We start from the raw sequence: 144,179 nt of genomic DNA, 5'->3' as shown, positions 1-144,179 counted from the left end.
TGAGATCCTTGAGAGGATTGGCGAGGTTGCTTGTCGTTTAGCCTTACCGCCGCAGTTGTCCGGAGTGCATGACGTGTTTCATGTGAGTATGCTTTGGAAGTACGAGCCGGATCCATCGCATGTATTAGATTGGACCGACTTAGAGGTAGATGAGGATGCCTCGTATGAGGAGAGACCAGTTCGGGTCTTGGATAGACGGGATCAAGTCCTGCGTGGCAAGACTATCCCTTTAGTGAAGGTTTTGTGGAAACATCACGGAGTGGAGGAGGCCACTTGGGAACGTGAGTTGGAGGTCCGCGAGAAATATCCGGACATGTTTATTGATGTGTAATCTTGTATTTAGACTTTGTAATATTGATGGACTTAAGAGCTTTATATATGTCTTAAGTTGTAAAACATTGGTAGTGTTTTGGTTTAATGGAAGTATGTTGTAGAACTTACCTTGATATGGGAAGTTGATTATGATATTGCATATGTTGGCCATATTGTAGAACTGGAGTTGTATCATGTACATTGATTATGATATGAACTGTGAACCATGCATGTTGGGAATGGTTGAAAATGGACAAAAAAAATTTGCATGTTGATAATGCACTTGTGTTATGTGTTGTGAAATGCCTCTTGAAAAGAGAAAGAATTGACCGGTAATGGGTCGGGTTGTTTAATATTATGTTATAATATTGTTGAGAATGGAGAAAATCTGTTTTTGAAAACATGTGTTTAATTTCGGGGACGAAATTCTTTAAGGGGGGGAGGTTATAGCGATCCCGGGTTTACCCTTATTGTACAGAGATCCAGACATGTGAACGTGGATGATAGTAGTTGATTATTACCTGGTGTACATCCTTTCTTACTTTGTATTTGAGTTATAGGATGTGTTGGGCAGGTTTGTTACAGGTTGGTTGAGTTTAGAAACCAAAACTAGTTGCCCAGATTTTGACCTGTCCGCTCGAGCGGGGGTTTTGGCGCTCGAGCGGTAGTTTCACCCATCCAGTATTTCCTGTGCAGTGTTCGACGCTCGAGCGTGGGATTGGCCGCTCGAGCGGGGTTGTGTGAGTGTCGCTCGAGCGGGGAGTTGGACGCTCGAGCGGGAGACCTGTCTGCAAAAGTGCTGGGAGTGTGCATCCGGAGCTCGAGCGAGGGATTGGCCGCTCGAGCGGGAGTCTGTGAGTGCCACTCGAGCGGGGAGTTTGACGCTCGAGCGGGGCGACTTTTATATAAATCTGAGATCCGACTTTTGGATCACTTTTTCAAGATCTTTTCTCTCTCTTACTTTTCCAAAAAGTCATTTTCAGAGCTTCTCACTCTAAAACCGGCCGTTCTCTCTTAGATTTGATCTAGTAGGAGTTGTTTGCTCACTTTTGGTCTTTACGAAAGTTGTGTTGATCGTCGAGGGCTACATTTTAATCTGAAAATTTCAGAATTTGAAGCATTTTGGTTTTGGTCTTCATCTCCATTGGAGCTCAAACTTTGAGGTAGGGATATCCTACTCCTCTCTATGAGTTTTGTCTTTAAATTTTAGTGTTTTGAGATGTTGGGGTTGGTTTGGTAATTTCATGAAGGTTTGGGGCCTTTGTGTAAATTACAAAAGTTGGGGTTTTAGCTACATAAAGCCTAGATGCATGTTTGGCATGGAAAAAGTGAAATAAATGTTACGACATTAATGAAAGTGGAACCTAAGGGTTGAAATGTAAATTATGGAAAATGCCCTAATTGCATTGACTGATTAATTTGAATAATTAATTGTTGGAAATGAGGAATTGAATTGAGAATGTGGAAATTGGAAAGGGAAGGGGTTAAAGGGTGTAGTTGGATTATTTATCACTCACCTAGTTGAAATGTTGATTTAATATCCATTTGCGCATTTATTTTTTGTTTAGAAATAACTGCTTTGGGCTATCGGTGGAGGATAGTCGTGATTGTTGTAGACAATGCATGATGATTAGGCAAACTAAAACTAATCGATTGAATGTGTCATAGAGTATGACGGTGGATTGAATACATTAATTTTATGTATTGATTGATTGTGTATAGAACCTTTGTGTTTATATGCATTGTGTATAGAGGAGGAGATGGGGGATGTACTCCGCGGTTTAAGGGAAGATGGGGAATGTACCTCTAAACCGGATAGTGTTGGGAGGAGATGGGGGATGAACTCCGTAGATACAGCTCATATGCTTGTCTAGAGAAGTGAAGATACAGCTCATAGGCTTATCTTTGAGAAGTGTAGATACAGCTCATATGCTTGTCTAGTGAAGTGTGGATATAGCTTATATGCTTATCTGTTGATGCGTGATATGTTTATCTATTGATATGTTGATATAGCTAATATGCTTATCTACTAAATAAAGGTGGAGAATGAAAAGTAACATAGACTTGTATGTTATGAAACTGTGGTGAGATATATGTGGATGTATCGGTATTAGCCATCTATCAATTGCTAATCTTTTAGTCATTGTTCATAGTTGGTTTAGTATATCTCTGCTGGGCTGTGGCTCACCCGATATGGAAACATCATTTTCAGGTACAGGCAGCATGCCACCTCCAAGGACATAGCTTGGGAGGCTAGAGGCGGACACACTTTTGTTGTCTTATTCCTTTTTGATGTATTACATGTAAATTCAGGCCAAGGGGCTTAATATGTAATTGAGTTAGTACTCTCTTTTGTAACCAAGTGTTAACTTGGAAAGCTGTAAGCCCGTAGGGCATTTGCTTTTGTTGTTAACATGTAATACTTTTGTAATGAAGTACTCTGATGATTGGAAGAATGTGAATCTTTTGTATATAAATGTATGTTTTTACTGACGGGTTTAATGTTATTATTCTGAGGGCGTTACATTTAATTTTCAGCAACTTCCGTTTTTATTTTTATTTGACATCCAGTTTTATTCGAGTTATTTTTCTATTCAACTTCTTTTTTTACTTAATTTCCAAATAGATCGTTAACGTATAGTGATTTCTTGAATGAACTTCCATTTTTAATTTTCTGCAACTTCCATTTTTATTTTTATTTAACTTCCTTTTTCATTCTAGTTTCTTTTCTACTCAACTTTCTTTTTTATTTAATTTTCAAATAGATCGTTAAGGTATAGTGGTTTATGGATTGAACTTCCATTTTTAATTTTATGCAACTTTAATTTTTATTTTTATTCAACTTTCATTTTTATTCAATTTACTTTTCTATTAAACTTCCTTTTTTATTTAATTTCCAAATAGATCGTTAAGATATAGTGGTTTCTGGAATGAACTTCCAATTTTAATTTTCTGCAACTTCCATTTTTATTTCTATTCAACTTCTTTTTTTATTCAAGTTTCTTTTCTATTCAACTTCCTTTTTTATTTAATTTCCAAACAGATCGTTAAGGTATAGTGGTTTCTGTATTGAGCTTCCATTTTTAATTTTATGCAACTTTCACTTTTATTTTTATTCAACTTCTATTTTTATTCAATTTTCTTTTCTATTAAACTTCCTTTTTTATTTAATTTCCAAATAGATCGTTAAGGTATAGTGGTTTCTAGAATAAACTTCCATTTTTAATTTTCTGCAACTTCCATTTTTATTTTTATTCCACTTCCATTTTTATTGAAGTTATTTTTCTATTCAACTTCCTTTTTTATTTAATTTCCAAATAGATCGTTAAGGTATAGTGGTTTTCTTGAATGAGCTTCCATTTATAATTTTCTACAACTTCCATTTTTATTTTTATTCAACTTCCATTTTTATTCAAGTTATTTTTCTATTCAACTTCCTTTTTTATTTAATTTCGAAATAGATCGTTAAGCTATAATGGTTTCTTGAATGAACTTCCATTTTTAATTTTATGCAACTTCCATTTTTATTTTTATTTAACTTCCTTTTTCATTCTAGGTTCTTTTCTACTCAAATTCCTTTTTTATTTAATTTCCAAATAGATCGTTAAGGTATAGTGGTTTCTTGAATAAACTTCCATTTTTAATTTTCTGCAAATCCATTTTTATTTTTATTCGACTTCCATTTTTATTCAATTCATTTTTCTATTAAACTTCCTTTTTTATTTAATTTCCAAATAGATCGTTAAGGTATAGTGGTTTGTTGAATGAACTTCCAATTTTAATTTTCTGCAACTTCCACTTTTATTTCTATTCAGCTTCTTTTTTTATTCAAGTTTCTTTTCTATTCAACTTCCTTTTTTATTTAATTTCTAAATAGATCGTTAAGGTATAGGGGTTTCTGGATTGAACTTCCATTTTTAATTTTATGTAACTTTCACTTTTATTTTTTTTCAACTTCCATTTTTATTCGATTTACACTTCTATTAAACTTCCTTTTTTATTTAATTTCCAAATAGATCGTTAAGGTATAGTGGTTTCATTAATGAGCTTCCATTTATAATTTTCTGCAACTACCATTTTTATTTTTATTCAACTTCCTTTTTTATTTAATTTCCAAATAGATCGTTAAGCTATAATGGTTTCTTGAATGACCTTCCATTTTTAATTTTATGCAACTTCCGTTTTAATTTTTATTTAACTTCCTTTTTGTTCTGGTTTCTTTTCTGCTCAACTTCCTTTTTTATTTAATTTCCAAATAGATCGTTAAGGTATAGTGGTTTCTGGATTGAACTTCATTTTTATTTTTATTCAACTTCCATTTTTATTCAATTTACTTTTCTATTAAACTTCCTTTTTTATTTAATTTCCAAATAGGTCGTTAAGGTATACTGGTTTCTAGAATGAACTTCCATTTTTAATTTTCTGCAACTTCCATTTTTTTTTCATTCGACTTCCATTTTTATTCAAGTCAATTTTGTATTCAACTTCCTTTTTTATTTAATTTCCAAATAGATCGTTAAGGTATAGTGGTTTGTTGAATGAACTTCCAATTTTAATTTTCTGCAACTTCCATTTTTATTTCTATTCAACTTCTTTTTGTATTCAAGTTTCTTTTTTATTCAACTTCCTTTTTTATTTAATTTCAAAATAGATCGTTAAGGTATAGTAGTTTCTGGATTGAACTTCCATTTTTAATTTTATGCAACTTTCACTTTTAATTTTTTTCAGCTTCCATTTTTATTCAATTTACTTTTCTATTAAACTTCCTTTTTTATTTAATTTCCAAATAAATCGTTCAGGTATAGTGGTTTTCTTGAATGGGCTTCAATTTATAATTTTCTGCAACTTCCATTTTTATTTTTATTCAACTTCCATTTTTATTCAAGTTATTTTTCTATTCGACTTCTTTTTTTATTTAATTTCCAAATAGATCGTTAAGGTATAGTGGTTTATTGAATGTACTTCCATTTTTAATTTTCTGCAACTTCCATTTTTATTTCTATTCAACTTCTTTTTTTATTCAAGTTTCTTTTCTATTCAACTTCCTTTTTTATTTAATTTCCAGATAGATCGTTAAGGTATAGTGGTTTCTGGATTGAACTTCATTTTTATTTTTATTCAACTTCCATTTTTATTCAATTTACTTTTCTATTAAACTTCCTTTTTTATTTAATGTCCAAATAGATCGTTAAGGTAAAGTTGTTTGTTGAATGAACTTCCATTTTTAATTTTCTGCAACTTCCATTTTTATTTCTATTCAACTTCTTTTTTTATTCAACTATTTTTCTATTCAACTTCCTTTTTTTATTTAATTTCAAAATAGATCGTTAAGGTATAGTGCTTTCTGGATTGAACTTCCATTTTTAATTTTATGCAACTTTCACTTTTAATTTTTTTCAACTTCCATTTTTATTCAATTTACTTTTCTATTAAACTTCTTTTTTTATTTAATTTCCAAATAGATCGTTAAGGTATAGTAGTTTTCTTGAATGAGCTTCCATTTATAATTTTCTGCAACTTCCATTTTTATTTTTATTCAACTTCCATTTTTATTCAAGTTATTTTTCTATTCAACTTCTTTTTTTATTTAATTTCCAAATAGATCGTTAAGGTATAGTGGTTTTTTGAATGAACTTCCATTTTTAATTTTCGGCAACTTCCATTTTTATTTTTATTTAACTTCGTTTTTCATTCTAGTTTCTTTTTTACTCAACTTCCTTTTTTATTTAATTTCCAAATAGATCGTTAAGGTATAGTGGTTTCTGGATTGAACTTTCATTTTTAATTTTATGCAACATTCATTTTTATTTTTATTCAACTTCCATTTTTATTCAGTTTACTATTCTATTAAACTTCCTTTTTTATTTAATTTCCAAATAGATCGATAAGGTATAGTGGTTTCTTGAAAGAACTTCCATTTTTAATTTTCTGCAACTTCCTTCTTTATTTTTATTCGACTTCCATTTTTATTCAAGTCATTTTTCTATTCAACTTTCTTTTTCATTTAATTTCCAAACAGATCGTTAAGGTATAGTGGTTTTTTGAAGGAACTACCATTTTTAATTTTATGCAACTTCCAATTTTATTTTTATTCAGCTTCCATTTTTATTCAAGTCATTTTTCTATTCAACTTCCTTTTTTATTTAATTTTCAAATAGATCGGTAAGGTATAGTGGTTTCTAGAATGAACTTCCATTTTTAATTTTCTGCAACTTCCATTTTTATTCAATTTTCTTTTCTATTAAACTTCCTTTTTTGTTTAATTTCCAAATAGGTCGTTAAGGTATAGTGGTTTCTGGAATGAACTTCCAATTTTAATTTTCTGCAACTTCCATTTTTTTTTTCTATTCAACTTCTTTTTTTATTCAGGTTTCTTTTCTATTCAACTTCTTTTTTTATTTCATTTCCAAACAGATCGTTAAGGTATAATGGTTTCTGGATAGAACTTCCATTTTTAATTTTATGCAACTTTCACTTTTATTTTTATTCAAGTTCCATTTTTATTCAATTTACTTTTCTATAAAACTTCCTTTTTAATTTAATTTCCAAATAGATCGGTAAGTATAGTGGTTTCTCGAATGAACTTCCATTTTTAATTTTCTGCAACATCCATTTTTATTTTTATTCGACTTCCTTTTTTATTCAAGTTATTTTTCTATTCGACTTGCTTTTTTATTTAATTTTAAAATAGATCGTTAAGGTATAGTGGTTTCTTGAATGAACTTCCAATTTTAATTTTCTGCAACTTCCATTTTTATTTCTATTCAAATTCTTTTTTTATTCAAGTTTCTTTTCTATTCAACTTCCTTTTTTATTTAATTTCCAAATAGATTGTTAAGGTATTGTGGTTTCTGGATTGAACTTCCATTTTTAATTTTATGCGGCTTTCACTTTTATTTTTATTCTGCTTCCATTTTTATTCAATTTACTTTTGTATTAAACTTCCTTTTTTATTTAATTTCCAAATAGATCGTTAAGGTATAGTGGTTTTTGGATTGAAGTTACATTTTTAATTTTGTGCAACTTTAATTTTTATTTTTATTCAACTTCCATTTTAATTCAATTTACTTTTCTATTAAAGTTCATTTTTTATTTAATTTCCAAATAGATCGTTACGGTACAGTGGTTTCTTGAATGAACTTCCATTTTTATTTCTGTTCAACTTCTTGTTTTATTCAAGTTTCTTTTCTATTCAACTTCCTTTTCTATTTAATTTCCAAATAGATCGTTAAAGTATAGAGGTTTCTAGAATGAACTTCCATTTTTAATTTTCTGCAACTTCCATTTTTATTTTTATTCCACTTCCATTTTTATTGAAGTTATTTTTCTATTCAACTTCCTTTTTTATTTAATTTCCAAATAGATCGTTAAGGTATAGTGGTTTTCTGGAATGAGCTTCCATTTATAATTTTCTGCAACTTCCATTTTTATTTTTATTCAACTTCCATTTTTATTCAAGTTATTTTTCTATTTAACTTCTTTTTTTATTTAATTTCCAAATAGATCGTTAAGCTATAACGGTTTCTTGAATGAACTTCCATTTTTAATTTTATGCAACTTCCATTTTTATTTTTCTTTAACTTCCTTTTTCATTCTAGTTTCTTTTCTACTCAACTTCCTTTTTTATTTAATTTCCAAATAGATCGTTAAGCTATAGTGGTTTCTGAATTGAACTTCCATTTTTAATTTTATGCAACATTCATTTTTATTTTTATTCAACTTCCATTTTTATTCAATTTACTATTCTATTAAACTTCCTTTTTTATTTAATTTCAAAATAGATCGTTAAGGTATAGTGGTTTCTTGAATAAACTTCCATTTTTAATATTCTGGAACTTCCATTTTTATTTTTATTCGACTTCCATTTTTATTGAAGTCATTTTTCTATTAAACTTCCTTTTTTATTTAATTTCCAAATAGATCGTTAAGGTATAGTGGTTTCTTGAATGAACTTCCAATTTTAATTTTCTGCAACTTCAACTTTTATTTCTATTCAGCTTCTTTTTTTATTCAAGTTTCTTTTCTATTCAACTTCCTTTTTTTTTTTTAATTTCTAAATAGATCGTTAAGGTATATTGGTTTCTGGATTGAACTTCCATTTTTAATTTTATGTAACTTTCACTTTTATTTTTTTTCAACTTCCATTTTTATTCAATTTACATTTCTATTGAACTTCCTTTTTTATTTAATTTCCAAATAGATCGTTAAGGTATAGTGGTTTCTAGAATGAGCTTCCATTTATAATTTTCTGCAGCTAACATTTTTATTTTTATTCAAGTTATTTTTCTATTCAACTACCTTTTTTATTTAATTTCCAAATAAATCGTTCAGGTATAATGGTTTTTGAATGAACTTCCATTTTTAATTTTATGCAACTTCCGTTTTAATTTTCATTTAACTTCCTTTTTTTTCCGGTTTCTTTTCTGCTCAACTTCCTTTTTTATTTAATTTCTAAATAGATCATTAAGGTATAGTGGTTTCTGGATTGAACTTCATTTTTATTTTTGTTCAACTGCCACTTTTATTCAATTTACTTTTCTATTAAACTTCCTTTTTATTTAATTTCCAAATAGGTCGTTAAGGTATAGTGATTTCAAGATTGAACTTCCATTTTTAATTTTCTGACTCTTCCTTTTTTTTTTTTTATTCGACTTCCATTTTTATTCAAGTCAAATTTCTGTTAAACTCCCTTTTTTATTTAATTTCCAAATAGATCGTTAAGGTATAGTCGTTTTTTGAATGAACTTCCTATTTTAATTTTCTGCAACTTCCATTTTTATTTCTATGAAACTTCTTTTTTTATTCAAGTTTCTTTTCTATTCAACTTCCTTTTTTATTTAACTTCCAAATAGATCGTTAAGGTATAGTGGTTTCTGGATTGAACTTCCATTTTTAATTTTATGTAACTTTCACTTTTAATTTTTTTCAACTTCCATTTTTATTCAATTTAAATTTCTATTAAACTTCCTTTTTTATTTAATTTCCAAATAGATCGTTAAGGTATATTGGTTTTCTTGAATGAGCTTCCAGTTATAATTTTCCGCAACTTCCATTTTTATTCAAGTTATTTTTCTATTCAACTTCCTTTTTTATTTAATTTCCAAATAGATCGTTAAGGTATAGCGGTTTCTTCAATGAACTTCCATTTTTAATTTCCTGCAACTTCCATTTTTATTTTTATTTAACTTCGTTTTTCATTCTAGTTTCTTTTCTACTCAACTTCATTTTTTATTTAATTTTCAAATAGATCGTTAAGGTATAGTGGTTTCTTGATTGAACTTCCATTTTTAATTTTATGCAACATTCATTTTTATTTTTATTCAACTTCCATTTTTATTCAATTTACTATTCTATTAAACTTCATTTTTTATTTAATTTCCAAATAGATCGTTAAGGTATAGTGGTTTCTTGAATGAACTTCCATTTTTAATTTTCTGCAACTTCCATTTTTATTTTTATTCGAGTTCCATTTTTATTCAAGTCATTTTTCTATTAAACTTCCTTTTTTATTTAATTTCGAAATAGATCGTTAAGGTATAGTGGTTTCTTGAATGAACTTCCAATTTTAATTTTCTGCAACTTCCACTTTTATTTCTATTCAGCTTCTTTTTTTATTCAAGTTTCTTTTCTATTCAACTTCCTTTTTTTTTTTTAATTTGTAAATAGATCGTTAAGGTATAGTGTTTCTGGATTGAACTTCCATTTTTAATTTTATGCAACTTTCACTTTTATTTTTTTTCAACTTCCATTTTTATTCAATTTACATTTCTATTAAACTTCATTTTTTATTTAATTTCCAAATAGATCGTTAAGGTATAGTGGTTTCTTGAATGAGCTTCCACTTATAATTTTCTGCAACTAACATTTTTATTTTTATTCAACTTCCATTTTTATTCAAGTTATTTTTCTATTCAACTTCCTTTTTTATTTAATTTCCAAATAGATCGTTAAGGTATAATGGTTTCTTGAATGAACTTCCATTTTTAATTTTATGCAACTTCCGTTTTAATTTTTATTTAACTTCCTTTTTTGTTCTGGTTTCTTTTCTGCTCAACTTCCTTTTTTATTTAATTTCTAAATAGATCGTTAAGGTATAGTGGTTTCTGGATTGAACTTCATTTTTATTTTTATTCGACTTCCATTTTTATTCAATTTACTTTTCTATTAAACTTCCTTTTTTATTTAATTTCCAAATAGGTCGTTAAGGTATAGTGGTTTCTAGAATGAACTTCCATTTTTAATTTTCTGACTCTTCCATTTTTTTTTATTCGACTTCCATTTTTATTCAAGTCAAATTTCTATTAAACTACCTTTTCTTAATTAATTTCCAAATAGATCGTTAAGGTATAGTCGTTTTTTGAATGAACTTCCAATTTTAATTTTTTGCAACTTCCATTTTTATTTCTATTCAACTTACTTTTTTATTTAACTTCCAAATAGATCGTTAAGGTATAGTGTTTTCTGGATTGAACTTGCATTTTTAATTTTATGCAACTTTCACTTTTAATTTTTTTCAACTTCTATTTTTATTCAATTTACATTTCTATTAAACTTCCTTTTTTATTTAATTTCCAAATAGATCGTTAAGGTATATTGGTTTTCTTGAATGAGCTTCCATTTATAATTTTCTGCAACTTCCGTTTTTATTCAAGTTATTTTTCTATTCAACTTCCTTTTTTATTTAATTTCCAAATAGATCGTTAAGGTATAGCGGTTTCATCAATGAACTTTCATTTTTAATTTTCTGCAACTTCCATTTTTATTTTTATTTAACATCGTTTTTCATTCTAGTTTCTTTTCTACTCAACTTCCTTTTTTATTTAATTTCCAAATAGATCGTTAAGGTATAGTGGTTTCTTGATTGAACTTCCATTTTTAATTTTATGCAACATTCATTTTTATTTTTATTCAACTTCCATTTTTATTCAATTTACTATTCTATTAAACTTCATTTTTTCTTTAATTTCCAAATAGATCGATAAGGTATACTGGTTTCTTGAATGAACTTCCATTTTTAATTTTCTGCAACTTCCTTTTTTATTTTATTCGACTTCCATTTTTATTCAAGTCATTTTTCTATGAAACTTCCTTTTTTATTTAATTTCCAAATAGATCGTTAAGGTATAGTGGTTTTTTGAATGAGCTTCCATTTATAATTTTCTGCAACTTTCATTTTTATTTTTATTCAACTTCCATTTTTATTCAAGTTATTTTCTATTCAACTTCCTTTTTTATTTAATTTCCAAATAGATCGTTAAGGTATAGTGGTTTCTTGAATGAACTTCCATTTTTAATTTTCTAGAACTTCCATTTTAATTTTTGTTTCACTTTGTAACGCCCTCAAAATAATAACATTAAACCCATCAAATAGGACATTCATTGACATATGAAATAACCACATTCTTCTATTCATCAGAGTTTGATTACAAAAGTATTACATGTTAACAACAAAAGCAAATGCCCTACGGGCTTACAGCTTTCCAAGTTAACACTTGGTTACAACAAAAGAGTACTAACTCATTTACACATTAAGCCCTTGGCTTGGATTTACATGTAATACATCAAAAATACAAAACGACAAGTGTGTCCGCCTCTAGCCTCCCAAGCTATGTCCTTGGAGGTGGCATGCTACCTGTACCTGAAAATGATATTCCCATATAGGGTGAGCCACAGCCCAGTAGAAATACACTAAACCAACCATGAACAATGACTAAAAGATTAGCAATTGATAGATGGCCAACACAAATACATCCACATAAAACCACATTTTATGTCATACGACTTATGAGTCCAAGTTACTTTTCATTTTTCCTTTTTTCAACAGATATGTATATAAACTATATCCCACATTCACAGATAAGCATATAAGCTACATCCATACTTCACAAAGATAAGCATATTAGCCCTATCTTCACTTCTCTAAACAAGCATATGAGCTATATCTACACTTCTCAAAGATAAGCATATGAGCTCTATCTTCACTTCTCTAGACAAGCATATGAGCTGTGTCTACGGAGTTCATCCCCCATCTCCTCCCAAATCTATCCGGTTTAGAGGTACATCCCCCATCTTCCCCTAAACCGCGGAGTACATCCCCCATCTCCTCCTCTACACACAATGCATATAAACACAAGGGTTCTATATACAATCAATCAATACATAAATTTAATGTATTCAATTCAACCGTCATACTCTATGACACATTCAATCGATTAGTTTTAGTTTGCCTAATCATCATGCATTGTCTACAACAATCACGACTATCCTCCACCGATAGCCCAAAGCAGTTATTTCTAAACAGAAAATAAATGCACAAATGGATATAAAATCAACATTTCAATTTGGTGAGCGATAAATAATTCAACTACACCCTTTAACCCCATCCATCCCCAACCTCAACAATTCCATTTCTTTTTCTTCAATTCTCACAATTAATTGTCCCAATTAATCAAACAATGTAATTAGGTCATTTTCCATAATTTACATTACAACCCTTAGGGTCCCATTTTCGTCAAAGATTTAACATTTATTCCATTTCTCTATGCCAAACATGCATCTAGGTTTATTATAAGTAAAACCCCAACTTTTGTAAAATTACACAAAAGCCCCAAATTTTCACAAAATTACCAAACCAACCCCAACATCTCAAAATACTAAAATTTAAAGACAAAGTCCATAGAGAGGAGTAGGATATCCCTACCTCAAATTCGGAGCCCCAAAGGAGAAGATGACAAAACCCAACGTGCTCCAAAACCCGAGATTTTCAGATTAAAACGTAGCCCCCGACGATCAACAACTCTTTTGTAAAGGCCAAAGACAAGGAACTCACCCTAGCTAGATCAAAATCTAGAGAGATGGTAAGATTTTAGAGAGAGAGGCTCTCAAAAAGGTTTTTAGAAAAAGTAGGAGAGAGAAAGAAAAGTAAAAAGTGATTTAAAATCACCCAGCGGATAACTCATATACGTATGACCCGCTCGAGCGGAGAACACGACGCTCGAGCGCCAAGAACAAAACTCTGGACACGCTCGAGCGCCAAGACACAAGAATAAAGCACATCCGCTCGAGCGCGACAACCAGTCCGCTCGAGCGCAGATTTCCACCTCCGAGAACTTACACCCAGAAAGTACTACCCGCTCGAGCGCCAAACGACCCGCTCGAGCGTCACCGCTCGAGCGTAAACAAACCCGCTCGAGCGCAGAAATCACATCTGCAGAAGTTTTGCAGGAACCCGAAATACTGGAGGTGTGCAATACCCGCTCGAGCGCAAGAAGACCCGCTCGAGCGGAACGCCTAAAAATTGAACGACAAGGAATTGAAACCAAGGCCTAACCAACCTGTAACAACCCTGCCCAACACATCCTATAACTCAAATACGAAGTAAAAAGGATGTAAACAAGATACTAATCAACTACCAACATCCACGGACACATGTCCGGATCACTGTACAACAAGGGTAAACCCGGGATCGCTATAACCTCCCCCCCTTAAAGAATTTCGTCCCCGAAATTAAGCACAAGTTTTCAAAAACAAGTTTTCCTCCATTTTAAACAATGTTACACTTTAACATTCAACAATTCGACCCATTACCGGTCAATTCCATCCCTTTAACAAGAGGCATTTCACAATATGTAAACAACATATGTACTTTTAACATGCATCAACACTATGCATTTCCTGTCCAATTCCAACAATATATTCAACATATAAAATGTTACGTTCAACTTCCATATAAGGCAAGTTCCAAAACATACTTCCAATAAACCAAAACATTTTCAATGTTTCACAGCTTAAGACATATATAAAAGCTCTTAAGTTCAACAATAGTTCGAAATCTAATTACAAGATTACATATCAACAAACAAGTCCGGATATTTCTCACGGACTTCCAACTCCCGTTCCCAAGTGGCTTCCTCCACTCCGTGATGTTTCCACAAGACTTTCACCAAAGGAATGGTCTTGCCACGCAGGACCTGATCCCGCCTATCCAAGACCCGAACCGGTCTCTCCTCATACGAGGCATCCTCATCTACCTCTAAATCGGTCCAATCCAACACATGTGATGGATCTGGCTCATACTTCCTAAGCATACTCACATGAAACACATCATGCACCCCGGACAACTGCGGCGGTAAGGCTAAACGATAAGCAACCTCGCCAATCCTCTCAAGGATCTCAAAAGGTCCAATAAACCGAGGGGACAACTTCCCACTCTTCCCAAACCTCATCAAACCTCGCCTAGGTGATATCTTCAAAAAGACATGATCACCTACCTCAAACGCCAAAGCCTCCTCCTACGGTCGGCATAACTCTTTTGGCGACTCTGGGCCATAACAAGCCTCTTACGGATAAGCTCAACCTTCTCTGTCGTCTCTCTAACCAACTCCGGGCCCAACAAAGGTGCATCACCCACCTCGGCCCAACAAACTGGAGACCTACACGGTCGGCCATACAAGGCCTCAAACGGTGCCATACCGATACTAGACTGAAAACTGTTGTTGTAGGCAAACTCCACTAATGGTAAGTGCCTCTCCCACGTCCCACTGAAATCAAGGACACAACCCCGAAGCATATCCTCAAGGATCTGAATAGTACGCTCGGACTGCCCGTCAGTCTGAGGGTGATAAGCCGTACTAAAGGTCAACTTAGTGCCCAAGGCACTCTGCAAACTCTGCCACAACCTAGCAGTAAAACGAGGATCTCTATCTGAGACGATCGTCACTGGGACCCCGTGCAACCTCACTATGTCCTGAACATACAAGTCGGCAAGATGATCTACCGAATCTCTCATGCGCATAGGAACGAAGTGCGCCGACTTAGTCAACCGGTCTACAACCACCCAAATGGCATCACTACCCCGCTGAGTCCTCAGAAGACCTACAACAAAGTCCATAGTGATATGCTCCCACTTCCACTCGGCAATAGGCAAGGGTTGCAACAAACCCGCTGGCCTCTGATGCTCGGCCTTCACTTGCTGGCAAGTAAGGCACTTCGATACGAAAACAGCCACAACTCTCTTCATACCCCGCCACCAAAACTGGCGACCCAAATCCCGATACATCTTAGTACCCCCCGGATGCACCGCAAGGCGCGAATGATGAAACTCTCGGAGTACCTCCTATCGGCAAGACTCCGGCACGAACAAACGGTCACGGTATCTCACACTCTGGTCGGGATACACCGTCAAACCCTTCTCAACCTTCCCACCTGAGATCTTCTCTCGGAGGGATTCTACCTCAAGGTCACCTCTCTGAGCCTCTAACACTCTAGTCACAAGTGTAGGCTGGGCAACAACAGAAAACAAGGCGGCAGCCTCAACAGATTCGCCCAGTAGCAAATCAAACTCGCCAAGTGCACCCAACATCTCCCATTCCCGGATGGCTAGACTAGCTACATCACTAATGGATTTCCTACTAAGGGCATCGACCACAACATTGGCCTTTCCCGGATGATAATGCAACTCAAAATCATAGTCCTCGATGAACTCCATCCACCTCCTCTGCCTCAAATTCAAGTCTCTCTGTGTAAACAGATACTTCAAACTCTTGTGGTCCGAGAACACCTCGAACTTCTCACCATAAAGGTAGTGCCTCCAGATTTTTAAGGCAAAGATCACAGCCGCTAACTCTAGATCGTGAGTAGGGTAATTCTTCTCGTGAATTTTCAACTGACGTGAGCCATAAGCTACCACTTTCCCCTCTTGCATCAGCACACAACCCAAACCCTCTCGTGAGGCATCACAATAAACCGCATAACCCAAGCCTCTCTCCGGAATAATCAAGACCGGAGCGGTGGTCAATCTAACTTTCAGCTCTTGGAACGACTTTTCACAAGTCTCACTCCACACAAACTTGACTCCCTTTCGAGTCAGCCTACTCAACGGCGAAGCTAACTTGGACAAATCTTTCACAAACCGACGGTAATACCCAGCTAATCCCAGAAAACTGCGGATCTCAAACACACTCTTAGGCTGTGCCCAATCTTGCACTGCCTCAACCTTGGATGTATCATCAGACACCCCTTCCCCGGAAACCACATGGCCTAAGAACTTGACCTCCCTTAGCCAGAAGTCACACTTCCCAAACTTGGCATACAGCCTATGGGCTCTAAGCAACTCAAGTACCACTCTCAAGTGTTCCTCGTGCTCCTCCTTAGAAGGCGAATAGATAAGAATGTCGTCCATGAAGACAACCACAAAACGATCCAAGAATTCCCGGAAGATCCGGTTCATCAAGTCCATAAAGACTGCCGGTGCATTGGTAAGCCCAAATGGCATCACCAGAAACTCATAATGGCCATACCGCGTATGGAATGCCGTCTTCGGAATATCCTCTTCCCTGACCCTCAACTGGTGGTAACCCGATCTCAAATTTATCTTAGAGAAACAACGGGAACCCTTCAACTGGTCAAACAGATCATCTATACGGGGCATAGGGTACTTATTCTTAACCGTAGCCCGATTCAACTTCTGGTAGTCTATACACAATCTCAAGGCACCATCTTTCTTCTTAGCAAAGAGGGCCGGTGCTCCCCACGGCGAAACACTAGGGCGAACAAAACCCTTATCTAGCAATTCCTGGAGCTGAACTTTCAACTCAACCAACTCTGCTGGAGCAAAACGGTAAGGTGCCATAGAAATCGGCGCTGTACCGGGCACTAAATCAATGGAGAACTCGATCTCCCGACGAGGTGGCAAACTAACGAGATCCTCGGGAAAGACGTCCGAGTACTCACAAACTACCCTCGGCAACACAACCTGAGTCTCATCACACTCACCACTCTCAAAGCTAGCAAGTAAACCACTAAGCTCTCCCCGCCCTCGCGGATCATACCCCGGTGGCAAGACACTACCAACCCGATCTCCCAAGAAATGGAAACACTCCCCGCTCGGAGTACACACCGTTACCCTCTGACGGTAACAATCTATAACAGCTCGATATGACGATAACCAGTCCATACCCAAAATAACATCAAAACCCTTCATGGGCATGACAACAAACGGAAAAGGAAGCCTACGGTCGGCGACCTCTATATCACAACCCCTACATCCGTGTTTCAAAACCAACTCACCCCCAACAGGCGACACAACACAAATAGGAGATGCTAATAGCGCTAACTCCAATTTCAACACAGATGCAAATGCAGCAAATATAAAAGAATGAGATGCACCCGTGTCTATCAACACACTAGCAACCGAGTTGCAAAACAGAAAAGTACCTCTCACCACTGATGGAGCCGGTACTAAATCCTGCGCGGTAACAGCACACACGCGCCCTGTAGGCCCCTGATCTACCTGCTCACCCCTCGGAGCAAACGTCTGCTGCACAGACTGGGATGACGAAGCTCCCGGATTGGCCCTCGAGGCCTGCACAGACTGAGCTGGCTGAAAACTCTGCGTCTGCCTAGAACCAGACGCTCCCGAAGTGGCACTCAACTGCGGGCAAAACCTCTTCAGGTGCCCGGGCTGACCACACTGATAACAAGACAAGGGCTGCCCCCTGCCCAAACTCTAACTCTGCGGTCTAGCTGAAGAAGAAGCAGCTCTCTGACCCCCACCCTTCTGCGGGCAAACCGAAACTTTGTGACCCAGCTGGCCACACTTGTAACAGGTGAAATCCCCATGACCACCTCTCCCGGAGCCTGCACTCGGCACTGGAAAGGTCGATCTAGCCACACCACCCTGCGACTGCTGAGGGTTAGAACCCCTCTGCCTCCTGCCATCACCCTGGCCATCTTGGCTCCTCTTGGAGCCTCTCTGCCCCTCATCCTCCTCCTGCATCAAGAGCTCCATATGAGCTGCAGCGTCCACTAGGTGTCTATACTCCCTGATGAAAGACCCACCAACTCTCAGCTTGAGGCCCCGCCTCAACTTCTGCTCAAACTCATAGCAACGGCGTTCCTCAGACGCCACCAGTTCAGGTGCAAACCTGGACAGACTGGTAAAAGTAGCCTCAAACTCGGCCACTGACAAGCCCTGCTGATTAAGCCGGCTAAACTGGTCCCTCAGCTTCTCTCTAGCTGCTGCAGACAAAAACCTCTCCTGAAAAGCATTCACAAATGCCTCCCAAGTACCACCAACACAAGCCTTCTCGTACTTCCACCATTGACCCGCATCTCCCTTCAGCTGGAAGGATGCCAAGGTCACCTTCAGTGCTCCGTCCTCGATGCCAAGCATCTCGAACGTCTTACTTATTTGTTCTAGCCACTCATCAGCCTTCAGTGGCTCCTTCGGATCCCCGATAAACTCATCCGGATTTGACCGGAAAAACTCCCTCTTCAAGAAGGAAGGCCCTGCCTCAGTTGCCTGATTCCCTGCTCTGAGAATACCCAAAGCTCCTGCTATCTCTCGTGCCAGGGCACTCATAGCCTACTGACCCGCTGGCTCGGCCACATTGGCCTGACCAACCCCCTCCTGTACTGCCGGAACGTCATCCGGTACAGGTACCTCCTGCCTCGCAGGTCTACCACGCCTAGCACCTCTTCCTCGCCCTGACATCCTAATAAAGGTAGTACAGAACGTCAGCACATTCACAAATGTGCCAAAACTAAACACTCACGTCCTAATGCATGGACAACTGTAATTCACTCCACGTAAGCACATAAACACATAAGCACTTACGAATTTCATTTCCGGATAATGATAGTCCCGAGGCGTTACTAGAGTTCCGGTTAGAAACAGCATTGATCAAGTGCTTTTCCAACAGGACTCCCAGAAACCCAAGGATCCAATCAATATCCTAGAAACTAAATCCCATACCCACATAGTCACATAAACATGTTATCAATTAAACACATAGCATATGACACTACATCTAAGTCTCTATCAAGCGAGACAAACCCATTGTGATACTAATCACTTCCCACGTACCCAAAGTATTCGAACCCGGTACGCTCTGATACCAAGTTGTAACGCCCTCAAAATAATAACATTAAACCCATCAAATAAGACATTCATTGACATATGAAATAACCACATTCTTCTATTCATCAGAGTTTGATTACAAAAGTATTACATGTTAACAACAAAAGCAAATGCCCTACGGGCTTACAGCTTTCCAAGTTAACACTTGGTTACAACAAAAGAGTACTAACTCATTTACACATTAAGCCCTTGGCTTGGATTTACATGTAATACATCAAAAATACAAAACGACAAGTGTGTCCGCCTCTAGCCTCCCAAGCTATGTCTTTGGAGGTGGCATGCTACCTGTACCTGAAAATGATAATCCCATATAGGGTGAGCCACAGCCCAGTAGAAATACACTAAACCAACCATGAACAATGACTAAAAGATTAGCAATTGATAGATGGCCAACACAAATACATCCACATAAAACAACATTTTATGTCATACGACTTATGAGTCCAAGTTACTTTTCATTTTTCCTTTTTTCAACAGATATGTATATAAACTATATCCCACATTCACAGATAAGCATATAAGCTACATCCATACTTCACAAAGATAAGCATATTAGCCCTATCTTCACTTCTCTAGACAAGCATATGAGCTATATCTACACTTCTCAAAGATAAGCATATGAGCTCTATCTTCACTTCTCTAGACAAGCATATGAGCTGTGTCTACGGAGTTCATCCCCCATCTCCTCCCAAATCTATCCGGTTTAGAGGTACATCCCCCATCTTCCCCTAAACCGCGGAGTACATCCCCCATCTCCTCCTCTACACACATTGCATATAAACACAAGGGTTCTATATACAATCAATGAATACATAAATTTAATGTATTCAATTCAACCGTCATACTCTATGACACATTCAATCGATTAGTTTTAGTTTGCCTAATCATCATGCATTGTCTACAACAATCACGACTATCCTCCACCGATAGTCCAAAGCAGTTATTTCTAAACAGAAAATAAATGCACAAATGGATATAAAATCAACATTTCAATTCGGTGAGCGATAAATAATTCAACTACACCCTTTAACCCCATGCATCCCCAACCTCAACAATTCCATTTCTTTTTCTTCAATTCTCACAATTAATTGTCCCAATTAATCAAACAATGCAATTAGGTCATTTTCCATAATTTACATCACAACCCTTAGGGTCCCATTTTCGTCAAAGATTTAACATTTATTCCATTTTTCTATGCCAAACATGCATCTAGGTTTATTATAAGTAAAACCCCAACTTTTGTAAAATTACACAAAAGCCCCAAATTTTCACAAAATTACCAAACCAACCCCAACATCTCAAAATACTAAAATTTAAAGACAAAGTCCATAGAGAGGAGTAGGATATCCCTACCTCAAATTCGGAGCCCCAAAGGAGAAGATGACAAAACCCAACGTGCTCCAAAACCCGAGATTTTCAGATTAAAACGTAGCCCCCGACGATCAACAACTCTTTTGTAAAGGCCAAAGACAAGGAACTCACCCTAGCTAGATCAAAATCTAGAGAGAAGGTAAGATTTTAGAGAGAGGCTCTCAAAAAGGTTTTTAGAAAAAGTAGGAGAGAGAAAGAAAAGTAAAAAGTGATTTAAAATCACCCAGCGGATAACTCATATACGTATGACCCGCTCGAGCAGAGAACACGACGCTCGAGCGCCAAGAACAAAACTCTGGACACGCTCGAGCGCAATAAGGCCCGCTCGAGCGCCAAGACACAATAATTTCAATTTTCTGCAACTTTTATATTTATTTTTATTCAAGCCATTTTTCTATTCAACTTCTTTTTTTATTTAATTTCCAAATAGATCGTTTAGGTATAGTGGTTTCTAGATTGAACTTCCATTTTTAAATTTATGTAACTTTCGTTTTTATTTTTATTCGACTTCCATTTTTATTCAATTTACTTTTCTGTTAAACTTCCTTTTTTATTTAATTTCCAAATTGATCGTTAAGGTATAGTGGTTTCATCAATGAAATTCCATTTTTAATTTTCTGCAACTTCCATTTTTATTTTTATTCGACTTCCATTTTTATTCAACTTATTTTTCTATTCAACTTCCTTTTTTATTTAATTTCCAAATAGATCGTTAAGGTATAGTGGTTTCTTGAATGAATTTCCACTTTTAATTTTCTGCAACTTCCATTTTTATTTTTATTTAACTTCCTTTTTCATTCCAGTTTCTTTTCTACTCAACTTCCTTTTTTATTTAATTTCCAAATAGATCGTTAAGGTATAGTGGTTTCTGGATTGAACTTCCACCTTTAATTTTATGCAACTTTCAATTTTATTTTTATTCAACTTCCGTTTTTATTCAATTTACTTTTCTGTTAAACTTCCTTTTTTATTTAATTTCCAAATAGATCGTTAAGGTATAGTGGTTTCTAGAATGAACTTCCATTTTTAATTTTCTGCAACTTCCATTTTTATTTTTATTTGACTTCCTTTTTTTTCAAGTCATTTTTTATTAACCTTCCTTTTTTATTTAATTTCCAAATAGATCGTTAAGGTATAGTGGTTTCTAGATTGAACTTAGATTTTTAATTTTATGCAACTTTCGTTTTTATTTTTATTTGACTTCCATTTTTATTCAATTTACTTTTCTATTAAACTTCCTTTTTTATTTAATTTCCAAATAGATCGTTAAGGTATAGCGGTTTCTAGATTGAACTTAGATTTTTAATTTTATGCAACTTTCGTTTTTATTTTTATTCGACTTCCATTTTTATTCAATTTACTTTTCTATTAAACTTCCTTTTTTATTTAATTTCCAAATTGATCGTTAAGGTATAGTGGTTTCTTCAATGAACTTCCGTTTCTAATTTTCTGCAACTTCCATTTTTATTTTTATTCGACTTCCATTTTTATTCAAGTTATTTTTCTATTCAACTTCCTTTTTTATTTAATTTCCAAATAGATCGTGCAGGTATAGTGGTTTCTTGAATGAACTTCCATTTTTAATTTTCTGCAACTTCCATTTTTATTTTTTTCGACTTACATTTTTATTCAAGTCATTGTTCTATTCAACTTCCTTTTTTATTTAATTTCCAAATAGATCGTTAAGGTATAGTGGTTTCTTGAATGAACTTCCATTTTTATTTTTATTTAACTTCCTTTTTTTCAGGTTTCTTTGCTACTCAACTTCCTTTTTTATTTAATTCCCAAATAGATCGTTAAGGTGTAGTGGTTTCTGCATTGGACTTTCATTTTTTTTTTATTCAACTTCCATTTTTATTTAATTTACTTTTCTATGAAACTTCCTTTTTTATTTAATTTACAAATAGATCGTTAAGGTATAGTGGTTTCTTGAATGAACTTCCATTTTTAATTTTCTGCAACTTCCATTTTTATTTTTATTCGACTTCCAATTTTATTCAAGTCGTTGTTCCATTCAACGTCCTTTTTTAATTCATTTCCAAATACATCGTTAAGGTATAGTGGTTTCTTGTATGAACTTCCAATTTTAGTTTTCTGCAACTTACATTTTTATTTCTATTCAACTTCTTTTTTTCTTCAAGTTTTTTTTTATTCAACTTCCTTTTTTATTTAATTTCCAAATAGATCGTTAAGGTATAGTGGTTTCTGGCTTGAACTTCCATCTTTAATATTATGGACCTTTCATTTTTATTTTTATTCCACTTCCATTAGTATTCAATTTACTTTTCTATTAAACTTCCTTTTTTATTTAATTTCCAAATAGATCGTTATGGTACAGTGGTTTCTTTAATGAACTTCCATTTTTAATTTATGCAACTTCCATTTTTATTTTTATTCAACTTCCATTTTTATTCAAGTTATTTTTCTATTCAACTTCCTTTTTTATTTAATTTCAAAATAGATCGTTAAGGTATACTGGTTTCTTGAATGAACTTCCATTTTTAATTTTCTGCCACTTCCATTTTTATTTTTATTTAACTTCCTTTTTTATTCAAGTTATTTTTCTATTCAACTTCCTTTTTTATTTAATTTTCAAATAGATTGTTAACGTATAGTGGTTTCTTGAATGAACTTCCATTTTTATTTTTCTGCAACATTTATTTTTATTTTTATTCAACTTCCATTTTTATTCAATTTACTTTTCTATTAAACTTTTTTTTTATTTAATTTCCAAATAGATCGTTAAGGTATAGTGGTTTCTTGAATGAAATTTCATTTGTAATTTTCTGCAACTTCCATTTTTATTTTTATTTAACTTCCTTTTTCATTCAAGTTTCTTTTCTGCTCAACTTCCTTTCTTATTTAATTTCCAAACAGATCGTTAAGGTATAGTGGTTTCTTGAACGAACTTCCATTTTTAATTTTCTGCAACTTCCATTTTTAATTTTCTGCAACTTCCTTTTCCATTCAAGTTTCTTCTCTACTCAACTTCCTTTTTTATTTAATTTCCAAATAGATCGTTAAGGTATAGTGGTTTCTACATTGAACTTCCATTTTTAATTTTAAACAACTTTCATTTTTCTTTTTATTCAACTTCCGTTTTTATTCAATTTACTTGTCTATTAAACTTTTTTTTTAATTTAATTTCCAAATAGATCGTTAAGGTATAGTGGTTTCTTGAATGAACTTCCATTTTTAATCTTCTGCAACTTCCATTTTTATTCAATTTACTTTTCTATTCAACTTCCTTTTTTATTTAATTTCCAATGAGATCGTTAAGGTATAGTAGTTTCTTGAACGAATTTTCATTTTTAATTTTCTGCAACTTCCATTTTTATTCAATTTACTTTTCTATTAAACTTCATTTTTTATTTAATTTCCAAATAGATCGTTAAGGTATAGTGGTTTCTTGAATGAACTTCCATTTTTAATTTTCTGCAACTTTTATTTTAATTTTTATTCAACTTCCATTTTTATTCAATTTACTTTTCTATTCAACTTCCTTTTTTATTTAATTTCCAAATAGATCGTTGAGGTATAGTAGTTTTTGAATGAATTTCCATTTTTAATTTTCTGTAACTTCCAATTTTATTTTTAAGTAACTTCCATTTTTATTCAAGTTGCTTTTCTATTCAACTTCCTTTTTTATTTAATTTCGAAATAGATCGTTAACGTATAGTGGTTTGTTGATTGAACTTCCATTTTTAATTTTATGCAACTTTCGCTTTTATTTTTATTCAACTTCCATTTTTATTCAATTTACTTTTCTATTAAACTTCCTTTTTTATTTAATTTCCCAATAGATCGTTAAGGTATAGTGGTTTCTTGAATGAACTTCCATTTTTAATTTTCTGCAACTTCTATTTTTATTTTTATTCGACTTCCATTTTTATTCAAGTCATTTTTCTATTCAACTTCCTTTTTTATTTAATTTTCAAATAGATCGTTAAGGTATAGTGGTTTCTTGAATGAACTTCCATTTTTATTCAAGTTATTTTTCTATTCAACTTCCTTTTTTATTTAATTTTCAAATAGATCGTTAGGGTATAGTGGTTTCTTGACTGAACTTCCATTTTTAATTTTTTGCAACTTTTATTTTTTTTTTATTCAACTTCCATTTTTATTCAATTTACTTTTCTATTCAACTTCCTTTTTCATTTAATTTCCAAATAGATCGTTAAGGTATAATGGTTTCTTGAATGAACTTCCATTTTTAATTTTCTGTAACTTCCATTTTTATTCAATTTACTTTTCTATTAAACTTCCTTTTTTTTTTAATTTCCAAATAGAACGTTATGGTATGGTGGTTTCTTGAATTAACTTCCATTTTTAATTTTCTGCAACTTCTATTTTTATTTTTATTCGACTTCCATTTTTATTCAAGTCATTTTTCTATCAACTTCCTTTTTTATTTAATTTCAAAATAGGTCGTTAAGGTATAGTGGTTTCTTGAATGAACTTCCATTTTTAATTTTCTGCAACTTCCATTTTTATTTTTATTCGACTTCCATTTTTATTAAAGTTATTTTTCTATTCAACTTCCTTTTTTATTTAATTTTCAAATAGATCGTTAAGGTATAGTGGTTTCTTGAATGAACTTCCATTTTTAATTTTCTGCAACTTTTATTTTTATTTTTATTCAACTTTCATTTTTATTCAATTTATTTTTCTATTCAACTTCTTTTTTTATTTAATTTCCAAATAGATCGTTGAGGTATAGTAGTTTTTGAATGAATTTTCATTTTTAATTTTCTGCAACTTCGCTTTTTATTTTTAAGTAACTTCCATTTTTATTCATGTTACTTTTCTATTCAACTTCCTTTTTTATTTAATTTCCAAATAGATCGTTAACGTATAGTGGTTTCTGGATTGAACTTCCATTTTTAATTTTATGCAACTTTCACTTTTATTTTTATTCAACTTCCATTTTTATTCAATTTACTTTTCTATTAAACTTCCTTTTTTATCTAATTTGCAAATAGATCGTTATGGTATAGTGATTTCTTGAATGAACTTCCATTTTTAATTTTCTGTAACTTCTATTTTTATTTTTATTCGACTTCCATTTTTATTCAAGTCATTTTTCTATTCCACATCCTTTTTTATTTAATTTCCAAATAGATCGTTAAGGTATAGTGGTTTCTTGAATGATTTCCATTTTTAATTTTCTGCAACTTCCATTTTTATTCAAGTCATTTTTCTATTCAACTTCCTTTTTTATTTAATTTCCAAATAGATCGTTAAGGTATAGTGGTTTCTGGATTGAACTTCCATTTTTAATTTTATGCAACTTTCATTTTTATTTTTATTTGACTTCCATTTTTATTCAAGTCATTTTTCTATTCAACTTCCTTTTTTATTTAATTTCCAAATAGATCGTTAAGGTATAGTGGTTTCTTGTATGAACTTCGATTTTTCATTTTCTGTAACTTTTATTTTTATTTTTGTTCAACTTCCATTTTTATTCAAGTTATTTTTCTATTCAATTTCCTTTTTTATTTAATTTTCAAATAGATCGTTAAGTTATAGTGGTTTCTTGAATGAACTTCCATTTTTAATTTTCTTCAACTTTTATTTTTATTTTTATTCAACTTTCATTTTTATTCAATTTACTTTTCTATTCAACTTCCTTTTTTATTTAATTTCCAAATAGATCATTAAGGTATAGTAGTTTCTTGAAAGAATTTCCATTTTTAATTTTCTGCAACTTCCATTTTTATTTTTAAGTAACTTCCATTTTTATTCATGTTACTTTTCTATTCAACTTCCTTTTTTATTTAATTTCCAAATAGATCGTTAACGTATAGTGGCTTCTGGATTGAACTTCCATTTTTAATTTTATGCAACTTTCACTTTTATTTTTATTCAACTTCCATTTTTATTCTATTTACTTTTCTATTAAACTTTCTTTTTATTTAATTTCCAAATAGATCGTTAAGGTATAGTGGTTTCTTGAATGAACTTCCATTTTTAATTTTCTGCAACTTCTATTTTTATTTTTATTCGACTTCCATTTTTATTCAAGTCATTTTTCTATTCAACTTCCTTTTTTATTTAATTTCCAAATAGATCGTTAAGGTATAGTGGTTTCTTGAATGAACTTCCATTTTTAATTTTCTGCAACTTCCATTTTTATTCAAGTCATTTTTCTATTAAACTTCCTTTTTTATTTAATTTCCAAATAGGTCGTTAAGGTATAGTGGTTTCTGGATTGAACTTCCATTTTTAATTTTATGCAACTTTCATTTTTATTTTTATTTGACTTCCATTTTTATTCAAGACATTTTTCTATTCAACTTCCTTTTTTATTTAATTTCCAAATAGATCGTTAAGGTATAGTGGTTTCTTGAATGAACTTCCATTTTTAATTTTCTGCAACTTTTATTTTTATTTTTATTCAACTTTCATTTTTATTCAATTTACTTTTCTATTCAACTTCTTTTTTTATTTAATTTCCAAATAGATCGTTGAGGTATAGTAGTTTCTTGAATGAATTTCCATTTTTAATTTTCTGCAACTTCCCTTTTTATTTTTAAGTAACTTCCATTTTTATTCATGTTACTTTTCTATTCAACTTCCTTTTTTATTTAATTTCCAAATAGATCGTTAACGTATGGTGGTTTCTGGATTGAACTTCCATTTTTAATTTTATGCAACTTTCACTTTTATTTTTATTCAACTTCCATTTTTATTCAATTTACTTTTCTATTAAACTTCCTTTTTTATTTAATTTGCAAATAGATCGTTATGGTATAGTGATTTCTTGAATGAACTTCCATTTTTAATTTTCTGCAACTTCTATTTTTATTTTTATTCGACTTCCATTTTTATTGAAGTCATTTTTCTATTCAACTTCCTTTTTTATTTAATTTCCAAATAGATCGTTAAGGTATAGTGGTTTCTTGAATGATTTCCATTTTTAATTTTCTGCAACTTCCATTTTTATTCAAGTCATTTTTCTATTCAACTTCCTTTTTTATTTAATTTCCAAATAGATCGTTAAGGTATAGTGGTTTCTGGATTAAACTTCCATTTTTAATTTTATGCAACTTTCATTTTTATTTTTATTTGACTTCCATTTTTATTCAAGTCATTTTTCTATTCAACTTCCTTTTTTATTTAATTTCCAAATAGATCGTTAAGGTATAGTGGTTTCTTGAATGAACTTTGATTTTTAATTTTCTGCAACTTTTATTTTTATTTTTATTCAACTTCCGTTTTTATTCAAGTCATTTTTCTATTCATCTTCCCTTTTTATTTAATTTCCAAATAGATCGTTAAGGTATAGTGGTTTCTGGATTGAACTTCCATTTTTAATTTTATGCAACTTTCGTTTTTATTTTTATTCGACTTCTATTTTTATTCAATTTACTTTTCTATTAAACTTCATTTTTTATTTAATTTCCAAATTGATCCACTACAACAAAAACATACTTTAGTGGCACTACACTAGTGGAATATTTTTGTAAAATGCCACAAAAAATGAGATTTGGTGACACGTTTTTGAAAAATGCCGCAAAACGACAAACATAAAAGGCTCTAGTGACATTTCAATGAACAAGTGTCACAACACTACAACAAAAACATATTTTAGTGACACCATACTAGTAGCATGTTCTTAAAAAATGTCACAAAAAGTATATTTGGTGGCATTTTTTAGAAAAATGTCATAGAGCCACAAACATACAAGGCTCTAGTGGCATTTCAATTTAAAAAAGTGTCACTTCACTACAACAAAAATGTCACTACAACAAATTTACACTTTAGTGACACTACACTAGTAGCATGTTTTTAGAAAATGCCACAAAAATAAAAATTGGCATTAAATGTTTTAGACAAATGCCACAGAACCACAAAACATATAAGGCTCTAGTGGCATTTCAATAAAGAAATGTCACATCAATTTTATGACATTTTATAAAATAATGACACAAAAAATTATGTTCGTGACATTTACCAACAGATGCCACTAACCTTTAGTTGCATTGGCATTTTTTAAAAAATGTCAGGACACTAGGTAGGTGCAAATTACTTTTTATGGCACTTAGGTGAAAAGTGTCATAAACAAATATTTTATAGCATTTTGAGAAATGTCACTAAGCCAAAAACTTTCCAAGCTTATAATGACATTTTTGAAAAAATAAAAAATGCCAATATATTTTCTAAATTCTTAAAATGTAGTAAATGATTAAAAATAAATGAATTAAACTCAATATACACTACAGGAAAAAGCATATTCGGCGACTAAATTTCCTGACCAAAAAAATTTGGTCGCTGAAAGTATAGCTTTTAGCGACCAAAACAGCATTAGTTGCCAAAAGTAAAGCTTTTTGGCGACTAAACAATTTTAGTAGCCAAAAGTCTACAATTGGCGACTAAAACTAAGTTTGGTCGCTGATTATATGGGTTTTAGTGACTAAAAAATTTTTAATAGCCAAAAGTCTACAATTGGCGACTAAAAATAAGTTTGGTCGTTGATTATATGGGTTTTACCGACTAAAAAAATTTTAGTAACCAAAAGTAAAGCTTTTTTGTGCCAAAAAAAATTTTAGTAGCCAAAAGTCTACAATTGATGACTAAAAAATAAGTTTAGTCACCAAAAGTGGTCATTTTTAGCGTGGGAGAACTAAAATCCTAAAGCGGGAATAAAATTTTTTGGTGACAAAAATTTTGGTAGCTGAAAGTGCATCTTCGGCGACCAAATCCGATTTTGGTCGACAAAAGTTAAGTTTTTTAGCAACTAAAAAACAATTAGTAGCCAAAAGTATAGAATTGGCGATTAAAAAATATTTTTAGTCGCCAAAAGTGGTCTTTTTTTATTTTGGTAGTAAATAGTTTATTTTACATAAATTATGTTCAATAAAATAATTTTGTTTATACATATACTTTTATATTAATATGGATGTATGTACTATATAAATAATATATGTTGCATATATAATCATGTGGTACTATAGAGGTGTAGTGGGAAGAGTTTGGTGTATAAGGTTTATGGTGCAGAAGGTTGGCGGTTCGAGTCTCCGCAAGAGCGGATCAAATTGTTCTACAACGAATTATCGTCATGAATGACACTTGATAACGTCACGAATAGTTCCTACCACAAGACATAAAAATGTCATTAGAAGAATAGTTTTGTGGCACTTTCAAATGTCACTAAACTAAGAAAATGTTGTAGTGATCGTTAAAGTATAGTGGTTTCTTCAATGAAATTCCATTTTTAATTTTCTGCAACTTCTATTTTTATTTTTATTCGACTTCTATTTTTATTCAACTTATTTTCCTATTCAACTTCCTTTTTTATTTAATTTCCAAATAGATCGTTAAGGTATAGTGGTTTCTTGAATGAACTTCCACTTTTAATTTTCTGCAACATCCATTTTTATTTTTATTTTACTTCCTTTTTCATTCCAGTTTCTTTTCTACTCAACTTCCTTTTTTATTTAATTTCCAAATAGATCGTTAAGGTATAGTGGTTTCTGGATTGAACTTCCATTTTTAATTTTATGCAACTTTCAATTTTATTTTTATTCAACTTCCATTTTTATTCAATTTACTTTTCTATTAAACTTTCTTTTTTATTTAATTTCCAAATAGATCGTTAAGGTAAAGTGGTTTCTTGAATGAACTTCCATTTTTAATTTTCTGCAACTTCCTTTTTTATTTTTATTTGACTTCAATTTTTTTTCAAGTCATTTTTCTATTCAACTTCCTTTTTTATTTAATTTCCAAATAGATCGTTAAGGTATAGTGGTTTCTATATTGAACTTACATTTTTAATTTTATGCAACTTTCGTTTTTATTTTTATTCGACTTCCATTTTTGTTCAATTTTCTTTTCTATTAAACTTCCTTTTTTATTTTATTTCCAAATTGATCGTTAAGGTATAGTGGTTTCTTCAATGAACTTCCATTTTTAATTTTCTGCAACTTCCATTTTTATTTTTATTCGACTTCCATTTTTATTCAAGTCATTTTTCTATTCAACTTCCTTTTTTATTTAATTTCCAAATAGATTGTTAAGGTATAGTGGTTTCTGGATTGAACTTCCATTTTTAATTTTATGCAACTTTCATTTTTATTTTTATTCAACTTCCATTTTTATTCAATTTACTTTTCTATTAAACTTCTTTTTTTATTTAATTTCCAAATAGATCATTAAGGTATAGTGGTTTCTTGAATGAACTTCCATTTTTAATTTTTTACAACTTCCATTTTTATTTTTATTCGACTTCCATTTTTATTCAAGTCATTTTTCTATTCAACTTCCTTTTTTATTTAATTTCCAAATACATCGTTAAGGTATAGTGGTTTCTTGAATGAACTTTTATTTTTAATTTTCTGCAACTTCCATTTTTATTTTTATTTGACTTCCATTTTTATTCAAGTCATTTGTCTATTAAACTTCCTTTTTTATTTAATTTCCAAATAGATCGTTAAGGTATAGTGGCTTCTGGATTGAACTTCCATTTTTAATTTTATGCAACTTTCGTTTTTATTTTTATTCGACTTTCAGTTTTATTCAATTTACTTTTCTATTAAACTTCCTTTTTTATTTAGTTTCCAAATTGATCGTTAAGGTATAGTGGTTTCTTGAATGAACTTCCCTTTTTAATTTTCTGCAACTTTTATTTTTACTTTTATTCAACTTCTGTAACGCCCTCAAAATAATAACATTAAACCCATCAACAAAGACATGCATTGATATATAAGAGTTTCACATTCTTCTATTCATCAGAGTTCCATTACCAAAAAGTATTACATGTTAACGACAAAAACAAATGCCCTAAGGGCTTACAGCTTTCCAAGTTAACACTTGGTTACAACAAAAGAGTACTAACTCATTTACACAATAAGCCCTTGGCTTGAATATACATGTAATACATCAAGGAAACTAAACAACAAAAGGTCTGTCCGCCCCTAGCCTCCCAAGCTACGTCCTTGGAGGTGGCTTGCAACCTGCACCTGAAAATGATATTCCCATATAGGGTGAGCCACAGCCCAGTAGAGATATGCTAAACACAATATGAGCAATGACTAAGACATTAGCAATTGATAAATGTTCAGCTTTCATAAACCAATTCATAATCCATTTCCATTTCTTATCAGTTTCACAATTTACATCAATGGCTCAGAACCTGGCCAACCACTTATATGAGACAAAGACTCACATTAAACATTTTCCATTTTCAATAGATAAACACACTGGTTATATCAATATCTCAACAGATAAGCATACGAACTATATCCACATTTCAACAGATATGCATATTAGCTATATCAACACTTCCAATGACAAGCATATGAGCTGTATCAACACTTCCAAAGATAAGCATATGAGCTGTATCAACACATTATCTGACAAGCATATGAGCTGTATCAGTGGAGTCCATCCCCTATCTCCTCCCACACAACATCCGGTTTAGAGGTCCATCCCCTATCTTCCCCTAAACCATGGAGTACATCCCCTATCTCCTCCCACACACACAATGCATATATACACAAAGGTCATATACACAATCAATCAATACATAACGTTAATGTATTCTATCAACCGTCATACTCAATGACATATCCAACTGATTAGTTTTGGTTTGCCTAATCATCATGCATTGTCTACAACAATTAAAACTACCCTCCACCGGTAGCCCAAGCAATTATTTCTAAACAGATAATAAAAGCTCCAACAAATAAAATATTGATGTTTTCAAAGGTGAGTGATATATGAATCTAACACCACTATTCAACCATATAATGAACCGATTTCATTATTTCCAACTTAATTCCATAAGTTTACAATTTTCCCAAATTAATTATGCCAATTAATTTATACAACAATTTAGGGTTTCTACCCTATTTCCCAATATTGACCCAATGGCCTAATATCAACAACCAACAACTATATCATCACTTTGAAACCCAAAATACAAGTTATGAGCCCAAAATCACAAAACCCTTTTTACATATTTTGAAACCCTAAGTCCCAAAATTTCCCAAGTTCAACACTTTATCAAAATGACTAAAAAATCTAGGTCAAAGACCATAAGAGTGAGTAGAAATCCCTACCTCAAGAGATGACAACCAACGAAGAAGATGACGAAAACGAACTTGCTTCAAACCACGAGTTTCCCGGATCAAAAGATAGCCCTCGACGATCAACAACTCTTTTGTAAAGGCTAAAGGTGAGGAAAACACCCTAGCTAGGCCAATATCTAGAGAGAAGGAAAGGTTTTAGAGAGAGAGGCTCTCAAATGGCCTTTTCGGAAAAGTAAGAGAGAGAAAGGATGAGAAAAAGTGATTTAAAATTGTCCCACTGTCAACTGATATACGACATTCCCCGCTCGAGCGGAAAACACAACGCTCGAGCGTCAAGAACAAAAACTAGTTCTGCTCGAGCGCAAGAAGACCCGCTCGAGCGCCAAGACACAAGAATAAAGCACATCCGCTCGAGCGCGAAAACAAGTCCACTCGAGCGTAGATTTCCCACTCCCAGAACCTACACCGAAAAGGTACTATCCGCTCGAGCGTCAGAATGCCCGCTTGAGCACCACCGCTCGAGCGTAAAGAAACCCACTCGAGCGTAAAAATCACACCTGCAGAAGTTTTGTAGGGACACGAAAAATTGGGAGTGTGCAATCCCCGCTCGAGCGGACCGCCTAAAAACTAGGCAACAAGGAATTGAAACCAAGGCCTAACCAACTTATAACAACCCCGCCCAAAACATCCTAAAACTCAATCAAGCAGAATTAAAGGACGACAACAAGATAGATACAACTACTAACTTCACGGAACCAAGTCCGGAACACAACAGAATAGTAAGGGGACAACCGGGATCGCTATAACCTCCCCTCCTTAAAGAATTTCGTCCTTGAAATTAAACACAAGTTTTTCAAAAATAGGTTTTCTCCATTCTCAACAATGTTACAACATAATATTAAACAACCCGACCCATTACCGGTCAACCCCATCTCTTTTCAAGAGGCATTACACAACATATATTACAAGTGCATTATCAACATGCAATTTTCTTTCATTTCCAATCATTTCCAACATACATGGTTCACAGTTCATATCATAATCAATATACATGATACAACTCCAATTCTACAATATAGCCAACATATGCAATATCATAATCAACTCCCATATCAAGATAAGTTCTACAACATACTTCCATTAAACCAAAACATTTCCAATGTTTTACAACTTAAGACGTATATAAAGCTCTTAAGTCCAACAACATTACAAAATCTAAATACAAGATTACTCATCAATAAACAAGTCCGGGTATTTTTCGCGGACCTCCAACTCACGTTCCCAAGTGGCTTCCTCCACTCCGTGATGTTTCCACAAAACCTTCACCAGAGGAATGGTCTTGCCACGCAGGACTTGATCCCGCCTATCTAAGACTCGGACCGGTCTCTCCTCATACGAGGCATCCTCATCTATCTCCAAGTTGGTCCAATCCAACACATGGGACGGATTCGGCTCATACTTCCGAAGCATACTAACATGAAAGACGTCATGCACTCCGGACAACTGTGGCGGCAAAGCCAAACGATAAGCCACTTCCCCAATCCTCTCGAGGATCTCAAAGGGACCAATAAACCGAGGGGATAACTTCCCACTCTTCCCGAACCTCATCAGACCTCGCCTAGGTGATATTTTCAAGAAGACATGATCACCTACCTCAAACGCCAAAGGCCTCCTCCTACGGTCGCCATAACTCTTTTGGCGACTCTGGGCTGTAACAAGCCTCCTACGGATAAGCTCAACCTTCTCCGTCATCTCCCTAACCAACTCCGGACCCAACAAAGGTGCATCACCCACTTCGGCCCAACACACTGGAGACCTACAAGGTCGGCCATACAAGGCCTCAAACGGTGCCATACCGATACTAGACTGAAAGCTGTTGTTGTAGGCAAACTCTACCAATGGCAAGTGCCTCTCCCACGTCCCACCGAAGTCCAGGACACAACCTCGAAGCATATCCTCAAGGATCTGAATAGTACGCTCGGACTGCCCGTCAGTCTGAGGATGATAGGCCGTACTAAAAGTCAACTTAGTGCCCAAGGCACTCTGCAAACTCTGCCACAACCTAGCAGTAAAACGAGGATCTCTATCTGAGACGATCATCACTGGGACCCCGTGCAATCTCACTATGTCCCGAATATACAAGTCGGTGAGATGATCTACCGAATCTCTCACGCGCATAGGAATGAAGTGCGCCGACTTAGTCAACCGGTCTACAACCACCCAAATGGCATCACTACCCTGCTGAGTCCTTGGAAGACCTATAACGAAGTCCATAGTGACATGCTCCCACTTCCACTCGGCAATAGGCAAGGGTTGCAACAAACCCGCTGGCCTCTGATGCTCGGCCTTCACTTGCTGGCAAGTAAGGCACTTCGATACGAAAACGGCCACATCTCTCTTTATACCTCGCCACCAAAACTGGCGACCCAAATCTCGATACATCTTAGTGCCTCCCGGATGCACCGCAAGGCGTGAATGATGGAACTTTCGGAGTACTTCCTCTCGGCAAGACTCCGGCACAAACAGACGGTCTCGGTATCTCACACTCAAGTCGGGATACACCGTCAAACCCTTCTCAACTTTCCCATTTGAGATCTTCTCTCGGAGGGATTCTACCTCAAGGTCACCTCTCTGTGCCTCTAATACTCGGGTCACAAGTGTAGGTTGCGCAACAACAGAAAACAAGGCCGCAACCTCAACAGATTCGCCCAGTAGCAAATCAAACTCGCCAAGTGCACCAAACATCTCCCAGTCCCAGATGGCGATACAAGCTACATCACTAATGGATTTCCTACTAAGGGCATCGACCACAACATTGGCCTTTCCCGGGTGATAGCACAACTCAAAATCGTAGTCCTCAATGAACTCCATCCATCTCCTCTGCCTCAAATTCAAGTCTCTCTGTGTAAACAGATACTTCAAACTCTTGTGGTCCGAGAACACCTCGAACCTCTCACCATAAAGGTAGTGCCTCCAAATCTTCATGGCAAAAATCACTGCTGCTAACTCTAGGTCGTGTGTGAGGTAGTTCTTCTCGTGTATTTTCAACTGCCGTGAGCCATAAGCTGCCACTTTTCCCTCTTGCATTAACACACAACCCAAACCCTCTCGTGAGGCATCACAATAAACCGCATAACCCAACCCTCTCCGGAATAATCAAAACCGGAGCGGTGGTCAATCTAACCTTCAACTCTTGGAACGACTTTTCACAAGTCTCACTCCATACAAACTTGACCCCTTTCCACATCAATCTAGTCAACGACGAAGCTAGCCTGGAGAAATCCTTCACAAACTGACGGTAATACCCAGCTAATCCCAGAAAACTGTGGATCTCAAACACACTCTTAGGCTATGCCCAATCTTGCACTGCCTCTACCTTGGATGTATCAATAGACACCCCTTCCCCGGATACTACATGGCCTAAGAATTTCACCTCTCCTAGCCAGAACTCACACTTCCCAAACTTGGAATACAGCCTATGGGCTCTAAGCAACTCAAGCACCACTCTCAAGTGTTCCTCGTGCTCCTCCTCAGAAGGCGAATAGATAAGAATGTCGTCCACGAAAACGACTACAAATCGATCCAAGAATTCCCGGAAGATCTAGTTCATTAGGTCCATAAAGACTGCCCGTGCATTGGTAAGCCCGAATGGCATCACCAAAAACTCATAATGGCCATACCGCGTACGGAATGCCGTCTTAGGAATATCCTCCTCCCTGGCCCTCAACTGGTGGTAACCCGATCTCAAGTCTATCTTAGGGAAACAACGGGAACCCTTCAACTGGTCAAACAGATCATCAATACGGGGCATAGGGTACTTATTCTTGACCGTAGCCCGATTCAACTTCCGGTAGTCTATACACAATCTCAAGGCATCATCTTTCTTTTTAGCAAAGAGGGCCGGTGCTCCCCACGGTGAAACACTAGGGCGAACAAAGCCCTTATCTAGCAATTCCTGGAGCTGAACTTTCAACTCAACCAACTCTGCTGGAGCAAAACGGTAAGGTGCCATAGAAATCGGTGCCGTGCCGGGCACTAGATCAATAGAGAACTCTATCTTTCGGTGAGGTGGCAAACTAACAAGGTCCTCGGGAAAGACATCTGAATACTCACAAACCACCCTCGACACCACAAGTTGGGTCTCACCACACTCACCACTCTCAAAGCTAGCAAGTAGACCACTAAGCTCACTCCGCCCTCGCGAATCATACCCCGGTGGCAAAACACTACCAACTCGGTCTCCCAAGAAATGGAACCACTCCCCGCTCAGGGTACATAACGTGACCCTCTGGCGGTAGCAATCAATAACAGCCCGGTATAACGATAGCCAGTTCATACCCAAAATAACATCAAAACCCTTCATGGGCATGACAACAAACGGAAAAGGAAGCCTGTGGTCGGCGACCTCTATATCACAACCCCTAACACCTTATTTCAAAATCAACTCACCACCAATAGGCAACACTACACAAATAGGAGATGCTAACTGTGCCAACTCCAATTCCAAAACAGATGCAAATGCAGTAGACACAAAAGAGTGAGATGCACCTGTATCAATCAACACACTAGCAACCGAGTTGCAAAACAGAAAAGTACCTCTCACTACTGATGGAGCCGGTACTAGGTCCTGCGTGGTAACAGCATACACACGCCCTGTAGGCCCCTGATCCACCTGCTCACCTCTAGGAGCAAAAGACTGCTGCACTGATTGGGATGACGAAGCTCCCGGATTGGCCCTCGAGGCCTGCACAGACTGAGCTGGCTGAAATCCCTGCGTCTATCTAGAACTAGACGCTCCTGAAGTAGCACTCAACTGTGGGCAATACCTCTTCAGGTGCCCAGGTTGACCACACTGATAGCAAGACAAAGTCTGGCCCCTGCCCTGACTCTGGCCCTGAGGTCTATGTCACGACCCAAAACCGCCCCTAGTAGTTTGGTGCCATGATGGCCAGTAATCCATAATTACCGAAGGCCAACTTACAAAAATCACACACAACAGAGTATAATATATGGGGCTCACAAGTGCGGAAGCATTAATTAAAAATACAAGTGGTCCATAAGAGCAGTGCATAAGTCAAATGAAATGGCACACATCTTTACATAGCTTTAAAACTCGAATACAAAAGTACATATTACATCTTGACAAAAGGCTTCTCAAGCCGACATAAATATAACACATGAAATACAAATCAGGAATACACAATCTTCAAGGCTGCCGACATCCCCAAAGCCGACATAACATGCATACAAAACAAATACCTCGGCGTAGCCGACTTCTTGCTTGTTACCTACATATATACATAGGGAGGGTGAGCTTGGATACTCAGTGAATGGTACAAGTAATAAAGGGGTTACATGAATGATTTCCGAGGTCTTTCAAAACAATACGTAATATATCTTGTCAAAACCATACTTATCATAGCTTGTACAAAACATGAGATAAATCTTGTTCATCAAACTTGTTCTTGCAAAACTTACATACTTAACATGCGTCAAAACTTTAACATAACCTCGGCATAACCTTGGTCCTTCAAAACTTGCTTGCTTAACATGTGTGCTACTAATGCTTAAAGTCCCCTGGCACGTACGGACTTGTGCCACAAATGCTTAAAGTCCCCTGGCACGTACGGACTTGTGCCACTAATGCTTAAAGTCCCCTGGCATGTACGAACTTGTGCCACTAATGCTTAAAGTCCCCTGGCACGTACGGACTTGTGCCACTAATGCTTAAAGTCCCCTGGCACGTACGGACTTGTGCCACTAATGCTTAAAGTCCCCTGGCACGTACAGACTTGTGCCACTAATGCTTAAAGTCCCCTGGCACGTACGGACTTTGAAAGATTGACATTAAAACAAAGCTTATACTTGATAACTTGTCATTCAAAACAAAGCTTATACTTGATATATAAAATAGGGATATCATTCATGCTTAACAAATACTTTTATCAAACCAAGGCAAAGCTTTATCAAAACCTTAAGAACATATCTTTATTGGAAATACCACTCACTTTGATTCTTGGGACGTTGGGGTCAAAGCAAAGGTCCAAGTCCTACAAACACATGGCAAAGCATACTTCAACGTACATCTCCAAAACAAGTCTAACATGCATGCAAATGATCTCGGGACAACATGCTGGAAGTCAAAACACTGTTTTACATGTCGGGAAGACATGCTGGGCACCAACCAGGTCTAAGCCGAGGTCCTACACCTCCTTGCCGAGGTGTGGTCCCGACGGCCTCATTCAAAAGCAAAGTTGGGAAAACCTGGGTTTCCCTTTGAAGAACAAGATCATGAAGAACATGGATGCCAAAATCATAACTCCTTTGTTTACAAAATCTGAGATTCATGCTATGAATTCGAAAACATGGACCTGGGCACCCATACTTGAAAATCATGCAAGAACAAACACAAAAACATGGATCTTGGCATGAGCCTTCGGATCAAAACATGACTTTTCTTGAAGAACACATGAGTGCCATTTTCTCTTTCTAAAACCGAACTTCAAAGCAATGCATGGCTTACAAATCATTTTCAATCTTGCAATGAAATAACATAAACATAAAGAACATCATAAGCAGATCAAGAATCTAACCTTAGAACGCGGATCTAACGGTTTGATCTCTAGGAATCAAGCTTGGAAAATCCACTCTCTCTCAAGAACTCTTCTCCCTCTTCTCTTCAAAACAATATACAACAAAATGATGGGTTCTCTTTCTCTATCGGCTGACTTAACTCTCAGCTCGGACACGTGGCAACGGCTGGTTGGTTCTCTTCAAAAAGGTGATGGATTGACAAGACAAGGCTCTGACAAAGCATATTTAACAAGCTACTCGGAATGGCACTCCGGCAAGTGGTGACATCGGCTAACAACAAGACTTCGGCAACTAAGATGACAATGACCTCGGCTAGGAAGGACAACACTTGACTAAGCTGTGCCACACCTTGGCCTAGATGTGCCACACCCCGGTCTAGGTCATACCACTCCAGGACAAGATCACTCAGGTGCAAGGGTAACATCTCGGCCTAGATAATACACATCTCGGCCTTGGTGATTCACACCTCGGCCTAGATAGTGACATCTCGGCCAATATGTCAAAGCAAAGATGGAGGTCAACAAGGGGGTTCCAAGATACTTCTAGACTGAAGATGACCTCGGCTTGGAATGATCTAGGCATGACATAACCTAGGCTTGGCATAACATCGGCTAACATGACTTAGGCTTGGGATACCAAGGAAGGAACAAAGCAAGCACACAACACTTAGACAAATCACTTAAGTCATCAAAACAAGGCATGGATCTTACTCACATAAGCAAAACAAGTCGCAAACATGCAAACGAAATCTTAACAAGACGAAATCATGCAAATGCACATGAACATGACTAAGACATGAATATGGGTTATTACATCCTTCTCCCCTTAAAGAAGTTTGGTCCCCAAACTTCACTTACCTTGTTCTCAAAACGACTTCGGCTGTCACGTTCTCATCTCTGCTTATCCCCTCTAGCCTTTATCTTGGGACAATCCTTAATACGGTGACCCATCTCGCCACATTCAAAGCAAGCCCCCGATACCCAACGACAAACTCCAAGATGTCGTCTCTTGCAATTTGTACATGTCGGCCTAGTGCCACCTTCCTGATTCGGGCTGTTGGGACTATCCTTCTCTGTCCTCTCCTCGGCATCATTCGGGCCTGCCTCTTCTTCGCGACTGTCGTAGGTCTGCCTCTTCCTCTGACTCTTCCCCGAACTTTGACTTCTGTTCAGGTTGGCTTCTACAAGGATGGCTTTATCTAATACTCCAGCATACGTCGGCATGTCGAGTAAGTTAACCTGATCTTGTATCGGCCCTCGAAGTCCACTCTCAAACTTCCTAGCTTTCATGTATTCGTTGTCGACCATGTGAGGTGCATACCTTGCTAACTCCGTGAACGCACGGTCATACTCTGCCACTGTTTTACCACCCTGTGTCAACATCTGGAATTCTGTAGTCTTGCGATTTCGGACACTAAGTGGAAAATGCTTGTCGTAGAACAGCTTCAAAAATCCGGCCCAAGTCGAGTCTGGGTTACCTTCTCGAATCATCATCTACCATCTACGGGCGTCGTCTTCCAATGTGAATGCTGCTAGTGACACCTTCTGAGCGTCGGTGCTGGGAAAAACCTCGAACAACTTTTCCATTTCAAGGATCCATGCTTCTGCTTTCATTGGCTCTATACCCCCATGGAACTTCGGCGGCTTCATCTTCTTGAATTCTCTGATCAGGGTCAATGTGTCATCTCCATACAAAGCTGGCTGCGGAGGCACTTGTGGTATTGGCGGTGGTGGAACTGCATGTCGGCCATCTGTCTGCTCGGCCTGGGTGGAGGTGGTACCGGTGTTCTGCTGCCTTGCTTGCCTTAACTCATCAGCCAAACTTTCAACCAATCTTTCCAATCTGTTTATCCGGTCCTCGGATTGATCTCGGCTAACTGGGGGTCTACCTCTTCTCATGATGCTGGGGGTATGCAGGATGTGACTCTTAAACAAAATGAGCAAGTAAACATGCATGCAAGTAATAAATGTTCATGCCGAGATGATGCACACCTTGTCAAGCAGCAAGCAACGTGATGCAATCCTAACATTCTTCTAAGGGACATCTTATGCTCTTTAGGACTCAAGGTGTGTGAATAACGTACTATAAGGATCTTGTGCTCTGATACCATTCTGTCACGACCCCAAACCGCCCCTAGTAGTTTGGTGCCGTGATGGCCAGTAATCCGTAATTACCGAAGGCCAACTTACAAAAATCACACACAACAGAGTATAATATATGGGGCTCACAAGTACGGAAGCATTAATTAAAAATACAAGTGGTCCATAAGAGCAGTGCATAAGTCAAATGAAATGGCACACATCTTTACATAGCTTTAAAACTCGAATACAAAAGTACATATTACATTTTGACAAAAGGCTTCTCAAGCCGACATAAATATAACACATGAAATACAAATCAGGAATACACAATCTTCAAGGCTGCCGACATCCCCAAAGCCGACATAACATGCATACAAAACAAATACCTCGGCGTAGCCGACTTCTTGCTTGTTACCTACATATATACATAGGGAGGGTGAGCTTGGATACTCAGTGAATGGTACAAGTAATAAAGGGGTTACATGAATGATTTCCGAGGTCTTTCAAAACAATACGTAATATATCTTGTCAAAACCATACTTATCATAGCTTGTACAAAACATGAGATAAATCTTGTTCATCAAACTTGTTCTTGCAAAACTTACATACTTAACATGCGTCAAAACTTTAACATAACCTCGGCATAACCTTGGTCCTTCAAAACTTGCTTGCTTAACATGTGTGCTACTAATGCTTAAAGTCCCCTAGCACGTACGAACTTGTGCCACTAATGCTTAAAGTCCCCTGGCATGTACGGATTGTGCCACTAATGCTTAAAGTCCCCTGGCACGTACGGACTTGTGCCACTAATGCTTAAAGTCCCCTGGCACGTACGGACTTGTGCCACTAATGCTTAAAGTCCCCTGGCACGTACGGACTTTCAAAGATTGACATTAAAACAAAGCTTATACTTGATAACTTGTCATTCAAAACAAAGCTTATACTTGATATATAAAATAGGGATATCATTCATGCTTAACAAATACTTTTATCAAACCAAGGCAAAGCTTTATCAAAACCTTAAGAACATATCTTTATTAGAAATACCACTCACTTTGATTCTTGGGACGTCGGGGTCAAAGCAAAGGTCCAAGTCCTACAAACACATGGCAAAGCATACTTGAACATACATCTCCAAAACAAGTCTAACATGCATGCAAATGATCTCGGGACAACATGCTGGAAGTCAAAACACTGTTTTACATGTCGGGAAGACATGTTGGGCACCAACCAGGTCTAAGCCGAGGTCCTACACCTCCTTGCCGAGGTGTGGTCCCGACGGCCTCATTCAAAAGCAAAGTTGGGAAAACCTGGGTTTCCCTTTGAAGAACAAGATCATGAAAAACATGGATGCCAAAATCATAACTCCTTTGTTTACAAAATCTGAGATTCATGCTATGAATTCGAAAACATGGACCTGGGTACCCATACTTGAAAATCATGCAAGAACAAACACAAAAACATGGATCTAGGCATGAGCCTTCGGATCAAAACATGACTTTTCTTGAAGAACACATGAATGCCATTTTCTCTTTCTAAAACCGAACTTCAAAGCAATGCATGGCTTACAAATCATTTTCAATCATGCAATGCAATAACATAAACATAAAGAACATCATGAGTAGATCAAGAATCTAACCTTAGAACGCGGATCTAACGGTTTGATCTCTAGGAATCAAGCTTGGAAAATCCACTCTCTCTCAAGAACTCTTCTCCCTCTTCTAGAGCTTCTCTCTCTTCTCTTCAAAACAATATACAACAAAATGATGGGTTCTTTCTCTCTATCGGCTGACTTAACTCTCAGCTCGGACACGTGGCAACGGCTGGTTGGTTCTCTTCAAAAAGGTGATGGATTGACAAGACAAGGCTCTGACAAAGCATATTTAACAAGCTACTCGGAATGGCACTCCGGCAAGTGGTGACATCGGCTAACAACAAGACTTCGGCAACTAAGATGACAATGACCTCGGCTAGGAAGGACAACACTTGACTAAGCTGTGCCACACCTTGGCCTAGATGTGCCACACCCCGGTCTAGGTCATACCACTCCAGGACAAGATCACTCAGGTGCAAGGGTAATATCTCGGCCTAGATAATACACATCTCGGCCTTGGTGATTCACACCTCAACCTAGATAGTGACATCTCGGCCAATATGTCAAAGCAAAGATGGAGGTCAACAAGGGGGTTCCAAGATACTTCTAGACTGAAGATGACCTCGGCTTGGAATGATCTAGGCATGACATAACCTAGGCTTGGCATAACATCGGCTAACATGACTTTGGCTTGGGATACCAAGGAAGGAACAAAGCAAGCACACAACACTTAGACAAATCACTTAAGTCATCAAAACAAGGCATGGATCTTACTCACATAAGCAAAACAAGTCGCAAACATGCAAACGAAATCTTAACAAGACGAAATCATGCAAATGCACATGAACATGACTAAGACATGAATATGGGTTATTACAGTCTAGCTGAAGAAGAAGCAGCTCGTTGACCCCCTCCCTTCTGCGGGCAACCCGAAGACTTGTGACCCAGCTGGCCACACGCAAAACAAGTCAAGCCTCCCTGACTACCTCTCCCAGAACCTGCACTCGGCACCGGAAAGGTCGATCTAGCAACTCCACCCTAAGACTGCTGAGGGTTGTAACCTCTCTGTCTCCTGCCATCACCCTGACCATCCTGGCCCCTCTTGGAGCCTGCATGCTTCTCCTCCTCCTCCTCCTGCATCATAAGCTCCATATGAGCTGCAACATCCACCAAATGTCTATACTCTCGGATGTAAGACCCACCAACCCTCAACTTGAGGCCCCGCCTCAACTTCCGCTCAAACTCATAACAACGGCGTTCTTCGGACGCCACCAACTCAGGTGCAAACCTGGACAAGCTAGTAAAAGTGGCCTCAAACTCTGCCACAAACATACCCTGCTGCTTAAGCCGGCTAAACTGATCCCTCAGCTTCTCCCTAGTAACTGTAGATAAGAACCTCTCCTGGAAAGCATTCACAAACGCCTCCCATGTACCACCAACACGAGCCTTCTCGTACTTCCACCATTGACCCACATCTCCCTTCAGCTGGAAGGATGCCAAGGTCACTTTCAATGCTCCGTCCTCGATGCCAAGCATCTCGAACGTCTTACTCATTTGTTCTAACCACTCGTCAGCCTTCAGTGGTTCCTTCGGATCTCCAACAAACTTGTCCGGATTAGACCGGAAGAACTCCCTCTTCAAGAAAGAAGACCCTGCCTCAGCTGCCTGATTCCCTGCTCTGAGAATACCCAAAGCTCCTACTATCTCTCGGGCCAAGGCACTCATAGCCTGCTGACCCGCTGGCTCGGCCACATCGGCCTGGCCAACTCCCTCCTGCACTGCCGGAATATCATCCGGTAAAGGTACTTCCTGCCTCGCAGGCCTACCACGCCTAGCACCTCTTCCTCGTCCTGACATCCTAATAAAGGTAATCCAGAACGTTAGCACATTCACAAATGTGCCAAAACTAAACACTCACGTCCTAATGCATGGACAACTGTAATTCACTCCACGTAAGCACATAAACACATAAGCACATAAGCACTTACGAATTTCATTTCCGGATAATGATAGTCCCGAGGCGTTACTAGAGTTCTGGTTAGAAAGGGCATTGATCAAGTGCCTTTCCAACAAGACTCCCAGAAACCCAAAGATCCAATCAACATCCTAGAAATTAAATCCTATACCCATATAGACACATAAGCATGTTATCAATTTAAACACATAGCATATGACACTACATCTAAGTCTCTATCAAGCGAGACAAACGCATTGTGATCCTAATCACTTCCTACGTACCCAAAGTATTCGAACCCGGTACGCTCTGATACCAAGTTGCAATGCCCTCAAAATAATAACATTAAACCCATCAACAAAGACATGCATTGATATATAAGAGTTCCACATTCTTCTATTCATTAGAGTTTCATTACCAAAAAGTATTACATGTTAACGATAAAAGAAAATGCCCTAAGGGCTTACAACTTTCCAAGTTAACACTTGGTTACAACAAAAGAGTACTAACTCATTTACACAATAAGCCCTTGGCTTGAATATACATGTAATACATCAAGGAAACTAAACAACAAAAGATCTGTCCGCCCCTAGCCACCCAAACTACGTCCTTGGAGGTGGCATGCTACCTGCACCTGAAAATGATATTCCCATATAGGGTGAGCCACAGCCCAGTAGAGATATGCTAAACACAGTATGAGCAATGACTAAGACATTAGCAATTGATAAATGTTCAGCTTTCATAAACTAATTCATAATCCATTTCCATTTCTTATCAGTTTCACAATTTACATCAATCGCTCAGAACCTGGCCAACCACTTATATGAGACAAAGACTCACATTAAACATTTTCCATTTTTTAATAGATAAAAACACTGGTTATATCAATATCTCAACAGATAAGCATACGAACTATATCCACATTTCAACAGATATGCATATTAGCTATATCAACACTTCCAATGACAAGCATATGAGCTGTATCAACACTTCCAAAGATAAGCATATGAGCTGTATCAACACATTATCTGATAAGCATATGAGCTGTATCAGTGGAGTCCATCCCCTATCTCCTCCCACACAACATCCGGTTTAGAGGTCCATCCCCTATCTTCCCCTAAACCGTGGAGTACATCCCCTATCTCCTCCCACACACACAATGCATATATGCACAAAGGTCATATACACAATCAATCAATACATAACGTTAATGTATTCTATCAACCATCATACTCAATGACATATCCAACTGATTAGTTTTGGTTTGCCTAATCATCATGCATTGTCTACAACAATCAAAACTACCCTCCACCGGTAGCCCAAGCAATTATTTCTAAACAGATAATAAAAGCTCCAACAAATAAAATAACGATGTTTTCAAAGGTAAGCGATTTATGAATCTAACACCACTATTCAACCATATAATGAACCGATTTCATTATTTCCAACTTAATTCCATAAGTTTACAATTTTCCCAAATTAATTATGCCAATTAATTTATACAACAATTTAGGGTTTTCTACCCTATTTCCCAATATTGACCCAATGGCCTAATATCAACAACCAACAACTATATCATCACTTTGAAACCCAAAATACAAGTTATGAGCCCAAAATCACAAAACCCTTTTTACATATTTTGAAACCCTAAGTCCCAAAATTTCCCAAGTGCAACACTTTATCAAAACGACTAAAAAATCTAGGTCAAAGACCATAAGAGTGAGTAGAAATCCCTACCTCAAGAGATGACAACCAACGAAGAAGATGACGAAAACGAACTTGCTCCAAACCACGAGTTTCCCGGAACAAAAGATAGCCCTCGACGATCAACAACTCTTTTGTAAAGGCTAAAGGTGAGGAAAACACCCTAGCTAGGCCAATATCTAGAGAGAAGGCAAGGTTTTAGAGAGAGAGGCTCTCAAATGGCCTTTTCGGAAAAGCAAGAGAGAGAAAGGATGAGAAAAAGTGATTTAAAATTGTCCCACAGTCAACTGATATACGACATTCCCGCTCGAGCGGAAAACACAACGCTCGAGCGTCAAGAACAAAAACTAGTTCCGCTCGAGCGTAAGAAGACCCGCTCGAGCGCCAAGACACAAGAATAAAGCACATCCGCTCGAACGCGAAAACCAGTCCGCTCGAGCGTAGATTTCCCCCTCCCAGAACTTACACCAAAAAGGTACTACCCGCTCGAGCGTCAGAATGCCCGCTCGAGCGCCATCGCTCGAGCGTAAAGAAACCCGCTCGAGCGTAAAAATCACACTTGCAGAAGTTTTGCAGGGACACGAAAAATTGGGAGTGTGCAATCCCCGCTCGAGCGCAATAAGACCCGCTCGAGCGGACCGCCTAAAAACTGGGCAACAAGGAATTGAAACCAAGGCCTAACAAACCTGTAACAACCCCGCCCAAAACATCCTAAGACTCAATCAAGCGGAATTAAAGGACGACAACAAGTTAGATACAACTACTAACTTCACGGAACCAAGTCCGGAACACAACAGAATAGTAAAGCGACAACCGGGATAGCTATAACTTCCATTTTTATTCAATTTACTTTTCTATTCAACTTCCATTTTTATTTACTTTCCAAATAGATCGTTAACGTATATTGGTTTCGGGATTGAACTTCCATTTTTAATTTTATGCAACTTTTATTTTTATTTTTATTCAACTTCCATTTTTATTCAATTTACTTTTCTATTAAACTTCCTTTTTGATTTAATTTTCAAATAGATCGTTAAGGTAAAGTGGTTTCTTGAATGAACTTCCATTTTTAATTTAATGCTACTTTCATTTTTATTTTTATTCAACTTCCATTTTTATTCAATTTACTTTTCTATTAAACTTCCTTTTTTATTTAATTTCCAAATAGATCGTTAAGGTATAGTGGTTTCTTGAATGAACTTCCATTTTTAATTTTCTGCAACTTCCATTTTTATTTTTATTCCACTTCCATTTTTATTCAAGTCGTTTTTCTATTCAACTTCCTTTTTTATTTAATTTCGAAATAGATCGTTAAGGTATAGTGGTTTCTTGAGTGAACTTCGATTTTTAATTTTCTGCAACTTTCATTTTTATTTTTATTTGACTTCCATTTTTATTTAAGTCATTTTTCTATTCAACTTCCTTTTTCATTTAATTTCCAAATAGATCGTTAAGGTATAGTGGTTTCTTGAATGAACTTCGATTTTTAATTTTCTGCAACTTTTATTTTTATTTTTATTCAACTTCCATTTTTATTCAAGTCATTTTTCTATTCAACTTCCTTTTTTATTTCATTTCCAAATAGATCGTTAAGGTATAGTGGTTTCTGGATTGAACTTCCATTTTTAATTTTACGCAACTTTTGTTTTATTTTTATTCGACTTCCACTTTTATTCAATTCACTTTTCTATTAAACTTCATTTTTTATTTAATTTCCAAATTGATCGTTAAGGTATAGTGGTTTCTTCAATGAAATTCCAATTTTAATTTTCTGCAACTTCCATTTTTATTTTTATTCGACATCCATTTTTATTCAACTTATTTTTCTATTCAACTTCCTTTTTTATTTAATTTCCACATAGATCATTAAGGTATAGTGGTTTCTTCAATAAACTTCCACTTTTAATTTTCTGCAACTTCCATTTTTATTTTTATTTAACTTCCCTTTTCATTCCAGTTTCTTTTTTACTCAACTTCCTTTTTTATTTAGTTTCCAAATAGATCGTTAAGGTATATTGGTTTCTGGATTGAACTTCCATTTTTAATTTTTTGTAACTTTTAATTTTATTTTTATTCAACTTCCTTTTTTATTCAATTTACTTTTCTATTAAACTTCCTTTTTTATTTAATTTCCAAATAGATTGTTAAGGTATAGTGGTTTCTTGAATGAACTTCCATTTTTAATTTTCTGCAACTTCCATTTTAATTTTTATTTGACTTCCATTTTTTTTCAAGTCATTTTTCTATTCAACTTCCTTTTTTATTTAATTTCCAAATAGATCGTTAAGGTATAGTGGTTTCTAGATTGAACTTACATTTTTAATTTTACGCAACTTTCGTTTTTATTTGTATTCGACTTCCATTTTTATTCAATTTACTTTTCTATTAAACTTCCTTTTTTATTTAATTTCCAAATTGCTCGTTAAGGTATAGTGGTTTCTTGGATGAACTTCGATTTTTAATTTTCTGCAACTTTTATTTTTATTTTTATTCAACTTCCGTTTTTATTCAAGTCATTTTTCTATTCAACTTCATTTTTTATTTAATTTCCAAATAGATCGTTAAGGTATAGTGGTTTCTGGATTGAACTTCCATTTTTCATTTTATGCAACTTTTGTTTTTGTTTTTAATCGACTTCCATTTTTATTCAATTCACTTTTCTATTAAACTTCCTTTTTTATTTAATTTCCAAATTGATCGTTAAGGTATAGTGGTTTCTTCAATGAAATTCCAATTTTAATTTTCTGCAACTTTCATTTTTATTTTTATTTAACTTCCTTTTTCATCCTAATTTCTTTTCTACTCAACTTCCTTTTTTATTTGATTTCCAAATAGGTCGTTAAGTTATAGTGGTTTCTGGATTGAACTTCCATTTTTAATTTTTTGTAACTTTAAATTTTATTTTTATTCAACTTCCATTCATATTCAATTTACTTTTCTGTTAAACTTCCTTTTTTATTTAATTTCCAAATAGATCGTTAAGGTATAGTGGTTTCTTGAATGAACTTCCATTTTTAATTTTCTGCAACTTCCATTTTAATTTTTATTTGACTTCCATTTTTTTGCAAGTCATTTTTCTATTCAACTTCCTTTTTTATTTAATTTCCAAATAGATCGTTAAGATATAGTGGTTTCTAGATTGAACTTACATATTTAATTTTACGCAACTTTCGTTTTTATTTTTATTCAACTTCCATTTTTATTCAATTTACTTTTCTATTAAACTTCCTTTTTTATTTAATTTCCAAATTGATCGTTAAGGTATAGTGGTTTCTTGGATGAACTTCGATTTTTAATTTTCTGCAACTTTTATTTTTATTTTTATTCAACTTCCGTTTTTATTCAAGTCATTTTTCTATTCAACTTCCTTTTTTATTTAATTTCCAAATAGATCGTTAAGGTATAGTGGTTTCTGGATTGAACTTCCATTTTTCATTTTATGCAACTTTTGTTTTTGTTTTTAATCGACTTCCATTTTTATTCAATTCACTTTTCTATTAAACTTCCTTTTTTATTTAATTTCCAAATTGATCGTTAAAGTATAGTGGAAGTTGCAGAAAATTAAAATTGGAATTTCATTGAAGAAACGACTATACCTTAACGATCAATTTGGAAATTAAATAAAAAATGAAGTTTAATAGAGAAGTGAATTGAATAAAAGTGGAAGTCGAATAAAAATAAAACAAAAGTTGCGTAAAATTAAAAATGGAAGTTCAATCCAGAAACCACTATACCTTAACGATCTATTTGGAAATGAAATAAAAAAGGAAGTTGAATAGAAAAATGACTTGAATAAAAATGGAAGTTAAATAAAAATAAAAATAAAAGTTGCAGAAAATTAAAAATCGAAGTTCATTCAAGAAACCACTATACCTTAACGATCTATTTGGAAATTAAATGAAAAAGGAAGTTGAATAGAAAAATGACTTAAATAAAAATGGAAGTCAAATAAAAATAAAAATGAAAGTTGCAGAAAATTAAAAATCGAAGTTCACTCAAGAAACCACTATACCTTAACGATCTATTTCGAAATTAAATAAAAAAGGAAGTTGAATAGAAAAGAAATTAGGATGAAAAAGGAAGTTAAATAAAAATAAAAATGGAAGTTGCAGAAAATTAAATTTGGAATTTAGAAACTGGAACGAAAAGGGAAGTTAAATAAAAATAAAAATGGAAGTTGCAGAAAATTAAAAGTGGAAGTTCATTGAAAAAACCACTATACCTTAATGATCTATTTGGAAATTAAATAAAAAAGGAAGTTGAATAGAAAAATAAGTCGAATAAAAATGGAAGTCGAATAAAAATAAAATTAAAAGTTACAAAAAATTAAAAATGGAAGTTCAATTCAGAAACCACTATAACTTAACGATCTATTTGGAAATTAAATAAAAATGAACTTCGATTTTTAATTTTCTGCAACTTTTATTTTTATTTTTATTCAACTTCCGTTTTTATTCAAGTCATTTTTCTATTCAACTTCCTTTTTTATTTAATTTCGAAATAGATCGTTAAGGTATACTGGTTTCTTTAATGAATTTCTAATTTTAATTTTCTGCAACTTCCATTTTATTTTTAAGTAACTTCCATTTTTATTCAATTTACTTTTCTTTTAAACTTCCTTTTTTATTTAATTTCCAAATATATCGTTAAGGTATAGTGGTTTCTTCACTGAACTACCATTTTTCATTTTCTGCAATTTCCATTTTTATTTTTATTCGACTTCCATTTTTATTCAAGTTATTTTTCTATCCAACTTCCTTTTTTATTTAATTTCCAAATAGATCGTTAAGGTATAGTGGTTTCTTCACTGAACTTCCATTTTTAATTTTCTGCAACTTCCTTTTTTATTTTTATTCGACTTCCATTTTTATTCAAGTCATTATTCTGTTCAACTTCCGTTTTTATTTAATTTCCAAATAGATCGTTAAGGTATATTGGTTTCAGGATTGAACTTCCTTTTTTAATTTTATGCAACTTTCATTTTTATTTTTATTCAACTTCCATTTTTATTCAATTTACTTTTCTAATAAACTTCTGTTTTTATTTAATTTCCAAATAGATCGTGAAGGTATAGTGGTTTCTTGAATGAACTTCCATTTTTAATTTTCTACAACTTTTATTTTTATTTTCGTTCAACTTCCATTTTTATTCAATTTACTTTTCTATTCAACTTCCTTTTTTATTTAACTTCCAAATAGATCGTTAAGGTATAGTAGTTTCTTGAATGAATTTCCATTTTTAATTTTCTGCAACTTCCAATTTTATTCAATTTACTTTTCTATTAAACTTCATTTTTTATTTAATTTCCAAATATTTCCTTAAGGTATAGTGGTTTCTTGAATGAACTTGCATTTTTAATTTTCCGCAACTTTTATTTTTATTTTTATTCAACTTCTATTTTTAGTCAATTTACTTTTCTATTCAACTTCCTTTTTTATTTAATTTCGAAATAGATCGTTGAGGTGTAGTAGTTTCTTGAATGAATTTTCATTTTTAATTTTCTGCAACTTTCATTTTTATTTTTATGCAACTTTCATTTTTATTTTTATTCAACTTCCATTTTTATTCAATTTTCTTTTCTATTCAACTTCCTTTTTTATTTAATTTCCAAATATATCGTTAAGGTATAGTAGTTTCTTGAATGAATTTCCATTTTTATTTTTAAGTAACTTCCATTTTTATTCAAGTTACTTTTCTATTCAACTTCCTTTTTTATTTAATTTCCAAAGATCGTTAACGTATAGTGGTTTCTAGATTGAAATTTCATTTTTAGTTTTATGCAACTTTCATTTTTATTTTTATTCAACTTCCATTTTTATTCAATTTACATTTCTACTAAACTTCCTTTTTTATTTAATTTCCAAATAAAACGTTAAGGTATAGTGGTTTCTTGAATGAACTCTCATTTTTAATTTCCTACAACTTCCATTTTCCTTTTTATTCGACTTCCACTTTTATTCATGTCATTTTTCTATTCAACTTCCATTTTTATTTAATTTCCAAATAGATCGTTAAGGTATTGTGGTTTCTTGAATGAACTTCCATTTTTAATTTTCTGCAACTTTCATTTTTATTTTTATTTGACTTCCATTTTTATTCAATTCATTTTTCTTTTCAACTTCCTTTTTTATTTAATTTCCAAATAGATCGTTAAGGTATAGTGATTTCTTGAATGAACTTCCATTTTTAATTTTCTGCAACCTTTATTTTTATTTTTATTCAACTTCCATTTTTATTCAATCTACTTTTCTAGTCAACTTCCTTTTTTATTTAATTTCCAAATAGATCGTTAAGGTATAGTGGTTTCTCGAATGAACTTCCATTTTTAATTTTCTGCGACTTCCAATTTTATTTTTAAGTAACTTCCATTTTTATTCAAGTTACTTTTCTATTCAACTACCTTTTTCATTTAATTTCCAAATAGATCGTTAACGTATAGTGTAACGCCCTCAAAATAAGACAAGCATTTACATTTAAACTAACCACATTCCTTTCATTCATTAGAATTCCGTTACATAAGTATTACATGTTAACCTCATAACAAAATGCCCTACGGGCTTACAGCTTTCCAAGTTAACACTTGGTTACAACAAAGAGTTCTAACTCGTTTACACATTAAGCCCTTGGCTTGAAATTACATGTAATAAATCAAAGTAAAACGACAAAACTATGCCCGCCACAAGCCTCCCAGCTATGTCCTTGGAGGTGGCATGCTTCCTGCACCTGAAAATGATATTCCCATATAGGGTGAGCCACAGCCCAGTAGAAATACACTAAACCAACCATGAACAATGACTAAAACATTAGCAATTGATAGTTGGTCAACACTGATTCAATCACATAAATTACATATTTATGTCAATGACTTACAAGTCCCAATTACTTTTCTTTTTCCTTTTAACAACAGATAAGCATACTAGCTCTATCATCATTTCCACAGATATGTATAAAAACTATATCTCACATTCAGATAAGCATAAAAGCTATATCCACATTCTCAACAGATATGTATATCAACAATATCCACAGATAAGCATACAAGCTGTATCCACACTTCACTTCACAAAGATAAGCATATGAGCTCTATCTTCACTTCTCTAGACAAGCATATGAGCTCTGTCTACGGAGTACATCCCCTATCTCCTCCAAATACCTATCCGGTTTAGAGGTCCATCCCCTATCTTCCCCTAAACCGCGGAGTACATCCCCTATCTCCTCCTCTACACATAACGTATATAAACACATTGGTTCTATATACAATCAAACAATACAAACAATTAATGTATTCTAGCAACTGTCAAGTTCCATAACACATTCCATTGATTAGTTTCAGTTTGCCTAATCAACACACATTGTCTACAACAATCACGACTATCCTCCACCGATAGCCCCAAGCAGTTATTTCTAAAACAGAAACTAAATGCGCAAATGGATATTCAATCAACATTTCATTTCCTCATTTCTCACCAATTAATTATCCCAATTAATTAAACAATGTAATTAGGCCATTTTCCATAATTACCATTTCAACCCTTAGGTCCCATTTTCTTCAATGATTCAGCAATCATTCCATTTTTTTTCATGCTAAACATGCATCTAGGTTTATTATGAATAAAACCCCAACTTTTGTATAATTGCACAAAAGCCCCAAACTTTCACAAAATTACCAAACCAAGCCCAACATCTCAAAATACCAAAATTTAAAGACAAAACTCATAGAGAGGAGTAGGTTATCCCTACCTCAAATTCGGAGTCCCAAAGGAGAAGACGACAAAACCCAACGTGCTCCAAAACCCGTGATTTTCAGATTAAAATGAAGCCCTCGACGATCAACAACTTTTTTGTAAAGGCCAAAGGTGAGTAAATCACTCCTACTAGATCAAAACCTAGAGAGAAGGTAGTATCTAGAGAGAAAGACTCAACAATGGTGTTTTTGGAAAAGTAAGAGAGAGAAGAGAAAGTGAAAAAGTGATTTGAAAAGTCACAATTTCGGGACTTAAACCCAGTCTTCCGCTCGAGCGTAAAACACCCCGCTCGAGCGGCCACTCACAGACTTCCGCTCGAGCGGCCAACCTCCCGCTCGAGCGCAGAATGCACTCGCCCAGCACTTTAGCAGAACCAGGCCTCCGCTCGAGCTCCCAACCCTACGCTCGAGCTCACAACATTGCACAACAAGATACTGGATGGATGTAATCTACGCTCGAGCGCCAACACCCCCGCTCGAGCGTACAGGCCAAAAATCTAGGCAACTAGTTTTGGTTTCTAAACTCAACCAACCTGTAACAAACCCGCTCAACACATCCTATAACTCAAATACAAAGTAAGAAAGGATGTAAACAAGATAATAAACAACTACCAACATCCACGGACACATGTCCGGATCACTATACAACAAGGGTAAACCCGGGATCGCTATATATAGTGGTTTATGGATTGAACTTCTATTTTTAATTTTATGCAACTTCCATTTTTATTTTTATTCAACTTCCATTTTTATTCAATTTACTTTTCTATTATACTTCCTTTTATATTTAATTTCCAAATAGATTGGTAAGGTATAGTGGCTTCTTGAATGAATTTCCATTTTTAATTTTCTGCAACTTCCATTTCCATTTTTAAGTAACTTCCATTTTTATTCAAGTTATTTTTCTATTCAACTTCGTTTTTTATTTAATTTCCAAATAGATCGTTAACGTATAGTGGTTTCTGGATTGAACTTCCATTTTTAATTTTATGCAACTTTCATTTTTATTTTTATTCAACTTCCATTTTTATTCAATTTACTTTTCTATTAAACTTCCTTTTTTTTATTTAATTTCACAAAGATCGTTAAGGTATTGTGGTTTCTTGAATGAACTTCCATTTTTAATTTTCTGCAACTTCCATTTTTATTTTTATTCAACTTTCATTTTTATTCAAGTCATTTTTCTATTCAACTTCCTTTTTTCATTTAATTTCGAAGCAGATCGTTAAGGTATAGTGGTTTCTTGAGTGAACTTCGATTTTTAATTTTCTGCAACTTTCATTTTTGTTTTTATTTGACTCCCATTTTTATTCAAGTCATTTTTCTATTCAACTTCCTTTTTTATTTAATTTCCAAATAGATCGTTAAGGTATAGTAGTTTCTTGAATGAACTTCGATTTTTAATTTTCTGCAACTTTTATTTTTATTTTTATTCAACTTCCATTTTTATTCAAGTCATTTTTCTATTCAACTTCCTTTTTTTATTTAATTTCCAAACAGATCGTTAAGGTATAGTAGTTTCTTGAATGAACTTCGATTTTTCATTTTCTGCAACTTTTATTTTTATTTTTATTCAACTTCCATTTTTATTCAAGTCATTTTTCTATTCAACTTCCTTTTTTTATTTAATTTCCAAATAGATCGTTAAGGTATAGTGGTTTCTGGATTGAACTTCCATTTTTAATTTTATGCAACTTCCGTTTTTATTTTTATTCGACTTCCATTTTTATTCAATTTACATTTTTATTATACTTCCTTTTCTATTCAATTTCAAAATTGATCGTTAAGGTATAGTGGTTTCTTCAATAAAATTCAATTTTTAATTTTCTGCAACTTCCATTTGTATTTTTATTCAACATCCATTTTTATTCAACTTATTTTTCTATTCAACTTCCTTTTTTATTTAATTTCCAAGTAGATCGTTAAGGTATAGTGGTTTCTTGAATGAACTTCCATTTTTAATTTTCTGCAACCTTTATTTTTATTTTTATTCAACTACTTTTTTATTCAATCTGCGTTTCTATTCAACTTCCTTTTTTATTTAGTTTCCAAATAGATCGTTAAGGTATAGTGGTTTCTTGAATGAATTTCCATTTTTAAATTTCTGCAACTTCCATTTTTATTTTTAAGTAACTTCCATTTTTATTCAAGTTACTTTTCTATTCAACTTCCTTTTTCATTTAATTTCGAAATAGATCGTTAACGTATAGTGGTTTATGGATTGAACTTCTATTTTTAATTTTATGCAATTTTCATTTTTATTTTTATTCAACTTCCATTTTTATTCAATTTACTTTTCTATTAAACTTCCTTTTTTATTTAATTTCCAAATAGATCGTTAAGGTATAGTGGTTTCTTCACTGAACTTCCATTTTTCATTTTCTGCAACTTCCATTTTTATTTTTATTCGACTTCCATTTTTATTCAAGTTATTTTTCTATCCCACTTCCTTTTTTATTTAATTTCCAAATAGATCGTTAAGGTATAGTGGTTTCTTGAATGAACTCCCATTTTTAATTTTCTGTAACTTCCACTTTTATTTTTATTCGACTTCCATTTTATTCAACTTATTTTTCTATTCAACTTCTTTTTTTATTTAATTTCCAAATAGATCGTTAAGGTATAGTGGTTTCTGGAATGAACTTCCATTTTTAATTTTCTGCAACCTTTATTTTTATTTTTATTCAACTTCCATTTTTATTCAATCTACGTTTCTATTTAACTTCATTTTTTATTTAATTTCCAAATAGATCGTTAAGGTATAGTGGTTTCTTGAATGAATTTCCATTTTTAATTTTCTGCAACCTCCATTTTTATTTTTAAGTAACTTCCATTTTTATTCAAGTTACTTTTCTATTCAACTTCCATTTTCATTTAATTTCCAAATAGATCGTTAACGTATAGTGGTTTATGGATTGAACTTCTATTTTTAATTTTATGCAATTTTCATTTTTATTTTTATTCAACTTCCATTTTTATTCAATTTACTTTTCTATTAAACTTCATTTTTTATTTGATTTCCAAATAAATCGTTAAGGTATAGTGGTTTCTTGAATGAACTTCCATTTTTTATTTTCAGCAACTTCCATTTTTATTTTTATTCGACTTCCATTTTAATTCAAGTCATTTTTCTATTCAACTTCCTTTTTTATTTAATTTCCAAATAGATCGTTAAGGTATAGTGGTTTCTTGAATGAACTTCCATTTTTTATTTTCTGCGACTACCATTTTTATTCCAGTCATTTTTCTATTCAACTTCCTTTTTTATTTAATTTCCAAATAGATCGTTAAGGTATAGTGGTTTCTGGATTGAACTTCTATTTTTAATTTTATGCAAGTTTCAATTTTTTTTTTTTCCGACTTCCATTTATATTCAATTACTTTTCTATTAAACTTCCTTTTTTATTTAATTTCCAAATATATCGCTAAGGTATAGTGGTTTCTTCACTGAACTTCCATTTTTCATTTTCTGCAACTTCCATTTTTATTTTTATTCGACTTCCACTTTTATTCAAGTTATTTTTCTATCCAACTTCCTTTTTTATTTAATTTCCAAACAGATCGTTAAGGTATAGCAGTTTCTTGAATGAACTTAAATTTTTAATTTTCTGCAACTTCCATTTTTATTTTTATTCGACTTCCATTTTTATTCAAATCATTTTTCTATTCAACTTCCTTTTTTATTTAATTTCCAAATAGATCGTTAAGGTATTGCGATTTCTAAAATGAACTTCGATTTTCAATTTTCCGCAACTTTTATTTTTATTTTTATTCAACTTCCATTTTTATTCAAGTCATTTTTCTATTCAACTTCTTTTTTTATTTAATTTCCAAATAGATCGTTAAGGTATAGTTGTTTCTAGATTGAACTTCCATTTTTAATTTTATGCAACTTTCGTTTTTATTTTTATTCGACTTCCATTTTTATTCAATTTACTTTTTATTTAAACTTCGTTTTTTATTTAATTTCCAAACTGATCGTTAAGGTATAGTGGTTTCTTCAATGAAATTCCATTTTTAATTTTTTGCAACTTCCATTTTTATTTTTATTCGACTTCCATTTTTATTCAACTTATTTTTCTATTCAACTTCCTTTTTTATTTAATTACCAAATAGATCGTTAAGGTATAGTGGTTTCTTGTATGAACTTCTACTTTTAATTTTCTGCAACTTCCATTTTTATTTTTATTTAACTTCCTTTTTCATTCCAGTTTTGTTTTCTACGCAACTTCCTTTTTTATATAATTTCCAAATAGATCGTTAAGGTATAATGGTTTCTGGATTGAACTTCCACTTTTAATTTTATGCAACTTTCAATTATATTTTTATTCAACTTCCATTTTTATTCAATTTACTTTTCTGTTAAACTTCATTTTTTATTTAATTTCTAAATATGTCGTTAAGGTATAGTGGTTTCTAGAATGAACTTCCATTTTTAATTTTCTGCAACTTCTGTTTTTATTTTTATTTGACTTCCTTTTTTTTCAAGTCATTTTTCTATTCAACTTCATTTTTTATTTAATTTCCAAATAGATCGTTAAGTTATAGTCGTTTCTAGATTGAACTTAGATTTTTAATTTTATGCAACTTTCGTTTTTATTTTTATTCGACTTCCATTTTATTCAATTTACTTTTCTATTAAACTTCCTTTTTTATTTAATTTCCAACTTGATCGTTAAGGTATAGTGGTTTCTTCAATGAACTTCCATTTTTAATTTTCTGCAACTTCCATTTTTATTTTTCTTCGACTTCCATTTTTATTCAAGTTATTTTTCTATTAAACTTCCTTTTTTATTTAATTTCCAAATAGATCGTTAAGGTATAGTGGTTTCTTGAATGAACTTCCATTTTTAATTTTCTGCAACTTCCGTTTTTTTTTTTTCGACTTCCATTTTTATTCAAGTCATTGTTCTATTCAACTTCCTTTTTTATTTAATTTCCAAATTGATCGTTAAGGTATAGTGGTTTCTTGAATGAACTTCCATTTTTAATTTACTGCAACTTCCATTTTTATTTTTATTTAACTTCCTTTTTTTTCAGGTTTCTTTGCTACTCAACTTCCTTTTTTATTTAATTCCCAAATAGATCGTTAAGGTGTAGTGGTTTCTGGATTGAACTTTCATTTTTATTTTTATTCAACTTCCATTTTCATTCAATTTACTTTTCTATGAAACTTCCTTTTTTATTTAATTTCCAAATAGATCGTTAAGGTATAGTGGTTTCTTGAATGAACTTCCATTTTTAATTTTCTGCAACTTCCATTTTTATTTTTATTCGACTTCCATTTTTATTCAAGTCATTGCTCTATTCAACTTCCTTTTTGATTTAATTTCCAAATGCATCGTTAAGGTATAGTGGTTTCTTGAATGAACTTCCAATTTTAATTTTCTGCAACTTCCATTTTTATTTCTATTCAACTTCTTTTTTTCTTCAAGTTTTTTTTCTATTCAACTTCCTTTTTTATTTAATTTCCAAATAGATCGTTAATGTATTGTGGTTTCTGGCTTGAACTTCCGTCTTTAATTTTATGTAACTTTCATTTTTGTTTTTATTCCACTTCAATTATTATTCAATTTACTTTTCTATTAAACTTCCTTTTTTATTTAATTTCCAAATAGATCGTTAAGGTATAGTGGTTTCTTTAATGAAATTCCATTTTTAATTTTATGCAACTTCCATTTTTATTTTTATTCAATTTCCATTTTTATTCAAGTTATTTTTCTATTCAACTTCCTTATTTATTTAATTTCCAAATAGAACGTTAAGGTATAGTGGTTTCTTCAATGAACTTCCATTTTTAATTTTCTGCAATGTCCATTTTTATCTTTATTTAACTTCCTTTTTTATTTAATTTTCAAATAGATCGTTAAGGTATAGTAGTTTCTTGAATGAACTTCCATTTTTAATTTTCTGCAACATTTATTTTTATTGTTATTCAACTTCCATTTTTATTTAATTTACTTTTCTATTAAACTTCCTTTTTTATTTAATTTCCAAATAGATCGTTAAGGTATAGTGGTTTCTTGAATGAACTTCCATTTTTAATTTTCTGGAACTTCCATTTTTATTGTTATTTAACTTCCTTTTTCATTCAAGTTTCTTTTCTACTCAACTTCCTTTTTTATTTAATTTCCAAACAAATTATTAAGGTATATTGGTTTCTTGAGCGAACTTCCATTTTCAATTTTCTGGAACTTCCATTTTTATTTTTATTTAACTTCGTTTTCCATTCAAGTTTCTTTTCTACTCAACTTCCTTTTTTATTTAATTTCCAATAGATCGTTAAGGTATATTGGTTTCAGGATTGAACTTCCTTTTTTAATTTTATGCAACTTTAATTTTTATTTTTATTCAATTTCCATTTTTATTCAATTTACTTATCTATTAAACTTTTTTTTTTATTTAATTTCCAAATAGATCGTTAAGGTATAGTGGTTTCTTGAATGAACTTCCATTTTTATTTTTATTCGACTTCCATTTTTATTCAATTTACTTTTCTATTCAACTTCCTTTTTTATTTAATTTCCAAATAGATCGTTAAGGTATAGTAGTTTCTTGAACGAATTTCCATTTTTAATTTTCTGCAACTTCCATTTTTATTCAATTTACTTTTCTATTAAACTTCATTTTTTATTTAATTTCCAAATAGATCGTTAAGGTATAGTGGTTTCCTAAATGAACTTCCATTTTTAATTTTCTGCAACTTTTATTTTAATTTTTATTCAACTTCCATTTTTATTCAATTTACTTTTCTATTCAACTTCCTTTTTTTATTTAATTTCCAAAAAGATCGTTGAGATATAGTAGTTTCTTGAATGAATTTCCATTTTTAATTTTCTCCAACTTCCATTTTTATTCAAGTTACTTTTCTATTCAACTTCCTTTTTTATTTAATTTCGAAATAGATCGTTAACGTATTGTGGTTTCTTGATTGAACTTCCATTTTTAATTTTATGCAACTTTCACTTTTATTTTTATTCAACTTCCAGTTTTATTCAATTTACTTTTCTATTAAACTTCCTTTTTTATTTAATTTCCAAATAGATCGTTAAGGTATAGTGGCTTCTTGAATGAACTTCCATTTTTAATTTTCAGCAACTTCTATTTTTATTTTTATTCGACTTCCATTTTTATTCAAGTCATTTTTCTGTTCAACTTCCTTTTTTATTTAATTTTCAAATAGATCGTTAAGGTATAGTGGTTTCTTGAATGAACTTCCATTTTTAATTTTCTGCAACTTCCATTTTTATTTTTATTTGACTTCCATTTTTATTCAAGTTATTTTTCTATTCAACTTCCTTTTTTATTTAATTTTCAAATAGATCGTTAAGGTATAGTGGTTTCTTGACTGAACTTCCATTTTTAATTTTCTACAACTTTTATTTTTATTTTTATTCAACTTCCTTTTTTATTTAATTTCCAAATAGATCGTTAAGGTATGGTGGTTTCTTGAATGAACTTCGATTTTGAATTTTCTGCAACTTCTATTTTTATTTTTATTCGACTTCCATTTTTATTCAAGTCATTTTTCTATCAACTTCCTTTTTTATTTAATTTCCAAATAGATCGTTAAGGTATAGTGGTTTCTTGAATGAACTTCCATTTTTATTTTTATTCGACTACCATTTTATTCAAGTTATTTTTCTATTCAACTTCCTTTTTTATTTAATTTTCAAAGCTTATAATGACATTTTTGAAAAAATAAAAAATGCCAATATATTTTCTAAATTTTTAAAATGTAGTAAATGATTAAAAATAAATGAATTAAACTCAATATACACTACAGGAAAAAGCATATTTGGCGACTAAATTTCCTGACCAAAAAAATTTGGTCACTGAAAGTATAGCTTTCAGCGACCAAAACAACATTAGTTGCGAAAAGTAAAGCTTTTTGGCAACTAAACAATTTTAGTAGCCAAAAGTCTACAATTGGCGACTAAAACTAAGTTTGGTCGCTGATTATATGGGTTTTAGTGACTAAAAAATTTTTAGTAGCCCAAAGTAAAGCTTTTTGGCGACTAAAAAAATTTAGTAGCCAAAAGTCTACAATTGGCGACTAAAAATAAGTTTGGTCGTTGATTATATGGGTTTTACCGACTAAAAAAATTTTAGTAACCAAAAGTAAAGCTTTTTTGTGCCAAAAAAAATTTTAGTAGCCAAAAGTCTACAATTGGCGACTAAAAAATAAGTTTAGTCGCCAAAAGTGGTCATTTTTAGCGTGGGAGAACTAAAATCCTAAAGCGGGAATAAAGTTTTTTGGTGACTAAAATTTTGGTAGCTGAAAGTGCATCTTCAGCGACCAAATCCGATTTTGGTCGACAAAAGTTAATTTTTTTAGCAACTAAAAAACAATTAGTAGCCAAAAGTATAGAATTGGCGACTAAAAAATATTTTTAATCGCCAAAAGTGGTCTTTTTTTATTTTGGTAGTAAATAGTTTATTTTACATAAATTATGTTCAATAAAATAATTTTTTTATACATATACTTTTATATTAATATGGATGTATGTACTATATAAATAATATATGTTGCATATATAACCATGTGGTACTATAAAGGTGTAGTGGGAAGAGTGTGGTGTATAAGGTTTATGGTGCGGAAGGTTGGCAGTTCGAGTCTCCGCAAGAGCGGATCAAATTGTTCTACAACGAATTATCGTCATGAATGGCACTTGATAACGTCACGAATAGTGCCTACCATAACATTAAAGTGTCACTGAAAGGTTTTAGTCTTGATGGTGTAATGACACTTACAAGTGTCACTAACTCCTTTTTTAATGGCGCTTGATAGTGCCACAAATAATATCTACCATGACATTAAAATGCCATTGAAAGTTTTCAGCCATGATGGTACAGTGGCACTTGCAAGTATCTACCGTGGCACTCGTATCTACCGTGGCACCGATAGAAGTGGCACTTGTTCAAAATGCCACAAGACCAAAAAATGTCATTAGAAGAATAGTTTTGTGGTACTTTCAAATGTCACTAAACTAAGAAAATGTTGTAGTGATCGTTAAAGTATAGCGGTTTCTTCAATGAAATTCCATTTTTAATTTTCTGCAACTTCCATTTTTATTTTTATTCGACTTCCATTTTTATTCAACTTATTTTTCTATTCAACTTCATTTTTTATTTAATTTCCAAACAGATCGTTAAGGTATAGTGGTTTCTTGAATGAACTTCCACTTTTAATTTTCTGCAACTTCCATTTTTATTTTTATTTAACTTCCTTTTTTATTCCAGTTTCTTTTCTACTCAACTTCCTTTTTTATTTAATTTCCAAATAGATCGTTAAGGTATAGTGGTTTCGGGATTGAACTTCCATTTTTAATTTTATGCAACTTTCAATTTTATTTTTATTCAACTTCCCTTTTTATTCAATTTACTTTTCTATTAAACTTCATTTTTTATTTAATTTCCAAATAGATCGTTAAGGTAAAGTGGTTTCTTGAATGAACTTCCATTTTTAATTTTCTGCAACTTCCTTTTTTTTTTTTATTTGACTTCCATTTTTTTTCAAGTCATTTTTCTATTCAACTTCCTTTTTTATTTAATTTCCAAATAGATCGTTAAGGTATAGTGGTTTCTAGATTGAACTTACATTTTTAATTTTATGCAACTTTCGTTTTTATTTTTATTCCACTTCCATTTTTATTCAATTTTCTTTTCTATTAAACTTCCTTTTTTATTTTATTTCCAAATTGATCGTTAAGGTCTAGTGGTTTCTTCAATGAACTTCCATTTTTAATTTTCTGCAACTTCCATTTTTATTTTTATTCGACTTCCATTTTTTTTCAAGTCATATTTCTATTCAACTTCCTTTTGTATTTAATTTCCAAATAGATCGTTAAGGTATAGTGGTTTCTGGATTGAACTTCCATTTTTATTTTTATTCGACTTTCATTTTTATTCAATTTACTTTTCTATTAAACTTCCTTTTTTATTTAGTTTCCAAATTGATCGTTAAGGTATAGTGGTTTCTTGAATGAACTTCCCTTTTTAATTTTCTGCAACTTTTATTTTTATTTTTATTCAACTTCTGTAACGCCCTCAAAATAATAACATTAAACCCATCAACAAAGACATGCATTGATATATAAGAGTTCCACATTCTTCTATTCATCAGAGTTCCATTACCAAAAAGTATTACATGTTAACGACAAAAGCAAATGCCCTAAGGGCTTACAGCTTTCCAAGTTAACACTTGGTTACAACAAAAGAGTACTAACTCATTTACACAATAAGCCCTTGGCTTGAATATACATGTAATACATCAAGGAAACTAAACAACAAAAGGTCTGTCTGCCCCTAGCCTCCCAAGCTACGTCCTTGGAGGTGGCATGCTACCTGCACCTGAAAATGATAATCCCATATAGGGTGAGCCACAACCCAGTAGAGATATGCTAAACATAGTATGAGCAATGACTAAGACATTAGCAATTGATAAATGTTCAGCATTCATAAACAAATTCATAATCCATTTCCATTTCTTATCAGTTTCACAATTTACATCAATGGTTCTGAACCTGGCCAACAACTTATATGAGACAAAGACTCACATTAAACATTTTCCATTTTTCAATAGATAAACACATTGGTTATATCAATATCTCAACAGATAAGCATACGAGCTATATCCACATTTCACCAGATATGCATATTAGCTATATTAACACTTCCAATGACAAACATATGAGTTGTATCAACACTTCCAAAGATAAGCATATGAGCTGTATCAACACATTATCTGACAAGCATATGAGCTGTATCAGTGGAGTCCATCCCCTATCTCCTCCCACACAACATCCGGTTTGGAGGTCCATCCCCTATCTTCTCCTAAACCGTGGAGTACATCCCCTATCTCCTCCCACACACACAATGCATATATACACAAAGGTCATATACACAATCAATTAATACATAACGTTAATGTATTCTATCAACCGTCATACTCAATGACATATCCAACTGATTAGTTTTGGTTTGCCTAATCATCATGCATTGTCTACAACAATCAAAACTACCCTCCACCGGTAGCCCAAGCAATTATTTCTAAACAGATAATAAAAGCTCCAACAGATAAAATATCGATGTTTTCAAAGGTGAGCGATTTATGAATCTAACACCACTATTCAACCATATAATGAACCGATTTCATTATTTCCAACTTAATTCCATAAGTTTACAATTTTCCCAAATTAATTATGCCAATTAATTTATACAACAATTTAGGGTTTTCTACCATATTTCCCAATATTGACCCAATGGCCTAATATCAACAACCAACAACTATATCATCACTTTAAAACCCAAAATACAAGTTATGAGCCCAAAATCACAAAACCCTTTTTACATATTTTGAAACCCTAAGTCCCAAAATTTCCCAAGTTCAACACTTTATCAAAACGACTAAAAAATCTAGGTCAAAGACCATAAGAGTGAGTAGGAATCCCTACCTCAAGAGATGACAACCAACGAAGAAGATGACGAAAACGAACTTGCTCCAAACCACGAGTTTCCCGGATCAAAAGATAGCCCTCGACGATCAACAACTCTTTTGTAAAGGCTAAAGGTGAGGAAAATACCTTAGCTAGGCCAATATCTAGAGAGAAGGAAAGGTTTAGAGAGAGAGGCTCTCAAATGGCCTTTTCGGAAAAGTAAGAGAGAGAAAGGATGAGAAAAAGTGATTTAAAATTGTCCCACAGTCAACTGATATACGACATTCCCGCTCGAGCGGAAAACACAACGCTCGAGCGTCAAGAACAAAAACTAGTTCCGCTCAAGTGCAAGAAGACCCGCTCGAGTGCCAAGACACAAGAATAAAGCACATCCGCTCGAGCGCGAAAACCAGTCCGCTCGAGCGTAGATTTTCCCCTCCCAAAACCTACACCGAAAAGGTACTACCCACTCAAGCGTCAGAATGCCCGCTCGAGCGTAAAGAAACCCGCTCGAGCATAAAAATCACACCTGTAGAAGTTTTGCAGGGACACGAAAAACTGGGAGTGTGCAATCCCCGCTCGAGCGCAATAAGACCCGTTCGAGCTGACCGCCTAAAAACTGGGCAACAAGGAATTGAAACCAAGGCCTAACCAACCTGTAACAACTCTGCCCAAAGCATCCTAAAACTCAATCAAGCGGAATTAAAGGACGACAACAAGATAGATACAACTACTAACTTCACGGAACCAAGTCCGGAACACAACAGAATAGTAAAGGGACAACCGGGATCGCTATAACCTCCCCCCCTTAAAGAATTTTGTCCCCGAAATTAAACACAAGTTTTTCAAAAACAGATTTTCTCCATTCTCAACAATATTACAACATAATATTAAACAACCCGACCCATTACCGGTCAACCCCATCTCTTTTCAAGAGGCATTACACAACATATATTACAAGTGCATTATCAACATGCAATTTTCTTCCATTTCCAACCATTTCCAACATACATGGTTCACAGTTCATATCATAATCAATATACATGATACAACTCCAATTCTACAATATAGCCAACATATGCAATATCATAATCAACTCCCATATCAAGATAAGTTCTACAACATACTTCCATTAAACCAAAACATTTCCAATGTTTTACAACTTAAGACGTATATAAAGCTCTTAAGTCCAACAACATTACAAAATCTAAATACAAGATTACTCATCAATAAACAAGTCTGAGTATTTTTCGCGGACCTCCAACTCACGTTCCCAAGTGGCTTCCTCCACTCCGTGATGTTTCCACAAAACCTTCACCAGAGGAATGGTCTTGCCACGCAGGACTTGATCCCGCCTATCTAAGACTCGGACCGGTCTCTCCTCATACGAGGCATCCTCATCTACCTCCAAGTCGGTCCAATCCAACACATGGGACGGATCCGGCTCATACTTCCGAAGTATACTAACATGAAAGACGTCATGCACTCCGGACAACTGTGGCGGCAAAGCCAAATGATAAGCCACTTCCCCAATCCTCTCGAGGATCTCAAAGGGACCAATAAACCGAGGGGATAACTTCCCACTCTTCCCGAACCTCATCAGACCTCGCCTAGGTGATATTTTCAAGAAGACATGATCACCTACCTCAAACGCCAAAGGCCTCCTCCTACGGTCGGCATAACTCTTTTGGCGACTCTGGGCTGTAACAAGCCTCTTACGGATAAGCTCAACCTTCTCCGTCGTCTCCCTAACCAACTCCGGACCCAACAAAGGTGCATCACCCACTTTGGCCCAACACACTGGAGACCTACAAGGTCGGCCATACAAGGCCTCAAACGGTGCCATACCGATACTAGACCGAAAGCTGTTGTTGTAGGCAAACTCTACCAATGGCAAGTGCCTCTCCCACGTCCCACCGAAGTCCAGGACACAACCTCGAAGCATATCCTCAAAGATCTTAATAGTATGCTCGGACTGCCCGTCAGTCTGAGGATGATAGGCCGTACTAAAAGTCAACTTAGTGCCCAAGGCACTCTACAAACTCTGCCACAACCTAGCAGTAAAACGAGGATCTCTATCTGAGACGATCGTCACTGGGACCCCGTGCAATCTCACTATGTCCCGAATATACAAGTCGGCGAGATGATCTACCAAATCTCTCATGCGCATAGGAATGAAGTGCGCCAACTTAGTCAACCGGTCTACAACCACCCAAATGGCATCACTACCCCGCTGAGTCCTCGGAAGACCTACAACGAAGCCCATAGTGACATGCTCCCACTTCCACTCGGCAATAGGCAAGGGTTGCAACAAACCCGATGGCCTCTGATGCTCGACCTTCACTTGCTAGCAAGTAAGGCACTTCGATACGAAAACGGCCACATCTCTCTTCATACCTCGCCACCAAAACTGGCAACCCAAATCTCGATACATCTTAGTGCCTCCCGGATGCACCGCAAGGTGTGAATGATGGAACTTTCGGAGTACTTCCTCTCGGCAAGACTCCAGCACAAACAGACGGTCTCGGTATCTCACACTCAGGTCGGGATACACCGTCAAACCCTTCTCAACTTTCCCATTTGAGATTTTCTCTTGGAGGGATTCTACCTCAAGGTCACCTCTCTGTGCCTCTAATACTCGGGTCACAAGTGTAGGTTGCGCAACAACAGAAAACAAGGCCGCAGCCTCAACAGATTCGCCTAGTAGCAAATCAAACTCGTCAAGTGCACCCAACATCTCCCAGTCCCGGATGGCGATACAAGCTACATCACTAATGGATTTCCTACTGAGGGCATCGGCCACAACATTGGCCTTTCCCGGGTGATAGCACAACTCAAAATCGTAGTCCTCAATGAACACCATCCATCTCCTCTGCCTCAAATTCAAGTCTATCTGTGTAAACAGATACTTCAAACTCTTGTGGTCCGAGAACACCTCGAACCTCTCACCATAAAGGTAGTGCCTCCAAATCTTCATGGCAAAAATCACTGCTGCTAACTCTAGGTCATGTGTGGGGTAGTTCTTCTCGTGTATTTTCAACTGCCGTGAGCCATAAGCTACCACTTTTCCCTCTTGCATCAACACACAACCCAAACCCTCTCGTGAGGCATCACAATAAACCGCATAACCCAACCCTCTCCGAAATAATCAAAATCGGAGCGGTGGTCAATTTAACCTTCAACTCTTGGAACGACTTTTCACAAGTCTCACTCCATACAAACTTTACCCCTTTTCGCATCAATCTAGTCAACGGCGAAGCTAGCCTGGAGAAATCCTTCACAAACCGACGGTAATACCCAGCTAATCCCAGAAAACTGCGGATCTCAAACACACTCTTAGGCTGTGCCCAATCTTGCACTGCCTCTACCTTGGATGTATCAACAGACACCCCTTCCCCGGATACTACATGGCCTAAGAATTTCACCTCTCCTAGCCAAAACTCACACTTCCCAAACTTGGCATACAACCTATGGGCTCTAAGCAACTCAAGCACCACTCTCAAGTGTTCCTCATGCTCCTCCTCAGAAGGCGAATAGATAAGAATGTCGTCCACGAAAACGACTACAAATCGATCCAAGAATTCCCGAAAAATCCGGTTCATCAGGTCCATAAAGACTGCCGGTGCATTGGTAAGCCCAAATGGCATCACCAAAAACTCATAATCGCCATACCATGTACGGAATGTCGTCTTAGGAATATCCTCCTCCTTGACCCTCAACTGGTGGTAACCCGATCTCAAGTCTATCTTAGAGAAACAACGGGAACCCTTCAACTGGTCAAACAGATCATCAATACGGGGTATAGGGTACTTATTCTTGACCGTAGCCCGATTCAACTTCCGGTAGTCTATACACAATCTCAAGGCACCATCTTTCTTTTTAGCAAAGAGGGCCGGTGCTCCCCACAGTGAAACACCAGAGCGAACAAAGCCCTTATCTAGCAATTCCTGGAGCTGAACTTTCAACTCAACCAACTCTGCTGGAGCAAAACGGTAAGGTGCCATAGAAATCGGTGCCGTGCCGGGCACTAGATCAATAGAGAACTCTATCTTTCGGTGAGGTGGCAAACTAACAAGGTCCTCGGGAAAGACATCCGAATACTCACAAACCACCCTCGGCAACACAAGCTGGGTCTCACCACACTCACCACTCTCAAAGCTAGCAAGTAGACCACTAAGCTCACTCCGCCCTCGCGAATCATACCCCGGTGGCAGAACACTACCAACTCGGTCTCCCAAGAAATAGAACCACTCCCCGCTCAAGGTACATAACGTGACCCTCTGGCAGTAGCAATCAATAGCAGCCCGGTACGACGATAGGCAGTCCATACCCAAAATAACATCAAAACCCTTCATGGGCATGACAACAAACGGAAAAGGAAGCCTATGGTCGACGACCTCTATATCACAACCCCTAACACCTTGTTTCAAAATCAACTCACCACCAATAGGCGACACTACACAAATAGGAGATGCTAACTGTGCCAACCCCAATTCCAAAACAGATGCAAATGCAGCAGACACAAAAGAGTGAGATGTACTTGTATCAATCAACACACTAGCAACCGAGTTGCAAAACAGAAAAGTACCTCTCACTACTGATGGAGCCGGTACTAGGTCCTGCGCGGTAACAGCATGCACGCGCCCTGTAGGCCCCTGATCCACCTGCTCACCTCTAGGAGCAAAAGACTGCTGCATTAATTGGGATGACGAAGCTCCCGGATTGGCCCTCGAGGCCTGCACAGACTGAGCTGGCTGAAATCCCTGCGTCTGTCTAGAACCAGACGCTCCTGAAGTAGCACTCAACTGTGGGCAATACCTCTTCAGGTGCCCAGGTTGACCACACTGATAGCAAGACAAAGTCTGGCCCCTGCCCTGACTCTGGCCCTGAGGTCTAGCTGAAGAAGAAGCAGCTCGCTGACCCCCTCCCTTCTGCGGGCAACCCGAAGACTTGTGACCCAGCTGGCCACACGCAAAACAAGTCAAGCCTCCCTGACTACCTCTTCCAGAACCTGCACTCGGCACCAGAAAGGTCGATCTAGCAACTCCACCCTGAGACTGCTGAGGGTTGTAACCCCTCTGTCTCTTGCCATCACCCTGACCATCCTGGCCCCTCTTGGAGCCTGCATGCTTCTCCTCCTCCTCCTCCTCCTCCTCATCCTCCTGCATCATAAGCTCCATATGAGCTACAGCATCCACCAAATGTCTATACTCTCGGATGTAAGACCCACCAACCCTCAACTTGAGGCCCCGCCTCAACTTCCGCTCAAACTCATAGCAACGGCGTTCTTCGGACGCCACCAACTCAGGTGTAAACCTGGACAAGCTAGTAAAAGTGGCCTCAAACTCTGCCACAGACATACCCTGCTGCTTAAGCCAGCTAAACTGATCCCTCAGCTTCTCCCTAGCAACTGCAGATAAGGACCTCTCCTGGAAAGCATTCACAAATGCCTCCCATGTACCACCAACACGAGCCTTCTCGTACTTCCACCATTGACCCGCATCTCCCTTCAGCTGGAAGGATGCCAAGGTCACTTACAATGCTCCGTCCTCGATGCCAAGCATCTCGAACGTCTTACTCATTTGTTCTAACCACTCGTCAGCCTTCAGTGGTTCCTTCGGATCTCCAACAAACTCGTCCGGATTAGACCAGAAGAACTCCCTCTTCAAGAAAGAAGGCCCTGCCTCAGCTGCCTGATTCCCTGCTCTAAGAATACCCAAAGCTCCTGCTATCTCTCGAGCCAAGGCACTCATAGCCTACTGACTCGCTGGCTCGGCCACATTGGCCTGGCCAACTCCCTCCTGCACTGCCGGAATATCATCCGGTAAAGGTACTTCCTGCCTCGCAGGCCTACCACGCCTAGCACCTCTTCCTCGTCCTGACATCCTAATAAAGGTAATATAGAACGTTAGCACATTCACAAATGTGCCAAAACTAAACACTCACGTCTTAATGCATGGACAACTGTAATGCACTCCACGTAAGCACATAAACACATAAGCACTTACGAATTTCATTTTTGGATAATGATAGTCCCGAGGCGTTACTAGAGTTCCGGTTAGAAACGGCATTGATCAAGTGCCTTTCCAACAAGACTCCCAGAAACCCAAGGATCCAATCAACATCGTAGAAATTAAATCCCATACCCATATAAACACATAAGCATGTTATCAATTTAAACACATAGCATATGACACTACATCTAAGTCTCTATCAAGCGAGACAAACCCATTGTGATCCTAATCACTTCCCACGTTCCCAAAGTATTCGAACCCGGTACGCTCTGATACCAAGTTGTAACGCCCTCAAAATAATAACATTAAACCCATCAACAAAGACATGCATTGATATATAAGAGTTCCACATTCTTCTATTCATCAGAGTTTCATTACCAAAAAGTATTACATGTTAACGACAAAAGCAAATGCCCTAAGGGCTTACAACTTTCCAAGTTAACACTTGGTTACAACAAAAGAGTACTAACTCATTTACACAATAAGCCCTTGGCTTGAATATACATGTAATACATCAAGGAAACTAAACAACAAAAGATCTGTCCGCCCCTAGCCTCCCAAGCTACGCCCTTGGAGGTGGCATGCTACCTGCACCTGAAAATGATATTCCCATATAGGGTGAGCCACAGCCCAGTAGAGATATACTAAACACAGTATGAGCAATGACTAAGACATTAGCAATTGATAAATATTCAACTTTCATAAACCAATTCATAATCCATTTCCATTTCTTATCAGTTTCACAATTTACATCAATGGCTCAGAACCTGGCCAACCACTTATATGAGACAAAGACTCACATTAAACATTTTCCATTTTTCAATAGATAAACACACTGGTTATATCAATATCTCAACAGATAAGCATACGAGCTATATCCACATTTCAACAGATATGCATATTAGCTATATCAACACTTCCAATGACAAGCATATGAGCTGTATCAACACTTCCAAAGATAAGCATATGAGCTGTATCAACACATTATCTGACAAGCATATGAGCTGTATCAGTGGAGTCCATCCCCTATCTCCTCCCGCACAACATCCGATTTGGAGGTCCATCCCCTATCTTCTCCTAAACCGTGGAGTACATCCCCTATCTCCTCCCACACACACAATGCATATATACACAAAGGTCATATACACAATCAATTAATAGATAACGTTAATGTATTCTATCAACCGTCATACTCAATGACATATCCAATTGATTAGTTTTGGTTTGCCTAATCATCATGCATTGTCTACAACAATCAAAACTACCCTCCACCGGTAGCCCAAGCAATTATTTCTAAACAGATAATAAAAGCTCCAACAGATAAAATATCGATGTTTTCAAAGGTGAGCGATTTATGAATCTAACACCACTATTCAACCATATAATGAACCGATTTCATTATTTCCAACTTAATTCCATAAGTTTACAATTTTCCCAAATTAATTATGCCAATTAATTTATACAACAATTTAGGGTTTTCTACCATATTTCCCCATATTGACCCAATGGCCTAATATCAACAACTAACAACTATATCATCACTTTGAAACCCAAAATACAAGTTATGAGCCCAAAATCACAAAACCCTTTTTACATATTTTGAAACCCTAAGTCCCAAAATTTCCCAAGTTCAACATTTTATCAAAACGACTAAAAAATCTAGGTCAAAGACCATAAGAGTGAGTAGGAATCCCTACCTCAAGAGATGATAACCAACGAAGAAGATGACGAAAACGAACTTGCTCCAAACCACGAGTTTCCCGGATCAAAAGATAGCCCTCGACGATCAACAACTCTTTTGTAAAGGCTAAAGGTGAGGAAAACACCCTAGCTAGGCCAATATCTAGAGAGAAGGCAAGGTTTTAGAGAGAGAGGCTCTCAAATGGCCTTTTCGGAAAAGTAAGAGAGAGAAATGATGAGAAAAAGTGATTTAAAATTGTCCCACAGTCAACTGATATACGACATTTCCGCTCGAGCGGAAAACACAATGCTCGAGCGTCAAGAACAAAAACTAGTTCCGCTCGAGCGCAAGAAGACCCGCTCGAGCGCCAAGACACAAGAATAAAGCACATCCGCTCGAGCGCGAAAACCAGTCCGCTCGAGCGTAGATTTCCCCCTCCCAGAACCTACACCGAAAAGGTACTACCCGCTCGAGCGTCAGAATGCCCGCTCGAGCGTAAAGAAACCCGCTCGAGCGTAAAAATCACACCTGCAGAAGTTTTGCAGGGACACGAAAAACTGGGAGTGTGCAATCCCCGCTCGAGCGCAATAAGACCCGCTTGAGCGGACCGCCTAAAAACTGGGCAACAAGGAATTGAAACCAAGGCCTAAAGAACCTGCAACAACCCCGCCCAAAACATCCTAAAACTCAATCAAGCGGAATAAAAGGACGACAACAAGATAGATACAACTACTAATTTCACGGAACCAAGTCCGGAACACAACAGAATAGTAAAGGGACAACCGGGATCGATATAACTTCCATTTTTATTCAATTTACTTTTCTATTCAACCTCCTTTTTTATTTAATTTCCAAATAGATCGTTAAGGTATAGTGGTTTCTTGAATGAATTTCCATTTTTAATTTTCAGCAACTTCTATTTTTATTTTTAAGTAACTTCAATTTTTATTCAAGTTACTTTTCTATTCAACTTCCTTTTTTATGTAATTTCCAAATAAATCGTTAACGTATATTGGTTTCGGGATTGAACTTCCATTTTTAATTTTATACAACTTTTATTTTTATTTTTATTCAACTTCCATTTTTATTCAATTTACTTTTCTATTAAACTTCTTTTTTTATTTAATTTTCAAATAGATCGTTAAGGTAAATTGGTTTCTTGAATGAACTTCCATTTTTAATTTAATGCAACTTTTATTTTTATTTTTATTCAACTTCCATTTTTATTCAATTTACTTTTCTATTAAACTTCCCTTTTTATTTAATTTCCAAATAGATCGTTAAGGTATAATGGTTTCTTGAATGAACTTCCATTTTTAATTTTCTGCAACTTCCACTTTTATTTTTATTCCACTTCCATTTTTATTCAAGTCGTTTTTCTATTCAACTTCCTTTTTTATTTAATTTCGAAATAGATCGTTAAGGTATAGTGGTTTCTTGAGTGAACTTCGATTTTTCATTTTCTGCAACTTTCATTTTTATTTTTATTTGACTTTCACTTTTATTCAAGTCATTTTTCTATTCAACTTCCTTTTTCATTTAATTTCCAAATAGATCGTTAAGGTATAGTGGTTTCTTGAATGAACTTCGAGTTTTAATTTTCTGCAACTTTTATTTTTATTTTTATTTTTATTCAACTTCCTTTTTTATTCAAGTCATTTTTCTATTCAACTTCCTTTCTTATTTAATTTCCAAATAGATCGTTAAGGTATAGTGGTTTCTGGATTGAACTTCCAATTTTAATTTTATGCAACTTTTGTTTTTATTTTTATTCGACTTCCATTTTTATTCAATTCACTTTTCTATTAAACTTGAATTTTTATTTAATTTCCAAATTGATCGTTAAGGTATAGTGGCTTCTTCAATGAAATTCCAATTTTAATTTTCTGCAACTTCCATTTTTATTTTTATTCGACTTCCATTTTTATTCAACTTATTTTTCTACTCAACTTCCTTTTTTATTTGATTTCCAAATAGATCGTTAAGGAATAGTGGTTTCTGGATTGAACTTCCATTTTTAATTTTTTGTAACTTTCAATTTTATTTTTATTCAACTTCCATTTTTATTCAATTTAGTTTTCTATTAAACTTCCTTTTTTATTTAATTTCAAAATAGATCGTTAACGTATAGTGGTTTCTAGAATGAACTTCCATTTTTAATTTTCTGCAACTTCCATTTTTATTTTTATTTGACTTCCATTTTTTTTCAAGTCATTTTTCTATTCAACTTCGTTTTTTATTTAATTTCCAAATAGATTGTTATGGTATAGTGGTTTCAAGATTGAACTTACATTTTTAATTTTATGCAACTTTCATTTTTATTTTTATTCGACTTCCTTTTTTATTTAATTTCCAAGTTGATGGTTATGGTATAGTGGTTTCTTGAATGAACTTCGATTTTTAATTTTCTGCAACTTTTATTTTTATTTCTATTCAACTTCCGTTTTTATTCAAGTCATTTTTCTATTCAACTTCCTTTTTTATTTAATTTCCAAATAGATCGTTAAGGTATAGTGGTTTCTGGATTGAACTTCCATTTTTAATTTTATGCAAGTTTTATTTTTAATTTTATTCGACTTCCATTTTTATTCAATTCACTTTTCTATTAAACTTCCTTTTTTATTTAGTTTACAAATTAATCGTTAAGGTATAGTGGTTTCTTCAATGAAATTCCAATTTTAATTTTCTGCAACTTCCATTTTATTTTTATTCGACTTCCATTTTTATTCAACTTATTTTTCTATTCAACTTCCTTTTTTATTTAATTTCCACATAGATCGTTAAGGTATAGTGGTTTCTTGAATGAACTTCCACTTTTAATTTTCTGCGACTTCCATTTTTATTTTTATTTAACTTCCTTTTTCATTCTAGTTTGTTTTCTACTCAACTTCCTTTTTTATTTAATTTCCAAATAGATCGTTAAGGTATATTGGTTTCTGGATTGAACTTCCATTTTTAATTTTTTGTAACTTTTAATTTTATTTTTATTCAACTTCCTTTTTTATTCAATTTACTTTTCTATTAAACTTCCTTTTTTATTTAATTTCCAAATAGATCGTTAAGGTATAGTGGTTTCTTGAATGAACTTCCATTTTTAATTTTCAGCAACTTCCATTTTTATTTTTATTTGACTTCCATTTTTTTTCAAGTCATTTTTCTATTGAACTTCCATTTTTATTTAATTTCCAAATAGATCGTTAAGGTATAGTGGTTTCTAGATTGAACTTACATTTTTAATTTTATGCAACTTTCGTTTTTATTTTTATTCGACTTCCATTTTTATTCAATTTACTTTTCTATTAAACTTCATTTTTTATTTAATTTCCAAATAGATCGTTAACGTATAGTGGTTTCTTGAATGAACTTCGATTTTCAATTTTCTGCAACTTTTATTTTTATTTTCATTCAACTTCTGTTTGTATTCAAGTCATTTTTCAATTCAACTTCCTTTTTTATTTAATTTCTAAATAGATCGTTAAGGTATAGTGGTTTCTGGATTGAACTTCCATTTTTAATTTTATGCAACTTTTGTTTTTATTTTTATTCGACTTTCATTTTTATTCAATTCACTTTTCTATTAAACTTCCTTTTTTATTTAATTTCCAAATTGATCGTTAAGATATAGTGGTTTCTTCAATTAAATTCCAATTTTAATTTTCTGCAACTTCTATTTTTATTCTTATTCGACTTCCATTTTTATTCAACTTATTTTTCTATTCAACTTCCTTTTTTATTTAATTTCCAAATAGATCGTTAAGGTAAAGTGGTTTATTGAATGAACTTCCACTTTTAATTTTCTGCAACTTCTATATTTATTTTTCTTTAACTTCCTTTTCATTCCAGTTTCTTTTCTACTCAACTTCCTATTTTATTTAATTTCCAAATAGATCGTTAAGGTATAGTGGTTTCTGGATTGAACTTTCATTTTTAATTTTATGTAACTTTCAATTTTATTTTTATTCAACTTCCATTTTTATTCAATTTACTTTTCTATTAAACTTCATTTTTTATTTAATTTCCAAATAGATCGTTAAGGTATAGTGGTTTCTTGAATGAGCTTCGATTTTTAATTTTCTGCAAATTCCATTTTTATTTTTATTTTACTTCCATTTTTTTTCAAGTCATTTTTCTATTCAACTTCCTTTTTTATTTAATTTCCAAATAGATCGTTAAGGTATAGTGGTTTCTAGATTGAACTTACATTTTTAATTTTATGCAACTTTCGTTTTTATTTTTATTAGACTTCCATTTTTATTCAATTTTCTTTTCTAGTAAACTTCCTTTTTTATTTTATTTCCAATTTGATCGTTAAGGTATAGTGGTTTCTTCAATGAACTTCCATTTTTAATTTTCTGCAACTTCTATTTTTATTTTTATTCGACTTCCATTTTATTCAAGTCATTTTTCTATTCAACTTCATTTTTTATTTAATTTCCAAATAGATCGTTAAGGTTTAGTGGTTTCTTAAATAAATTTCCATTTTTAATTTTCTGCAACTTCCATTTTTATTTTTAAGTAACTTCCATTTTTATTCAAGTTACTTTTCTATTCAACTTCCTTTTTTATTTAATTTCCAAATAGATCGTTAACGTATGGTGGTTTCTGGATTGTACTTCCATTTTTAATTTTATGCAACTTTCAATTTTATTTTTCTTCAACTTCCATTTTTATTCAATTTACTTTTCTATTAAACTTATTTTTTTATTTAATTTCCAAATAGGTCGTTAAGATATAGTGGTTTCTTGAATGAACTTCCATTTTTAATTTTCTGCAACTTCTATTTTTATTTTTATTCGACTTCCATTTTTATTCAAGTCATTTTTCTATTCAACTTCTTTTTTTATTTAATTTCCAAATAGATCGTTAAGGTATAGTGGTTTCTTGAATGAACTTCCATTTTTAATTTTCTGCAACTTCCATTTTTATTTTTATTCGACTTCCATTTCTTTTCAAGTTATTTTTCTATTCAACTTCCTTTTTTATTTAATTTTAAAATAGATCGTTAAGGTATACTGGTTTCTTGAATGAACTTCCATTTTTAATTATCTGCAACTTTTCTTTTTATTTTTATTTAACTTCCATTTTTATTCAATTTGCTTTTCTATTTAACTTCCTTTTTTCTTTAATTTCCAAATAGATCGTTAAGGTATAGTAGGTTCTTGAATGAATTTCCATTTTTAATTTTCTGCAACTTCCAATTTTATTCAATTTACCTTTCTATTAAACTTCATTTTTTATTTAATTTCCAAACAGATCGTTATGGTATACTGGTTTCTTGAATGAACTTTTATTTTTAATTTTCTGCAACTTCCATTTTTATTTTTATTTGACTTCCATTTTTTTTAAGTCATTTTTCTATTCAATTTCTTTTTTTTATTTAATTTCGAAACAGATCGTTAAGGTATAGTGGTTTCTAGATTGAACTTACATTTTTAATTTTATGCAACTTTCGTTTTTATTTTTATTCGACTTCCATTTTTATTCAATTTACTTTTCTATTAAACTTGCTTTTTTATTTAATTTCCAAATTGGTCGTTAAGGTATAGTGGTTTCTTGAATGAACTTCGATTTTAAATTTTTTGCAACTTTTATTTTTATTTTTATTTTTATTCAACTTCCGTTTTTATTCAAGTCATTTTTCTATTCAACTTCCTTTTTTATTTAATTTCCAAATAGATCGTTAAGGTATAGTGGTTTCTGGATTGAACTTCCATTTTTAATTTTATGCAACTTTTGTTTTTATTTTTATTCGACTTCCATTTTTATTCAATTCACTTTTCTATTAAACTTCCTTTTTTATTTAATTTCCAAATTGATCGTTAAGGTATAGTGGTTTCTTCAATGAAATTCCAATTTTAATTTTCTGCAACTTCCATTTTTATTCAATTTATTTTTCTATTCAACTTCTTTTTTTATTTAATTTCCAAATAGATCGTTAAGGTAAAGTGGTTTTCTTGAATGAACTTCCACTTTTAATTTTCTGCAACTTCCATTTTTATTTTTATTTAACTTGCTTTTTCATTCAAGTTTCTTTTCTACTCAACTTCCTTTTTTGTTTAATTTCCAAATAGATCATTAAGGTATAGTGGTTTCTGGATTGAACTTCCATTTTTAATTTTAAGCAACTTTCATTTTTCTTTTTATTCAACTTCCGTTTTTATTCAATTTTCTTGTTTATTAAACTTCCTTTTTTATTTAATTTCCAAATAGATCGTTAAGGTATAGTGGTTTCTTGAATGAACTTCCATTTTTAATTTTCTACAACTTCCATTTTTTTTTTATTCGACTTCCATTTTTATTCAAGTTATTTTTCTATTCTACTTCCTTTTTTATTTAATTTTCAAATAGATCGTTAAGGTATAGTGGTTTCTTGAATGAACTTCCATTTTTGATTTTCTGCAACTTTTATTTTTATTTTTATTCCACTTCCATTTTTATTCAATTTACTTTTCTATTCAACTTCCATTTTTATTTAATTTACAAATAGATCGTTAAGGTATAGTAGTTTCTTGAATGAATTTCCATTTTTGATTTTCTACAACTTCCATTTTTATTCAATTTACTTTTCTATTAAACCTCTTTTTTTATTTAATTTCCAAATAGATCGTCAAGGTATAGTGGTTTCTTGAATGAACTTCCATTTTTAATTTTCTGCAACTTTTACTTTTATTTTTATTCAACTTCCATTGTTATTCAATTTACTTTTCTATTCAACTTCCTTTTTTATTTAATTTCCAAATAGATCGTTAAGGTATAGTAGTTTCTTGAATGAATTTCCATTTTTAATTTTCTGCAACTTCCATTTTTATTTTTAAGTAACTTCCATTTTTATTCAAGTTACTTGTCACGCCCCACTTTTTATTACTCGAAGTGATTACCAAGTTCTTTAACTTAATTCAATTTCAGAGATAAAATGCGGAAATAAACTCAAATGTTCAACTAAAAGGAGTGAACAACAACTCTCTCTTTCGAATGCTAATTAAATACAACATGAGTATTCTGAATAAGTTGCCCTCAGGCTTACAACATTAAATAATCAAATGAAGGGTACAACCCTTTTTCATATATGGCATTCCGCCTACAACAAAGAGGCCCCGTGGCCAACAAATAAGAACGTCCAAATCTTGTAGCACATCCTGCTAAACTGTAACGCCCTCAAAATAATAACATTAAACCCATCAGATAAGACATGCATTTACATATAAACTAACCGCATTCCTTTCATTCATTAGAATTCCAAGACATAAGTATTACATGTTAACCTCATAACAAAATGCCCTACGGGCTTACAGCTTTCCAAGTTAACACTTGGTTACAACAAAGAGTTCTAACTCGTTTACACATTAAGCCCTTGGCTTGAAATTACATGTAATACATCAAAAGTAAAACGACAAAACTATGCTCGCCACTAGCCTCCCAGCTATGTCCTTGGAGGTGGCATGCTTCCTGTACCTGAAAATGATATTCCCATATAGGGTGAGCCACAGCCCAGTAGAAATACACTAAACCAACCATGGACAATGGCTAAAACATTAGCAATTGATAGTTGGTCAACACTGATACAATCACATAAATTACATATTTATGTCAACGACTTACAAGTCCCAATTACTTTTCATTTTCCCTTTTCAATAGATAAGCATGCTAGCTCTATTATCATTTCCACAGATATGTATAAAAACTATATCTCACATTCTCAACAGATATGTATATCAACAATATCCACAGATAAGCATACAAGCTGTATCCACATTCTACAACAGATATGTATATCAATAATATCCACAGATAAGCATACAAGCTGTATCCACACTTCACTTCACAAAGATAAGCATATGAGCTCTATCTTCACTTCTCTAGACAAGCATATGAGCTCTGTCTACGGAGTTCATCCCCTATCTCCTCCCAATACCTATCCGGTTTAGAGGTACATCCCCTATCTTCCCCTAAACCGCGGAGTACATCCCCTATCTCCTCCTCTACACATAACGTATATAAACACATTGGTTCTATATACAATCACACAATACACACAATTAATGTATTCTATCAACCGTCAAGTTCCATGACACATTCCATTGATTAGTTTCCGTTTACCTAATCATCATGCATTGTCTACAACAATCTCGACTATCCTCCACCGATAGCCCAAAGCAGTTATTTCTAAAACAGAAAATAAATGCACAAATGGATATTCAATCAACATTTCATTTCCTCATTTCTCACCAATTAATTATCCCAATTAATTAAACAATGTAATTAGGCCATTTTCCATAATTACCATTTCAGCCCTTAGGTCCCATTTTCATCAATGATTTAACAATCATTCTATTTTTCTATGCCAAACATGCATCTAGGTTTATTATGAATAAAACCCCAACTTTTGTAAAATTACACAAAAGCCCCAAACTTTCACAAAATTACCAAACCAAGCCCAACATCTCAAAATACCAAAATTTAAAGACAAAACCCATAGAGAGGAGTAGGATATCCCTACCTCGAAGTTTTAGCCCAAAAGGAGATGAAGACTCCAAGATCAACTTGCTCCAAATCCAAACTTTTTCAGATTAAATCGAAGCTCTCAACGCCCTCTATCTTTTTAACAAAGGCCTTAGGCTAGATTCACACCCTAGGGAGATCAAATCTTAGAGAGAGTGCAAGTTTAGAGAGAGAGGGTGTCGGATTTAGGGTTTAATCAAAGAAAAGGACTGAAAAAGTGATGTTTTAGACGCTGCTGTCCGCTGATATAAAACACGCTCGCTCGAGCGAAGGATTGGTCGCTCGAGCGACCAGACACAGAAAACTCTCGCTCGAGCCAAGAAGTTCTCGATCGAGCGAAGAAAAACCCAGACCGCTCGAGCCACGAAAATCTCGCTCGAGCCAGAAACTACAACTCTCAGGTCCAGAACCGGGGCAACACTACTCTCGCTCGAGCGACAGACTCCTCGCTCGAGCGAAGGACCAAAAATCTGGGCAGCAACACTAGGCTCCCAAACACAACCAACCTGTAACAAACCTGCCCAACACATCCCATAATTCAAAATACAAAGTAAAGAGGATGCAAACTAGGAAATAAACAACTACCAACATCCACGGACACATGTCCGGATCACTGTACAACAAGGGTAAACCCGGGATCGCTATAACCTCCCCCCCTTAAAGAATTTCGCCCCCGAAATTAAGCACAAGTTTTCAAAAACAGGTTTTCCTCCATTTTAAACAATGTTACAATTTAACATTCAACAATTCGACCCATTACCGGTCATCCCATCCCTTTAACAAGAGACATATCACAATATGTAAACAACATATGTATTATCAACATGCATCAACATTATGCACTAACTTTCCAATGTCAACAATATACTTAACACCTATAATGTTACATTCAACTTCCATATGAGGCAAGTTCCAAAACATACTTCCAATAACTAAAACATTTTCAATGTTTCACAACTTAAGACATATATAAAAGCTCTTAAGTTCAACAAAATGTAAAATTTAAATACAAAATTACATATCAATAAACAAGTCCGGATATTTCTCTCGGACTTCCAACTCACGTTCCCAAGTGGCTTCCTCCACTCCGTGATGTTTCCACAAGACTTTCACCAAAGGAATGGTCTTGCCACGCAGGACCTGATCCCGCCTATCCAAGACCCGAACCGGTCTCTCCTCATACGAGGCATCCTCATCTACCTCTAAATCAGTCCAATCCAGCACATGTGATGGATCTGGCTCATACTTCCGAAGCATACTCACATGAAACACGTCATGTACTCCGGACAACTGCGGCGGTAAGGCTAACCGATAAGCAACCTCACCTATCTTCTCAAGGATCTCAAAAGGACCAATAAACCGAGGGGATAACTTCCCACTCTTCCCAAACCTCATCAAGCCTCGCCTAGGTGATATCTTCAGAAAGACATGATCACCTACCTCAAACGCCAAAGGCCTCCTCCTACGGTCGGCATAACTCTTTTGTCGACTCTGGGCTGTAACAAGCCTCCTACGGATAAGCTCAACTTTCTCCGTCGTCTCCCTAACCAACTCCGGACCCAACAAAGGTGCATCACCCACCTCGGCCCAACAAACTGGAGACCTACACGGTCGGCCATACAAGGCCTCAAACGGTGCCATACCGATGCTAGACTGAAAACTATTGTTGTAGGCAAACTCTACCAATGGCAAGTGCCTCTCCCACGTCCCACTGAAGTCCAGGACACAACCCCGAAGCATATCCTCGAGGATCTGAATAGTACGCTCGGACTGCCCGTCAGTCTGAGGATGATAAGCCGTACTAAAGGTCAACTTAGTGCCTAGTGCACTCTGCAAACTCTGCCACAACCTAGCAGTAAAACGAGGATCTCTATCTGAGACAATCGTCACTGGGACCCCGTGCAATCTCACTACGTCCCGAATATACAAGTCGGCAAGATGATCTACCGAATCTCTCACGCGCATAGGAATAAAGTGCGCCGACTTAGTCAACCGGTCTACAACCACCCAAATAGCATCACTACCCCGCTGAGTCCTCGGAAGACCTGCAACGAAGTCCATAGTGACATGCTCCCACTTCCACTCGGCAATAGGGAAGGGTTGCAACAAACCCGCTGGCCTCTGATGCTCGGCCTTCACTTGCTGGCAAGTAAGGCACTTCGATACGAAAACAGCCACATCTCTTTTCATACCCCGCCACCAAAACTGGCGACCCAAATCCTGATACATCTTAGTACCTCCCGGATGCACCGCAAGGCGCGAATGGTGAAACTCTCGGAGTACCTCCTCTCGGCAAGACTCCGGTACAAACAAACGGTTTCGGTATCTCACACTCAGGTCGGGATACACCGTCAAACCCTTCTCAACTTTCCCACTGGAGATCTTCTCTCGGAGGGATTCTACCTCAAGGTCACCTCTCTGTGCCTCTAACACTCTAATCACAAGTGTAGGCTGCGCAACAACAGAAAACAAGGCCGCAGCCTCAACAGATTCGCCCAGTAGCAAATCAAACTCGCCAAGTGCTCCCAACATCTCCCATTCCCGGATGGCTATACAAGCTACATCACTAATGGTTTTCCTACTAAGGGCATCGGCCACAACATTGGCCTTTCCCGGATGATAATGCAACTCAAAATCATAATCCTCGATGAACTCCATGCATCTCCTCTGCCTCAAATTCAAGTCTCTCTGTGTAAACAGATACTTCAAACTCTTATGATCCGAGAATACCTCGAACCTCTCACCATAAAGGTAGTGCCTCCAGATTTTCAAGGCAAAGATCACAGCTGCTAACTCTAGGTCGTGTGTGGGGTAATTCTTCTCGTGTATTTTCAACTGACGTGAGCCATAAGCTACCACTTTCCCCTCTTGCATCAACACACAACCCAAACCCTCTCGTGAGGCATCACAATAAACCGCATAACCCAACCCTCTCTCCGGAATAATCAACACCGGAGCGGTGGTCAATCTAACTTTCAGTTCTTGAAACGACTTTTCACAAGTCTCACTCCACACAAACTTGACTCCTTTCCGAGGCAGTCTAGTCAACGGTGACGCTAACCTGGAGAAATCTTTCACAAACCGACGGTAATACCCAGCCAATCCCAGAAAACTGCGGATCTCAAACACACTCTTAGGCTGTGCCCAATCTTGCACTGCCTCAACCTTGGATGTATCAACAGACACTCCTTCCCCGGATACCACGTGGCCTAAGAATTTGACTTCCCTCAGCCAGAACTCACACTTCCCAAACTTGGCATACAGCCTATGGGCTCTAAGTAACTCAAGCACCACTCTCAAGTGTGCCTCGTGCTCCTCCTCAGAAGGCGAATAGATAAGAATGTCGTCCACGAAGACGACCACAAATCGGTCTAAGAACTCCCGGAAAATCCGGTTCATCAAGTCCATAAAGACTGCCGGTGCATTGGTAAGCCCGAATGGCATCACCAGAAACTCGTAATGGCCATACCGCGTACGGAATGCCGTCTTAGGAATATCTTCCTCCCTGACCCTCAACTGATGGTAACCCGATCTCAAGTCTATCTTAGAGAAACAACGGGAACCCTTCAACTGGTCAAACAAATCATCTATACGGGGCATAGGATACTTATTCTTCACCGTAGCCCGATTCAACTTCCGGTAGTCTATACACAATCTCAAGGCACCATCTTTCTTTTTAACAAAGAGGGCCGGTGCTCCCCACGGTGAAACACTAGGGCGAACAAAGCCCTTATCGAGCAATTCCTGAAGCTGAACTTTCAACTCAACCAACTCTGCTGGAGCAAAACGGTAAGGTGCCATAGAAATCGGCGCCGTACCAGGCACTAAATCAATAGAGAACTCTATCTCTCGGTGAGGTGGCAAACTAACAAGATCTTCGGGAAAAACATCCGGATACTCACAAACCACCCTCGGCAATACATGCTGGGTCTCACCACTCTCACCACTCTCAAAGCTAGCAAGTAGACTACTAAGCTCACTTCGCCCTCGCGAATCATACCCCGGTGGCAAAACACTACCAACCCGGTCTCCCAAGAAATGGAACCACTCCCCGCTCAAGGTACACAATGTAACCCTCTGGCGGTAGCAATCAATAACAGCCCGGTATGACGATAACCAGTCCATACCCAAAATAACATCAAAACCCTTCATGGGCATGACAACAAACGGAAAAGGAAGCCTATAATCGGCGACCTCTATATCACATCCTCTAACACCCTGTTTCAGGATCAACTCACCACCCAAAGGCGATACCACACAAATAGGAGATGCTAACTGTGCTAACTCCAATTCCAAAACAGATGCAAATGCAGCAGATACAAAAGAATGAGATGCACCCGTGTCTATCAACACATTAGCAACCGAGTTGCAAAACAGAAAAGTACCTCTCACTACTGATGGAGCTGGTACTAAATCCTGCGCGGTAACAGCATACACGCGCCCCGTAGGCCCCTGGTCTACCTGCTCACCTCTCGGAGCAAAAGACTGCTGCACAGACTGGGATGACGAAGCTCCCGGATTGGCCCTCGAGGCCTGCACAGACTGAGCTGGCTGGAAACCCTGCGTCTGCCTAGAACCAGACGCTCCCGAAGTGGCACTCAACTGTGGGCAAAACCTCTTCATGTGCCCAGATTGTCCACACTGATAACAAGTCAAGAGCTGCCCCCTGCCCAAACTCTGACTCTGCGGTCTAGCTGAAGAAGAAGCAGCTTTCTGACCCCCACCCTTCTGCGGGCAAACCGAAACCTTGTGACCCAGCTGGCCACACTTGTAACAAGTGAATTCCCCCTGACTGCCTCTCCCCGAGCCTACACTCGGCACTGGAAAGGTCGATCTAGAGACTGCACCCTGAGACTGCTGAGGGTTATTACCCTTCTGTCTCCTGCCATCACTCTGACTATCTTGGCTCCTCTTGGAGCCTCTCTGACCCTCATCCTCCTCCTGCATCATAAGCTCCATATGAGCTGCAGCGTCCACTAGGTGTCTATACTCTCGAATATAAGACCCACCAATTCTCAACTTGAGGCCCCGCCTCAACTTCCGCTCAAACTCATAGCAACGGCGTTCCTCAGACGCCACCAGTTCAGGTGCAAACCTAGACAGACTGGTAAAAGTAGCCTCAAACTCGGCCACTGACAAGCCCTGCTGATTAAGCCGGCTAAACTGATCCCTCAGCTTCTCCCTAGCTGCTGCTGATAAAAACCTCTCCTGAAAAGCATTTATAAACGCCTCCCAAGTACCACCAACACGAGCTTTCTCGTACTTCCACCATTGACCCGCATCTCCCTTCAGCTGGAAGGATGCCAAGGTCACTTTCAGTGCTCCGTCCTCGATGCCAAGCATCTCAAACGTCTTCGTTGTCTGTTCGAGCCATTCATCTGCCTTAAGCGGCTCTTTAGGATCCCCGATAAACTCGTCCGGATTACACCGGAAGAACTCCCTCTTCAAGAAAGAAGGCCCTGCCTCAGCTGCCTGATTCCCAGCTCTAAGAATACCCAAAGCTCCTGCTATCTCTCTAGCCAAGGCACCCATAGCCTGCTGACCCACTGGCTCGGCCACATTGGCCTGCCCAACTCCCTCCTGCACTGCCGGAATCTCACCCGGTAACGGTACTTCCTGCCTCGCAGGTCTACCACGCCTAGCTCCTCTTCCTCGTCCTGACATCCTAATAAAGGCAACACAGAACGTTAGCACATTCATAAGTGTGCCGAAACTAAACACTCACGTCCTAATGCATGGACAACTGTAATTCACTCCACATAAGCACATAAACACATAAGCACTTACGAATTTCATTTCCGGATAATGATAGTCCCAAGACGTTACTAGAGTTCCGGTTAGAAACAGCATTGATCAAGTGCTTTTCCAACAAGACTCCCAGAAACTCAAGGATCCAATCAACATCCAAGAAATTAAATCCCATACCCACATAGTCATATAAGCATGTTATCAAATAAGCACATAGCATATGGTACTACATCTAAGTCTCTACCAAGCGAGACAAACCCATTGTGATCCTAATCACTTCCCACGTACCCAAAGTATTCGAACCCGGTACGCTCTGATACCAAGTTGTAACGCCCTCAAAATAATAACATTAAACCCATCAGATAAGACATGCATTTACATATAAACTAACCGCATTCCTTTCATTCATTAGAATTCCAAGACATAAGTATTACATGTTAACCTCATAACAAAATGCCCTACGGGCTTACAGCTTTCCAAGTTAACACTTGGTTACAACAAAGAGTTCTAACTCGTTTACACATTAAGCCCTTGGCTTGAAATTACATGTAATACATCAAAAGTAAAACGACAAAACTATGCCCGCCACTAGCCTCCCAGCTATGTCCTTGGAGGTGGCATGCTTCCTGTACCTGAAAATGATATTCCCATATAGGGTGAGCCACAGCCCAGTAGAAATACACTAAACCAACCATGGACAATGGCTAAAACATTAGCAATTGATAGTTGGTCAACACTGATACAATCACATAAATTACATATTTATGTCAACGACTTACAAGTCCCAATTACTTTTCATTTTCCCTTTTCAATAGATAAGCATGCTAGCTCTATTATCATTTCCACAGATATGTATAAAAACTATATCTCACATTCTCAACAGATATGTATATCAACAATATCCACAGATAAGCATACAAGCTGTATCCACATTCTACAACAGATATGTATATCAATAATATCCACAGATAAGCATACAAGCTGTATCCACACTTCACTTCACAAAGATAAGCATATGAGCTCTATCTTCACTTCTCTAGACAAGCATATGAGCTCTGTCTACGGAGTTCATCCCCTATCTCCTCCCAATACCTATCCGGTTTAGAGGTACATCCCCTATCTTCCCCTAAACCGCGGAGTACATCCCCTATCTCCTCCTCTACACATAACGTATATAAACACATTGGTTCTATATACAATCACACAATACACACAATTAATGTATTCTATCAACCGTCAAGTTCCATGACACATTCCATTGATTAGTTTCCGTTTACCTAATCATCATGCATTGTCTACAACAATCTCGACTATCCTCCACCGATAGCCCAAAGCAGTTATTTCTAAAACAGAAAATAAATGCACAAATGGATATTCAATCAACATTTCATTTCCTCATTTCTCACCAATTAATTATCCCAATTAATTAAACAATGTAATTAGGCCATTTTCCATAATTACCATTTCAGCCCTTAGGTCCCATTTTCATCAATGATTCAACAATCATTCTATTTTTCTATGCCAAACATGCATCTAGGTTTATTATGAATAAAACCCCAACTTTTGTAAAATTACACAAAAGCCCCAAACTTTCACAAAATTACCAAACCAAGCCCAACATCTCAAAATACCAAAATTTAAAGACAAAACCCATAGAGAGGAGTAGGATATCCCTACCTCGAAGTTTTAGCCCAAAAGGAGATGAAGACTCCAAGATCAACTTGCTCCAAATCCAAACTTTTTCAGATTAAATCGAAGCTCTCAACGCCCTCTATCTTTTTAACAAAGGCCTTAGGCTAGATTCACACCCTAGGGAGATCAAATCTTAGAGAGAGTGCAAGTTTAGAGAGAGAGGGTGTCGGATTTAGGGTTTAATCAAAGAAAAGGACTGAAAAAGTGATGTTTTAGACGCTGCTGTCCGCTGATATAAAACACGCTCGCTCGAGCGAAGGATTGGTCGCTCGAGCGACCAGACACAGAAAACTCTCGCTCGAGCCAAGAAGTTCTCGATCGAGCGAAGAAAAACCCAGACCGCTCGAGCCACGAAAATCTCGCTCGAGCCAGAAACTACAACTCTCAGGTCCAGAACCGGGGCAACACTACTCTCGCTCGAGCGACAGACTCCTCGCTCGAGCGAAGGACCAAAAATCTGGGCAGCAACACTAGGCTCCCAAACACAACCAACCTGTAACAAACTTGCCCAACACATCCCATAATTCAAAATACAAAGTAAAGAGGATGCAAACTAGGAAATAAACAACTACCAACATCCACGGACACATGTCCGGATCACTGTACAACAAGGGTAAACCCGGGATCGCTATATAAACACCTGAAAAAGATTCAACAACGTGGGATGAACATATAGTCCAGTAGGGATCTCAACATGGCCCTCAACAATAACAACATACAGATAGCTTTGATCATGAATGCTCAATCTCATACTAGAATAGTAATGTGACAGTTTATACAAAATATACATAAGTATGCACTTTCCTTGAAAGAAACCATTTCAATCAACGCCATAGGCGATTCATCTTTCTTTTCTTTTTTTTCATTAATCCCCTATTCCCGATCTTTCATAACATTAACAATACCTTAGGAAATAATTTCACTAAGCCCACTACTCTCTTCCATTTTCTAAACATACACAGATATGTCTTTTCCAAATATATATTTCTTTAAAAATATCCGTTCTCCTTCACACTTTCCAAAAGACAAAATGACGTTTTGGCTTCTTCCCAACACAAACAAATCTATACATGCACCGTTATAAAAAGGGAGATAACAACTCACCAACATCCATAAGATAAAACAATGAGGCAACTCGGCCCTCCAAAACTATAACTGACACAATCCATGATATTCCCAGACACACTGAAATATCAACAACAAAACTTTGCTCTACTAGCTATGTGCGTAGTAAGCCAAGGATACACCTCTCACAACAACATGCCAGTTTACCAGGCGCTAGCTGGAAGGGTATGGTGCCTTATATTCTCAGCGCAGTCAGTTCTCCAGGCGCTAGCTGGAAGGTCATGGTACCTCTGATTCTTAGCGCAAGGTATAACACCACCAACCCAACACAACAGGGCATAATCAACATGTATAACACATATACACAAACCATCAAGATGCAAGCAATGTGTTAAAGTGTATGAACACATAACTACCTCCTCCCAAGCAAGCATACATATATATAATGTATCTCAGCACTTCATTACATACGATGTTCAATCAATAATGGTATAATGCATACGCAACAATTCAACACAACCACGTCATCCTCCACCGATGACCAAGGACAAAGCCTCTAGATGCATATATATCGTACATCTATTAACAAACTCAATTATCATGAGATCCCAAACCCAACAATAACCCAAGCATGGCAGCTACAAATCAATTCCCCCAAATAGGTGCACTCAACATGCATAATACAACAATCCAATTCCCATATTTATTTTCTATGACTCACATAGAGTTAAAGTTTCATTCTTCACTTTCAAAATCAACTTTCATAATTTTCCAAATCAACATTTTCCCCCACTTATTCCAAAAACACTTTTCTCATTTCCCCAAAACCAATTCCATTCCTTTCATAACATTCCAAATTAATTATGCAAATTAAGTCATAATTATTAAGTTAGGGTTTTTCTCCCTCTTTCTCAACATTGACCAAAAAGGTTCAATCAACAACGATAAACAACAAAGACCTCATTAAGACCCAAATTACACAAGTATTTGCCCAAAGAACAAAACCCCTCTTTTAATTTATCATGACCCATATACATTAGGGCTTTTCTATATTTCAACAACAACATGCTATTTTACGCCACAAATAGACCAATGAACAACCAAAGACAATAAATCCATTTTTAATCAACCAACTCTAGATTCCCTCATGATTTTCAAACAAACCCAACATAGGTATGGTTTTCATGCAATACAAAACTACCACATGTCTATCTATAGACGAAGCATTGAAAAAGAATAAGGAAATCTCTACCTCAAATGTAGAACTCAAGGAGAAGAAGAGCAAAACTCGGAAGTGCTCCAAATTCCAAATTTTGTATGGACGCAATCCTTGGCTCGAGCGAGAACTCCTTGGCTCGAGCGAGAATTCCTTGGCTCGAGCGAACATGGGCGGACATGCAATTTTGAATGAAATTTTGCAAGACCGGGCAGCTTGACCCCCGTAATAATCAGCGAAGTGGCAATCTTGAAAGCATTAACATCACAAACTTCTCTGAACGGCACAATTCGGGTTGGATTCGCATCTAATAAACTCATAGCCTCACTGAAATAAAAAAAAGCGAATAAAATTACAACTCAAAGTAGTTTTGTCAAACGGGATTGCCAAGAAATAAAACCTAACAATAGGGATAGAAATGAGGATAAGACAACAACGAATCTACGAAACCGAGTCCGGATTACAGTTAAACAACAGGGAATACCGGGATCGCTATATTACTTTTCTATTCAACTTCCTTTTTTATTTAATTTCCAAATAGATCGTTAAGGTATAGTGGTTTCTTTAATGAACTTCCATTTTTAATTTTCTGCAACTTTCACTTTTATTTTTATTCGACTTCCATTGTTATTCAATTTACTTTTCTATTCAACTTCCGTTTTTATTTAATTTCCAAATAGATCGTTAAGGTATAGTGGTTTCTTGAATGAACTTCCATTTTTAATTTTATGCAACTTTCATTTTTATTTTTATTCGACTTCCATTTTTATTCAAGCCATTTTTCTATTCAACTTCCGTTTTTATTTAATTTCCAAATAGTTCGTTAAGGTATAGTGGTTTCTTGAATGAACTTCCATTTTTTATTTTCTGCAACTTCCATTTTTATTCAAGTCATTTTTCTATTCAACTTCCTTTTTTATTTAATTTCCAAATAGATCGTTAAGGTATAGTGGTTTTTGGATTGAACTTCCATTTTTAATTTTATGCAACTTTCATTTTTATTTTTTTTCGACTTCCATTTTTATTCAATTTACTTTTCTTTTAAATTCCTTTTTTATTTAATTTCCAAATAGATCGTTAAGGTATAGTGGTTTCTTCAATGAACTTCCATTTTTAATTTTCTGTAACTTCCATTTTTATTTTTATTCGTCATCCATTTTTATTCAAATTATTTTTCTATCCAACTTCCTTTTTTATTTAATTTCCAAATAGATCGTTAAGGTATAGTGGTTTCTTGAATGAACTTCCATTTTTAATTTTCTGCAACATCCATTTTTATTTTTGTTTAACTTCGTTTTTTGTTTAGGTTTCTTTTCTACTCAACTTCCTATTTTATTTAATTTCCAAAAAGATCGTTAAGGTATAGTGGCTTCTGGATTGAACTTCCACTGTTAATTTTATGCAACTTTCATTTTTATTTTTATACAATTTCCATTTTTATTCAATTTACTTTTCTATAAAACTTCCTTATTTATTTAATTCCCAAATAGATCGTTAAGGTATAGTGGTTTCTTGAATGAACTTCCATTTTTATTCAATTTACTTTTCTATTCAACTTCCTTTTTTATTTAATTTCCAAATAGATAATTAAGGTATAGTGGTTTTTTGAATGAATTTCCATTTTTAATTTTCTGCAACTTCCAGTTTTATTTTTAAGCAACTTCCAATTTTATTCAAGTTACTTTTCTATTCAACTTCCTTTTTTATTCAATTTCCAAATAGATCGTTAACGTATAGTAGTTTCTGGATTGAACTTCCATTTTTAATTTTATGCAACTTTCATATTTATTTTTATTCAACTTCCACTTTTATTCAATTTACTTTTCTATGAAACTTCCTTTTTTATTTAATTTCAAAATAGATCGTTAAGGTATAGTGGTTTCTTGAATGAACTTCAATTTTTAATTTTCTACAAGTTCCATTTTTATTTTTATTCGACTTCCATTTTTATTCAAATCATTTTTCTATTCAACTTTCTTTTTTATTTAATTTCCAAATAGATCGTTAAGGTATAGTGGTTTCTTGAATGAACTTTCATTTTTAATTTTCTGCAACTTCCATTTTTGTTTCTATTCAACTTCTTTTTTTATTCAAGCTTCTTTTCTATTCAACTTCCTTGTTTATTTAATTTTCAAATAGATCGTTAAGATATAGTGATTTCTAGAATGAACTTCCATTTTTAATTTTCTGCAACTTTTATTTTTATTTTTATTCAACTTCCATTTTTATTCAATCTACTTTTCTATTCAACTTCCTTTTTTATTTAATTTCCAAATAGATCGTAAAGGTATAGTGTTTTCTTGAATGAATTTCCATTTTTAATTTTCTGCAACTTCCATTTTTATTTTTAAGTAACTTCCATTTTTATTCAAGTTACTTTTCTTTTCGACTTCCTTTTTCATTTAATTTCCAAATAGACCGTTAACGTATAGTAGTTTCTGGATTGAACTTCTCTTTTTAATTTTATGCAATCTTCATTTTTATTTTTATTCAACTTCCATTTTTATTCAATTTACTTTTCTATTAAACTTCCTTTTTTTATTTAATTTCCAAATAGATAGTTAAGGTATAATGGTTTCTTGAATGAACTTTCATTTTTAATTTTCTGTAACTTCCATTTTTATTTTTATTCGACTTCCATTTTAATTCAAGTCATTTTTCTATTAAACTTCCTTTTTTATTTAATTTCCAAATAGATCGTTAAGGTAGAGTGGTTTCTTGAATGAACATCCATTTTTTATTTTCTGCAACGTCCATTTTTCTTCCAGTCATTTTTCTATTCAACTTCCTTTTTTATTTAATTTCAAAATAGATCGTTAAGGTATAGTGGCTACTGGATTGAACTTCTATTTTTAATTTTATGCAAGTTTCATTTTTATTTTTTTTCGACTTCCGTTTTTATTTAATTTCCAAATAGATCGTTAAGGTATAGTGGGTTCTTCACTGAACTTCCCATTTTTCATTTTGTGCAACTTCCATTTTTATTTTTATTTGACTTCCATTTTTATTCAAGTTATTTTTCTATCCAACTTCCTTTTTTATTTAATTTCCAAATAGATCGTTAAGATATGGTGGATTCTTGAATGAACTCCCATTTTTAATTTCTGCAATTTCCATTTTTATTTTAATTCGACTTCCATTTTTATTCAAGTCATTTTTCTATTCAACTTCCTTTTTTATTTAATTTCCAAATAGATCGTTAAGGTATAGTGGTTTCTGGATTGAACTTCCATTTTTAATTTTATACAACTTTCATTTTTATTTTTATTCAACTTCCATTTTTATTCAATTTACTTTTCTATTAAACTTCTTTTTTTATTTAATTTCTAAATAGATCGTTAAGGTATAGTGGTTTCTTTAATGAACTTCCATTTTTAATATTTTGCAATTTTCATTTTTATTTTTATTCGACTTCCATTTTTATTCAAGTCATTTTTCTATTCAACTTCCTTTTTTATTTAATTTCCAAATACATCGTTAAGGTATTGTTGTTTCTTGATTGAACTTTCATTTTTAATTTTCTGCGACTTCCATTTTTATTTTTATTTGACTTCCATTTTTATTCAAGTCATTTGTCTATTCAACTTCCTTTTTTGTTTAATTTCCAAATAGATCGTTAAGGTATAGTGGTTTCTGGATTGAACTTCCATTTTTAATTTTATGCAACATTCGTTTTTATTTTTATTCGACTTCCATTTTTATTCAATTTAGTTTTCTATTAAACTTCCTTTTTTATTTAGTTTCCAAATTGATCGTTAAGGTATAGTGGTTTCTTCAATGAACTTTCCTTTTTAATTTTCTGCAACTTTTATTTTTATTTTTATTCAACTTCCATTTTTATTCAATTTACTTTTCTATTCAACTTCCTTTTTATTTAATTTCCAAATAGATCGTTAAGGTATAATGGTTTCTTGAATAAATTTCCATTTTTAATTTTCTGCAACTTCCATTTTTATTTTTAAGTAACTTCCATTTTTATTCTAGTTATTTTTCTTTTCAACTTCCTTTTTTATTTAATTTCCAAATAGATCGTTAATGTGTAGTGGTTTCTGGATTGAACTTCCATTTTCAATTTTATGCAACTTTCATTTTTATTTTTATTCAACTTCCATTTTTATTCAATTTACATTTCTATTGAACTTCCTTTTTTGTTTAATTTCCAAATAGATCGTTAAGTTACAGTGGTTTCTTGAATGAACTTCTATTTTTAATTTTCTGACACTTCCATTTTTATTTTTATTCGACTTCCATTTTTATTCAAGTCATTTTTCTATTCAACTTCCTTTTTTCATTTAATTTCGAAATAGATCGTTAAGGTATAGTGGTTTCTTGAGTGATCTTCGATTTTTAATTTTCTGCCACTTTCATTTTTGTTTTTATTTGACTTCCATTTTTTTTCATGTCATTTTTCTATTCAACTTCCTTTTTTTATGTAATTTAAAAATAGATCGTTAAGGTATAGTGGTTCCTTGAATAAACTTCGATTTTTAATTTTCTGCAACTTTTATTTTTATTTTTATTCAACTTCCAATTTTATTCAAGTCATTTTTCTATTCAGCTTCCTTTTTTATTTAATTTCCAAATAGATCGTTAAGGTATAGTGGTTTCTGAATTGAACTTCTATTTTTAATTTTATGCAACTTCCGTTTTTATTTTTATTCGACTTCCATTTTTATTCAATTTACATTTTTATAAAACTTCCTTTTTTATTCAATTTCCAAATTGATTGTTAAGGTATAGTGGTTTCTTGAATGAAATTTCATTTTTAATTTTCTGCAACTTCCATTTTTATTTTTATTCGACTTCCATTTTTATTCAACTTATTTTTCTATTCCACTTCTTTTTTTATTTAATTTCCAAATAGATCGTTAAGGTATAGTGGTTTCTTGAATGAACTTCCAATTTTAATTTTCTGCAACCTTTATTTTTATTTTTATTCAACCTCCATTTTTATTCAATCTACGTTTCTATTCAACTTCCTTTTTTATTTAATTTTCAAATAGATCGTTAAGGTATAGTGGTTTCTTGAATGAATTTCCATTTTTAATTTTCTGCAACTTCCATTTTTATTTTTAAGTAACTTCCATTTTTATTCAAGTTACTTTTCTATTCAACTTCCTTTTTCATTTAGTTTCCAAATAGATCGTTAACATATAGTGATTTATAGATTGAACTTCTATTTTTAATTTTATGCAATTTTTATTTTTATTTTTATTCAACTTTCATTTTTATTCAATTTACTTTTCGATTAAACTTCCTTTTTTATTTAATTTCCAAATAGATCGTTAAGGTATAGTGGTTTCTTGAATGAACTACCATTTTTAATTTTCTGCAACTTCCATTTTTATTTTTATTCGACTTCCATTTTAATTGAAGTCATTTTTCTATTCAACTTCTTTTTTTATTTAATTTCCAAATAGATCGTTAAGGTATAGTGGTTTCTTGAATGAACTTCCATTTTTTATTTTATGCGACTTCCATTTTTATTCCAGTCATTTTTCTATTCAACTTCCTTTTTTATTTTATTTCCAAATAGATCATTGAGGTTTAGTGGTTTCTAGATTGAACTTCTGTTTTCAATTTTATGCAAGTTTCGTTTTTATTTTTTTTCGACTTCCATATTTATTCAATTTACTTTTCTATTAAACTTCCTTTTTTATTTAATTTCCAAATATATCGTTAAGGCATAATGGTTTTTCACTGAAGTTCCATTTTTCATTTTCTGTAACTTCCTTTTTTTATTTTTATTCGACTTCCATTTTTATTCAAGTTATTTTTCTATCCAACTTCCTTTTTTATTTAATTTTGCAAATAGATCGTTAAGGTATAGTGGTTTCTTGAACGAACTTCCATTTTTAATTTTCTGCAACTTCCATTTTTATTTTTATTTAACTTCCTTTTCCATTCAAGTTTCTTTTCTACTCAACTTCCATTTTTATTTAATTTCCAAATAGATCGTTAAGGTATAGTGGTTTCTGCATTGAACTTCCATTTTTAATTTTAAGCAACTTTCATTTTTCTTTTTATTCAACTTCCGTTTTTATTCAATTTATTTGTCTAATAAACTTTTTTTTTATTTAATTTCCAAATAGATCGTTAAGGTATAGTGGTTTCTTGAATGAACTTCCATTTTTAATTTTCTGCAACTTCCATTTTTATTTTTATTCGACTTCCATTTTTATTCAAGTTATTTTTCTATTCAACTTCCTTATTTATTTAATTTCCAAATAGATCGTTAATGTAACGCCCTCAAAATAATAACATTAAACCCGTCAGTAAAAACATACATTTATATACAAAAGATCCACATTCTTCCAATCATCAGAGTACTTCATTACAAAAGTATTACATGTTAATAACAAAAGCAAATGCCCTACGGGCTTACAGCTTTCTAAGTTAACACTTGGTTACAAAAAAGAGTACTAACTCAATTACATATTAAGCCCTTGGCCTGAATTTACATGTAATACATCAAAAAGGAATAAGACAACAAAAGTGTGTCCGCCTCTAGCCTCCCAAGCTATGTCCTTGGAGGTGGCATGCTGCCTGTACCTGAAAATGATGTTCCCATATAGGGTGAGCCACAGCCCAGCAGAGATATACTAAACCAACTATGAACAATGACTAAAAGATTAGCAATTGATAGATGGCTAATACCGATACATCCACATATATGTCACCACAGTTTCATAACATACAAGTCTATGTTACTTTTCATTCTCCACCTTTATTTAGTAGATAAGTATATTAGCTATATCAACATATCAATAGATAAACATATCACACATCAACAGATAAGCATATAAGCTATATCCACACTTCACTAGACAAGCATATGAGCTGTATTTACACTTCTCAAAGATACGCCTATGAGCTGTATCTTCACTTCTCTAGACAAGCATATGAGCTGTATCTACGGAGTTCATCCCCCATCTCCTCCCAACACTATCTGGTTTAGAGGTACATCCCCCATCTTCCCCTAAACTGCGGAGTACATCCCCCATCTCCTCCTCTATACACAATGCATATAAACACAAAGGTTCTATACACAATCAATCAATACATAAAATTAATGTATTCAATCCACCGTCATACTCTATGGCACATTCAATCGATTAGTTTTAGTTTGCCTAATCATCATGCATTGTCTACAACAATCACGACTATCCTCCACCGATAGCCCAAAGCAGTTATTTCTAAACAGAAAATAAATGCACAAATGGATATTAAATCAACATTTCAACTAGGTGGGTGATAAATAATCCAACTACACCCTTTAACCCCTTCCCTTTCCAATTTCCACATTCTCAATTCAATTCCTCATTTCCAACAATTAATTATACAAATTAATCAGTCAATGCAATTAGGGCATTTTCCATAATCTACATTTCAACCCTTAGGTTCCACTTTCATTAATGTCGTAACATTTATTTCACTTTTTCCATGCCAAACATGCATCTAGGCTTTATGTAGCTAAAACCCCAACTTTTGTAAATTTACACAAAGGCCCCAAACCTTCACGAAATTACCAAACCAACCCCAACATCTCAAAACACTAAAATTTAAAGACAAAACTCATATAGAGGAGTAGGATATCCCTACCTCAAAGTTTGAGCTCCAATGGAGATGAAGACCAAAACCAAAATGCTTCAAATTTCGAAATTTTCAGATTAAAATGTAGCCCTCGACGATCAACACAACTTTCGTAAAGACCAAAAGTGAGCAAACAACTCCTACTAGATCAAATCTAAGTGAGAAGGGCCGGTTTTAGAGTGAGAAGCTCTAAAAATGACTTTTTGGAAAAGTAAGAGAGAGAAAAGATCTTGAAAAAGTGATCCAAAAGTCGGATCTCGGATTTATATAAAAGTCGCCCCCCTCGAGCGTCAAACTCCCCGCTCGAGGGGCACTCACAGACTCCCGCTCGAGCGGCCAATCCCCCGCTCGAGCTCCGGATGCACACTCCCAGCACTTTTTCAGACAGGTCTCCAGCTCGAGTGTCCAACTCCCCGCTCGAGCGACACTCACACAACCCCGCTCGAGCCGCCAATCCCACGCTCGAGCGTCGAACACTACACAGGAAATACTAGATGGGTGAAACTCCCGCTCGAGTGCCAAAACCCCCGCTCGAGCGGACAGGTCAAAATCTGGGCAACTAGTTTTGGTTTCTAAACTCAACCGACCTGTAACAAACCTGCCCAACACATCCTATAACTCAAATACAAAGTAAGAAAGGATGTACACTAGGTAATAATCAACTACTATCATCCACGGACACATGTCCGGATCTCTATACAACAAGGGTAAACCCGAGATCGCTATAGTTAAGGTATAGTAGTGTCTTGAATAAACTTCCATTTTTAATTTTCTGCAACTTCCATTTTTATTTTTATTTAACTTCCTTTATTATTCAAGTTCCTTTTTTATTATTCAACTTCCTTTTTTATTTAATTTTCTAATAGATCGTTAAGGTATAGTGGTTTCTTGAATGAACTTCCATTTTTAATTTTCTGCAACTTCCATTTTTATTTTTATTTAAATTCCTTTTTCATTCAAGTTTCTTTTCTACTCAACTTCCTTTTTTATTTAATTTCCAAACAGATCGTTAAGGTATAGTGGTTTCTTGAACGAACTTCCATTTTTAATTTTTTGCAACTTCCATTTTTATTTTTATTTAACTTCCTTTTCCATTCAAGTTTCTTTTCTACTCAACTTCCTTTTTTATTTAATTTCCAAATAGATCGTTAAGGTATAGTGGTTTCTGCATTGAACTTCCATTTTTAATTTTAAGCAACTTTCATTTTTCTTTTTATTCAACTTCCGTTTTTATTCAATTTACTTGTCTATTAAAGTTTTTTTTATTTAATTTCCAAATAGATCGTTAAGGTATAGTGGTTTTTTGAATGAACTTCCATTTTTAATTTTCTGCAACTTCCATTTTTAATTTTATTCGACTTCCATTTTTATTCAATTTACTTTTCTATTCAAGTTGTTTTTTTATTTAATTTCCAAATAGATCGTTAAGGTATTGTAGTTTCTTGAACGAATTTCCATTTTTAATTTTCTGCAACTTCCATTTTTATTCAATTTACTTTTCTATTAAACTTCATTTTTTTTATTTAATTTCCAAATAGATCGTTAAGGTATAATGGTTTCTTGAATGAACTTCCATTTTTAATTTTCTGCAACTTTTATTTTTATTTTTATTCAACTTCCATTTTAATTCAATTTACTTTTCTATTCAACTTCCTTTTTTATTTAATTTCCAAATAGATCGTTGAGGTATAGTAGTTTCTTGAATGAATTTTCATTTTTAATTTTCTGCAACTTCCATTTTTATTTTTAAGTAACTTCCATTTTTATTCAAGTTACTTTTCTATTCAACTTCCTTTTTTATTTAATTTCGAAGTAGATCGTAAACGTATAGTGGTTTCTGGATTGAACTTCCATTTTTAATTTTATGCAACTTTCACTTTTATTTTTATTCAACTTCCATTTTTATTCAATTTACTTTTCTATTAAACTTCCCTTTTTATTTAATTTCCAAATAGATCTGTAACGCCCCAACTTCCAGGCCGTTAATTAAGTACAATATTACCACACAAATAGGATAGATAACCAAAACATCTTAATATACATATATAACCAGAGTTAGTATCACGGATCATTCGTTTATTTTCCATTGCAGGATTACAAAACATTGAAAACAAAAACAACTAGTCTAAGTCTTCAAATGAACCACCGCTCCAACACTTCATCGTATTTGCCTTCGCAATAACTTTCATCATTATAACTGCTTCACCACCTGGCATGACACGCCATGAGCTTGGAATGCCCAGTAAAAACACACACATCCCCATATCTTCTATCAACCAATCAACCATACATAGGACAAATTGGGTAACATAACATGCAAAATTACAACAAGGTTCTATGAATTAGGAGTTTGCCTAGACATCTAGGATCCCCCAAAGAGATCCTTCTACCCAACCACAGGGCTGAACACCAGATTACTCAGACTCCCCCTTTTGCTGCTTTGCAGACCTTACCACCTATGCCCACCTCCTGGTTATTTACCGGTTAGTGACATTGATGGACCTCAAAAGGGACGGCCAAACAAGTGGGCTCGCTTACACCCAAATCGTGCCTAGGGCTCGCTTACACCCTGCACATACCATACCAAATCGTGCCTAGGGCTCGCTTACACCCTGCACATATCATACCAAAGGGCTCGCTTACACCCTGAAACCACCGCATAGAGTCTGAATACATTCGTGTCAACCTAGGGGCTCGTTTAGACCGCTTGCGCAAGACTTAACTCATTTGGTTTTAATTCCATTCACATGTTCAATACATAAATCATTCTGAAGCACAAGGGTGAACGTCACCCACTACCAACCCCTTTCCATTTCCCATTTATTAGATCTTTTGCCAAGCAAGCTAGTCACATTCGATAATTCGGTAATATAAAAGAGCATGAGACAAACATAAGAAATGAAATGTAGCCCATGATAATCATACATAGGTATGGTAAGGCAAGAAAATAACATTAGGCATGCTTTAAAATACTTAGAGACAAACAACACAACAAAACACCATTTCCAGCACTGTTCGGTTCTGCAGGGCTAACAAGAACGCTTTGGTAAAAATACTTATAGGTCAAATTAGGGGCTGAAATTGCACAGAAACAATATTCATTCTGTCTAGTTTCAGTTCCAATTTTCAGAAGTTGCACAGCACCTCCACAAATTCATCTACAAACTATATTCGAAAACCTGTCCAGATTTGTCACCCTTTGGGGAAACTAACTTTTCTCTCAATCTACCCGATGGTTTTCACTCAAATAAAATCTGTTGGAAAGAGGACTCAGAGTTCTAAATTTTGATAGAAGAACCAACATGACGTGATTTTTCTAGAATTTTATAAAATTGCTAAAATTGGACTGTTTTTCAGAGATTCAGGACCAGATTTTTCAACAATTTATCCAAGCCCTAAAAACAAACAATTTGGAGCTAATAAAATTTTCACAAACTCTAAACACACCAAATATCCTACCATAAATTCAGATTTGAGAATTAAATAGATTTGATATTTATTTTAAATTAGGGAAGTTGCAGCAGTGCCTAATTTCACAAATTTGTAAGACAATGGCAATTGATCATATCCACACTTCAACATACACCAAAAACCCTATTTACCATTAATTTGCAACACAAGAGGCATATTAGACAATAGGAGGAGATGGTGATAGAATTGGAGAAGACAAAGGAGGGGTATGTTCTTGCCTTTTTTGAGTCACCCTTATTATTATTATTATTTTCTTCTTCTTCTTCTTCTCTACTTCCTTTGATCACACTTTCACCCTCTCACCCTCTCCCTGGGCTGTTGAAAATGTGTGGTGAAAATTGAGACAAAGTTCTCAATTTATAAGCCATGAAATAGGGCTAGCTTAATGAGTAAGAAAAAGCATAAAAATCTAGATATTTTTCCATTGCTCAAATAAGTATTAAAATAAATAATAAAACTAAAGATATGTGTAGATATTTATTTAAAGATATTTATTTGCTCAATTAAATAACAAAGGTTCAAAGAAAATAATAAAAATTCAAAGAACTAATAAATATTCAATTAGGCTAAAAATAAATTTGATGAATTAATTTAGAAACTAGGAGGTACATAAATAAAAGCCAAGTGTTAGGGCATTTCCAAATATAAAAACGACATTCTATGATTTAATTATAATACAAAATAAAATACAGAAAAATAATTCTTTCTTGGACCATTTTGTAAAATTTTATAAAATTTGGGATTAAAATGTAATTAACCTAAGGCTTAGGGTATCAAGTGTAATTACCAAAAATTAGGGTCTCCACAACCTACCCCCCTTAAATAAATTTCGTCCTCGAAATTAAATCGTACGTCACGTCTCAAATAGTTGTGAATAATTTGCCCACACCGCGTCTTCACATTTCTAAGTGAACTCTTCAATATCATAGTGACGCTAGAGTATCTTAAGAAGTTGAATTAGTTTTCCTCGCAAGTTCTTTTCTTGTTTGTCCGTAATTGCTACTGGTCCCTCCTCAAAGCTGGCGTTTTTGTTAAGTTGGATTTCTTCCCAGTTGATGATATGAGAAAGGTGCATTATGTACTTTCGCAGCATAGATATGTGAGAAACATCATGTACTCCAGCCAATTGCGGGGGTAGAGCCAATTTGTACGCAACCTTTCCAATTTTCTAAAGTATCTCGAAGGGTCCGATATATCGAGGCGATAATTTGCCTTTCTTTCCAAAACAAATGATACCTCAGCAGGGCTGAATTTTTATTTTTATTTTTTTAAGAAAACATAATCATCATCACCGACAGCGAAAGTTAGAGATCTTCTCCTTTTATCTGCATAACTCTTTTGACGATCTTGAGCTGCCACTAATCTTTGTCGAATAAGTTTTACCTTTTCTGTAGTTTCTTGCACGATCTCTAGGCCCAATAGACCCACTTCTCCAACTTCAGTCCAACAAACTAGTGATCTGCAAGGCCGACCATACAGTGCTTCGAATGGAGCCATGCCAATGCTAGCCTGGAAACTGTCGTTGTATGTGAACTCCACCAACAGTAGGTGTCACTGCCAACTCCCTTTGAAATCCATCACACAAGCTCTCAATATGTCCTCCAAAGTTTGAATGGTACGTTTCGATTGTCCGTCAGCTTGAGGATGGAAGGTGGTCCTAAAGCATAATTTGGTTCCCAATGCTTCTTGTAGGCTTTCTTAGAATCGAGAGGTGAAACGCGGGTCTCGGTCTGACACAATTGATACAGGAACTCCGTGTAGTCGGAAATATTTTGTTTTTTATTAGAGATGACTCAGTGATGTCAAAGAAAAAGCATAAAAATATGTTTTTTATTAGGGCTAGCTTAATGACTAAGAAAAAGCATAAAAATCTAGATATTTTTCCATTGCTCAAATAAGTATTAAAATAAATAATAAAACTAAAGATATGTGTAGATATTTATTTAAAGATATTTATTTGCTCAATTAAATAATAAAGGTTCAAAGGAAATAATAAAAATTCAAAGAACTAATAAATATTCAATTAGGCTAAAAATAAATTTGATGAATTAATTTAGAAACTAGGAGGTACATAAATAAAAGCCAAGTGTTAGGGCATTTCCAAATATAAAAATGGCATTCTATGATTTAATTATAATACAAAATAAAATACAGAAAAATAATTCTTTCTTGGACCATTTTGTAAAATTTTATAAAATTCGGGATTAAAATGTAATTAACCTAAGGCTTAGGGTATCAAGTGTAATTACCAAAAATTAGGGTCTCTACAGATCGTTAAGGTATAGTGGTTTCTTGAATGAACTTCCATTTTTAATTTTCTACAGCTTCTATTTTTATATTTATTCGACTTCCTTTTTTATTCAAGTCATTTTTCTATTCAACTTCATTTTTTATTTAACTTCCAAATAGATCGTTAAGGTATAGTGGTTTCTTGAATGAACTTCCATTTTTAATTTTCTGCAACTTTTATTTTTATTTTTATTCAACTTCCATTTTAATTCAATTTACTTTTATATTCAACTTCCTTTTTTATTTAATTTCCAAATAGATCGTTAAGGTATAGTTGTTTCTTGAATGAATTTCCATTTTTAATTTTCTGCAACTTCCATTTTTATTTTTAAGCAACTTCCATTTTTATTCAAGTTACTTTTCTATTCTACTTCCTTTTTTATTTAATTTCCAAATAGATTGTTAACGTATAGTGGTTTCTGGATTGAACTTCCATTTTTAATTTTATGCAACTTTCACTTTTATTTTTATTCAACTTCCATTTTTATTCAATTTACTTTTCTATTAAACTTCCTTTTTTATTTAATTTCCAAATAGATAGTTAAGGTATAGTGGTTTGTTGAATGAACTTCCATTTCTAATTTTCTGCAACTTCCAATTAGATTTTTGTTCGACTTCCATTTTTATTCAAGTCATTTTTCTATTCAACTTCCTTTTTTATTTAATTTCCAAATAGTTCGTTAAGGTATAGTGGTTTCTTGAATGAACTTCCATTTTTAATTTTCTACAACTTCCATTTTTATTCAATTCATTTTTCTATTCAACTTCCTTTTTTATTTAATTTCCAAATCGATCGTTAAGGTATAGTGGTTTCTGGATTGAACTTCCATTTTCAATTTTATGCAACTTTCATTTTTATTTTTATTTGACTACCATTTTTATTGAAGTCTTTTTTCTATTCAACTTCCTTTTTTGTTTAATTTCCAAATAGATCGTTATGGTATAGTGGTTTCTTGAATGAACTTCGATTTTTAATTTGCTGAAACTTTTATTTTTATTTTTATTCAACTTCCATTTTTATTCAAGTCATTTTTCTATTCAACTTCCTTTTTTATTTAATTTCCAAATAGATCGTTAAGGTATAGTGGTTACTGGATTGAACTTCCATTTTTAATTTTATGCAACTTCCATTTTTATTTTTACTCGACGTCCATTTTAATTCATGTCATTTTTCTATTCAACTTTCTTTTTTATTTAATTTCCAAATAGATCGTCAAGGTATAGTGGTTTCTTGAATGAACTTCCATTTTTTATTTTCTGCAACTTCCATTTTTATTCAAGTCATTTTTCTATTCAACTTCCTTTTTTATTTAATTTCCAAATAGATCGTTATGGTATAGTGGTTTCTGAATTGAACTTCCATTTTTAATTTTATGCAAGTTTCATTTTAATTTTTTTTTCGACTTCCATTTTTATTAAATTTACTTTTCTATTAAACTTCCTTTTTTATTTAATTTCCAAATAGATCGTTAAGGTATAGTGGTTTCTTCACTGAACTTCCATTTTTCATTTTCTGCAACTTCCATTTTTATTTCAAGTCGACTTCCATTTTTATTCAAGTTATTTTTCTATCCAACTTCCTTTTTTATTTAATTTCCAAATAGATCGTTAAGGTATAGTGGTTTTTCTTGAATGAACTTCCATTTTTAATTTTCTGCAACTTCCATTTTTATTTTTATTCGACTTCCATTTTTATTCAAGTCAATTTTCTATTCAACTTCCTTTTTTATTTAATTTCCAAATAGATCGTTAAGGTATAGTGGTTTCTTGAATGAACTTCCATTTTTAATTTTCTACAACTTTCATTTTTATTTTTATTTAATTCCTTTTTCATTCAAGCTTCTTTTCTACTCAACTTCTTTTTTATTTAATTTCCAAATAGATCGTTAAGGTATAGTGGTTTCTTGAATGAACTTACATTTTTAATTTATCAACATCCATTTTAATTTTTATTTAACTACGTTTTTTGTTCAGGTTTCTATTCTACTCAACTTCCTTTTTTCTTTAATATCCAAATAGATCGTTAAGGTATAGTGGTTTCTGGATTGAACTTCCATTTTTAATTTTCAGCAACTTTCAGTTTTATTTTTATTTGATTTCCATTTTTATTCAAGTCATTTTTCTGTTCAACTTCATTTTTTATTTAATTTCCAAATAGATCGTTAAGGTATAGTGGTTTTTTGAATGAACTTCAATTTTTAATTTTCTGCAACTTTTATTTTTATTTTTATTCAACTTCCATTTTTATTCAAGTCATTTTTCTATTCAACTTCCTTTTTCATTTAATTTCCAAATAGATCGTTAAGGTATAGTGGTTTCTGGATTGAACTTCCATTTTTAATTTTATGCAACTTTCGTTTTTATTTTTATTCGACTTCCATTTTTATTCAATTTACTTTTCTATCAAGCTTCCTTTTTATTTAATAGCCAAATTGATCGTTAAGGTATAGTGGTTTCTTGATTGAACTTCCACTTTTAATTTTCTGCAACTTCCATTTTTCTTTTTATTTGACTTCATTTTGCATTCCAGTTTCTGCTCTACTCAACTTCCATTTTTATTTAATTTCCAAATAGATAGTTAGGGTATAGTGGTTTCTGGATTGAACTTCCATTTTTAATTTTATGCAACTTTCGTTTTTATTTTTATTCGACTTCCATTTTTATTCAATTTACTTTTCTATTAAACTTCCTTTTTTATTTAATTTCCAAATTAATAGTTAAGGTATACTGGTTTCATAAATGAACTTCGATTTTTAATTTTCTGCCACTTCCATTTTTATTTTTATTCAACTTCCATTTTTATTCAAGTTATTTTTCTATTCAACTTTCTTTTTTATTTAATTTCAAATAGATCGTTAAGGTATAGTGGTTTCCTGAATGAACTTCCATTTTTAATTTTCTGCAACTTCCATTTTTATTTTTATTCGACTTCCATTTTTATTCAAGTCATTTTTCTATTCAACTTCTTTTTTTATATAATTTCCAAATATATCGTTAAGGTATTGTGGTTTCTTGAATGAACTTCCATTTTTAATTTTCTGCAACTTCCATTTTTATTTCTCTTCAACTTCTTTTTTTATTTAAGTTTTTTATTTCATTTCCAAATAGATCGTTAAGGTATAATGGTTTCTTGAATGAACTTCCATTTTTAATTTTATGCAACTTCCATTTTAATTTTTGTTTAACTTCCTTTTTCGTTCAGGTTTCTTTTCTACTCAACTTACCTTTTTATTTAATTTCCAAATAGATCCTTAAGGTATAGTGGTTTCTGGATTGAACTTCCATTTTTATTTTTATTCAACATCCATTTTTATTCAATTTACTTTTCTATTAAACTTCCTTTTTTTATTTAATTTCCAAATAGATCGTTAAGGTATAGTGGTTTCTTGAATGAACTTCCATTTTTAATTTTATGCAACTTCCATTTTTATTTTTATTCAACTTCCATTTTTATTCAATTTCCTTTTCTATTAAACTTCCTTTTTTCTTTAATTTCCAAATAGATCGTTAAGATATAGTGGTTTCTTGAATGAACTTCCATTTTTAATTTTCTGCCATTTCCATTTTTTTTTATTCGACTTCCAGTTTTATTCAAGTCATTTTTCTATTCAGCTTCCTTTTTATTTAATTTCCAAATAGATCGTTAAGGTATAGTGGTTTCTTGAATGAACTTCAAATTTTAATTTTCTAAAACTTCCATTTTTATTTCTATTCAACTTCTTCTTTTATTCAAGTTTCTTTTCTATTCAACTTCCTTTTTTATTTAATTTCCAAATAGATCGTTAAGGTATAGTGGTTTCTGGATTGAACTTTCATTTTTAATTTTCTGCAACTTCCTTTTTTATGCAATTTACTTTTCTATTAAACTTCCTTTTTTATTTAATTTCGAAATAGATCGTTAAGGTATAGTGGTTTCTGGATGGAACTTCCATTTTTTATTTCATGCAACTTTCGTTTTATTTTTATTCGACTTCCTTTTTTATTTAATTTCCAAATTGATCGTTAAGGTATAATGGTTTCTTGAATGAACTTCGATTTTTAATTTTCCGCCACTTCCATTTTTATTTAATTTCCAAATAGATACTTAAGGTATTGTGGTTTCTAGATTGAACTTCCATTTTTATTTTTATTCAACTTCCATTTTTATTCAATTTACTTTCCTATTAAACTTCCTTTTTTATTTAATTTCGTAATAGATCGTTGAGGTATAGTGGTTTCTTTAATGAACTTCCATTTTTCATTTTATGTAACTTCCATTTTTATTTTTATTCAACTTCTATTTTTATTCAAGTTATTTTTCTATTCAACTTCCTTTTTTATTTAATTTCCAAATATAGATGGTTAAGGTATAATGGTTTCTTGAAAGAACTTCCATTTTTAATTTTCTGCAACTTCCATTTTTATTTTTATTTAACTTCTTTTTTATTCAAGTTTCTTTTCTACTCAACTTCCTTTGGTATTTAATTTCCAAATAGATCGCTACGGTATAATGGTTTCTGGATTGAACTTCCATTATTAATTTTCTGCCACTTTCACTTTTATTTTTATTCGACATCCATTTTTATTCAATTTACTTTTCTATTAAACTTCCTTTTTTCTTTAATTTCCAAATAGATCGTTGAGGTATAGTGGCTTCTTGAATGAACTTCCTTTTTTAATTTTATGCAACTTCTATTTTTCTTTTTATTCGACTTCTTTTTTTATTTAATTTCCAAATAGATCGTTAAGGTATAGTGGTTTCTTGAATGAACTTCCATTTTTATTCAAGTCATTTTTCTATTCAACTTCCTTTTTTATTTAATTTCCAAATAGATCGTTAAGGTATAGTGGTTTCTAGATTGAACTTTCATTTTTAATTTTATGCAACTTTCATTTTTATTTTTTTTCGACTTCCATTTTTATTCAATTTGCTTTTCTATTAAACTTCCTTTTTTATTTAATTTCCAAATAGATCGTTAAGGTATAGTTGTTTCTTCAATGAACTTCCATTTTTACTTTTCTGCATTTCCATTTTTATTTTTATTCGACTTCCATTTTTATTCAAGTTATTTTTCTGTCGAACTTCCTTTTTTATTTAATTTCCAAATAGATCGTCAAGGTATACTGGTTTCCTGAATGGACTTACATTTTGAATTTTCTGCAACATCCATTTTTATTTTTATTTAACTTCGTTTTTTGTTCCGGTTTCTTTTCTACTCAACTTCCTTTTTTATTTAATTTCGAAATAGATCGTTAACGTATAGTGGTTTCTGGATTGAACTCCCATTGTTAATTTTATGTAACTTTCACTTTTATTTTTTTTCAACATCCATTTTTATTCAATTTACTTTTCTATTAAACTTCCTTTTTTATTTAATTTCCAAATACATCGTTAAGGTATAGTGGTTTCTTGAATGAACTTTCATTTTTAATTTTCTGTAACTTTTATTTCTATTTTTATTCAACTTCCATTTTTATTCAATTTACTTTTCTATTAATCTTCCTTTTTTATTTAATTTCCAAATTGATCGTTAAGATATAGTGGTTCTTTCAATGAAATTCCATTTTTAATTATCTGCAACTTCCATTTTTATTTTTATTCGACTTCCATTTTTATTCAAGTCATTTTTCTATTCAACTTCCTTTTTTATTTAATTTCCAAATAGATCGTTAAGGTATAGTGGTTTCTAGATTGAACTTTCATTTTTAATTTTATGCAACTTTCATTTTTATTTTTTTTCGACTTCCATTTTTATTCAATTTGCTTTTCTATTAAACTTCCTTTTTTATTTAATTTCCAAATAGATCGTTAAGGTATAGTTGTTTCTTCAATGAACTTCCATTTTTACTTTTCTGCATTTCCATTTTTATTTTTATTCGACTTCCATTTTTATTCAAGTTATTTTTCTGTCGAACTTCCTTTTTTATTTAATTTCCAAATAGATCGTCAAGGTATACTGGTTTCCTGAATGGACTTACATTTTGAATTTTCTGCAACATCCATTTTTATTTTTATTTAACTTCGTTTTTTGTTCCGGTTTCTTTTCTACTCAACTTCCTTTTTTATTTAATTTCCAAATAGATCGTTAACGTATAGTGGTTTCTGGATTGAACTCCCATTGTTAATTTTATGTAACTTTCACTTTTATTTTTTTTCAACATCCATTTTTATTCAATTTACTTTTCTATTAAACTTCCTTTTTTATTTAATTTCCAAATACATCGTTAAGGTATAGTGGTTTCTTGAATGAACTTTCATTTTTAATTTTCTGTAACTTTTATTTCTATTTTTATTCAACTTCCATTTTTATTCAATTTACTTTTCTATTAATCTTCCTTTTTTATTTAATTTCCAAATTGATCGTTAAGATATAGTGGTTCTTTCAATGAAATTCCATTTTTAATTATCTGCAACTTCCATTTTTATTTTTATTCGACTTCCATTTTTATTCAAGTTATTTTTCTATTCAACTTCCTTTTTTATTTAATTTCGAAATAGATCATTAAGGTATAATGGTTTCTTGAATTAACTTCCATTTTTAATTTTCTGCAACTTTCATTTTTATTTTTATTTGACTTCTATTTTTATTCAAGTCATTTGTCTATTCAACTTCCTTTTTTATTTAATTTCCAAATAGATCGTTAAGGTATAGTGGTTTTTAGATTGAACTTCCATTTTTAATTTTATGCAACTTTCGCTTTTGTTTTTATTCGACTTCCATTTTTATTCAATTTACTTTTCTATTAAACTTCCTTTTTTATTTAGTTTCCAAATTGATCGTTAAGCTATAGTGGTTTCTTGAATGAACTTCCCTTTTTAATTTTCTGCAACTTTTATTTTTATTTTTATTCAACTTCCATTTTTATTCAACTTACTTTTCTATTCAACTTCCTTTTTTATTTAATTTCCAAATAGATCGTTAAGATATAGTGGTTTCTTGAATGAATTTCCATTTTTAATTTTCTGCAACTTCTATTTTTATTTTTAAGTAACTTCCATTTTTATTCAAGTTACTTTTCTATTCAAATTCTTTTTTTATTTAATTTCGAAGTAGATCGTTAACGTATAGTGGTTTTTGGATTGAACTTCCATTTTTAATTTAATGCAACTTCCATTTTTATTCAATTTACTTTTCTATTAAACTTCCTTTTTTATTTAATTTCCAAATAGATCATTAAGGTATAGTGGTTTCTTGAATGAACTTCCATTTTTAATTTTCTGCAACTTCTATTTTTATTTTTTTCTACTTCCATTTTTATTCAAGTCATTGTTCTATTCAACTTCCTTTTTTTTAAATTTCCAAATACATCGTTAAGGTATAGTGGTTTCTTGAATGAACTACCAATATTAATTTTCTGCCACTTCCATTTTTATTTCTATTCAACATCTTTTTTTCTTCAAGTTTTTTTTCCATTCAACTTCCTTTTTTATTTAATTTCCAAGTAGATCGTTATGGTATAGTGGTTTCTGGATTAAACTTCCATTTTTTTTTATGCAACTGTCATTTTTATTTTTATTCAACTTCCATTTTTATTCAATTTTCTTTTCTATTAAACTTCCTTTTTTATTTAATTTCCAAATAGATCGTGAAGGTATAGTGATTTCTTCAATTAACTTACATTTTTAATTTTCTGCAACTTTCATTTTTATTTTTATTTAACTTCCTTTTTTGTTCAGGTTTCTTTGCTACTCAACTACCTTTTTTATTTAATTTCCAAATAGATCGTTAAGGTATAGTGGTTTCTAGATTGAACTTCCATTCTTATTTTTATTCAACTTCCACTTTAATTCAATTTACTTTTCTATGAAACTTCCTTTTTTATTTAATTTCCATATAGATCGTTAAGGTATAGTGGTTTCTTGAATGAACTTCCATTTTTAATTTTCTGCAACTTCCATTTTTATTTCTATTCAACTTCTTTTTTTATTTAAGTTTCTTTTTTATTCAACTTCCTTTTTTATTTAATTTCTAAATATACCGTTAAGATATAGTGGTTTCTGGATTGAAATTCCATTTTTAATTTTATGCAACTTTCACTTTTATTTTTTTTCAACTACCCCTTTTATTCAAGTTTCTTTTCTATTCAACTTCCTTTTTTATTTAATTTCCAAATAGATCGTTAAGGTATAGCAGTTTCTGGATTGAACTTCCATTTTTAATTTTATGCAACTTTCACTTTTATTTTGTTCAACTTCCATTTTTATTCAATTTACTTTACTACTAAACTTCCTTTTTTATTTAACTTCCAAATAGATCGTTAAGGTATAGTGGTTTTCTTGAATGAGCTTCCATTTATAATTTTCTACAGCTTCCACTTTTATTTTTATTCTACTTCCATTTTTATTCAAGTTATTTTTCTATTCAACTTCCTTTTCTATTTAATTTCCAAATAGATCGTTAAGGTATAGTGGTTTCTTGAATAAACTTCCATTTTTAATTTTTTGCAACTTCCATTTATATTTTTATTCAACTTCCATTTTTATTCAAGTTATTTTTCTATTCAACTTCCTTTTTTTATTTAATTTCCAAATATCTCGTTAAGGTATAGTGGTTTTTTGAATGAACTTCCATTTTTAATTTTCTGCAAGTTCCATTTTTATTTTTTTTCGACTTCCATTTTTATTCAAGTCATTTTTCTATTCAACTTTTTTTTCATTTAATTTCCAAATAGATCGTTAAGCTATAGTGGTTTCCTCAATGAACTTCCATTTTTAATTTTCTGCAACTTCCATTTTTATTTCTATTCAACTTCTTTTTATATTCAGGCTTCTTTTCTATTCAACTTCCTTTTTTATTTAATTTCCAAATAGATCGTTAAGGTATAGCGGTTTCTTGAATGAACTTCCATTTTTAATTTTCTGCAACTTTTATTTTTATTTTTATTCAATTTACTTTTCTATTCAACTACCTTTTTTATTTAATTTCCAAATAGATCGTTAAGGTATAGTGGTTTCATGAATGAATTTCCATTTTTAATTTTCTGCAACTTCCATTTTTATTTTTAAGTAATTTCCATTTTTATTCAAGTTACTTTTCTGTTCAACTTTCTTTTTCATTTAATTACAAAATAGAACGTTAAGGTATAGTGGTTTCTTGAATGAACTTCCAATTTTAATTTTCTGCAACTTCCATTTTTATTTCTATTCAACTTCTTTTTTATTCAAGTTTCTTTTCTATTCAACTTCTTTTTTTTATTTAATTTCCAAATAGATCGTTAAGGTATAGTGGTTTCTGAATTGAACTTCCATTTTTAATTTTATGCAACTTTCACTTTTATTTTTTTTCAACTTCCATTTTTATTCAATTTGCATTTCTATTAAACTTCCTTTTTTATTTAATTTCCAAATAGATCATTAAGGTATAGTGGTTTCTTGAATGAACTTCCATTTTTAATTTTATGCAACTTTCACTTTTATTTTTATTCGACTTCCATTTTTATTCAATTTACTTTTCTATTACACTTCTTTTTTTTATTTAATTTCCAAATAGATAATTGAGGTATAGTGGTTTCTTGAATGAACTTCCATTTTTAATTTTCTGCAACTTCTATTTTTCTTTTTATTCGACTTCCATTTTTATTCAAGTCATTTTTCTATTCAACTTCCTTTTTTATTTAATTTCCAAATAGATTGTTAAGGTATAGTGGTTTCTTGAATGAACTTCCATATTTAATTTTCATCAACTTCCATTTTTATTCAAGTCATTTTTCTATTCAACTTCCTTTTTTGTTGAATTTCCAAATAGTTCGTTAAGGTATAGTCGTTTCTTCAATGAACTTCCATTTTTAATTTTCTGCAACTTCCATTTTTATTTTTATTCGACTTCCATTTTCATTCAAGTTATTTTTCTGTCCAACTTCCTTTTTTATTTAATTTCCAAATAGATCGTTAAGGTATAGTGGTTTCCTGAATGAACCTACATTTTTAATTTTCTGCAACATCCATTTTTATTTTTATTTAACTTCGTTTTTTGTTTAGGTTTCTTTTCTACTCAACTTCCTTTTTTATTTAATTTCCAAATAGATCGTCAAGGTATAGTGGTTTCTGGATTGAACTTCCACAGTTAATTTTATGCAACTTTCATTTTTATTTTTTTTCAAGATCCAATTTTATTCAATTTACTTTTCTATTAAACTTCCTTTTTTATTTAATTTCCAAAGAGATCGTTAAGGTATAGTGGTTTCTTGAATAAACTTCCATTTTCAATTTTCTGCAACTTCCATTTTTATTTTTATTCGACTTCAATTTTTATTTAAGTCATTTTTCTATTCAACTTTTTTTTTTTTATATAATTTCCAAATATATCGTTAAGGTATAGTCGTTTCTTGAAAGAACTTCCATTTTTAATTTTCTGCAACTTCCATTTTTATTTCTATTCAACTTCTTTTTTTATTTAAGTTTCTTTTCTATTCAACTTCCTTTTTTATTTAATTTCTAAATAGACCGTTAAGGTATAGTGGTTTCTGGATTGAACTTCCATTTTTAATTTTATGCAACTTTCACTTTAATTTTTTTTTCAACTACCCCTTTTATTCAAGTTTCTTTTCTATTCAACTTCCTTTTTTATTTAATTTCCAAATAGATCGTTAAGGTATAGTGGTTTCTGGATTGAACTTCCATTTTTAATTTTATGCAACTTTCACTTTTATTTTGTTCAACTTCCATTTTTATTCAATTTACTTTTCTACTAAACTTCCTTTTTTATTTAACTTCCAATTAGATCGTTAAGGTATAGTGGTTTTCTTGAATGAGCTTCCATTGATAATTTTCTACAACTTCCATTTTTATTTTTATTCAACTTCCATTTTTATTCAAGTTATTTTTCTATTCAACTTCCTTTTCTAATTAATTTCCAAATAGATCGTTATGGTATAGTGGTTTCTTGAATGAACTTCCATTTTTAATTTTCTGCAACTTCCATTTTTATTTTTATTCAACTTCCATTTTTATTCAAGTTATTTTTCTATTCAACTTCCTTTTTTTCTTTAATTTCCAAATATCTCGTTAAGGTATAGTGGTTTTTTGAATGAACTTCCATTTTTAATTTTCTGCAAGTTCCATTTTTATTTTTTTTCGACTTCCATTTTTATTCAAGTCATTTTTCCATTCAACTTTCTTTTTCATTTAATTTCCAAATAGATCATTAAGGTATAGTGGTTTCTTGAATGAACTTCCATTTTTAATTTTCTGCAACTTCCATTTTTATTTCTATTCAACTTCTTTTTTTATTCAAGCTTCTTTTCTATTCAACTTCCTTTTTTATTTTATTTCCAAATAGATCGTTAAGGTATAGCGGTTTCTTGAATGAACTTCCATTTTTAATTTTATTCAACTTTTATTTTTATTTTTATTCAATTTCCATTTCTATTCAACTTCCTTTTTTATTTAATTTCCAAATAGATCGTTAAGGTATAGTGATTTCATGAATGAATTTTCATTTTTAATTTTCTGCAACTTCCGTTTTCATTTTTAAGTAATTTCCATTTTTATTCAAGTTACTTTTCTATTCAACTTCCTTTTTCATTTAATTACCAAATGGATCGTTAAGGTATAGTGGTTTTGTAACAACCCTCACCTTACTCTTGCCATACTTGCATACCTTTTTTTTTTTTTTTTGCATGGTCTAGCTTATTATGTTAATTTGAAGGTTTTGCCTTGTCTTGATTTGCTTAAAGTTTGCTTGCATGATTTTGTTCTTTGCTTAGTGTGTGTGTGCATAGCCGAGGTCATCTTGAGCTTAGTCCGCCTTTGACCCTTTGTACTTAGGACTATCTTGAGGTCTTGTTTAACCCCATCTTCACCTCGGGCATTCTTTGCCGAGATGTTTCGTACTTGAACCTTGTCCGCAGGCAGGTATGGCCTAGGCCGAGATGTGGCGCACCCCGGCCAAGGTGTGGCACAGCTTAGTCAAGTGTCGTCCTCCCTAGCCGATGTTTTTCTATTCCGTTACTGGATCCATGTTTTGAGCCGATGTCATCTCCTTGCCGATGTGTATTACCCGAGCTTGCTGCATACGATTTGTCAGAGACCTGTCTTGTCTATCAATCACCTTTTGGAGCTGAACCAACCCGATTATGCCACGTGTCCGAGCTGTTTGTTAAGGCAGCCGACAGACCTTGAAACAAATCATTTCTTGTCTCAAATCTTTGTTTTAGAGAGAGAAGCTCTAGAAAGGAAGGGAGAAGAGTTCTTGAGTGAGAGTAGTCTTCCAAGCTTGATCTTTGTGGCTTGAGCCGTTAGATCCGAGTTTTGAGGTTAGAATCTTGATCTCCTTCGGTTGTTCTTGCTGATCATCTAGTTGCATTGCATGATCGGATTTGTTTTGCATGTCATGCATCGTTTTGAAGTTGGTTTGGAAAGAGAAAATGGTTTTTCATGTGTTCTTGAACAAAGTCTCATTTTGATTGAAGAGTTTGGAACGAAAACCATGTTTTTGTGTTTGTTCTTGCATGACCTTCTTGAATGGGTACTTAAGCCCATATGTTTTGAACTCTTGGCATGAAAACTCAGATTTTGTAACAAGTTGTGAACTTGCATCCATCTTTCAAATGATCATGTTCTTCATATTCTCCAAAGGAAAACCCAGGTTTCTCCTGACCTTGTTTAGCGGGACCTCGGCCTAGCCCTGGTCAGTACCGGTGTGTTTTTATGAAACGGGAGCAGTAATTAAGCTCCCCGCTTGTTTTGTTTTGTCCTTGACTTAGATCTGGCATGAATGCCGAGATCATTTGCATGTATACATAGAGCTTGCTTTGAGAATGTGACTTGCCATGTGATTGTAGGTCCTTGATATTGCTTTGAGTTTGCACCGGAAGAACTAGGTGAGTGGTATTATTGATAAAGCTATGTTATACTTGTTTGATAAATCTTGTTGCCTTGTTTGACAAAGTATTTTGTTAGCATGAATAAATAGCCCTCGTTTTGATGTGCCAAGTATACTCCTCGTTTCGATACCATCTTTGGAAAGGATACGGTCCTTGTTAAATCGGGCTACGGGCCTAATTAACACAAGTCCCTTGTGCTGGAGGACTCTAAACTTTCGCAGTACTAAGTATAAAAGGATACGGTCCTTGTTAAATCAGGCTACGGGCCTAAGTAACACAAGTCCCTTGTATTGGAGGACTCTAAACTTTCGCAATACTTTTGACCAAACGATTACGGATCGTACATGTTATGATACTTGTAATACTTGATGATGAATACGGTTCATCCCTTGCTTTGCCGATGTTATGATACTTGATGATGAATACGGTTCATCCCTTGCTTCGCCGATGTTATGATACTTGATGATGAATACGGTTCATCCCTTGCTTTGCCGATGTTATGATACTTGATGATGAATACGGTTCATCCCTTGCTTTGCCGATGTTATGATACTTGATGATGAATACGGTTCATCCCTTGCTTCGCCGATGTTATGATATTTGATTGATGAATACGGTTCATCCCTTGTCTTGATAAAGTTTCGATATGTTCTGTTTTGAAAGACCTCGGCTTTATTCATGCAAAACCTTTATTTTTAGTACCATTCACTGAGTTTTGTACTCACCCCTCTATATATATGTAGGTGATGAGCAGGATGGCGGTGACGCCTAGACCGTTTTGGATGCTTGTTTTGGATTTGTGCTTACGTCGGCTTTACTGTTGTAATTACGTCGGCGATGCCCTGTTTTGCATGTCGGCAGATCTTGAAAATCATGCTTCTTGACTTATATTAGCTGTATTTTGTATATGTCGGCTCGAGAAGCCTTTTGATCAAGATGTAACCTGTATATTTTATCTTGATGTATCTAAGTTGCAAGTTAATTGGAATGTTTGGCATTGCTTTAATCTACGCACAGCTCTTATGGACCACTTGTATTTGACTTATTGCTTCCGCATTTGTGAGCCCCCTATATCCATACTCTGATTGTGTTGAGTTTGAAAAGTTGGCCTTCGGTAATTACGGATTACTGGCCATCGCGGCACCAAACTACTAGGGGCGGTTTGGGGTCGTGACAGGTTTCTTGAATGAACTTCCAATTTCAATTTTCGGCAACTTCCATTTTTATTTCTATTCAACTTCTTTTTTATTCAAGTTTCTTTTCTATTCAACTTCCTTTTTTATTTAATTCCCAAATAAATCGTTAAGGTATAGTGGTTTCTGGATTGAACTTCCATTTTTAATTTTATGCAACTTTGACTTTTATTTTTTTTCAACTTCAATTTTTATTCGATTTACATTTCTATTAAACTTCCTTTTTTATTTAATTTCCAAATAGATCGTTAAGGTATAGTGGTTTCTTGAATGAGCTTCCATTTATAATTTTCTGCAACTACCATTTTTATTTTTATTCAACATTCTTTTTTATTTAATTTCCAAATAGATCGTAAAGGTATAATGGTTTCTTGAATGAACTTCCAATTTCAATTTTATGCAACTTCCATTTTAATTTTTGTTTAACTTCCTTTTTTATTCAGGTTTCTTTTCTACTCAACTTCCTTTTTTATTTAGTTTACAAATTGATGATTAAGGTATAGTGGTTTCTGGATTGAACTTCCATTTTTATTTTTATTCAACTTCGATTTTTATTCAATTTACTTTTCTATTAAACTTCCTTTTTTATTTAATTTCCAAATACATCGTTAAGGTATCGTGGTTTCTTGACTGAACTTCCATTTTTAATTTTCTGCAACTTCCATTTTTATTTTTATTCAACTTCCATTTTTATTCAAGTCATTTTTCTATTCAACTTCCTTTTTTATTTAATTTCTAAATAGATCGTTAAGGTATAGTGGTTTCTTGAATGAACTTTCATTTTTAATTTTCTGCAACTTCCATTTTTATTTTTATTTGACTTCAATTTTTATTCAAGTCATTTGTCTATTCAACTTCCTTTTTTATTTATTTTCTAAATAGATCGTTAAGGTATAGTGGTTTCTGGATGGAACTTCCATTTTTAATTTTATGCAACTTTCGTTTTTATTTTTATTCGACTTCCATTTTTATTCAATTTACTTTTCTATTAAACTTCTTTTTTTATTTAGTTTCCAAATTGATCGTTAAGGTATAGTGGTTTCTGGGTTGAACTTCTGTTTTTACTTTTATGCAACTTTCGTTTTTATTTTTATTCGACTTCCATTTTTATTCAATTTACTTTTCTATTAAACTTTTTTTTTATTTAGTTTCCAAATTGATCGTTAAGGTATAGTGGTTTCTGGATTAAACTTCCTTTTTTAATTTTATGCCACTTTCATTTTTATTTTTATTCAACTTCCATTTTTATTCGATTTACTTTTCTATTAAACTTAGTTTTTTATTTAATTTCCAAATAGATCGTTAAGGTATAGTGGTTTCATGAATGAACTTCCATTTTTAATTTTTTGCAACTTCCATTTTTATTTTTATTCAACTTCCATTTTTATTCAAGTATAGCGATCCCAGTTTTCCCTTCATTGTTTAATGGTATTTTAGACTCGGTTCCGTGGATGTGTTGTTGTCTTTTTCTAGTTTCCATCCTTTACTCTTTGTATATGAGTCTTGGGTCGTGTTGGGTAGGTTTAAAACACGTTGGTTGTGTTTGGAAACCAAGGGTTAATGTCCATTAAATTTTCATAATGGTTCATTTAATATCCTTGTTAGTGGTTCATTTAATATCCTTATTAGTGGTTACAAACTTGTTCATTTAATATCCTTATTAGTAGTTCAGTTACTACCCTTATTAGTGGTCCATTCATATTCAAACTTGTCCATTCATATTTCTAACTAGTGTTCATTTAATTCTAGTTAGTGTTCATTTAATGCTAGTTAGTGTCCATTTAATTCTAACTTGTCTGTCCTTTCATTTTCCAATTAATGGGCTTTAATAACAACCTTTCAATATCACTTGTTCATCTCCCTTTTGATTTCAAAACCCTAGAACCATCTTCTCTCTCTCCCTACACACATTCTCTCTAGGTTTTCATCTCCTTCTAGTGTAAATCTAGACTAAGTCCTTTGTAAGAAAGGTAGAGTGGGTTGAGGGCTTCATTTTAATCTGAAAGTTTGGCGATTTGGAGCACTTTGGTTTTTAGCCTTCATCTTCTCCATTTGAGGTAGGGATTTCTTTGTTCTTTTTCAATACTCCGTCTATAGATAGACATGTGGTAATTTTGTATTGCATGAAAATCATATCCATGTTGGATTTGTTTGAAAATCATGAGGGGAACCTAGGGTTGGTTGTTTGAGAATGGTTTTGTTATCACTGACTGTGGTTTGGACTAATTAGAGAGTAAAATTAGTATGTTATTGTTGAAAGAAGAGAAAGCCCTAAATTATATTTTGATTTGATAAAATAAAAAGGATTTACGGATTTTGATTTGGTAAAATAAAAAGGATTTACGGTTGAACAATGTTAGTAAATTTCTATTGTTAATATGAGTTGTGTAGGAGGTGTTAACAGTTAAGGGATTAATTATGGTATTGGGGTTATTTTGAAATGAACGTATTGAATCAAGTTGGGTTATAGCTTATTATCCATGGAATTGATTTTGTAAAATGAAGAGAATGTAATCGGTTTTGTGAAAAGGGAAAAGTGTTTTTGGAATAAGTGATGGAACATGTTGACTTAAGAAAATTATGAAGTTGATCTTGAAAATGGTAAATGAAATGTTAACTCTATGTGAGTCTCGGAAAATAAATTTGAGAATTAAACTATTGTATCATGAGTGTCGAATACACACATTTGGGGGTTTTATCCTTACCCATCGTACTAGTGTCGTTGTTGGGTTTAAGGTTTGCTTGAGAGTTGAGTCTCTTTTATTAGGTGTACTGAATACATGCATCTAGAGGTTTTGTCCTTGGTCATCGGTGGAGGATGACATTGGTGTGTTGAATTGTGATGTATGCGTTACACTTGTGTTGGTTAAACATTATTGAATAGTTTATGTGTATGTATTACACTTGTTATTGATGCTTTGTTGTATTGAGGAATTTGTATATGATAATTGTTTACATACATTGTTTTGTGTGGGAGGAGATAGGGGATGTACTCCACGGTTTAGGGGAAGATAGGGGATGGACCTCTAAACCGGAAACTGTTTGACATTGATACAGCACTACAATGTGTATCATTTGTGAAGTATAGAAGTGTTTTTGTTTGATATTGATACAACACCAAAATGTGTATTATTTGTGAAGTATGGAAGTGTTTTTGTCTGAGATTGATACAGGACTAAAATGTGTATCTATTATGAGGTATGAAATGTTTGAAATGAGTTATTATCTCGCTTATCGCTTTGGCATATCCTTAGCTTACTGTGCATATAGCCGGTAAAGCAGAGTTATAATTGTTATCGTCAGTGTGTCTAAGTATGTTATGGGTTGCGGTGGTTACAGTTTTGAAAGGCCGAGCTGCCTCATTTGTGGATTATATACATGTTGATGATTTGTTATTTCCCTTTTATTTAAGGCATGCATGTATTGATATGAATGTATTGGGAACAAACCAAAATGCCATTTTGAGATTTTGGAAAGTGTGAAGGAAAATGGGGTATTTGTGAACATGTTTTCAAAAAAAAAGGTCATTTTGTTGTAAGTACGGAAAATGGGGAAGAGTAATGGGCTTGGTGAAATTGTTTTTCTAAAACTGTTATAGTCATGAAAGTTTGGAAAAATGGGTAATAAAAAGGAAAGGGAAAAAGGTGAACCGCTTATAGCGTCGAATGAAATGGCTGTTTCCGAGAAAAGTTCATACTTATGTATATTTTGTATAAACTGCCACATTACTATTCTAGTATGAGAATGAACATTCATGATCATAGCTATCTGTAAGTTGTTATTGTTGGAGATCATGTTGAGATCCCTACTGGACTATATGTTCATCCCACGTTGTTGAATCTTTTTCAGGTGATAGCCAGGATGTTCTACAAGGTTTTGGATCTTCTTATTTGTTGGCCACGGGGCCTCTTTTGTTTGGCGGAATGCCATTTATGTAAAAGGGTTATACCCTTCTTCTTGACTTTTAATGATGTAAGCCCAAGGGCAATTTATTTAGTGTTCTCATGTTGTATTTACTTGCATACGAATGAGAGCAATGCTATTCACTTCTACAAGTTGAATATACGAGTTCATTTCCGCATGTTATCTCTGAAATGGAATTAAGTAAATGAAATTGGTAATACTTCGAGTAATAAAAAGTGGGGCGTGACATCAAGTTATTTTTCTATTCAACTTCTTTTTTTATTTAATTTCCAAATAGATCGTTAAGGTATAGTGGTTTCTTGAATGAACTTTCATTTTTAATTTTCTGCAACTTCCATTTTTATTTTTTTTTGACTTCCATTTTTATTCAAGTCATTTGTCTATTCAACTTCTTTTTTTATTTAATTTCCAAATTGATCGTTAAGGTATAGTGGTTTCTGGATGGAACTTCCATTTTTAATTTTATGCAACTTTCGTTTTTATTTTTATTCCACTTCCATTTTTATTCAATTTACTTTTCTTTTCAACTTCCTTTTTTATTTAATTTCCAAATAGATCGTTAAGGTATAGTGGTTTATTGAATGAATTTTCATTTTTAATTTTTTGCAACTTCCATTTTTATTTTTAAGTAACTTCCATTTTTATTCAAGTTACTTTTCTATTCAAGTTCCATTTTTATTTAATTTCCAAATAGATCGTTAACGTATAGTGGTTTCTGGATTGAACTTCCATTTTTAATTTTATGCCACTTTCATTTTTATTTTTATTTAACTTCCATTTTTATTCAATTTACTTTTCTATTAAACTTCCTTTTTTATTTAATTTCCAAATAGATCGTTAAGGTATAGTGGTTTCTTGAATGAACTTCCATTTTTAATTTTTTGCAACTTCCATTTTTATTTTTATTCGACTTCCATTTTTATTGAAGTCATTTTTCTATTCAACTTCCTTTTTTATTTAATTTCCAAATAGATCGTTAAAGTATAGTGGTTTCTGGATTTAACTTCCACTTTTAATTTTATGCAACTTTCGTTTTTATTTTTATTCGACTTCCTTTTTTATTCAATTTACTTTTCTATTAAACTTCCTGTTTGATTTAGTTTCCAAATTGATCGTTAAGGTATCGTGGCTTCTAGATTGAACTTCATTTGTTAATTTTAATCAGCTTTCATACTTATTTTTATTCAACTTCAATTTTTATTCAATTTACTTTTCTATTCAACTTCCTTTTTTATTTAATTTCTAAATAGATCGTTAAGGTACAGTGGTTTCTTGAATAAACTTCCATTTTAAATTTTATGCAACTTCTATTTTTATTTTTATTCAAGTTATTTTTCTATTCAACTTCCTTTTTTATTTAATTTCCAAATAGATCGTTAAGGTATAGTGGTTTCTTGAATGAACTTCGATTTTTAATTTTCTGCAATTTTTTTTTATTTTTATTCAACTTCCATTTTTATTCAAATCATTTTTCTATTCAACTTCCTTTTGTATTCAATTTCCAAACAGATCGTTAAGGTATAGTCGTTTCTGGATTGAACTTCCATTTTTAATTTTATGCAACTTTCGTTTTTATTTTTATTCGACTTCTATTTTTATTCAATTTACTTTTCTATTAAACTTCCTTTTTTATTTAATTTCCAAATTGATCGTTAAGGTATAGTGGTTTCTTCAATTAAATTCCATTTTTAATTTTCTGCAACTTCCATTTTGATTTTTATTCGACTTCTATTTTTATTCAAGTTATTTTTCTATTCAACTTCCTTTTTTATTTTATTTCAAAATAAATCGTTAACGTATAGTGGTTTCTTGAACGAACTTCCATTTTTAATTTTCTGCAACTTCTATTTTTAATTTTCTGCAACTTCCATTTTTATTTTTTTTCGACTTACATTTTTATTCAATTTACTTTTCTATTCAACTTACTTTTTTATTTAATTTCCATATAGATCGTTAAGGTAGAGTAGTTTCTTGAATGAACTTCCGTTTTTAATTTTCTGCAACTTCCATTTTTGTTTCTATTCAACTTCTTTTTTTAGTCAAGCTTCTTTTCTATTCAACTTCCTTTTTTATTTAATTTCCAAATAGATCGTTAAGGTATAGCGGTTTCTTGAATGAACTTCCATTTTTAATTTTCTGCAAATTTTATTTTTATTTTTATTCAACTTCCCTTTTTATTCAATTTGCTTTTCCATTCAACTTCCTTTTTTATTTAATTTCCAAATAGATCATTAAGGTATAGTGGGTTTTTGAATGAATTTCCATTTTTAATTTTCTGCAACTTCCATTTTTATTTTTAAGTAACTTCCATTTTTATTCAATGTACTTTTCTATTCAACTTCCTTTTTCATTTAATTTCCAAATAGATCGTTAACGTATAGTGGTTTTTGGATGGAACCTCTATTTTTAATTTTATGCAATTTTCATTTTTATTTTTATTTTTATTCGACTTCCATTTTTATTCAATTTACTTTTCTATTAAACTTTCTTTTTAATTTAATTTCCAAATAGATCGTTAAGGCATAGTGGTTTCTTGAATGAACTGCCATTTTTTTTTTATTCGACTTCCATTTTTATTCAAGCCATTTTTCTATTCAACTTCTTTTTTTATTTTATTTCCAACTAGATCGTTCAGGTATAGTGGTTTCTTGAATGAACTTCCAATTTTAATTTTCTAAAACTTCCATTTTTATTTCTATTCAACTTCTTTTTTTATTCAAGTTTCTTTTCTATTCAACTTCCTTTTTTATTTAATTTCCAAATAGATCGTTAAGGTATAGTGGTTTCTGGATTGAACTTCCATTTTTAATTTTCTGCAACTTCCATTTTTATTCAATTTACTTTTCTATTAAACTTCCTTTTTTATTTAATTTCCAAATAGATCTTTAAGGTATAGTGGTTTCTTGAATGAACTTCCATTTTTTATTTTCTGGAACTATTATTTTTATTTTTATTCATCTTCCATTTTTATTCAATTTACTTTTCTATTCAACTTCCTTTTTTATTTAATTTCCAAATAGATCATTAAGGTATAGTAGTTTCTGGAATGAATTTCCATTTTTAATTTTCTGCAACTTCCATTTTTATTTTTAAGTAACTTCCATTTTTATTCAAGTTACTTTTCTATTCAACTTCCTTTTTTATTTAATTTCCAAATAGATCATTAAGGTATAGTGGTTTCTTGAATGAACTTCCATTTTTAATTTTCTGCAACTTCTATTTTTATTTTTATTCGACTTCCATTTTTATTCAAGTCATTTTTCTATTAGACTTCTTTTTTTATTTAATTTCCAAATAGATCGTTAAGGTATAGTGGTTTCTTGAATGAACTTCCATTTTTAATTTTGTGCAACTTCCATTTTTATTCAAGTCATTTTTCTATTCAACTTCCTTTTTTATTTAATTTCCAAATAGATCGTTAAGGTATAGTGGTTTCTGGATTGAACTTCCATTTTTAATTTTATGCAACTTTCATTTTTTTTTTCAACTTCCATTTTTATTCAATTTACTTTTCTATTAAACTTCCTTTTTTATTTAATTTCCAAATAGATATTTAAGGTATCGTGGTTTCTTCAATGAACTACCACTCTTAATTTTCTGCAGCTTCCATTTTTATTTTTATTCGACTTCCATTTTTATTCAAGTTATTTTTTTTTATCCAACTTCCTTTTTTATTTAATTTCCAAATACATCGTCAAGGTATAGTGGTTTCTTGAATGAACTTCCATTTTTAATTTTTCGCAACTTCCATTTTTATTTTTATTCGACTTCCATTTTTATTCAAGTCATTTTTCTATTCAACTTCCTTTTTTATTTAATTTCCAAATAGATCGTTAAGGCATACTGGTTTCTTGAATGAACTTTAATTTTTAATTTTCTGCAACTTCCTTTTTTATTTTCATTTGACATCAATTTTTATTCAAGTCATTTGTCTATTCAACTTCCTTTTTTATTTAATTTCCAAATAGATTGTTAAGGTAAAGTGGTTTCTTGAATGAACTTCCACTTTTAATTTTCTGCAACTTCCATTTTTATTTTTCTTTAACTTCCTTTTCATTCCAGTTTCTTTTCCACTCAACTTCCTATTTTATTTAATTTCCAAATAGATCGTTAAGGTATAGTGGTTTCTGGATTGAACTTTCATTTTTAATTTTATGTAACTTTCAATTTTATTTTTATTCAACTTCCATTTTTATTCAATTTACTTTTCTATTAAACTTCCTTTTTTATTTAATTTCCAAATAGATCGTTAAGGTATAGTGGTTTCTTGAATGAGCTTCTATTTTTAATTTTCTGCAAATTCCATTTTTATTTTTATTTTACTTCCATTTTTTTTCAAGTCATTTTTCTATTCAACTTCCTTTTTTATTTAATTTCCAAATAGATCGTTAAGGTATAGTGGTTTCTAGATTGAACTTACATTTTTAATTTTATGCAACTTTCGTTTTTATTTTTATTAGACTTCCATTTTTATTCAATTTTCTTTTCTAGTAAACTTCCTTTTTTATTTTATTTCCAATTTGATCGTTAAGGTATAGTGGTTTCTTCAATGAACTTCCATTTTTAATTTTCTGCAACTTCTATTTTTATTTTTATTCGACTTCCATTTTTATTCAAGTCATTTTTCTATTCAACTTCCTTTTTTATTTAATTTCCAAATAGATCGTTAAGGTATAGTGGTTTCTTAAATGAATTTCCATTTTTAATTTTCTGCAACTTCCATTTTTATTTTTAAGTAACTTCCATTTTTATTCAAGTTACTTTTCTATTCAACTTCCTTTTTTATTTAATTTCCAAATAGATCGTTAACGTATGGTGGTTTCTGGATTGTACTTCCATTTTTAATTTTATGCAACTTTAAATTTTATTTTTCTTCAACTTCCATTTTTATTCAATTTACTTTTCTATTAAACTTCTTTTTTTATTTAATTTCCAAATAGGTCGTTAAGGTATAGTGGTTTCTTGAATGAACTTCCATTTTTAATTTTCTGCAACTTCTATTTTTATTTTTATTCGACTTCCATTTTTATTCAAGTCATTTTTCTATTCAACTTCTTTTTTTATTTAATTTCCAAATAGATCGTTAAGGTATAGTGGTTTCTTGAATGAACTTCCATTTTTAATTTTCTGCAACTTCCATTTTTATTTTTATTCGACTTCCATTTCTTTTCAAGTTATTTTTCTATTCAACTTCCTTTTTTATTTAATTTTAAAATAGATCGTTAAGGTATACTGGTTTCTTGAATGAACTTCCATTTTTAATTGTCTGCAACTTTTCTTTTTATTTTTATTCAACTTCAATTTTTATTCAATTTGCTTTTCTATTTAACTTCCTTTTTTCTTTAATTTCCAAATAGATCGTTAAGGTATAGTAGGTTCTTGAATGAATTTCCATTTTTAATTTTCTGCAACTTCCAATTTTATTCAATTTACCTTTCTATTAAACTTCATTTTTTATTTAATTTCCAAATAGATCGTTATGGTATACTGGTTTCTTGAATGAACTTCTATTTTTAATTTTCTGCAACTTCCATTTTTATTTTTATTTGACTTCCATTTTTTTTAAGTCATTTTTCTATTCAATTTCTTTTTTTTTATTTAATTTCGAAACAGATCGTTAAGGTATAGTGGTTTCTAGATTGAACTTACATTTTTAATTTTATGCAACTTTCGTTTTTATTTTTATTCGACTTCCATTTTTATTCAATTTACTTTTCTATTAAACTTGCTTTTTTATTTAATTTCCAAATTGATCGTTAAGGTATAGTGGTTTCTTGAATGAACTTCGATTTTAAATTTTTTGCAACTTTTATTTTTATTTTTATTTTTATTCAACTTCCGTTTTTATTCAAGTCATTTTTCTATTCAACTTCCTTTTTTATTTAATTTCCAAATAGATCGTTAAGGTATAGTGGTTTCTGGATTGAACTTCCATTTTTAATTTTATGCAACTTTTGTTTTTATTTTTATTCGACTTCCATTTTTATTCAATTCACTTTTCTATTAAACTTCCTTTTTTATTTAATTTCCAAATTGATCGTTAAGGTATAGTGGTTTCTTCAATGAAATTCCAATTTTAATTTTCTGCAACTTCCATTTTTATTCAATTTATTTTTCTATTCAACTTCTTTTTTTATTTAATTTCCAAATAGATCGTTAAGGTAAAGTGGTTTCTTGATTGAACTTCCACTTTTAATTTTCTGCAACTTCCATTTTTATTTTTATTTAACTTGCTTTTTCATTCAAGTTTCTTTTCTACTCAACTTCCTTTTTTGTTTAATTTCCAAATAGATCATTAAAGTATAGTGGTTTCTGGATTGAACTTCCATTTTTAATTTTAAGCAACTTTCATTTTTCTTTTTATTCAACTTCCGTTTTTATTCAATTTTCTTGTTTATTAAACTTCCTTTTTTATTTAATTTCCAAATAGATCGTTAAGGTATAGTGGTTTCTTGAATGAACTTCCATTTTTAATTTTCTACAACTTCCATTTTTATTTTTATTCGACTTCCATTTTTATTCAAGTTATTTTTCTATTCAACTTCCTTTTTTATTTAATTTTCAAATAGATCGTTAAGGTATAGTGGTTTCTTGAATGAACTTCCATTTTTGATTTTCTGCAACTTTTATTTTTATTTTTATTCCACTTCCATTTTTATTCAATTTACTTTTCTATTCAACTTCCATTTTTATTTAATTTACAAATAGATCGTTAAGGTATAGTAGTTTCTTGAATTAATTTCCATTTTTGATTTTCTACAACTTCCGTTTTTATTCAATTTACTTTTCTATTAAACATCTTTTTTTATTTAATTTCCAAATAGATCGTTAAGGTATAGTGGTTTCTTGAATGAACTTCCATTTTTAATTTTCTGCAACTTTTACTTTTATTTTTATTCAACTTCCATTGTTATTCAATTTACTTTTCTATTCAACTTCCTTTTTTATTTAATTTCCAAATAGATCGTTAAGGTATAGTAGTTTCTTGAATGAATTTCCATTTTTAATTTTCTGCAACTTCCATTTTTATTTTTAAGTAACTTCCATTTTTATTCAAGTTACTTGTCACGCCCCACTTTTTATTACTCGAAGTGATTACCAAGTTCTTTAACTTAATTCAATTTCAGAGATAAAATGCGGAAATAAACTCAAATGTTCAACTAAAAGGAGTGAACAACAACTCTCTCTTTCGAATGCTAATTAAATACAACATGAGTATTCTGAATAAGTTGCCCTCAGGCTTACAACATTAAATAATCAAATGAAGGGTACAACCCTTTTTCATATATGGCATTCCGCCTACAACAAAGAGGCCCCGTGGCCAACAAATAAGAACGTCCAAATCTTGTAGCACATCCTGCTAAACACCTGAAAAAGATTCAACAACGTGGGATGAACATATAGTCCAGTAGGGATCTCAACATGGCCCTCAACAATAACAACATACAGATAGCTTTGATCATGAATGCTCAATCTCATACTAGAATAGTAATGTGACAGTTTATACAAAATATACATAAGTATGCACTTTCCTTGAAAGAAACCATTTCAATCAACGCCATAGGCGATTCATCTTTCTTTTCTTTTTTTTCATTAATCCCCTATTCCCGATCTTTCATAACATTAACAATACCTTAGGAAATAATTTCACTAAGCCCACTACTCTCTTCCATTTTCTAAACATACACAGATATGTCTTTTCCAAATATATATTTCTTTAAAAATATCCGTTCTCCTTCACACTTTCCAAAAGACAAAATGACGTTTTGGCTTCTTCCCAACACAAACAAATCTATACATGCACCGTTATAAAAAGGGAGATAACAACTCACCAACATCCATAAGATAAAACAATGAGGCAACTCGGCCCTCCAAAACTATAACTGACACAATCCATGATATTCCCAGACACACTGAAATATCAACAACAAAACTTTGCTCTACTAGCTATGTGCGTAGTAAGCCAAGGATACACCTCTCACAACAACATGCCAGTTTACCAGGCGCTAGCTGGAAGGGTATGGTGCCTTATATTCTCAGCGCAGTCAGTTCTCCAGGCGCTAGCTGGAAGGTCATGGTACCTCTGATTCTTAGCGCAAGGTATAACACCACCAACCCAACACAACAGGGCATAATCAACATGTATAACACATATACACAAACCATCAAGATGCAAGCAATGTGTTAAAGTGTATGAACACATAACTACCTCCTCCCAAGCAAGCATACATATATATAATGTATCTCAGCACTTCATTACATACGATGTTCAATCAATAATGGTATAATGCATACGCAACAATTCAACACAACCACGTCATCCTCCACCGATGACCAAGGACAAAGCCTCTAGATGCATATATATCGTACATCTATTAACAAACTCAATTATCATGAGATCCCAAACCCAACAATAACCCAAGCATGGCAGCTACAAATCAATTCCCCCAAATAGGTGCACTCAACATGCATAATACAACAATCCAATTCCCATATTTATTTTCTATGACTCACATAGAGTTAAAGTTTCATTCTTCACTTTCAAAATCAACTTTCATAATTTTCCAAATCAACATTTTCCCCCACTTATTCCAAAAACACTTTTCTCATTTCCCCAAAACCAATTCCATTCCTTTCATAACATTCCAAATTAATTATGCAAATTAAGTCATAATTATTAAGTTAGGGTTTTTCTCTCTCTTTCTCAACATTGACCAAAAAGGTTCAATCAACAACGATAAACAACAAAGACCTCATTAAGACCCAAATTACACAAGTATTTGCCCAAAGAACAAAACCCCTCTTTTAATTTATCATGACCCATATACATTAGGGATTTTCTATATTTCAACAACAACATGCTATTTTACGCCACAAATAGACCAATGAACAACCAAAGACAATAAATCCATTTTTAATCAACCAACTCTAGATTCCCTCATGATTTTCAAACAAACCCAACATAGGTATGGTTTTCATGCAATACAAAACTACCACATGTCTATCTATAGACGAAGCATTGAAAAAGAATAAGGAAATCCCTACCTCAAATGTAGAACTCAAGGAGAAGAAGAGCAAAACTCGGAAGTGCTCCAAATCCCAAATTTTGTATGGACGCAATCCTTGGCTCGAGCGAGAACTCCTTGGCTCGAGCGAGAATTCCTTGGCTCGAGCGAACATGGGCGGACATGCAATTTTGAATGCAATTTTGCAAGACCGGGCAGCTTGACCCCCGTAATAATCAGCGAAGTGGCAATCTTGAAAGCATTAACATCACAAACTTCTCTGAACGGCACAATTCGGGTTGGATTCGCATCTAATAAACTCATAGCCTCACTGAAATAAAAAAAAGCGAATAAAATTAAAACTCAAAGTAGTTTTGTCAAACGGGATTGCCAAGAAATAAAACCTAACAATAGGGATAGAAATGAGGATAAGACAACAACGAATCTACGAAACCGAGTCCAGATTACAGTTAAACAACAGGGAATACCGGGATCGCTATATTACTTTTCTATTCAACTTCCTTTTTTATTTAATTTCCAAATAGATCGTTAAGGTATAGTGGTTTCTTTAATGAACTTCCATTTTTAATTTTCTGCAACTTTCACTTTTATTTTTATTCGACTTCCATTGTTATTCAATTTACTTTTCTATTCAACTTCCGTTTTTATTTAATTTTCAAATAGATCGTTAAGGTATAGTGGTTTCTTGAATGAACTTCCATTTTTAATTTTATGCAACTTTCATTTTTATTTTTATTCGACTTCCATTTTTATTCAAGCCATTTTTCTATTCAACTTCCGTTTTTATTTAATTTCCAAATAGTTCGTTAAGGTATAATGGTTTCTTGAATGAACTTCCATTTTTTATTTTCTGCAACTTCCATTTTTATTCAAGTCATTTTTCTATTCAACTTCCTTTTTTTTATTTAATTTCCAAATAGATCGTTAAGGTATAGTGGTTTTTGGATTGAACTTCCATTTTTAATTTTATGCAACTTTCATTTTTATTTTTTTTCGACTTCCATTTTTATTCAATTTACTTTTCTTTTAAATTCCTTTTTTATTTAATTTCCAAATAGATCGTTAAGGTATAGTGGTTTCTTCAATGAACTTCCATTTTTAATTTTCTGTAACTTCCATTCTTATTTTTATTCGTCATCCATTTTTATTCAAATTATTTTTCTATCCAACTTCCTTTTTTATTTAATTTCCAAATAGATCGTTAAGGTATAGTGGTTTCTTGAATGAACTTCCATTTTTAATTTTCTGCAACATCCATTTTTATTTTTGTTTAACTTCGTTTTTTGTTCAGGTTTCTTTTCTACTCAACTTCCTTTTTTATTTAATTTCCAAATAGATCGTTAAGGTATAGTGGTTTCTGGATTGAACTTCCATTGTTAATTTTATGCAACTTTCATTTTTATTTTTATACAATTTCCATTTTTATTCAATTTACTTTTCTATAAAACTTCCTTATTTATTTAATTCCCAAATAGATCGTTAAGGTATAGTGGTTTCTTGAATGAACTTCCATTTTTATTCAATTTACTTTTCTATTCAACTTCCTTTTTTATTTAATTTCCAAATAGATAAATAAGGTATAGTGGTTTTTTCAATGAATTTCCATTTTTAATTTTCTGCAACTTCCAGTTTTATTTTTAAGCAACTTCCAATTTTATTCAAGTTACTTTTCTATTCAACTTCCTTTTTTATTCAACTTCCAAATAGATCGTTAACGTATAGTAGTTTCTGGATTGAACTTCCATTTTTAATTTTATGCAACTTTCATATTTATTTTTATTCAACGTCCACTTTTATTCAATTTACTTTTCTATGAAACTTCCTTTTTTATTTAATTTCAAAATAGATCGTTAAGGTATAGTGGTTTCTTGAATGAACTTCAATTTTTAATTTTCTACAAGTTCCATTTTTATTTTTATTCGACTTCCATTTTTATTCAAAGCATTTTTCTATTCAACTTTCTTTTTTATTTAATTTCCAAATAGATCGTTAAGGTATAGTGGTTTCTTGAATGAACTTTCATTTTTAATTTTCTGCAACTTCCATTTCTGTTTCTATTCAACTTCTTTTTTTATGCAAGCTTCTTTTCTATTCAACTTCCTTGTTTATTTAATTTTCAAATAGATCGTTAAGATATAGTGATTTCTAGAATGAACTTCCATTTTTAATTTTCTGCAACTTTTATTTTTATTTTTATTCAACTTCCATTTTTATTCAATCTACTTTTCTATTCAACTTCCTTTTTTATTTAATTTCCAAATAGATCGTAAAGGTATAGTGTTTTCTTGAATGAATTTCCATTTTTAATTTTCTGCAACTTCCATTTTTATTTTTAAGTAACTTCCATTTTTATTCAAGTTACTTTTCTTTTCGACTTCCTTTTTCATTTAATTTCCAAATAGACCGTTAACGTATAGTAGTTTCTGGATTGAACTTCTCTTTTTAATTTTATGCAATTTTCATTTTTATTTTTATTCAACTTCCATTTTTATTCAATTTACTTTTCTATTAAACTTCCTTTTTTTATTTAATTTCCAAATAGATAGTTAAGGTATAATGGTTTCTTGAATGAACTTTCATTTTTAATTTTCTGTAACTTCCATTTTTATTTTTATTCGACTTCCATTTTAATTCAAGTCATTTTTCTATTCAACTTCCTTTTTTATTTAATTTCCAAATAGATCGTTAAGGTAGAGTGGTTTCTTGAATGAACATCCATTTTTTATTTTCTGCAACTTCCATTTTTATTCCAGTCATTTTTCTATTCAACTTCCTTTTTTATTTAATTTCAAAATAGATCGTTAAGGTATAGTGGCTACTGGATTGAACTTCTATTTTTAATTTTATGCAAGTTTCATTTTTATTTTTTTTCGACTTCCGTTTTTATTTAATTTCCAAATAGATCGTTAAGGTATAGTGGGTTCTTCACTGAACTTCCCATTTTTCATTTTGTGCAACTTCCATTTTTATTTTTATTTGACTTCCATTTTTATTCAAGTTATTTTTCTATCCAACTTCCTTTTTTATTTAATTTCCAAATAGATCGTTAAGATATGGTGGATTCTTGAATGAACTCCCATTTTTAATTTTCTGCAATTTCCATTTTTATTTTAATTCGACTTCCATTTTTATTGAAGTCATTTTTCTATTCAACTTCCTTTTTTATTTAATTTCCAAATAGATCGTTAAGGTATAGTGGTTTCTGGATTGAACGTCCATTTTTAATTTTATACAACTTTCATTTTTATTTTTATTCAACTTCCATTTTTATTCAATTTACTTTTCTATTAAACTTCTTTTTTTATTTAATTTCCAAATAGATCGTTAAGGTATAGTGGTTTCTTGAATGAACTTCCATTTTTAATATTTTGCAATTTTCATTTTTATTTTTATTCGACTTCCATTTTTATTCAAGTCATTTTTCTATTCAACTTCCTTTTTTATTTAATTTCGAAATACATCGTTAAGGTATTGTTGTTTCTTGATTGAACTTTCATTTTTAATTTTCTGCGACTTCCATTTTTATTTTTATTTGACTTCCATTTTTATTCAAGTCATTTGTCTATTCAACTTCCTTTTTTGTTTAATTTCCAAATAGATCGTTAAGGTATAGTGGTTTCTGGATTGAACTTCCATTTTTAATTTTATGCAACAGTCGTTTTTATTTTTATTCGACTTCCATTTTTATTCAATTTAGTTTTCTATTAAACTTCCTTTTTTATTTAGTTTCCAAATTGATCGTTAAGGTATAGTGGTTTCTTCAATGAACTTTCCTTTTTAATTTTCTGCAACTTTTATTTTTATTTTTATTCAACTTCCATTTTTATTCAATTTACTTTTCTATTCAACTTCCTTTTTATTTAATTTCCAAATAGATCATTAAGGTATAATGGTTTCTTGAATAAATTTCCATTTTTAATTTTCTGCAACTTCCATTTTTATTTTTAAGTAACTTCCATTTTTATTCTAGTTATTTTTCTTTTCAACTTCCTTTTTTATTTAATTTCCAAATAGATCGTTAATGTGTAGTGGTTTCTGGATTGAACTTCCATTTTTAATTTTATGCAACTTTCATTTTTATTTTTATTCAAATTCCATTTTTATTCAATTTACATTTCTATTAAACTTCCTTTTTTGTTTAATTTCCAAATAGATCGTTAAGTTACAGTGGTTTCTTGAATGAACTTCTATTTTTAATTTTCTGACACTTCCATTTTTATTTTTATTCGACTTCCATTTTTATTCAAGTCATTTTTCTATTCAACTTCCTTTTTTCATTTAATTTCGAAATAGATCGTTAAGGTATAGTGGTTTCTTGAGTGAACTTCGATTTTTAATTTTCTGCCACTTTCATTTTTGTTTTTATTTGACTTCCATTTTTTTTCAGGTCATTTTTCTATTCAACTTCCTTTTTTATGTAATTTAAAAATAGATCGTTAAGGTATAGTGGTTCCTTGAATAAACTTCGATTTTTAATTTTCTGCAACTTTTATTTTTATTTTTATTCAACTTCCAATTTTATTCAAGTCATTTTTCTATTCAGCTTCCTTTTTTATTTAATTTCCAAATAGATCGTTAAGGTATAGTGGTTTCTGAATTGAACTTCTATTTTTAATTTTATGCAACTTCCGTTTTTATTTTTATTCGACTTCGATTTTTATTCAATTTACATTTTTATAAAACTTCCGTTTTTATTCAATTTCCAAATTGATTGTTAAGGTATAGTGGTTTCTGGAATGAAATTTCATTTTTAATTTTCTGCAACTTCCATTTTTATTTTTATTCGACTTCCATTTTAATTCAACTTATTTTTCTATTCCACTTCTTTTTTTAGTTAATTTCCAAAGAGATCGTTAAGGTATAGTGGTTTCTTGAATGAACTTCCAATTTTAATTTTCTGCAACCTTTATTTTTATTTTTATTCAATCTACGTTTCTATTCAACTTCCTTTTTTATTTAATTTTCAAATAGATCGTTAAGGTATAGTGGTTTCTTGAATGAATTTCCATTTTTAATTTTCTGCAACTTCCATTTTTATTTTTAAGTAACTTCCATTTTTATTCAAGTTACTTTTCTATTCAACTTCCTTTTTCATTTAGTTTCCAAATAGATCGTTAACATATAGTGATTTATAGATTGAACTTCTATTTTTAATTTTATGCAATTTTTATTTTTATTTTTATTCAACTTTCATTTTTATTCAATTTACTTTTCGATTAAACTTCCTTTTTTATTTAATTTCCAAATAGATCGTTAAGGTATATTGGTTTCTTGAATGAACTACCATTTTTAATTTTCTGCAACTTCCATTTTTATTTTTATTCGACTTCCATTTTAATTGAAGTCATTTTTCTATTCAACTTCCTTTTTTATTTAATTTCCAAATAGATCGTTAAGGTATAGTGGTTTCTTGAATGAACTTCCATTTTTTATTTTATGCGACTTCCATTTTTATTCCAGTCATTTTTCTATTCAACTTCTTTTTTTATTTTATTTCCAAATAGATCATTGAGGTTTAGTGGTTTCTAGATTGAACTTCTATTTTCAATTTTATGCAAGTTTCGTTTTTATTTTTTTTCGACTTCCATATTTATTCAATTTACTTTTCTATTAAACTTCCTTTTTTATTTAATTTCCAAATATATCGTTAAGGCATAATGGTTTTTCACTGAAGTTCCATTTTTCATTTTCTGTAACTTTCTTTTTATTTTTATTCGACTTCCATTTTTATTCAAGTTATTTTTCTATCCAACTTCCTTTTTTATTTAATTTTGCAAAGAGATCGTTAAGGTATAGTGGTTTCTTTAATGAACTCTCATTTTTAATTTTCTGCAACTTCCATATTTATTTTTATTCGACTTCCATTTTTATTGAAGTCATTTTTCTATTCAACTTCCTCTTTTATTTAATTTCCAAACAGATCATTAAGGTATAGTGGTTTCTTGAACGAACTTTCATTTTTAATTTTCTGCAACTTCCATTTTTATTTTTATACAACTTTCATTTTAATTTTTATTCAACTTCCATTTTTTTCGATTTACTTTTCTATTCAACTTGCTTTTTTATTTAATTTCCAAATAGATTGTTAACGTATAGTGGTTTCTGGATTGAACTTTCATTTTTAATTTCATAGAACTTTCATTTTTATTTTTATTCGACTTCCATTTTTATTCAAGTCATTTTTCTATTCAACTTCCTTTTTTATTTAATTTCCAAACAGATCGTTAAGGTACAGTGGTTTCTTGAACGAACTTTCATTTTTAATTTTCGACTACTTCCATTTTGATTTTTATGCAACTTTCATTTTAATTTTTATTCAACTTCCATTTTTATTCGATTTACATTTCTATTAAACTTCCTTTTTTATTTAATTTCCAAATGGATCGTTAAGGTATAGTGGTTTCTTGAATGAACTTCCATTTTTAATTTTCTGCAACTTTCATTTTTATTTTTATTTGACTTCATTTTTATTCAATCTACTTTTCTATTCAACTTCCTTTTTTATTTAATTTCCAAATAGATCGTAAAGGTATAGTGTTTTCTTGAATGAATTTCCATTTTTAATTTTCTGCAACTTCCATTTTTATTTTTAAGTAACTTCCATTTTTATTCAAGTTACTTTTCTTTTCGACTTCCTTTTTCATTTAATTTCCAAATAGACCGTTAACGTATAGTAGTTTCTGGATTGAACTTCTCTTTTTAATTTTATGCAATTTTCATTTTTATTTTTATTCAACTTCCATTTTTATTCAATTTACTTTTCTATTAAACTTCCTTTTTTTATTTAATTTCCAAATAGATAGTTAAGGTATAATGGTTTCTTGAATGAACTTTCATTTTTAATTTTCTGTAACTTCCATTTTTATTTTTATTCGACTTCCATTTTAATTCAAGTCATTTTTCTATTCAACTTCCTTTTTTATTTAATTTCCAAATAGATCGTTAAGGTAGAGTGGTTTCTTGAATGAACATCCATTTTTTATTTTCTGCAACTTCCATTTTTATTCCAGTCATTTTTCTATTCAACTTCCTTTTTTATTTAATTTCAAAATAGATCGTTAAGGTATAGTGGCTACTGGATTGAACTTCTATTTTTAATTTTATGCAAGTTTCATTTTTATTTTTTTTCGACTTCCGTTTTTATTTAATTTCCAAATAGATCGTTAAGGTATAGTGGGTTCTTCACTGAACTTCCCATTTTTCATTTTGTGCAACTTCCATTTTTATTTTTATTTGACTTCCATTTTTATTCAAGTTATTTTTCTATCCAACTTCCTTTTTTATTTAATTTCCAAATAGATCGTTAAGATATGGTGGATTCTTGAATGAACTCCCATTTTTAATTTTCTGCAATTTCCATTTTTATTTTAATTCGACTTCCATTTTTATTGAAGTCATTTTTCTATTCAACTTCCTTTTTTATTTAATTTCCAAATAGATCGTTAAGGTATAGTGGTTTCTGGATTGAACGTCCATTTTTAATTTTATACAACTTTCATTTTTATTTTTATTCAACTTCCATTTTTATTCAATTTACTTTTCTATTAAACTTCTTTTTTTATTTAATTTCCAAATAGATCGTTAAGGTATAGTGGTTTCTTGAATGAACTTCCATTTTTAATATTTTGCAATTTTCATTTTTATTTTTATTCGACTTCCATTTTTATTCAAGTCATTTTTCTATTCAACTTCCTTTTTTATTTAATTTCGAAATACATCGTTAAGGTATTGTTGTTTCTTGATTGAACTTTCATTTTTAATTTTCTGCGACTTCCATTTTTATTTTTATTTGACTTCCATTTTTATTCAAGTCATTTGTCTATTCAACTTCCTTTTTTGTTTAATTTCCAAATAGATCGTTAAGGTATAGTGGTTTCTGGATTGAACTTCCATTTTTAATTTTATGCAACAGTCGTTTTTATTTTTATTCGACTTCCATTTTTATTCAATTTAGTTTTCTATTAAACTTCCTTTTTTATTTAGTTTCCAAATTGATCGTTAAGGTATAGTGGTTTCTTCAATGAACTTTCCTTTTTAATTTTCTGCAACTTTTATTTTTATTTTTATTCAACTTCCATTTTTATTCAATTTACTTTTCTATTCAACTTCCTTTTTATTTAATTTCCAAATAGATCATTAAGGTATAATGGTTTCTTGAATAAATTTCCATTTTTAATTTTCTGCAACTTCCATTTTTATTTTTAAGTAACTTCCATTTTTATTCTAGTTATTTTTCTTTTCAACTTCCTTTTTTATTTAATTTCCAAATAGATCGTTAATGTGTAGTGGTTTCTGGATTGAACTTCCATTTTTAATTTTATGCAACTTTCATTTTTATTTTTATTCAAATTCCATTTTTATTCAATTTACATTTCTATTAAACTTCCTTTTTTGTTTAATTTCCAAATAGATCGTTAAGTTACAGTGGTTTCTTGAATGAACTTCTATTTTTAATTTTCTGACACTTCCATTTTTATTTTTATTCGACTTCCATTTTTATTCAAGTCATTTTTCTATTCAACTTCCTTTTTTCATTTAATTTCGAAATAGATCGTTAAGGTATAGTGGTTTCTTGAGTGAACTTCGATTTTTAATTTTCTGCCACTTTCATTTTTGTTTTTATTTGACTTCCATTTTTTTTCAGGTCATTTTTCTATTCAACTTCCTTTTTTATGTAATTTAAAAATAGATCGTTAAGGTATAGTGGTTCCTTGAATAAACTTCGATTTTTAATTTTCTGCAACTTTTATTTTTATTTTTATTCAACTTCCAATTTTATTCAAGTCATTTTTCTATTCAGCTTCCTTTTTTATTTAATTTCCAAATAGATCGTTAAGGTATAGTGGTTTCTGAATTGAACTTCTATTTTTAATTTTATGCAACTTCCGTTTTTATTTTTATTCGACTTCGATTTTTATTCAATTTACATTTTTATAAAACTTCCGTTTTTATTCAATTTCCAAATTGATTGTTAAGGTATAGTGGTTTCTGGAATGAAATTTCATTTTTAATTTTCTGCAACTTCCATTTTTATTTTTATTCGACTTCCATTTTAATTCAACTTATTTTTCTATTCCACTTCTTTTTTTAGTTAATTTCCAAAGAGATCGTTAAGGTATAGTGGTTTCTTGAATGAACTTCCAATTTTAATTTTCTGCAACCTTTATTTTTATTTTTATTCAATCTACGTTTCTATTCAACTTCCTTTTTTATTTAATTTTCAAATAGATCGTTAAGGTATAGTGGTTTCTTGAATGAATTTCCATTTTTAATTTTCTGCAACTTCCATTTTTATTTTTAAGTAACTTCCATTTTTATTCAAGTTACTTTTCTATTCAACTTCCTTTTTCATTTAGTTTCCAAATAGATCGTTAACATATAGTGATTTATAGATTGAACTTCTATTTTTAATTTTATGCAATTTTTATTTTTATTTTTATTCAACTTTCATTTTTATTCAATTTACTTTTCGATTAAACTTCCTTTTTTATTTAATTTCCAAATAGATCGTTAAGGTATATTGGTTTCTTGAATGAACTACCATTTTTAATTTTCTGCAACTTCCATTTTTATTTTTATTCGACTTCCATTTTAATTGAAGTCATTTTTCTATTCAACTTCCTTTTTTATTTAATTTCCAAATAGATCGTTAAGGTATAGTGGTTTCTTGAATGAACTTCCATTTTTTATTTTATGCGACTTCCATTTTTATTCCAGTCATTTTTCTATTCAACTTCTTTTTTTATTTTATTTCCAAATAGATCATTGAGGTTTAGTGGTTTCTAGATTGAACTTCTATTTTCAATTTTATGCAAGTTTCGTTTTTATTTTTTTTCGACTTCCATATTTATTCAATTTACTTTTCTATTAAACTTCCTTTTTTATTTAATTTCCAAATATATCGTTAAGGCATAATGGTTTTTCACTGAAGTTCCATTTTTCATTTTCTGTAACTTTCTTTTTATTTTTATTCGACTTCCATTTTTATTCAAGTTATTTTTCTATCCAACTTCCTTTTTTATTTAATTTTGCAAAGAGATCGTTAAGGTATAGTGGTTTCTTTAATGAACTCTCATTTTTAATTTTCTGCAACTTCCATATTTATTTTTATTCGACTTCCATTTTTATTGAAGTCATTTTTCTATTCAACTTCCTCTTTTATTTAATTTCCAAACAGATCATTAAGGTATAGTGGTTTCTTGAACGAACTTTCATTTTTAATTTTCTGCAACTTCCATTTTTATTTTTATACAACTTTCATTTTAATTTTTATTCAACTTCCATTTTTTTCGATTTACTTTTCTATTCAACTTGCTTTTTTATTTAATTTCCAAATAGATTGTTAACGTATAGTGGTTTCTGGATTGAACTTTCATTTTTAATTTCATAGAACTTTCATTTTTATTTTTATTCGACTTCCATTTTTATTCAAGTCATTTTTCTATTCAACTTCCTTTTTTATTTAATTTCCAAACAGATCGTTAAGGTACAGTGGTTTCTTGAACGAACTTTCATTTTTAATTTTCGACTACTTCCATTTTGATTTTTATGCAACTTTCATTTTAATTTTTATTCAACTTCCATTTTTATTCGATTTACATTTCTATTAAACTTCCTTTTTTATTTAATTTCCAAATGGATCGTTAAGGTATAGTGGTTTCTTGAATGAACTTCCATTTTTAATTTTCTGCAACTTTCATTTTTATTTTTATTTGACTTCATTTTTATTCAAGTCATTTTTCTATTCAACTTCCTTTTTTATTTTATTTCAAAATAGATCGTTAAGGTATAGTGGTTTCTTGAATGAACTTCGATTTTCAATTTTCTGCAACTTTTATTTTTATTTTTATTCAACTTCCATTTTTATTCAAGTCATTTTTCTATTCAACTTCTTTTTTTATTTAATTTCCAAATAGATCGTTAAGGTAGAGTGGTTTCTGGATTGAACTTCCATTTTTAATTTTATGCAACTTTTGTTTTTATTTTTATTCGACTTCCATTTTTATTCAATTTACTTTTCTGTTAAACTTCCTTTTTTATTTAATTTTCAAATTGATCGTTATGGTATAGTGATTTCTTCAATGAAATTCTATTTTTAATTTTCTTACACTTCCATTTTTATTTTTATTCGACTTCCATTTTTATTCAACTTATTTTTCTATTCAACTTCCTTTTTTATTTAATTTCCAAACAGATCGTTAAGGGATAGTGGTTTCTTGAATGATCTTCCACTTTTTATTTTTTGCAACTTCCATTTTTGTTTTTATTTAACTTCCTTTTTCATTCCAGTTTCTATTCTACTCAGCTTCCTTGTTTATTTAATTTCCAAGATAGATCGTTAAGGTATAGTGGTTTCTGGATTGAACTTCCATTTTTAATTTTATGCAACATTCAATTTTATTTTTATTCAACTTCCATTTTTATTCAATTTACTTTTCTATTGAACTTCCTTTTTTATTTAATTTCCAAATAGATCGTTAAGGTACAATGGTTTCTAGAATGAACTTCCATTTTTAATATTCTGCAACTTCCATTTTTATTTTTATTTGACTTCCTTTTTTTTCAAGTCATTTTTCTATTCAACTTCCTTTTTTTATTTAATTTCCAAATAGATCGTTAAGGTATAGTGGTTTCTAAATTGAACTTAGATTTTTAATTTTATGCAACTTTCGTTTTTATTTTTATTCGACTTCCATTTTTATTCAATTTACTTTTCTATTAAGCTTCCTTTTTTATTTAATTTCCAAATTGATCGTTAAGGTATAGTTGTTTCTTCAATGAACTTCCATTTTTAATTTTCTGCAACTTCCATTTTTATTTTTATTTGACTTCCATTTGTATTCAAGTTATTTTTCTATTCAACTTCCTTTTTTATTTAATTTCCAAATAGATCGTTAAGGTATAGTGGTTTCTTAAATGAACTTCCATTTTTAATTTTCTGCAACTTCCATTTTTATTTTTTTCGACTTCTATTTTTACTTAAGTCATTGTTCTATTCAACTTCCTTTTTTATTTAATTTCCAAATAGATCGTTAAGGTATATTGGTTTCTTGAATGAACTTCCATTTTTAATTTACTGCAACTTCCATTTTTAATTTTATGCAACTTTTGTTTTTATTTTTATTCGACTTCCATTTTTATTCAATTTACTTTTCTGTTAAACTTCCTTTTTTATTTAATTTTCAAATTGATCGTTATGGTATAGTGATTTCTTCAATGAA

Source organism: Camellia sinensis, unplaced genomic scaffold (genome assembly GCF_055761805.1).
Source record: "Camellia sinensis isolate YWXY unplaced genomic scaffold, ASM5576180v1 Unanchor2, whole genome shotgun sequence".
In the NCBI taxonomy this organism is placed as follows: Eukaryota; Viridiplantae; Streptophyta; class Magnoliopsida; order Ericales; family Theaceae; genus Camellia; species Camellia sinensis.
Note: the sequence above shows the minus strand (reverse complement) of the source record.